The following is a 144,179-nucleotide window of genomic DNA, read 5'->3' on the forward strand; positions in this document are numbered from 1 at the left end:
ACCCTCCTGGTTGAGAAGAGGGCTCAAGTGAGGAATCAGCCTGGACTCACATGCAAGCACAAGAGGGCTAGGTGTGACTCACCCCTGAATGCCTTAAAGCAGGAGTGTCAAACTCAAGGTCTGGGAGCCAGGGAAGGAAGAACACAAAAGAATGAAGAGGGAGGGAAAAAGAAGAAAAGGAAGGAAGGAAGGAAGGAAGGAAGGAAGGAAGGAAGGAAGGAAGGAAGGAAGGAAGGAAGGAGATTATAATGAGAATGAGGGAGGGTTTCAAGGAAGTCCTGCATTAGCACTTGACCACCACAGGTGCCCCAAACATGAGTTCCATCCCATGCTCTTCCTCCGACCCTCCGAGTTCAAACATAACTCTGATGTGGCCATCAATGAAATTGAGTTTCATACCCCTGTCTTAGACCTTATGCGGTTGCTCCCAGATGAGAGCTACCATTCTGGAGAGTTTCCTGTGTAATAGGCAGAGAACAATAAAGTAGCTAGTTTGAACTCTACCTATGTGGGGCTGATTGTTTGTGCCTGACATTAATTTCCCTAGATTCAACTTCTTTTCATCCCAAGGAATGAAGACACTGACTGGGATGGCTACAGATCCCCAGGCATGAGTGGCAGAGAGCCAAATGTGGATGCTGTAGTATGGCATCAAAAGAGGATAGAGATGAACTTGTTCAAATTGGTCTCAATTGTGGTAGTAAATCAATAACTATTTGTACACATAGTAAACCAAAATATAATCTACCAAAACATGAAACTACAATAAAAGTGAAAAAGCATACTTCAATACTTTCAAAGTTACAAGATGTCACCTAATTGGTTTAATTGATCTTGGCTATTCCTGAAAAAAGCTAAGTAAAATTGCACCTCATTAATGCAAATCACTGCTATAAACTATTGTTCCAGGGAAGCTTTGATGAAACTGATCCTTTTTTCATCAGGAATGGAGCTAATCTTGAGAGAATCTACTTTTTATAGCTATAATAAGCAACTATCTGGTTTTTTTCAGGGTTGGTGTTCCAGTTTCTCATAAATGTTATATTCTACAAACTATATTTCTATATTTTAGCAATAAAAATATCTCAAAGCAACATGAAATTTCTTGGTGAGAGTTATTTTGTTTCCCTTAGGCAGAACAGTAGGTTTGAGCTTTTTTTCTTTGCTAAATCAGTGCTTTATCATCAAAGTCTCAAGAGTGAAACCATAGAAAGGGGAAATACTGGTTACCCATACATAATTAAGAAATAAGAAAAAAATTGACTGAAAATTATTAGCCTATTACTAGTAATTGTGAAGTTAAAATTTATTAGAGGTTTTAGAAATGTAAAGGCATGAATGAAAGCACATATATGTGTCCAGGATAATGTTGTAGGATCCAATTTCAGTCCATCACAGGAACCAGAAATTTAGTCTTCCAAACTTTTGGACATTGCTGGGGCCCATCTTCAGAGAATTTCTCTCTGTGTGTGTGACTGGACTGTTATGTGCATAGTATTTATGTAGATAGTACTTATGAATAACAATTCTGTGAATAATATTTAGGACAACAATGGTCACACAATTGAATGCTTATCTTCACCAACTTAAACAAAATAATTGTATAAATGAAAAGGAATGGAGGAAAAGGAGAGGAACAGATGCTGCCCTACAAGATTTTATGGACTCTCCAAGATATACAAAATAGACACACACACCCTCCGGACATATTGTAGATATGCCTATCTACAACCTAGTTGTAACAACTCTTAAGCTTCCTGACTCCATCCTCGAACACCATGATCATATCATCTATATAATTTTTGACACAACTACAAAGCTTATATATGGCCCCTGATGAGATCATGGTCTCCTTTCTTGTAGTGTTCTCTTTATATCCAACATTGCCCACTTAGGATATGAAGTAATAAATAGAAAACTAGAAGACTACAACACAGCAGTGGTGGGATTCAGCCAGTTTGCACCAGTTCAGTCGAACGGTAGTTAACTTTCTGTGCAGTTCAACAAACTGGCTGAATCACCATGCCCAGCTTTGCCTCATGGCTTGTACTTCCCCTCCCAGCCATTCCTTGCCTCACTTGGCCTCTTCTGAGGCCACTTTAGCATCTTGTTGCTCCTCTAACTGCCCCCCTAGCCTCTCCACGCAAGTGACATCTGTGTAGGCCAAAACATGGCAGCTCTAATGTGCTCGAAGGATGGGCTGGGGCTACATGCCTGATACATCACTAGGAGTCCCGGAGCATCAGCGGGCAGCGAATGAGGCTGGGCTTCTCAGTAGACGAGGGCTTTGCAGAAGACCAATCTAGCGCCTGGGGCCGGCTCTGCCCTAAGGAGGCACCTGTGAAGAGGGACTCAGACTCAATCCCCATGTGGCATCATATTCATGAGCTGCTGGTGGTGCTGCATGACTACCTGGATAACCTCTTTGTGGGTGACAGCCTGCAGGTGGGTGCAACAGTAGGGTGAGGGTGGAAGATCTTGCTCCCTCCACAGGTTCAACCCACAGCCCTTCCTCCTCCCTCCCTTCTGCAGGTGTCCCAAATTCAGAACCCATTCCTGAACCCAAATGAGGCTGCCTTTCTTGCCCATGTCTGCCACTTGGGCACGGTCTATGTCCACCTGCATGATTTCATTTGCCAAACACACCAGCCACTTCTGCCACTGCCCACCACCTCATTGCAGGTGCGCCCTTCCCAGCCTGTGTAGTGGACTGTGGCACTGTGTGAGTCCATAGACGCAGAGCGAGAAAGAGAAAGAGAGAGGGGAGGGATGAATGGGTGACTGGACATGCATCTGACAGTTGGCTTCCAGTGCCAGAGAGGGCAGGGAAGAGAAGTGGTCGAGCTGCCACTGCCTTTCATGGAGTGAGATGGAGCTTCTCTTGCCCTCACTTCTATTCCCCCTCACCAGGTATGGCATGGCTTCCAGCTCCTCTTTTTCTATGCGATTTTGGGCTGCAGATGGGAAGTGGTGGGGAGGGGGAAGAAAGCTGTTCCCAACTTTTGGGCCACTTGGCTTCTTCCCAGAAGCTCTTTTCTGCATCTCGGCATCAGCTGTCAAAGATGAGGGTTTTGTAGGCAGAACACCTTACCCCACCTACCACTGCCCAGATGCCCTTGCTTCCCCCAAGCATTTCTTTGTTTACCTGATTTCCAGCTGCATCACATTTCTTGCTATTATGTGCAGGCCAACAAAAGTTTTGGGACTAAAAACAAAAGTTCAACCAATCAATTCTAACTTCTCACAAAAAAAAAATCTCATGAAATTGGAATAGATTGATTGAACTCTTTTTAGTGCTTGGGGGAAATTAGGGCATCTGAGCGGAGGGAGTGGGGCAAACTCTGTGGTTCGGTGCTGCAATGGAGAAACAGGCAATGAAACAGCCAACATGAGAGAAGGAGGATGCCTCTTTCCCTCTTTCTCTGCTCTTCCTCCTCCTATCATGCTGGCATTCTTTTGCTCATATCTCCATTTCAGCATAGTGCCCAATATCCACTTTGATAGGGGGAAGGGGGGATAATAATTAGCCTGACCAAACTAAACCCGCAGTCTTCCCTAAATTGGGCCCAGCTTCAATTTAATCCCTAGCCCCTCTGACTTTTACTGATTGACCAACATCTCCAGCACACAGCTCCATGGGAAGGTGGGGGGATCCCTCCCTCCACTACTCCAATTCTTCACCTTCCTGTACAAGCCCTCAGGAGCATCAACTCCTTGCTCTAGAATCAGAATCCAGTGGATCTATGGATCTACTTCAGACTATTAAAGGGCTAGCCCAATAGAGAAACAAAGATCATTAATTTCCAAATCACAGTTCAGATTGATCTCATAGCTGCTTCCAGAATTATCCAAAGCTTTATTCTTATTGTCCTGGTAGATAAACATGATGAAAAAGTTGTTATAATTCCATAATTTCTGAAGTTCTTAATCATCTATTTAAAAACAATTCTGATTTCTTTTGACGAACTGAGTCATATCAATCTAGTCTGAGGAGTTCTTAAATGTCTGGCTGATAAATGTTGGAAGTTAATGTTCACACATGTGAAAATTGCTGACATTGAGAAACTTTGTGCTGAAATAGAGAACTGTGCCTTTGGCTTGTCTCATTTACAGCATGTGCTGACCAAGAACTTTTATTCTTTCTTTTTTCTTTATCTCCAAAGTTAAAATCCAAATTGGGGAGGAGGGGAGAAAAAGGAAGTAAAAGATATCAAATAACAATTAGAAATGTCTACAAAAATAACAAATGACATATATATATATACCATTAACATTAACATTAAATATAAATTATCACTCTGGTTGAATGGTGAAAAATACATCTAAAATATCTGGCATGTTATCCCTCCTCACATATTAGGTCTGCAACTAATTAGAAACTTACCCATCTATATGTTATAAAAAATGTCACCGATTTGGAAATCCATTTATTTATCAGTTCATCAAACCACCATCTGTTTACTATCTATATTAAAATAACAATCAGATAATCCCAAGCATAAAACTAATCTTCAAATCCCTCTATTAACATTAGTTATTATATTTAATGCACAGAAAGTCCATAAACTGTTTCCAATCTAATCTAATTTATTGTCTCTAATCGATGCAGTTGATTTCTTTATCTCTACCAGTTCAGTCATTTCAGTATTAAAATTCATTCTTCAGCATCTCCTTTTCTTTCCCATACTTAGCATCAACATCCTTGCAGCAATCATCATGTAAAGAAATAATGTCCCAAACTGTTTTCCTATCAATTTGTTCATTTGTTCTATTTGTATTCGACTCTAAATATTTTTTGCATTATCATTATCATATTTACCCAATATGATTTTACCCAATATGATTTTTAAACCCAATATTATATTTATTCAATAAACAATGAATGGAAACTAATCAAGAATAGGGGCAACCTGGAATTAAGGAGAAATTTCCTAACAGTGAGAATAATTAATCAGTGGAATGTCTTGCCTTCAGAGGTTGTGGGTGTTTCATCACTAGATTTTTCAGAAGAGACTGGACAACCACTAGTCTGAAATAGTATAGGACAGTGTTGGTGAACAATTTTGACACCAAGTGCCAAAACCAAAACATACACTCCAGTGTTGGGTTCTGATCCTGTTCCAACCTGAATGGTTGGAACGGGCCTGGTGGCATTCACATGGATGCACGGAGTGCACACATGCATCTTAGCCAGTGATGTGCGGTGAGGTTTATGGCTGGTGAGGCACTGACACAGTGGTGGGTTTCAATTTTTTCAGCTCCCAGAATTCCACAGTCAGGCATGCTCAGTTCCTATTTAAAGCGACAGCATTTGTTTTTCTCCTTTGCAAAAAAGTTTCCTTCATTCTTTTTCTTCTCCCTCCCACTCCTTCCTCCTTCTCTCCCTCTCCCCCCTCTCTCAAACAGACACACACACACACACACACACACACACACACACACACAAGTTGGATTGGACTATCTCTCCTACCCCCTTCCCTCTGTCACTCACTCTCTCCCAAACAAACCCAAAGACAGAAGTTGGATTGGATATATTTTCCAATGGCTTGAAAGGAGCTCCACTGCCATACCCCCCCCCCCCAATTCCCCTCAACCATTGCAAATGCAGCCTGCTGTCTGGGTGGGAAATGCCTGAAATGCAATAAAGCTCACCCACCCACTCAACTCCTGCTTGCAAGCTGGGGTGAGAGAAGAGGCAGAGAAGCCGGAGGGGAGCCAATCCGAGCCTTTGATTGCAGGCGGAGCCACGTTGCCTTTTCAAACTTGTAATCAGTGAAGCTGGGCTTATATAGCTTTATCCAGCTCTCTCTCTCTCTCTCTCTCTCTCTCTCTCTGTGTGTGTGTGTGTGTGTGTGTGTTTGAAAAGGCAACATGGCTCTGCCTTCAATCAAACTACCCTTGGGGAGGGATCTACACTTGAGGATGAAGTTTGAATTCCTCCCCCTTCCTCTGACCAACACGTACCCTTTCCAGCTGTTTCAGAGAGGATTTCAACTCTGCTCTTACCTGTCATCATGAAAAGAAAAAAAAAATGTAAAAGGAAAAAGGCAAGAGCTGAGGTCAGGCTGAACTAGTTGCTGCCAGAGTCATTGTGGATGACTCTGCTTAACTGTTTAAAAAAGCCTCTAAAAAAGCACCCTCTACAGGAGGAGGCAGGAGAATGACATGCCGCACCTACGTCAGGAATTTTTCAGCTGTTAACCCTTGCTTAACTCTGCTCGAGTGATCATAAAACGCCTAAAGTCAGACACGTCGTTCTCCTGCCTCCTCCTGTAGAGGGCACTTTTTAGAGGCTTTTTTAAACAGTTAAGCAGAGTCATCCATGATGACTCTGGCAGCAACTATTTCAGTCTGACCTCAGTTCTTGCCTTTTTCCTTTTACATTTTTTTCTTTTCATGATGACAGTGGTGAGGCTATTCCTCCCCTGTCTCCCCTGACAGCACGTCCCTGGTCTTAGCACTCCGCAAGCCTCCGTGATGCTCCAGCTGCTCAGTGGAGTGTCTTTCAGGTGCTGTACGCTCCATGTGGATGCCATGCGCCATGCGGGTGCATGGAAGCACACAAGACTTAAAAGACCAGTAAGGAGCTTGGGTGGGAGGATGGGCCCTCCCGAGCACTGTACCAGAACGGTATCCGGTGCTCCAGGCTGGCTCTGGTATGTCTGTACCGGGGCATACCGCCTGCAACCCACCATTGGTACACAAGCCGGAAGCCATAAGAACAGCTGGCCACTGTGCATGCACTCATGAAGACCAGCTGGCTGGTGCACACAGGTGCACTGGGTAGCTGCTTTTCCAGTGTTCAGCACTCCTGTGCATTTGAAGACCAGCTGGCTAGTGCGCATTCGTGTGTCAGAAATCAGAAGACCAGCTGGCAACAGCGCAAGTGCCCAGAGAAAAGTTCTCTTTTTTATTATTTTAGGCCCCTCTTCTTCAAATATTAATAAATCACAATATGTGATTCAGGTTCAAGCCGGATCCCTTTTAATCATAGTGGTACTTTATCAGCTACTTTCCTAGCTGCCTAATAATATTATTCTTGAAACTAGGGATTAACTTTTATTTTACTTTATTATCAATAGGCATACTACCCAAATCTCAAATCAGAACCTTCAAGATGTAATAACCTTAATGTTACTATTACATTTGATGGGTGGCAATGACTGAGAAAAGGCAGGGCTCGGCTAACAAGGCTTTATTAAACAGCTAACGCAACAGCAACTCCAGAACCTAAGATAAAGAACAGTTCCCGCTTGACAGCAATTTATATGCAGGCAGACCCGCGGTTAGCCCATCAGAGAACGGTGATTAGGTTAGCCCATCAGAGAACACTCTGGCACACACGGACATCCCAACCAATGGTGAGCCTTGGAGATGAAGCCATGTCTCCAAGTCTAGGACATAACACTCCTCTCCACCAGTCAGGTATATGCATAATCCTGCATATATGCAGGCCGCCTGTGCATGTGGTCCGATCTTCTTGACTCGGCTGGAACTGACGCTGTAGAAGGAACAGGAGAAGGCTTCTCCAGGGGAACTGCATGTGACTGTACTAACTCTCCACCCGGCGACTCCGGATGCGACTCTGATGGCTCAGGTGAGTCTGGTGCCAGAATACCAGACTGCCAGGATGGGCAATGCTGCGTTTCAACAGAGGTGTCCAAAGTAACTGGGGGATCTATAAGATCAACTGGGAAGAGATCAGCTGATGTCTGTATCAAGACCATTCGTGGTCACAGCTGATCAATGTGGCAGCACCAAATGCGCCCATCACCTAGGCCAACCCTGTAAGAGCAGGGACTGGTTAATTGCAGAATGTGTCCCGGTAACCACCTCTGCTCAGCTCCATAGTTCTGTGCAAAAACCAGATCCCCCATTTCAAAACCCCTGGTGGGGTCATCGTTGTCAATAGGTTTGTCATTGCAGTAGCTGGGGTGAAGTTGATCAAGGTTAGTCCAGAGGCGGCGGCCCATTAACAGCTCTGCAGGGCTGCAGTTAGTTAGGAGAGATGGGACTTTGTGCTGTACTAACAGGTATCTGCCAATCCTCTAGCCTAGCTAGGGACTTCTTAACAGATCGCACCATCCACTCTGCCATGCCATTGCTGGAGGGATGGTAAGGGGCCACTAGAACGTGGTGGATGCTGTGACCCACTAGGAACATCTGGAAAGATGCAGAGGTCAAGTGGGTGCCATTATCTGATATCAGTACACCCAGGCACCCATGAGCCGCGAACATCTTCACAACACCCTAATCAGTTTAGTTTGTAGTTTTGTAGTTTGTAGTTTTATTAGAATTTGTAGGCCGCCCTTTTCCCTGAGGGGACTCAGGGCGGCTCACATAAAACTAGGAAAGGGGGGGATACAGACAACAAAATAGAGACATATACTAAAAATAGTAGGCAACATCCATACAACATTCGGGAGGGGCAACTATCCTTATCCCCAGGCCTGACGGGCGAGCCAGTTCTTCAGGGCTGTGCGGAAGGCTTGGACGGTGGAGAGGGTACGAATCTCCACAGGGAGCTCGTTCCAAAGGGCCGGGGCTACTGCTGAGAAGGCCCTCCTCCTTGTGGTTGCCAGCCGACACTGGCTGGCCGATGGGATACGGAGGAGGCCTAATCTATGTGATCTTATTGGTCGCAGGGATGTAATTGGCAGAAGGCGGTCTCTCAAGTATCCAGATCCACTGCCATGTAGGGCTTTATGGGTGATTAATAGCACCTTGAAGCGCATCCGGAGATCGACAGGTAGCCAGCGCAACTCGCGGAGGATAGGTGTTATGCGGGTGAATCGAGGTACACCCGCAATCACTCGCGCGGCTGCGTTCTGCACTAGCTGAAGTCGCCGGATGCTCTTCAAGGGCAGCCCCATGTAGAGCACATTGCAGTATTCCAGCCTGGAGATCACTAGGGCCCGAGTGACTGTTGTGAGCGCCTCCCGATTCAGGTAGGGTCGCAACTGGCGCACCAGGCGAACCTGGGCGAATGCCCCCCTGGTCACAGCCGTTAGGTGGTGGTCAAATGACAGCTGCGGATCCAGGAGGACTCCCAAGTTGCGAACCCTCTCTGAGGGGTATACAATTTGACCCCCCAGCCTGAGTGATGGTATACTAGTCAGATCTTTGGGAGGAAAACACAACAGCCACTCGGTCTTTTCTGGGTTGAGCACAAGCTTGTTAGCCCTCATCCAGCCCATAACGGCCTCAAGACCCCGGCTCATCACATCTACCGCTTCATTGAGTTGGCACGGGGCGGACAGATACAATTGAGTATCGTCCGCATATTGATGGTATCTAATCCCGTGCCTGCGGATGATCTCTCCCAGCGGTTTCATGTAGATGTTGAATAGTAGGGGGGATAAGACCGAACCCTGAGGCACCCCATAATTTAGGGGCCTAGGGGACGATCTCTGCCCCCCCACTAACACCGACTGCGACCTGTCCGAGAGGTAGGAGGAGAACCACCGTAGCACGGTGCCTCCCACTCCCACCTCCCGCAGTCGTCGCAGAAGGATACCATGGTCGACGGTATCGAAAGCCGCTGAGAGGTCAAGGAGGACCAGGATGGAGGAATGTCCTTCATCTCTGGCTCTCCAGAGATCATCCAACAATGCGACCAAAGCGGTTTCTGTGCTGTAGCCGGGTCTGAAGCCTGACTGGAAGGGGTCTAGGTAGTCTGCTTCCTCCAAGGACCGTTGGAGCTGGAAGGCCACCACCTTCTCAACAACCTTCCCCAGGAAGGGAAGGTTGGAGACATGGCGATAACTATTAAGGACAGCTGGATCCAAAGATGGTTTCTTTAGGAGGGGTCTCACCACCGCCGCTTTCAGTGCGGCCTCGTGTCACCTCACTGCAGTTCGTAACTAGCCATGAGGGACACGGATCCAGAACACAGGTGGAGGCACTTACAGCTCTCATGGCCTTGTCCACATCCCCGGGGGTAACATCCTGAAACTCAACCCAGAGTTGTTCTACTTGATCCCCCTGTGTCTCGGCTGGAGCTGCGGGGATGGAGTCCAAGTCCGACCGAAACTGAGCAATTTTGTCCGCGAGGAATTGGGCATACTCTTCAGCTCTGCCCTGCAAGGGTTCCCCCGTCTCCCTTTTGTTCAATAGGGAGCGGGTTATCCTAAACAGGGCGGCTGGACGGGACTCAGCGGATGCAACCAGGGTGGCTATATGTGATCTTTTTGCTGCCCTAAGTGCCCTGGTGTATTCCCTGGTGCAGGTGGTTACCATTGCTCGGCTCGATTCGGACTTATCGGACCTCCAACGGTGCTCTAGGCATCTCCTCCGGCGCTTCATCTCCCGGAGTTCCTCGGTAAACCAAGGAGGTCTCCGGGATCCGCTGCCTCGGAGGAGCCGCAGTGGCGCAATCCGGTCGAGGGCCTCCGACGCTGCCGAGTGCCACGCAGCAGCCAGAGTCTCGACCGGACTGTGGGCGAGAGTGTCAGGAATAACCCCAAGCTCTGTCTGGAACCTTAACGGCTCCATAAGGCGCCTGGGGCGGAACCACCTGGTCGGTTCCTCCTCCCTACAGTGGGGGTTTGGCCTCCGGAAGTCGAGCCTCAGTAGGCAGTGGTCTGACCACGACAGGGGTATGATGTCACTCCCCCTCAGACCAAGATCACAAATCCACTGCTCCGAGAGAAATACAAGGTCAAGCATGTGTCCTGCTGAATGGGTTGGGCCTCAAATTACTTGGGTCAAGCCCATGGCTGTCATGGAAGCCATGAACTCCTGCGCCCCATCAGAGCTTTCACCGAGCAACGGCAAATTAAAGTCCCCCAGGACCATCAACCTAGGGAACTCAATTGCCAGCTCGGCTACCGACTCGAGGAGCGAGGGGAGGGCTGCTGCAACGCTGTTGGGAGGCAGGTACGTTAGCAGCAGACCCACTTGACCCTTGAGGTCCAACTTTAACAGCAATGACTCACACCCGACAATCTCCGGAGCAGGGACCCTACGAGGAACTAACGACTCCCGGATAACGGCGGCCACACCCCCACCCCTTCCCTGGGCTCTTGGCTGATGTAGCACCTGAAATCCTTCTGGGCACAGCTCTACAAGGGGGACTCCTCCCTCTGGGCCCAGCCAGGTCTCAGTAATACATGCCAGGTCTGCCCTCTCGTCTAAAATTAAGTCCCGGACGAGAGGAGCTTTATGGACAACAGACCTGGCATTTAGCGACAACAGCCTGAGACCAGGGTCCTGACTACTCACGCCATCTGGTCTTGGAGTGGGACTCCTAGGGCCGGAAGGAGGGATCTCTGCAATATAGCGAACCCTCCTTCCCCGGTAATGGCCTGCCCTAAAGTCCCCGCCGTATCTGCCCCTCCCTGTTACGATCGCAATACCCCGACCCTCTCCTGTGTCTCTGGTCCCCTCAGCCACCCCCATCGCCCCCGCCATCTCCGGCAGGCCCTCCGAATCATACATACTCAAACACTCCCCCAAACAATCCCCACGTGATAGTTAAAAAACACAAAAATACAACAATAATGACAATCATTCATTCAATTACATACATACCTCTAGCATATCCCATACAAAGTAAGAAGAAAAAGAGGAAGAGAAAAGAAGGAAAAGATAGATTGCGCAGTTGATTAGAGTGCGAGTCCAGGCAGAGCCAAGTGGCTCTCAGTAATCGAGATGGTTAAAATAGTTACAATAATTAGCGTCCAGTTATGGTCCAGAGTAGGTATACAGGGGCGTAAATCGCGTCCCCCTCTTCTACAGGTCTGAATAGGTCCAAAGAGTCCGGAACAATTGAGGAAAACAGGGGGCCTTCTTCCGCAAGCGCTGTCCCAAATGGAGATCCAGGGATAATAGCAGGTGGTAATGCTGATAATGCTTAAAGCCAGATGGAACTGAGCTGGTGGGTCTAAAAGTTCAAAGTCCGCGACCAGAGGTGGCCAGGAGTTCAAGTGCCACAGTAGAGGGGCGTCAGATGGCAGGTGGAAAACGCAAGGAAAAACCTCACCATACCAAGGGAGGGCAAAGAGTAGAATGCGTCCAGAGGGCCACTTGACCAAGCAGGGGCAAAGGAAGTGAGGCTGAATAGTAAAAGGAGCCGTCCGGGGGGGCCGATGTAATCAGAGCCTCGGTAGTGATCGATGACATTAGGATGACTTCCACGCACTTTGAATATGCATCAATCACTGCCAGGAACATCTATTTAGGAACGACCCTGCAAAATTCAAATGGATCCTAGCCCAGGGAGTCTTGGGGTCCTCGCACTTCCTAGGTTTTCCCGTGGGGGGAGCTGGCCTGGACTGCTGACATTCCTGACACCTAGTCACCCACTGTGCAATATCCTGATAAAAACCAGGCCACCACACATAGCTCTGGCCCCGGGCCTTCATCCTTACTATCCCAGGATGCCCTTCATGTAGACAGTGGAGGATAAGTTCCCACAATTGAGGAGGAACGACCACTCTATGGCCCCACAGTAGGCACTCACCTTCTACTGACAGTTTAGGCTGCCTGTGTTTGAATGGCAGGAACTGCGAGAGAACTTGCATCTGCGGCCAACCCCTCCTCACCCAATCTAACACCTGAGCCAAAGTAGCATCCCTAGCCAAATGGGTAGCAAATCTGTGGCTGTTAAGGGAACCGGAAGGTCCTCAATCAGTAACACTAGGGGGTCAGGATCCGGGTGAGCATCAGACACCGGCAGAGGGAAATGGCTTACGGCATCAGCATGCCCCGCCTGCTTCCAGGGCCAATAAACAAGTTTATAATTGTATGCAGCAAGGAAGACAGCCCAACGGGACAAGCGAGGAGTTTATCACAGGAGTTTGTCTATCACCTGCCAATAACCCCAGTAAAGGCTTATGGTCTGTCACTAGCTCAAAAAAACATCCGTACAGGTAGTTGTGGAATCATTTAATTCCAGCTACCGCTGCTAACACCTCCTTATCCAATTGACTATAATTACATTCCAGAGGGGACAGGGTCCTTGAAAAGTACGCCAGGGGCCCTCAGACCCATTTGGAAGCTTGTTGCTCAGGACAGCACCCACCCCAAAAGGTAACACATCACATGTGACCTTCAGGAGAAGGTGGTCGCAATACTGAACAAGGACAGCATTGAAAGTTAATAGGTCCTTGACGGCCACAAAAGTGGCTGCTTCCTTATGACCCCACCTCCACGTATCCCTACTATTGAGAAGCAGGGATTCCGCAACAGAGGCTTTATGGGACTAAAAGACAGAGTAAAAATTGAGGAGGCCAAGGAAAGCTTGCAATTGGGCTTTATTGGTCAGTACAGGAGCCTGCTTAATGGCTGCTATTTTAGCGGTGGTCAGATGGATGCCCTTGGCATCAATCAGATACCCTAAAACTCCATTTTGGGTACCCCTATCTGACATTTTGAAGGCTTACGTTTCAATCCCACCTCCAGGAACTTTGATAAGACGGCACGCAACCGTGCCATCAGTTCCCATGCTGTTTCTGGCAGAAATAAGCACATCATCGAAGTACAGGACAACCCCCAGAATGCCTAGGAGCAGTCGCTCCATGAGCCTCTAGAAAATGCCCGGGACTACACTGACACCAAACTGGAGCCGCCGGCATCTAAAAGCTCCCCTGTGGGTGACGATGGTCTGTGCTTCCGCAGCAGCAGCATCCACAGGGAGCTGCTGATATGCCTGGGCAAGGTTCAGTTTGGCAAAAATGGAGCCCCGTCCCAATGTAGGGGTTGAATTGGAGACCCCTATTTATTGTACATTTAAAATCCCCACATAATCTAATGGAGCCATTGGATTTCAGAGGAATCACAATGGGGGGCTCACATTTGGAGTAAACTACGGGCTCTAAGATCCCTTGGGCAACCAACTTATCTAGTTCAACGTCCACTTTTGGATGCAGGGTCAGGGGGATCCTTCTGGGCTTGAGATGGATGGGAGCGATCTGAAGGTTCAAATTAAAACTAATGGGGGTTCCCTTATAATTACCTAATGACCCATTAAAAACTACAGCAAACTCCTTCATCAGGCCTTCGAACTGATCAAGGCCCACCGTTGGATGCACCCCAGTGACACTGAGGCCCAGGGCATCGAATCAGTCTAGGCCTAGTAGACTGGGAAGGTTGTCCTGGATGACGATGAGGGGAAGCCTTCCCTTAAAACCTGGAGTGACCACTTGGAACCGGTCACTGCCAACTGCTGGGATATAGTTTCCCTGATAGTCCTGCAACTTGATAAAACAAGGTGACAGGCGTTTCTTGGCTAAGGAAGGCACCAAACACTTGATAGTGGACCAGGATACAATAGACTTTGAGAAACCAGTGTCCACCTCCATACGGCAGGGCTTACCCTCGAGCTGGACGCTGAGAGAAATCTTCTTCTTCGATGTCACGTTGGCCTGGCTGGTCAGCAGAACAGCCTGCCACTGTTTGTGGAAAATTGCAAAACAGACCTTGATGTGTGATAAGACCATGGCTTTGGCTTGCAGTAATATGAGTGGTCAGCTGGTTGACCCTGAGAGGGGGAGGATTGTGCACAGCACACCTTAGCTAAATGTCCTTTCTTTCCACACTTGTGGCAAATAGCAGATTTGAAATGATACCAGGCACAGGCATGGTTCCCGCCACAACCAGCAAAATGGCTCTGAGGTAAATTTTTCCGTGATCGCGCCACACTGCCACTTCCTGTTTTGAGGCAGTCAACCTCAGCCTCATCGGTGTTAGACGAAGAATGTTCGTCTACCTCCCCATAATGAATAGGCACAGTCTTAGTAGATGATAACGCAGGGGGAGGGCGCTGTGGCTTGACCCCTCTTAATCTCGGCGCAGGACTCATTGGACATCTCAGAGGCGCGAACCTCATCCAATGCCGCTTGCAGGTTGAGCTCAGAGCGAGTGGCAATGCAGCCTCGAATCGGTCACCCCGCACATGAATTGCTGAAGTAGAGTGTCATCTAAATTAGGAAAATCACAGTGCAGTGCTGCAGCTCTGAGGGCAGCCACGTATTGATTCACTGATTCCCCCTCCTTCTGAAGACTTTGCTGAACCATATAGCGCCTAGCTATGTGAGACAGAGCTGGGCATAATGGTTCCGCAGTCTGGTCAACAGGGTCTCTCATGAAAAAAAACTGGACTGATTGTGGGGCGGCCAAAATCCTGGCTGTTCCGAACATCTCATGCCCACAAGCATTCAGGAACTGAGCCCTCTTTCCCTCACTAGGCAAATTAGCCAGGTGGTTTGCCTTGAGGAAGCATTCAAAATGGTCAATGTAAGCCTCCCAGGACTCTAACCCTGGCGCAAATGGTGAGAAGTTGCTCAAAGTGATCATTCTGAGGAAGACACGATCTGAGGAGATTGCCTCAGCGATTAGCCGGAAGCCTTGTATAAACAATGAAAGTCTGCCTTACGTGACACAGCTCTTCCTACACCTCAGAGCATTCCACCTTCATCATCAGTGTTAAATTTGATGGGTGGCAATGACTGAGGCAAGGCAGGGCTCGGCTAACAAGGCTTTATTAAACAGCTAACATAACAGCAACTCCAGAACCTAAGATAAAGAACATTCCCGCTTGACAGCAATTTATATGCAGGCAGACCCGCGGTTAGCCCATCAGAGAACGGTGACTATCCCGCTCTGGCACACACACACACATTCCGACCAATGGCGAGCCTTGGAGACGAAGCCACATCTCCAAGGCTAGGACATAACAGTTACCAAAATTATTATTTAACCATGCCAAGCAACAGGCATCATAATAAAATCTTAGGTCTGGCAAACCAAGACTGTTCTCTTTCTTTAGAATCTTGTAAGCAGAATGGGCCATCTCACTGTGGCCAACTCAGTGTGAGCCATCTCACTGCAGCCATCTTGTTATAACCAACTCTCCACAGGATGATTCATCGCTCCAATTGTCCGCATGTTATTAACACAAAACATGGAATACTTGCTTACATTCTTTAATAAGTTGTGGTCTTAATTAATTTCCATTTAAAGGACTGAGATCTGAATTTAAGGTATACCATCATTGGATTATTGTCTGAAAAAGATTTTGGAAGAATATTAGCTTTATTTGTCTTGTGAACCAAATTTTTAGCAATCCTTGTCATATTAATTCTAGAAAAGGATTTATGTCTCAGAAAAAAAGCCAATTTTTACATCAGCATACATCAATCAAATATTCAAAATATTCAAAATATTCAAAAAAGGTTTGGGGCAGTTTCCATTACTTATCTTTAATTCCTTATCAGTAGATCTTGCCAGTTGTTACTACCTATTCAATTTCCAAGTATATACTAATGCTGAAAATAAAAGGATAATAGCTTTTCAGACAAATATTTTAAAAACTTGGTTTTTTCTTGGTGTGGGATATATAAACCAACTACCGAAGATTTTATTCCTTGTAATTCAATTTACACAATTACATATCTACCTTGATCCTCTGTGAATAATAAATTTGATTGTAACTGGGAATGTATATACAAAATTACTCCATTGATCTTTTTTGTGATTGACAGAGATATATTCCAAGCTCAGAATTATATTTACTAAGTACTTTTTATCAGAACTCTTTAATATAAGTTTCTTCTAAATATGTATTATATCTTGGTTTCTAATTTTTAAAACAATGAAACAGGTTTTTTTACCTAATTAGTATAAATTAGTTTACCTAATTTATATTTCATGTTAAAATCTTAGAATCTATATGGTATGTTATGGCAAAGAAGTTATTCCAACTATGGTTCCCATCTCCACAGCCAGTCCTTGACCGCATACTTTCTGAAGAAAAAAAATCAAATGTTTGAAATAAAGTACAATCTATATTGCCTTAAGAGCAACTCATAGCATTCTGAAAGATAAATGGTTTTGTTTAGGCTCTGTCACCTTTTGGGCAATATATCCAAACTTATCCTTTCAAGTGCTTTAATCTTGAAAACACGGTTCAAGCTGAAATACTGTTGCATATAGAATAGAATTCTTTATTGGCCAAGTGTGATTAAACACACAAGGAATTTGTTTCCAATGCGTAAGCTCTCAATGTACATACAACAATAGTGATAAGCAACAAAGTTGTAGTCATAAGATAAGGAGGGAAGATGAGAATAATGATGGTAATATTGCCTTGTTAGATAGTTCAACAGTTTGATAGTTTGATATATCTTAACAATCAGGAGATATATTGTACTTCCAAAAATAAAGAGCCAGCAAGAATTGGCTTATTATGCTGATTGTAGTATAATTTTCATTAATATTTCCTTTTAAAGTCTTTTATTGATACACATATTTATTTATTGATAAAGAGGATACAGTAGCACAGTGGCTTAATAACATTGAAACTGCTAGCCAGAAATGGTTTGCACTGCAGTGGTTCAAGCCCGGCTCTGCAAGATAGGATAACCTCCTGCCACTTGCTCCCTGGCTCATTCCCACCTAGCAATTCAAAAGAATCCAATATTGCAAATAGATAAATGGGTATCACTTTGAGAACCTAGCTGCATTCATGAGAAAGTAGAAGCCAGTGCTGGACTTGGCTGGATGCGAAGCAAGACAACATGAAGTGAGGTGAGGCAAGGCAAGACCAGTGGAGGAATCCAGAGGAGCCACTAATCAGCTAGTGTAAGCTAGCTTGCCACCTGTGGTGTATTCCACGATAGGCACGCAAGTGCTGAACAGAATGAACTAGTGATTTTGACTGTCATTCTGTCTAGAATTGTAATTTTGCTGTCACTGTATCCCATAGATTAAATAAATAAATTTATCTATAAGTTACTTGGAAAAGGAACAGAATTAAATGAATGGAATTTGGAAAGCGTAAAATACCTTTATACCATGCAGGGGTAGAAAAACCAGGTTTGCTCTTCAGCATGTCACAAAGAAATATCTGAAAGTGAAAAATGAATGTACGTTTGAGTTATAGAAAGTTGGTTGTTGAATGAGGTAACAACAGTACATAATACAGGTCTGAGATAATAAAGAAAATACTTAGCAAAGAGATCATCGCTAAAAAGTAAGTCAAATAAGGATTTATAATGTCTTATTGATTACTTCATTTGTTTGTGGATAATTGTATGAGAAACATTTTATTCAGCATTTCAGGTTTATTACTTGTTAGCTATTTTGTTTTAGGTGATATGTATTTTTTATTTCATTTAGGTAATATGTGTTTTAACTCATAAAGATTGTAATATTTTAGACTTATACTTGCAATGGTAATTAATATATCATTAGAGTATATAATATATTTTGATAACAGAAATTCCCTGTTATGCTAATATTTTATTTCATCCATTTGATTTACTTATGTGTCCTGTATTTTCAGATTTAATGGTCACTGGTCACTGACTAAATAAATAGTATTTCATTTCATGTATACTGCTTTCTATTCTCAAATGGAATATTTAATATACATATACAATTTATATGTATAATGGTTAACTGTAAATTCCTGAAAAAACATATGTTAATAGGTCTTTTACACAGAAGCCGAATACTATTTATAGTCTTCCTTATTAAAATAACATGTCGTAAGATTGAAGGCAGGAGTAAAAATTTGTTCTTTGCTTATATATAAAGAAGTTCCTCAAAAGAAGCTACCCCAGTTGGTTTTTAATTTCTGGGTAGTTTTGGGGAATGTTTTATTGTTTATAATGCCTACATTATTTTTGTTTCTTAATCTTTTATTTCTCATTCAGCCAGTTTTTCAAATATCAGGTAAGTGTGTAATTACTGTACACTTAAGTAATTACTTAAGTGTAATTACTTAAATTGTTTATAAATGTATTTAAATCAATTGTGTAAATATCAATTGTTTAATTTATTTTTATTCTGTTAAAAAGTATCACAGTTTTTCAGTTATTATCTGTTATTTTCCAAACATTATATATGGATGCACTCTCTATAATTACTGATTGCTTTTAAATAATCTTTCAGAAGTTAACATCATAAAGTATTTTATATATTTTAGAAATATTTTATCTACATCTATTTTACTAAAATAAATAATATAAAGTGCTAAATTTAAATATTATCTTTCTATCTATCTATCTATCTATCTATCTATCTATCTATCTATCTATCTATCTATCTAGATAGATATAGATATAGATATAGATATAGATATAGATATAGATATAGATATAGATATAGATATAGATATAGATATAGATATAGATATAGATATAGATATAGATATAGATATAGATATAGATATAGATATAGATATAGATATAGATATAGATATAGATATAGATATAGATATACATACATACATACATGCATACATACATACATACATACATGTGCAGTGTTTATTATTACTATTATTATTTGGTTAATTTTATAGACAATGACACTTTTATGATGTACAATGAAAATCTTGATCGTTGCCTAAAACTTCAAGAATCTCGTTCCTTCACCTTCGACATCTGCAACAAGTTTAATGAATGGCAAAATTTTAAGTGGGTATCCGATCATCAGTTATTGAATATGGCAGTGAAGTTATGCCTGAGTGTACCTTCAAAATCAAACATGGTTCCAGTTACACTGTCACGGTGCAACAAAACCACTGAATTACAGAAATGGGAATGCAGAAATGACACTCTATTTGCCCTTGTAAATCAAGAACTGTTTTTAAATCCTGCTAATGGACGTGAGAATGGGGTTATACTATCCAAAAAACCCTCCACAAAAAGTGTTTGGAAGATCTATGGAACAAAGAAGAGCTTGTGTGCCCAGAAATATGAAGGTAAATATAAGAATATTAATCATTCTTGTTGAATTTGCTTAGCTGAATTCTTTTTTCTCTCTCTTTGAATTTCTTTTTCTGAATATTGGAATAAATTTGATAGCAAAGTCATATTATTACCTTTAACATAGTAGAGTTGTTGTCTTTTACGTTATCTGAGAAAAAATGGCATGTATTCTAAGATATAAATTCTGAAAATTTTTCCCTTATTGAAGTAGTCATGGTTACATGTATTGTACACAAATAATACACATTCCTCAGAACTAAATCCTGAGATATTTTTGAATAAGATTTCTACTCTCAATTCAGTACTTCTCAATCTAACATGGATATGTTTGATATTTTTATAGCTCTATTCACTATAGAAGGCAATTCCTTGGGAGCACCTTGTGTGTTTCCTTTTAAGTATATGAATAAATGGCATGCTAAATGCATAGTTGATGATGATGAACACAAACGGTTTTGGTGTGGAACAACTCCAGATGTGGACAAAGACTCTTTAACTGGATATTGCCCAATAAAAGGTAAAGTGTTATTTGGTAAAGTATTATTTTATTTATTTCATTTGTATGCCGCCCTTTCCCCCCGAAGGGGACTCAGGGCGGCTCACAGCTCAAAACCAGGGAAGGGGGGATACAAACAATTTGACAACAACACAAAACAATACATAATTTAAAAGCGCAACAATCATACCATTCGAGATAGGGGGACGGTTCTTTAGCCCCAGGCCTGTCGGAACAGCCAGGTTTTAAGGGCTTTGCGGAAGGCCTGGAGGGTGGTGAGGGTGCGAATCTCCACGGGGAGTTCGTTCCAGAGGGTCAGAGCAGCCACAGAGAAGGCTCTCCTCCGGGTAGTCGCCAGTCGACACTGGCCAGCGGATGGAATTCGGAGGAGGCCTAGTCTGTGGGATCTAATCGGTCTGGTGGAGCTAATTGGCAGCAGGCGGTCTCTCAAGTACCCAGGTCCAATACCATGAAGTAAATGAAATAAATACCATTATTTATTTCTATCATACCTTTATTATTTTTACAAACAACACAAGGTAGCTTCCTCTTTCTACTTTTTCTACAACAACAGGTTTATTGGGCTGAAAAAAGTAACTGGCCCAAAGTCACTCTGCTGGTTTTCATGGCTAAGGTGGGATTTTAACTGACAATCTCTTCTTTCTAACCTGATGTTTTAAGCACTACACCAAACTGGCTCTCATGCAAGAGTACATGCATATCTATGTTTAAAAAGAAGCCTTTTAGAATAGACTGTTTCACCCCGTGCACATAGAAAAAGCTTTTTATCTTTCCCAGGGAATCATAACTTAATGACAGCATTTCTACATCAGCATTAGTTTACAGAAGTCTCTGTCATCAGAATCACTTTGCCTTGAGTTTATTTATAAAAATGCTCCAAAATAACTTTGAATAGCAGTAAATTGAGAAACATGTGTTGAATTAATATCAACTGGAATCTTTCTAAATTAACAAAATGTATGAAATTAGTTAATCATTTTTAAATGTATTATCTTTTGTGTGTTTGGTTTTGCCCTTTTTATTTAAGAGAATCTTTCCTGAAAAAATAAACTGTCAATAGACTTATTTTCAAGGCCAAGATCCATCTAGCCTCGTTGCAGCCAGTTCCTCCAAACTTTTCTGCTCTGTGTGTGTGCCCGCGCGCGCGCACACACACACACACATACACACACACAACAATGTATAATATATACATATTACAATTAAGCAATTACTCTGCTGCATTTAATTATTCTTTTAGAATTGTGGCACGAAACTTGATCAAATCATGATTATCACTGATAATGATATGTTGACATTTCTCCTTATGCCAGTTTCTTGTTTCAATCCACTCAGAGTTTTCCAATTCCATAACAACAATTTCCAATACAGCACTACAACTATACAATCATATAACTCTATTTTTATGACATTTACAGATGAAAAAGATAACTTTTTCTGGGTCAAAAATCACTGGACAGGAGATTTCTACCAGATCAATTCCCTTTCAGCTCTAACATGGGATCAAGCAAGAAAAAGTTGTTGGCAACAAAATTCAGAATTATTAAGCATCAATGAACTATATGAACAAGCATATTTGACAGGTATCACATAACAAAACATTTCTTAAAAGGCTCCTAAAGGCATTCCTGATAATATTTTGTCAATTGTAGCAAGCAATTTTAAAAACTTCATATAAGAACTGTTATTTTTACTCCAGAGAAATTATCTTCTCAAAAATATTTGATGCTTTGAAAACAGTTTCAACAATCTTGAATAATCCACTTCCAAGGACCAAATTTTTTGACATCAACTAAATTTTGATTCCAAAGTTTAAATTTTATCTGATTGATTTGCCATTTATTTTAAATATTAATAGAAGAATGTATCTGTAGCTCAGGTCGAACTGTTGAGTTTTTGGTGCTCTTTGAGTTGTTTGCTTATAGATGTTTCATTACCTAACTAGTATGATGTTTGCTCCCTGTTTATCATAGTAACTTGCCTTACCAGTGTAGGTAGGTATGTGGTTTTCTCCTTAATAATTAGCAATAGCAATAGCAGTTAGATTTATATACCGCTTCATAGGGCTTTCAGCCCTCTCTAAGCGGTTTACAGAGTCAGCATATTGCCCCCAACAATCCGGGTCCTCATTTTACCCACCTCGGAAGGATGGAAGGCTGAGTCAATCTTGAGCCGGTGAGATTAGAACAGCTGAACTGCAGATAACAGTCAGCTGAAGTGGCTGCAGTATTGCACCCTAACCACTGTGCCACCTCGGCTCTAATTCCTGGATTAGGGTGTTGTTTTCTATTTAATTGTTTGGTGTTAATCTCTACTTATCTTGGTGTTGGTGCCTGAAGAGGATATATTCTTATTTTTGTTTTGTTTTGTTTCATTTCCTTCTTAACTTTTTAATTGAATGGTGTGTAAATGTGGTTTATCTCTATGTGTCTATTGGTAGTTAATTATCTTGAGTACCAAACTTCCAAGAGTTCCCTGGATGATACTTCTAGTTCGGATTAAAATGCACTGTATCTGTCTGTCCATTTTTTCTTCAGCCTCACAGGTACAGAATTGTTCATTATGTGAATTTTCTTTCTCAAATAGGATTAGCAAATAACTTTGATGCCAACTATTGGATAGGCTTGAATAATCCAGATTTTGACAATGGATGGCAGTGGAGTGATCACCAACCTTTAAGATATTTAAACTGGGCTTCAGGTGAGTAAATATGTACAATTATAAAGCCACTAATATTTTATAAAGAGAAGTGTAAAGATTTAAGATTATATTAATGTGTGAGATGGCTCCATTCCTCACTGATGTGCCACCTAACTCCTGTCAATTCATTACAGCTGAGGTGGAAGTTGTGCCTTATCTAGAAAAATTGTTCAGCCTCATATACAGACTTGATCTGGCTGGCCCCTTTGATCTGATCAAAAGGGTCACTGACTGAAGGTAGGCCGCCTCTACAATTCAGTTCATTGAAAGAGAATACGATTTTGGCTGACTGTCTGGAAATGCACACATTGGAGCTTTGTTGAATGAAACATACTTTCAAGCTCTACACTGCTCTAACACTTAATTGGAAAACAATTTAATTTGTTTACAGATAAAAATGTTATCCTCTTGGACATCAAATAGTGATAGGATAATTTGGTTCACTGTCTCTTACAGGTAGCCCTTCTCCAGAAACAGGAAAAAACTGTGGATTATTGCAGAGTGGTAATGGCAAATGGGCAAATAATCTGTGTGAACAGAAATGTGGATACATTTGTAAAAGAATGAACTCTTCAGTACAGGCATCTGGACCTTCTTCAGGTAGATTTAAACTAGAAATTAAGTTAATTGAATAAATATTCTTTCACTGATATAAATGGCATTCATGACCCAGATTACATTTTTGCATTCTTTTTCTAATGAGGGTTTTGGTCCCAGAGTAATCTATCTAGAGCATGGGTCCCCATTCCTTGGGCTTCAGGCCACCTCTGAGACATGGCCTATTCGAAATGGGGCCATGTAAACTGCTGACTGTAGAGTGGGGACACGTACAACTCATGAGTGAAGGGCCAGTGGGGATTATTGTGGGTGTGCACTGACCTGCCTCTCACACAAAACAAGCTTTATGCATGTGTGCTGACCTATCACTTGTATAAGGGCTTTTTTCTTATCATTGTTCTGATTATCCAAGATTCAGAGGGAATAAAAAAAAGTATTTAGCATCAGTTTTATTTCAGAAATTTTAAATATGAAATGTAGCATGCACCTTAGATGAGTTAAATCCTGATGATTTGCAGAACTAAATGCATAGGAAAGATTTTAAACTACAGATCCCCATCTTATGACAAATTACTTAACAATAATTCAAAATTAAGACTGACCCAGAAGCCAGGGTGATATAAAATATCTCTAGCCATCATAAAATATATCTCATCCCTCATCTGCATTCCTGAGTTCATATAACTACATTTCAAGGACTTGGCAACTAGCTTACTTTTAGGACCAGTTGCTATGTCCTGCAATCATAAACAATGATTTGTGCCATAATAGCAAAATCTGGCCTAACCATGGTCGTAAATCAGTGACTACCTCTACTAATTATATATACATTTCTCTACTCACTGGTGTAGTTTTAGGTTTTCTGCCAAATTTATTTTCAAAAAAGTTTATTCACTGTAAATTTCTATGATTTGAGATGAAAGTTTTGAAGGAAAGCAACAGTCTGGTTAAAAAATAGTAATGCCAATTAGCATGCACTGCAAAAATATATATATAGAGAGAGAGAGAGCATAAAAAGTATCTGCCTGATCCATGAAAAACTAACTTCAAAAATCAGATTGGATTACAATAAATCTTGATGACACTTCTAGCAAATATCCTCATGACAATGGACAAATTACTGTCATTATTAATATGAATTGTCTGATTTGCTTCTACTAAATTCTATTTATTGAATTAGTTTCATCATAATTCAAGATCAAGATATTATCTCTACCTCCACTCCCAGTTCTTGATGGTGTACATATATTGATTTTTTTTTAGATGATCTTAAACCAATTAAATGTCCAGATGGCTGGGTTGGATATGGAAAGCACTGTTACCGTCTGAATAGAGATCGCAAAACATGGAAAGATGCCTCAGACTCCTGCCAAAAGGATGGCGGACATTTACTAAGTATACATGATATTGAGGAATACAGCTTTGTTTTTTCTCAGCTTGGCTATGGTAAGTATATTTAGAAGGCTTATTTCCTGTTTCATATACATTGTGGGTACTTGGAGGTCAGAAAAAACATATTGATTCCCCCAATTGGAAACAAGGTGGCTGTCAAAGAGAAGGGTGCAGTGTGCGCCACCTAGGCTTGTCCAACAGCCAAAGAAGTGAGAAGGCCACGTGGCACGCGATCCCTTCTCTTTGACCGCTGCCTGGTTAAAAAGCCATCCCCACTTAAAAGTACCTGGCAGTGGCGTTTTTCCCTGGGGGGTTCTGTGGAACATCTCAATACCAATGCCACCACATCTGCCCTTTTCAGGCCCTCTTTGGCAGGTCCTCTTCAGAAGGACGAGGCTCCCCTGGTCCCCCTTGCGTTCCTTGTCTTTCCACTCCTGCGGATTGGCTCTGGAGTCCTCACTGGTTGTGCAGAGCTTCGTCAGCTCCCTGCCATTGGTCCTGCAATTCGGGCCAGCAGCTTTGTTCCCACTCTCTCCCCGCCCAGTTCCTCTTATTATGCACTTTCTGAAAGGTAGCTGCTAGTGGCCCAAAAGACAGCCATGGCCCCACACTATGGAAAACATAGGCACACAAATACCACACACAAATATAGCCCCAGAGACTCTGAGGGAAGCCTCTGAACAAACTCGGGTGAGTGAGAAAAAGTTCCTGCCATTATGAAGGCTCCGGGATGAGGGACAGAATCTTTGCTGTCTGCCAGAGGCAATGGGGCAGCCGGGTCCCACCCTCAGAGGGAGAAAGGGCCAGTTGGGAGAGGGGTTTTGGTCCTGTGCTCTCATCACACTTGAACTAAATGACATCTTGTCCAATCTGGCACCCTCCAAGGCATGGTCAGTCCACCGTCCCATGATACGCAGTTGGTAGAGCTGGTCACGATGCTACTTTTTCTTTCTTTTTTAATCCCAGCTTTATTCCTGAAGCTCAAGGTGGCATAAATCATCATTTTCATTTTCTTCCCAGTCCTAGACCAACAATTTAAAAATTTCTTATTGGGAAGGCACCATCTGGGTCACCTGAGGATGAGGGACCCAGAAACCCCGCTGCCTCTGGTGGACGTGGCTTTAATGTCCCAAGGTGAAGATTCCATCCCTCATCCCGGAGCCTTCGTAATGGCAGGAACTTGTTCTCACTTGCCCGGGCTTGTGCGAGAGTCTCTGGGGCTGTAATTGTGCAGGGTGCACACGTGCCTATGTTTTCCATGGTGTGGGGGCGTTGCCGTCTTTGGGCCACCAGCAGCTAGCTACCTTTCAGGAAGCACATAAAAAGAGAAACTGGGCGGGGAGCATACATCCATACATGCATACATCCATAGCAGATTAGTACATCCTGCTGCATACATCCAGATTATATCCTGAGCAACATAGCATAGTTCTATAGGCTGGAGGATTATCTACAACCTCTGGACTTCATTCATTACATTTGAGAAGAAATTAATAAAATGGATTTATCTTTTTAGAATCAACAGATAATTTGTGGATAGGCCTAAATGACCAGAAGACTTTTTCATATTTTGAGTGGAGTGATGGTACTACAGTGAGATTCATCAAATGGCAGAAAGGAGAACCCACACTTATAAGCAATGTGCAGGAAGACTGTGTCATCATGACTGGGAAGGTAACAATAAGAACCCTTAATTGTCTGGGGGATATTTTTTTCCTCTTCAGTTCTCTCCTGGATAAAATTCGTGTCTAGAAATTTATCTGATACAATATATTATTCCATAACATAATTTATTCTACAGATCAATGTTTTTAAAACTTTTTTCCTTTCCACAATCTTTTCCACATTTAAAAATTATGGAGAACTCCTAAAGAACTTTCGCTGGTATGAGTTACTGACTTTTACAATATTATAAATTACATTTCCTGCTGCTACCATGTTTCACAATTGTGGATGGGCTTTAATATTGTATTATTTTTCAGTGTGGGCTGGCAGAAAATTATGACTCTGTGAGTCTTTACGTTTTAAGAAATACTATAATATTCCCATTTTGACAGCTTTTAAAAGAAAGGTTAGAGGCTTTTTTATTTGGTTAGTGGGTTAATGTAAAGTCTGATTGTTCTACAATAATATATCTGACACTTCTATCTTAATACTTCAAATAATCATAGATGTATATATTCTGGAACTCATCTCAGCATAATTTTAAATACGTTGGTCTTGTATTGCTTTTAATTGTTTGTTAGGTTGCTGTTACTACTGAGCTAAGTTTATTAATTTGATTTGTAAGGACATCACTTAATACTTTGGAGGCATAAGGAAGATACTAATAAATCGATTAATTGTGTAAAGTAAGCAGGGTTAGTCACACTGATGAACATTGTCCTGGGGGGAAATCTTGATCCCCAAATAAAGCCTATTGTTGGCTTCCTCTATATATAATTAGAAAAGGCTCTGAGGGCTACTGAACAGAGGTGGGTTCCTACCAGTTCGGACTGGTTCAGTCGAGTAGGTAGTAACTATTGGTATTAAGGGTCGAGTAGGTAGTAACTATCAGTTATAGTGGCAGCACCATAGGCCTCACCATCTTGGTTTTTTGCTTCTGTGCATGTGCAGAAGCATTTTTTTACTTTTGTGCATGCGTGCGCGAAGCGCTTCCCAGAGCGAGCTGGCAGAAGAAACCGGAACCCACCCCTGCTACTGAACAAATATTCAAGATTTTAGACAACTGCAACTTTTAACAAACATTGTGCAGTAGTCCAGTTCGTAAAAAACCCAAAAATAATATAAATCATAACAAAAATAGGAAAAATAGGAAAGGGGAAAAAATAATGGATTCCTTTTCAGTGAGTTTTGTTCATGTTTCCATCCTCAGAATGGATACATGGCGGATTATTTCTGTGAAGAGGAATTAGGATACATCTGTAAAAAAGAACCTTCAGAATTTCTTTCTGGAACAGATGAAGTTGCTGATCCAAAGTGCCAGAAAGTAAGCCTAATATTTTGTAACTCTTGATCTTGGTCTATTCATTTTCATATGAAATTTTGGAGATATCAACCAGAAAGCTAGTATTGCCTTGAGATTAACATTCCCTGCCACTCCTAACATTGGTGTTGACTCTTAGCAACCATAGATAGATTTTCCTCTGCAAAACTATAAGAAGACCAGTTATTCATCTTTATACATTGTAGTAAAAAAGGAAAAAAAACCTACCTGAAGTAATGGCTGAGCTGAAAAAAATACAGCATCTTTTCTATTCTTGGTTCAAAAGGTAGAAAAGTGAGATTTTAACTCTGATAGTAGGTTCAAAGTGTAGAATAGTGAGATTATCATACAAAATATAAACATTAAAAAATTAAAAATTACATTTTCATCAAGATAATTTAGTTAATCCAAGAATCTTTGGATTCAGGCAGGATAAAAATGTGAAGAATAAACCAATAAATCCAGATAATATTGTTCTGTATGTGTATGTTTGCTATGTCAACAGGGCTGGAAAAGGTATGGTTTCTATTGTTACCTAATTGGAGGGACATCTGGAACATTTTCAGAAGCAAAGACATCTTGTGAATCTAAACAAGGATTTCTGATCTCTGTGGAGAATAGGTAAAATATAGTGAAAGGAACAAAATGTCTTTACAGTATCCTAAATAGGAATGATATGTTAGTAAATAGTACAGATATAATTTATAAATAAATAAACATTATTTAGTTGAGTTACGTGGTTAATTTTTCTTTTGATAAGGCTGTGTGATCAAAAACGTATGGGGACCACAGATGGGTTGCTTCCGGTTTAGCGTGGATCTGGCAAACTCTTTTGGCAGCGAACGGTTCTGTCCCCCTTCAGGACACTTCTGTGCATGCGCAGAAGCATTGAGCAAGAGCATGTGGGAGTGTGCCTGAAACGATAGTAAAAATATTGGCAACCCACTGATGGGGACCACTACTATAGTGATTCACAAGTTCAGCAACCCTAAGATATGTAGACTTCAACTCCCAGAAGAGTCCTGGCTCTCGTCTCTTCTCTTTCCTTGATCCACTAAACTGGGGAATTCTGGGAGTTGCAGTCCACAATCTTAAAACTGCCAAAGGTTGGGAGAATGTTATGATATAACTGCAACTAGCAATTAGCTGGTCAGTCTAAGTCTACAGAGCTGTCACAGGTGACTTTTCTAGTTGTAGCAAAGATTCGGCAGGCCCTACATTGGCCATACTGGGATAGTTTGCCCCAGGCACCATTTATTAAGAGAACTCAGCAAAATGGAGACCTGCCTTCTAGAGGACACTGCACTGTAATCTGTAAGAAAGATTCAGTTGCTGCCCTTAGCAATTAGTTATGGAAACATACTCTTTAGCTCTGATCAGGAGTTATAAAAGATTTTAAACCTCCAGATCTGACAGGATGATGGTGTAAATTATAATTTTATCTCACCTTTTTAAAATATACAAATGTACTGAATCCTCCTGCCTCCTATTTTCCCCACAGCAATCCTTTGAAGTGGATTGACTAGTGAAAGTATAAATTGGCTCTATGATTAATACTCTGCAGAATCTGAATCTTAAGAGCCAAGGTGGCGCAGTGGTTAAAAAAAGCAGCACTGCAGGCTACTGCTAGATCAGCAGGTCAGCGGTTCAAATCTCACCGGCTCAGGGTTGACTCAGCCTTCCATCCTTCCGAGGTGGGTAAAATGAGGACCCAGATTGTTGGGGGCAATATGCTGACTCTCTGTAAACCGCTTAGAGAGGCCTGAAAGGCCTATGAAGCGGTATATAAGTCTACTGCTATTGAAAATTGACAAATTAGAGACTATCCTGACTTGAATTATTTTTACCACAGATTTGAGCAAGCCTTCCTGACTACACAAATTGGACATCGTCCTGAAAAATATTTTTGGATTGGCCTTTCAGATGTAGTGAATCCGGGGACTTTCAACTGGACCAATGGAGATCCCATTCGGTTCACTCACTGGAATGCAAAAATGCCTGGTATGGAATCTGTCACAGCAAATACATCCTGGCCAGAAAACTTTTATCATATTTAGCTTGTCTATGCAGATGCATTAAATCTGACTCCGGTCTTCCATTCTGCCAGGCCCAAATCCTGGCTGTGTTGCCATGAGAACGGGAGATGCTGCTGGACTGTGGGATGTTGTCAATTGTGAGGAGACGGCCACGTTCCTTTGCAAACAATTGGCTGAAGGGATGACACCTCCTCCAATCCCAGAACCAACACCCCCTCCCCCATGTCCTGAAGGATGGACTGCAAGTCTAACAAGGAATGTCTGCTTCAAGGTAGGTCAGCCATTTGCTTGCTCAACCAAGTGAGGCCAGATAAGAGGCAGACAGGGGCTGGCATCAAAGTTTGCTCTCCATCCCCTTCCAGAGGGAATTTGGTGCCCTTCAGCTATGATTAATCTTCCTCTGAAAAGCCAATACAGTGATTGGAAGAACAAGAAAGACATCATAGAGAATGCTGGAAACTGATCATGTTCCAGTTTCCAGCACTCTGGAATACGACTTGTAACAAATGTAAAAAATAATTTTAAAAGTTTTTTTTCATCTTGTAAGGTCAAGGAATCAATCAGCCCACTAATGAGAGAAGATAGCAAGGAAATGATGAGTGTATGTAGAAAGCAGACTTGCTTAATTCATTCTTTGCATCGGTTTTCACACAAAAAGGGGAAAAATAGCAGAATCTATCAAAAACAGAATCTTAAACAACAGAATAGTAATACAAATTCAAATAGAGAAGAAAATTGTAAGAGAACACCTGTCCACTCTAGATGACTTCAAATCACCAATACCAGATAGATTAATCTCAGAATTCTGAAGGAGCTGGCAGATGTGATCTTGGAACCATTGAACCATATCTTTCAAAGATCCTGGAGGACTGGAAAAGAGCTGATATGGTTTCCATCTTCAAAAAAGGAAGAAGGTAGATCCAGAAAACTACAGACCAATCAGCCTGACATTAATACCTGGGAAGATCCTGGAAAAGATAATTGAGCAAAGACTCTACAAATACCTGAGAAGCAAGCAAAGTTATTACCAGAAGCCAATATGGTTTCTGTCTTGCTATCAAAAACAGATCATGCTAAACAAATCTTATTTTATTCTTTAACAAAGTAACTATATTTGTGAACCAGAGAAATGTAGTGGACATAGTATACTTGGATTTCAGTAAGACATTTGACAAAATAGATCACAACCTACTTAGTAAGGTAGAAAAATCCATCACTACCAGATGGATTCATACTGGCTGACAAACTTCATTCAATGTGTAGTTCTTAATGGAACTACACCTGCATGAAAAGAAGGAAGCAGTGGAATATCCTGGGGATTTTTCTTAGGTCCAGTACTCTTCATTGTCTTCATAAACAATTTAGATGAAGGGATAGAAGGGGAATTCATCAAATTTGCAGATGACACCAAGCTGTCAGAAATAGACAATACTCCAAAAGATAGGCTTAAGGTCCAAAAGGATCTTGACAGACTTGAACACATCTAACAAAATGAATTCAATGTAGATAAAAGTAAGATTTTACAGTTAAAAATGAAAAACCAAATATACAGGTACCTGCTCATAGAAGTAAATGTGAGAAGGATCCTAGAGTCCTAGTGGATAATTATTTAAATATGAGCAATGTGCTGCAGCAGCCTAAAACACCATGGCAATCCTAGGCTACATTAATAGAGGGTAGACGCAATATCATATAAAGTATTCAGCTTTGTAATGCCTTGGTAAAACCATACTTGCCTTTTGCATCCACTTTTGGTTGCCACAATGTAAAAAAGAGGTTGAGAGTCTGAAAAGAGAAGAGCAATAAAAATGATTAGGGGACTGGAGTTTAAAACATGAAGAATTGTTGCAGCCATTGGGTATTTCTCAGAGGTGGATTCCGGCCAGAAATTTGCTGTACTTTTGTGTACCCGTTCCATGGTGGCATGGCCATGCCCCTGTACTTGTACAGTCCCCTAGCCTGTCCCCATTTGCAAAGCGCTTCTCAAAAGAAGGAAGCGAGGATGGAGTTTCTTCACAGGACCCGAGTCAAGAGTGGCATTGAAGCCCTCTCTGAAATAGCTGGAAAAGGTACACGTGGGTTGGAAGGTGAGGAGGAATTCAAACTTCATCTTCCTGGTGCAGTGTAGGGCTTTGGGTAAAGGCTGGAGAAAAGGGCCCTGGCTCGCTCATGCTGTCTCCCTCCCTTGTGTAGTTTGATACAACCTGCAGTCAGTGAAGCTGGACGCTGGTGAGGGCTATCTTTTTGCATAGCTTTATCCGTGTGTGTGTGTGTGTGTGTGTGTGTGTGTGTGTGTGTGTGTAAACAGATGGGGGCCTGGGGAGGAAGTCATTCCCCCTCCTCCAACAACTGGATAAAGCTATGCAAAAATCCAGCCCAGCTTCACTGACCATAGGTTTAAAAAGGCAACGTGGCTCCATCTGCAATAAAAGTCCACCTACAATAAAAATAGACTGGGGAGGGAGAGCACGAGCGACCACTGAGGAGACCACAGGAGGAGGGAAGCCAGGCAAAGGGGCATGCTGTAGCACACACACTTTCCCCCAGCTCCGTTTTTTTTCAGAAGGCTCCTTTCTGCTCCCCTCTGGCTTCTCTGTCTCTCCTCTCACTCCAGTCTGCCAGCAGGAGGTGAGTGGGTGGGTTTTATTGTGTTCCAGGCATTTCCCACCCAGAAATGTATTTGAGAGAGTGAGAGAGGAAAGGGGGTAGGAGAGCTATATCCAATCCAACTTCTGTTTGTGTGCGTACCTTTGTTTGAGAGAGGGAGAGGGAGGGAGGGATGGGGGAAGGACAGGAAGGGAGAAAGAAAAAGAAAGAAGGAAACTTCTTTCGCAAAGGAGAAAAACAAATGCTGTCTTTAAATCGGAACTGAGCATGTCTGGCTGTGGAATTCTGGGAGTTAAAGTCCACAAGTCTTAATGTTTATGACTTTAAATTTAAGCTTTAAATTGAAATCTGCTGGGAACAATAAATTGCTTATATGGTTTATAGTTTTATGTTTTTGAAGTTTTGAGGTTTGTGCAATATGGGTGTTGTGTTTATAAAAGGATTTGGATGATTCCCTGCTTGTGAATGGAGTCAAACTTTCTCTAGGGTCATTATCTCATTATCTCTATCTGGTAGGAATGTGGAATGAGCCTCAGTCAGGGTTTTTTGTTAGCAGAAAGAAAGAAAAACAGCACAGCAATTTAGGGCTAGAAGGTTAGTCGGAGGTCATCTAGTCCAACCCCTTGCTGCAACAGGAAACCTTACATTGTAAGATCCCTCTAACAGAGAGGAAAATTGCCAGAAAGGAGAAGGAGTTTACTAGGGCAAGGCTGCCATGCAGAAAACGTTAGAGATAGTCCTTGCTTATGACTACAATTAAGACCAAAATTTTGGTTGCTGAGCAAGAGCGTTGTTAAATGAGCTTCACCACATTTTACCCAATCCATGACATCTCCTGGTAAATGACATCAAGTTGGCCATGCCCATCAAGTCACATGACTGCCAAGCCACTCCCACCCAGTCAGGTGATCGCCAAAGCCACTCCCATCTGGTCACATGACTGCTGAGCTACTCCCACAAAACAGGCCACATCTACAGAATAGGTTCTAAAAAATTTTTAAACCCACCACTGGTATTTCTAATCTAGTGAAAATGAGGAGTGAGGTGACATGATAGCAATATTTGAAGAGCTGACACAAAGAGTTGCCAATACTTTCCAAAGTAGCAAAAGGCAAGACAAGAAGCAATGGACGGAAACTAATCAAGGAGAGAAGCAATCTAGAAGTAAGGAAAAACTTAATTAACCAGTGGAATAGGTTGTCTTCAGAAGTTGTGGGTGCTCCACAAATAGCTACCCAATCTCTTTTAAGAAGAGATTGGGTAGCCATTTGTCCAAAATAGTATAGAATCTTCTGCTTGTGTAGGAGGTTGGATTAGAAGACTTCCAAAGTCCCTTCCAACTGTTATTCTTTTGCAGCCAGCATATCTTTAACCCTCTCTCTGAACTCTTCATTCATTTTCTTTCTGGGCCCCAAGAAATTCTGCTCTAAGCAATTCAAACAAGATGACAACTATTATCGTTGAACTAACATAAGACAGATATGGCTCTAATAGAATGGTTAGAAGTTGGCACTTTTCATGCAGTTGTCTTTGATTCATCCAAGAAGCAGTCCTGCTTCATACATTTTAAACTCTTCACAATTGCATTTGCATAGATTTGTTATAACGCAGCTTTTTTATTCCATTCTTTCATGTCTGATTCTTGAAACTGCCTGGACAATCTCTGCAGTCTTTGGGCAATTTTTTTTTTAAAATGGCTTGCCATTGCCTGCTTTCTATGGCTGAGAGGGAGTGACAGGCCCAAAGTTTCCCAGCTGGTTTTTTGCCTAAGGCAAGACCAAGACTCAATGCCTCCTTCTTTCTAACCTGATACCTTAACTTCGTGATGGTGAACCTATGGCACGCATGCCACAGGTGGCACATGAGCCATTTGTTAGGGCACCCGAGGCATTGCCCTGTCAACTCCAGCTCGCATATGCAGGCTGGCCAGACTTCAGTCTTCTTTTTCAGCTGTTTTTTGCCCTCCGGAGGCTTCCCTGAAGCTTCCAGAGGGTGAAAAACAACCCAATGCACAAACCGGAAGATTGGGAACGGATTTCTGGTTTGCCCATAGGGGTGTTTTTTTTGTCCTCTGGAGCCTTCAGGAGGCCTCCCTGAAGCCTCTGGAGTGGGAAAATCAGCCCTAGAAGCAACCCAGAAGTGACTTCCAGTTTGCCCTTGGGCTGTTTTCGCCCTCTGGAGACTTTAGGGAAGGATTAGGGTTGTGCGCATAGCATCATGGGTGTGGCACACCCGAGCACAACCTTCCTGCACTTCCCCCGCTTTTGGCACATGATGGGAAAAAGGTTAGTCATCACTGCCACAACTACTATCATGCTATCTGATTCTCTTTTAGATTAGTTTGAAAGTGACCTATAGGAATTGCCTTGAATTTTAACTGAATTGTAATAAAGGAAGGAAGAGCTTTGACATAATATGCTTAAGGAGTAGTCATAGGTAAATAGCTTAATTAGGTAGTCAGTTGGCCTGACTATCTGATCTTCAATCATATAGCTTTGTTAATCAAAAATTGATTTAGGGCAGGGTTTCCAACAGTGGTCAATACCCATCCCCAAATGATGATGGGCTATCCATGGGGTTGGTAAATGTTTGGTAGTCAAAAGGAGTTCAAGAATAAAGTTGTCATCATCACCATCATTCTCATCCTCGTCTATGGGGAAGGGAGAAATATCCTGGCCTTTTCTCAGAAAAACAAGCAGATGTTCCTATACATATAATTTACAAAGCTCTAGTTATGGCAGCAGGAAAAAAATATCCTTTAACTTCTCTCATTTTCTTTTAACATCAACGGGGTTAGAAAGATTAATTCAAATACTGGTGAAAAGTGAAAGTAGCAAATATGAAAGTTGGAGGGTTATTTGAAATGATTATTAAATAATAGCTATAAGGGGAAACAAACAACCTAGTTAATAGTAATTTGTAGTAAGATATATTTATACCCATTTAGGCTTATATAAAGAAGAAAGCTGAAAGAAAATCTTGGTATGAGGCATATGACTTTTGTAAATCAATTGGAGGAGACCTGGGTTATTTTAATAGTAAGACAGAGGAACGCTTATTAAACCAATTGTGAGTATAATAAACTGCTTATTTCTTAGATTTCAAAGCAGAAACACTCCTGGCAAAGGGTTTATTGGAGGACTGAATTCATTATCACAGAATATATAACTAGTGTAAATTTCAAAAACCTACATCTATTCATTTGAAAGTATTCTGCATGTAGTTAAGTTTTCTTTCAGAGATTTCTGCTTAGAATCGTAGATCCAATACTTCATTTTACGTCAATAACCCATTGGATAAGACATCACCATTTATATATTTAAAAAGTCCTCCAGTGCTTACAATAGTAATACTCATGAATGATCATAAATGTAGATTCAGTCATAATCATTATCATCATTGTCATCATCATCTCAATAAGGTAACTAGGCTTGTACATGACTACTTAAATAAATTCCATTGTAGTCATCAGAACCTATTCCCACTTGAGTAGTTTTCATATTGCAGTCATAGTGGCATATGCCATATTTAAGAGTATATTTCTGGGGATTATTGATTTGTGAATATGCTTATGTTCTGTATATGAAAAAGAAAACAAAAAAAGAAAATTGCAGCATTGTATTTAAACAAGACACATGCATGAAATGTATTTAACGTATTTGCTAATTATTACATTTTAGATCAGAACCAGAAGGCTGGAATGATTTAAGCGCAAATTTAAACGGTGCAAATTTAACTTGGATTGATGGAACTTTGGTAAGTAAATGATCAACATGCATGCCTTATAACACAATATTAAGTAAAATTGCTGGTATTTTTAATACTTAATGACATTATCAATATTTTTGTAGTGAAGTTTCATAGATATATAATAATATTTAACTGTTAAACTAAGTTAAACCAACTATTTAAAATCTTAATATAATATGATGTTGATATTTGATTTGATTCAGTTTATTTTGACAATTTCTATGGATTTACTTCAGACTGCTATTGAAAAAAAATGATTTCATTGTTCTTATAAAAGCCAACAAGTTACATGAAATCTTTCATTTCACATCCTACTAATTTTTCCTTTATCTATTTTTACTGAAAGAATGTCCAGCTAGAAAAGTTGAGTTGTTCTTTTCCTAAGTAATTACTAGTGTTTAGAAGCTTAACCTAGGGCTAGAACTTTGAATCCAATGTGACATGTATTTTTATGGTCATAAAGCTGCAATTAGGGGATGATAAGGTGGAATATCTATAATGCAATTTATGTGTTATGTTTGTGAATACCACTGTTACTGCTATTGGTCCCATTGGAGCTATTTGATACTGATGATGGTATTGCCAGATGAAGAAGATGGTTTTTCATAATATCTGAAGAGCAACAAAATCAGAGGGCATCATGGTTGACCAAGTATTATCATGATCAGAGTGGGTTTCAATTTTTTTTACTATCGGTTCTGTGGGCATGGCTTGTTTGGTGGGCATAGCTTGTTGGTCATGTGATGGTAGATGTGGCTGGTTACGTGACTGGGTGAGCATGGCTGAATGGTCAAGTGGCTGATTGGTCATGTGTGGGTGGGTGTAGCTGGTTAGTCATGTGACTGGGTGCGCATGGCCAACTTGACATCACTTATGTCAAGGGGTTCCTTGCCTGGCCTCTCCTTGCTTCAAAAAGGCCTCAATGAGATATAATTTCTCTGTCTATTTATTTACTACTTCTGAACATCCAAAATATACTATTTAATCCTATATATATATGCCGTATGTGTACATACATATTACATAGTATAGAATGTGTATAGGCACAAAAAGATAAATTATCTAGTATATATACTTTATGTGTATGTACACGCAGACACACACACACACACACACACACACACATCTCTTCTAAAATTATACACATTCAACCAAACTGCATTTGGAAAAACACACCCAGAGTCCACTTTCTCCCACACATTTAACTATAACTTCGGTGTATTAGAACATTAAACATGCCTTCGGATGTTTTTCCCTGGCCTGCACATGACTGTTAGAGTCAGGACATGTCATGAGTTGAATAAAATGTGGTGAAACTCATTTAACAATGCTGTTGCTTAGCAACCAAAATGTTGAGCTCAATTATGGTCATAAGTCAATCACTGTCTCTGCCTTCCTCTGCTTGGCAGCCTTCTCCTAGTAAACTCCTCCTCCTTTCTGGCAATTTTCCTCTCTGTTAGAGGCATCAAAATAATCCAGACAATATAAGGTTTCCTACTGGAGCAGGGGGCTGGACTAGATAGCCTCCAAAGTCCCTTCTAACCTAAGGTGACCAGATTTTCAGATTGGTAAAGAGGGACACCTTTGACTGGGGGGGGGGGGGCTTGATTAAAAATTTTATACGGAGCAACAAAAATTTTCATACAACGCAAAAATAGTATTTTAATATTTTTTTTATTTCAACATAACTACAATTTACAAATATAAATTGTAACTATTGGCAAACATCAAAATTTTGATCACGTGACCATGAGAATGCTGCAATGGTTGCTAAGTGTGAAAATGGTCACTAAGTGTGAAAAATTGTCATTAGTCACTTTTTTCAATGCCATTGTAACTTTGATCACTAATCCCATTATACCACCTTTCTTGCCACAGTTCTTAAGTGAATAACTGCAGTTGATAAGTTAGTAACATAAGTGAATCTGGTTTCCCCATTTGACTTTGTCAAAAGGTCACTAAAAGCAATTACATGACCCCAGGACCCTGAAACCATCATAAATACGAATCTGTTGCCAAACATCAAAATTTTGATCGCGTGACCATGAGGATGCTGCAACAGTCGCTAAGTGTGAAAATGGTTGCTAAGTGTGAAAAATGGTCATCAGTCACTTTTTTCAATGCCATTGTAACTTTGGTCACTAAACAGCCATGTTCCTGACTTAACAACCACCATGATTCACTTAATGTGGCCATAAAAGGTCGCAAAATGAGGCAAAAATCATTTAACAAACGTCTCCCTTAGCAACAGAAATTGGGGGATCAATCCTGGTCATAAGTCGAGGATTACCGGTAGCCAATTGCAAAAGGCAACTTTACTTGGAACAGGTGAGATTGTGCCTGGATCCCTTTCATGCCAACATCCCATCCTGTCCATGGAGAGAACTCCACAGGCCCCCAATCCCTTCTCAACCTCCAGCTGACTCTGGCATCCGCCATAACCACACATGCCCCTCAAAGGCAAAACTCAGGAGGCTGAATTCTACAAGGGGAGGAGTAAAGGGGGGATTTGAGGGGCAGCCCAAAGCACCATCTGTCTAAATTTGCATCAGGCAGGCAGTAACATTTTCATAGACCATGATCAGAGGAGCAGCTGATCCTATGGAGAGACTCCTCCTGCATTCAGTCCCAGGCCTACAAGTGGAAGTACCCCTTCCTTCCTTCCTCCTTTCACCTTCCTTCCTTCCTTCCCTCCCTCCCTCTTTCTTCCTTCTAGCCTTCCTTCCTTTCCATTCTTTCTCCTTCCTTCCTTCCTCTTGCCTATCTACCTTCTATCTTTCTGCTCTTTAGTTCTCTCTTCCTCCTTCCTTCCTCTTTCCATCCTTTCACCAAAAATCAGGATGTTTTATTAGCATCAGCATCATTCTGCTGAAAATGCCAGATTCTGTGGTACTTCTGGATGAGATTTACAAAATTACAGATACATGAGGAACCATTATATAATTTCACTTGGCAAAACTCTGATTAAAATAATAGCAACAAAATGTAAGGTTTTTTAATTTTAAAACTCTAGCAAAACATAGATTTATTTCCAGTTTAGTTAATTAATGTCATTATAAAAAGGAATGCAATTGATTAAATAAAAATGACTTTTTCTTTTATTAAGAATACTTATTCTACATTAAACTAGAAAATATTTCATAGGCCCCTCAACAAGTTTGTTACAAGTTTTTAGGAATGCATGCATTCTTGAAACTGATACCATGTAATGTTAAAAAGCAGATGGCTAACTAAGTACACTAAAAACCATGTTTCATTATTTGCTACTTGAGGCCAATAGCAATGATGAAGAAATTTCTGTCATCCTCAGTGACAATATTTTTAGGGCCAAGAAATAAAACTCTGTATATTGGATCTGTTGAATGGAGAAAGGCCTGTCCCCCCCCCAAATGAGACACCTTCCACGATAATAGGAGAGGAGAGCCTGGAGACAGCAATCACAAGGCAGATAGCAGCTAAGAGAACAGGTGCGGGGGTTGGGAGAAGGCATGGGACAGGCTCCCAGCAGCGGCTGCTTGGATTTGCCATTTGAGAGAGAGAGGGGGAGGGAGGGAGGGGGAGAACGCGAGTGTGTGTATCCCTCCTTCCTTCAGCCCAACACTCTCGCTGGCATTCTGGCCAGATGAGAGTGATTGCAGAGGGTCTAGGGCAGTGAGTCATTCAATGGGAAACTTGCATCTTGGAAGGAATGACCTGGCTTGGCTCCCGCTTTCAACAATCGAACGGAGAAGCGAAAAGGCAGGAGAGATGAAGCGGGAGCCAAGCCGGGTCATTGCTTCCAAGAGGCAAGTTTCCCATTGAATGACTCGCTGCCCTAGACCCTCTGTAGTCCCTCTCCCAAGGCGAGTCAGCTGCAGTGCAGCGGGCGGCGATCCCACCACCATCCGCTCGCGGCTGTTCCCACCCGGATGCCCAAAGCCTCTCAACCTGCCCCAGGCGAGTCAGCTGCAGTGCAGCGGGCGGCGATCTCACCACCATCCGCTCCCGGCTCGTCTTCCCGCCCGGACAGCCAAAGCCTCCCAGCCCGCCCGGGGCGAGTCAGCTGCAGTGCAGCGGGCGGCGATCCCACCACCATCCGCTCGCGGCTGTTCCCACCCGGATGCCCAAAGCCTCTCAGCCTGCCCCGGGCAAGTCAGCTGTAGTGCAGCGGACGGCGATCCCACCACCATCTGCCCGCTCACTCGTTACGCTACCCCGCCCGTCACTTACTCTGGGTGAGTTCGGAGAAGCGGCGGCCCCTGGAGTCAGGAGAGCCAGGACAGGCTGGGAAGCGGACGGAGCCGGAAGGGATCCCGCAGAGGAGTCTCCGGCCGCTGCGCTCGCCTCGTCCACTGACCCCTGAAGTTCGTGAGGGATGCTTTGGCGGAGAGGCACCACTTCCAGACCCCACCGAGGGCCACACACACAGGTGGCTCTTTTCGGAGAGGCGGAGGCTTTCCTATGGCTTGTTTGGAAGTGGGGCTGGAAAGGCGAGCTCGCTCCCCCGCCTATCCACCCCTCACTCGCTACGCTACCCCGCCCATGTGAGCGGCAGCAGAGTGATCAAAGAAGGCGCCAAAATTAAAAAGCAGGATCTTTTGGGAACGGCCCAGGACACAGGAAAAATTATGACAAACATGCCTGTCCCGCCAAATGCAGGACATCTGGTCACCCTATTCTAATCCTGCTAGTCTATGATTCTGTAAGGATCTTCTGCTGGGGCAGGGGTTTGGATTAGATGACCTCCAAGATCCCTTCCAGCCCAGAAACAGCTGTGCTATTTCAAAGCATCTTCTGAACCCACCTCTAATGCCAGGGTTTGTGGTCCTTCCTTCCTCTACTTTTTCTCTCTCTCTCCCTTCCTTCCTATCTCCCTTCATGCATCTATCTATCCATCCATCCATGCAACTATGTGTCATTCACTTTCCCCTCCCACTTTCTCCTTCCTTCCTTCCTTCCTTCCTTCCTTCCTTCCTTCCTTCCTTCCATATTCCATACAGCTCTGAACCCTTAAGGCAAACCAAATACAAGTGGTCCCCACTTAATAGCTGATTGCTTAGTAAGTGTTCTAATTTACGACTAACCTTTCCTGAGCTACTTTTCCTGTTTTGGAGTTCTGACAGCCATGCACACACACGCACGCACACACACACACACACACACACAAACACACACACACACACATTTATGACCAGTTACAACATCCTACAAAGTCATATGACTGATTTTTTCTATATTTTTTGCCAGTTTCAAACACTTTCTTCTGATTTCTGGTTAAAAATGCCCCTTTGGGAAAATGGACTTGTTTAGCAATCATGGTGTTCACTTAATGACCACAAGGTTCACTTAATGACCACAAGGTTCACTTAAACAGGTCTCTTTCCTGAAGTGCAATGGAGGGGAAACAAAAGCACCAAACAGTGCACATCCCCCCAGAGTAGCTGCTGCTCGGTTTGCCCTGAGAGATCGCCTTTTTTTCTACCCTCACCTCATTTTTTTAAACTTTAGGGGCAGCGTATACAGGCAAAGTCCAAGAGGTACACATTTTTACCCCCTGTTGCATATCTTGGCACCCCGAAATGTTCCTCTCTGCCCCCTTTTCCAGCCAAAACACATGCCGGCAGTCTAAAACCTTGGGGCTCCTGAAGTGGCGTCGGCGGGTCTCCCTGATGATAGGCAGTCAGTTGCAGCACTGCCTCCTCCAGCCCAGGGACAGTCTCCTCCAGCTGAGCGCCCTTGCAAATGGGCTGCTCCAGGAGCCCCGAGGCCTCACAACTGACCATCTCCTATATTCTGGGTGCAACCTCTTTCAGCCGAGCACCATACGCAGATGGGCTGCTCTCTGAGCTCCAAGACCTCCAGTTGCGCCCAGGCTGGAGGAGGCAGTCAGTTGCGAGCCCTTGGAGCTCCCAAAGTTGCCCATGTGTGGAGGGCGTTCGGCTGGAGGAGTCTGCGCCCGGGCTGGAAAAGACGGTGCCACAACTGACTGACCGTCACCAGGGAGACACGCTGGTGCTGCCAGATGTTTCCCGGCCCAGGTGAGTCATGCTTGGGCGGGTGGGGGCATTGTGAGGCTTTGGACCAGGAGTGAGTGAGCATGGCCACCTCACTGAGAGAAGTGCTTGCCTCTGTTGGGTCCATTGCCTCCAAAGAGGTCCTGGGCTGGGGATTCTGGGTGGGACTGCCTGAAAGGCTGTTTCCTTCCTCCCCTCTGATCAGCCTCCTGCATCTGTCTCATGGCATGCAAGTGGGCCCATCTGGTTTGCTTCTCAGCCCCCACAGACCCCCTAGGTAAGCAGGTGACCACCGGGAGTGTGGAAGCACTGAGCGGGGGCAGAAAGCTGCTGCCATCTTCGCACATGCAAGTCCAAGGCATGCACATGCGCAAAGATGGCAGTGATGACAGTTCTTTATTCTTGCCGGCCGACTGGAGATGAAAAGTGCTTTATTCATTCATGCTGGTAATCTGGAGGGCAGGGGGAACTGGCCACTGCCTCCTAGCTTAGGAGCCAGCTGGGGGCGAGCCAGGAAGGGGCAATGGCAATGGTGGAGTCTGGTACTCAGGGAGGACAAGGTTAGCAGGCTCCCAGCCATGCCCTGTGTTGCCTCTGCTGGCTCAGGGGAGTGGATTCAACTGCATGCCAGATGAGCTGAGGCTGCAGAGAGCCTACCCTGCATGTTGCAGAGGGGGGGCAGCCTTTGCCTGCCATTTACGGGTGCCCAGCTTAGTGGGCTGCCCCCATGCCTATCGTGGCTATGGGAGACACTGGCCAGCACAGAGGCACAAGTAAAGGCTGTCTCCCCCCCCCCTCTGCAACATGCGGGAGCTTTTCACACTTCCTTGGCTCATCTGGGCTGCAGCTGATCCAGCTGCACTGAGCTGGCAGATGGAAGTATAGTAGCTTGCTGGGCTGCAACAGCAACGGCTTCAGGAGATGCTGGCCAGTGGGAGGGGGGGCTAGGCTAGCATGAATGCTGCTTGTCTGTGTGTATGAAGTAGGAGGCAGTTGTGTGATTGCACATGACAAAGGTGAGGCAGGGCAAGTATCTGAGTATACCGGTTCAGGGGCATGGCCAGCCAGCCAACATTATCGGTTCAATGACCCACACCCAATTACCACTACTGGTTCTCCCCAACTGATCTGAACCAGGAGCAATCCACCTGATGTCTGAGATCTTGGAGAATAGGCTGAATACCTCCAAAGCAATTGTTGAGTAAAAGAGATATAGAGAGACCAAGAAGATAAATGGAAACTTATCATTATGGTGGTGACCCAGAAAGAGGACCAATGCAAGGAAGTTGGATCCACTTTGAGAAGGAAGGAGTGAACTGCACAAACATCATTTCTAAGTACTGGATTACACTTATCTTGTTGCTTTCCCCTGCTAACAGAAAAACCTGTATCAGTATGCAAGTTAAAAGACAAGTGACAGGGAGGTAAAGAGGATTCAGTGAAGGAGTGTGTGAAGGATGCATTCTTGGGTGATGACAGATGCCACATGCCTTGAGGAAGTGTGTTCTATTCTTTCAGAAGTATAGCTTGATCCAAAAATATTACAAAATTATTAATGTATCTGCAACATTTCTGGCTACAGTATAAAGTGTTCTGGAATAAATAAATTACATGGAACTATTTTAATATAGCTTTAGGTCTATGAGTGGAAATGAGATACATTAGTCATATTTAGAGTTGATTTTTGGTAAGACCATTATGGGGAGTTGCAATCCTGTTGATTTCTAAGCGGCTTTTAATAACCATCAACCATTGCATCTTTCTGGATCATATCCAAAGACTGAGAATAAGGAACACTCTATTGCCATCCAGGAGGATGTATTGGAATTAGGATTCTTGTAGGGTCTGATATTCTTCTCACTTTTATTTAGCATCTAGCTGAAACTGGTTGAGAATGTAACCTAATGGCAAAGAGTTAAGTATCACCAGTGAGAGATACACAACTTTACATCTCAGCCACTGAAAGGTTATTGATTTGAGCTTCCACTCCTTCAATTTCAATACTCAAAACCACATTGGCAGAACTTTGCTAACAGCCCATCAAACATGCAGACACAAATTGTTAAAAGGTCATTATGATACACTTGGTTTTTCCTACATGTTAAAACTGATGGCTTTTAGAAAGTAGATTTGTAAATCCATTTTATTTTTTATTATAGGTATACACATATGTACCATTTCATTGGATTTCAGAAAATGAATATGATGAAAGATGCAAAATAATATGGGGAGAAACTGGATCCTGGTCACCGTTTCCATGTCATGGGTTATTGAATTGGATTTGTCAAATTACAAGAGGTAGTATTCTTTGCATTCTCAAGTAATTTATTAGTATATTTCTCAACTGTAAAACTTCTTTAAGACTCTCAAATTCCTCACCCAAAATAAAGACACACCATCATATGAACTGTAAAACTTCATATGAAGTTCTCTTTTTACAATACAATACAATACAATACAATACAATACAATACAATACAATACAATACAATACAATACAATACAATACAATACAATACAATACAATACAATACAATACAATACAATAGCAGAGTTGGATGGGGCCTTGGAGGTCTTCTAGTCCAACCCCCTGCCTAGGCAGGAAACCGTTTCAGAAAAATGGCTATCCAACATCTTCTTAAAGACTTCCAGTGTTCTTTTGGGGGAGGAATCTGAGAGTTGAAAATACAATTCCCTTTTAAGTCTACAGATTTTAAATTTCTATTTACTGTATGACTAATTAAATAACATGGTACAATTTCAAATATAAATATCTGCATAAATTTACACCAAAGAAGACATTATTGATGCCAACAGGTTTTTTTTTTCCATAATGATAATCACAACCATCTTCTAAATAATTCATGAAACTTGTATGCTGCCTTGGGGCTCACAACAATCAAACAGAGATTTGAATAAAAGAGTAAGGATAAAATATGGCAAGGACAATGGAATGAGGATTTTTTTTTGCCAAAGACTGAATAAAGAGCCAGGTCTTCATGGATCTCTTAAGCAATAAGTGGTGGCCATTTGCAGGTTAGAGGAACCGGGATCCAGTTTTCTTTGGTTTTATTTACTTATAAATATAGAAATACATTAAACCAATACAACAGTTCAGTTTTTGAAAATTGCCTTTTGCAACATGAAGAATTCTGATAAGGTTAGGCTTGGATTCCTTATAATTAAAATATTTAATTTTGCACTGCAGGTACACCCTTGAATCCAGAAACAAGCGACAACTTCGGTATGTTGAACAATTTAATGTCAAAAATATTGTATGCAATAGTTTGATTTGAATCAGACTGCTTTGAGCTAAATTTGGCTGTGTGACATAAAGGAGCATTCCTAAAATGTGATGTGTAATGGTTGAGTTTGTAAGCAAACCAATTTCTCAAAGCACTGAAGAAAGCCAGACATTGACTCTGCATAGTGTAAAACTACAGACATTGTGATTTTTCTTAAGTGAAAGGAAGTCACATAAGGTGTCATAGTTCTCATCACAGACATTAATTAAGTAGAGGCTTCCCAAGCATAGGTAGAAATATAACCAAAGAGGAGTTACTAAAATTTAGGGTACTTTTCATATCCATAAGAAATCATTGGACATGTTTAAAAAACATCCCCAAATATGCAAAGCTTTGATGAAGTGGTTGTATTTGATAGTGATTTAATTGAATCTAGCAAATTAAGCAGTTGCCTAAGGCAACAACCCATTTCTCTCTCCAGCTAGTTCTGAAAGCAAATTAAAATGGCCTCCTTCTTGCTTCGCTTTACACTGCTTTGTCCTATGTCTCATCCCAGCATATCTAATACCCAGAAGATATTTTTGGATATTCCGTAATATTTGCGTAAAAGCCTCTTCCAGTTATTGGAAGCACACAGTTGAAGTCAGTTTGCCAGCTATAATGTGGATGTGTCTTTTGGATGTGCTTATTCATATTCAGAAGATCTTGGAAGGAAGAGCTTTGCTCCAAAGGACAGCACGTAATTTTCAAGTAGCTCTGTTTGCTTTGTATTCTTGTGGCATGCATGCAAAGGGATTCTAGACATATAAATCGTTTCTTCTATGTCTTCTTTTGCAGAAAATTCTTTTACAAGAATTGAAGATGGCTGGATTGAATATGGAAACAATGAATATTATTTCAGTAATACAACAATGCCTGCAGAAAAAGCCAGGAAGTTCTGCAAACAACATGGTGGCGATCTTACCATCATTGAGAGTAAAGAAGAAAAAATATTTTTGTGGAAATATGTAAGAAATATAGGCAATAATTATCCATGCAAAGTAACAAGTATATATAAAGTATATATGTGGGTACAGGGATGGGATTGAAAATTTTTAGCAAACTGGTTTGCTGCCTGGTTGATGTGTGGGCGAGACCATGGAGGCGTGGCCTACTTGGCCTCCTGCACCACAGAGGGTGTGTGTGTTTTTGCCCACCTCAGGCTCTGGAGGCTTTCCTGGAGCCTCCAGGACAGCGAAAACCGCCTCCCCGGCCTCCAAAGGCCCTCTGGAGGCAAGAAATGGGCCCATTTCCAGACTTCCAGTAGGCCTAATTTTTGCCCACGCCGGAACTTTAAAAATATATTTCTCACTTAGCTTTTGTTAGTCACTACTAACATCGTCAGAGTGTAAAAGTAATTAAAGAGATAACTGCCTTATACAATGTTAATCGATTTAAATATTTTTAAGAGTTCCGGAGATCATAATGGCTGTTCCTTTTATAACTAACTACACCTGGAACATTTTTAGGACAATTCACAATGTGTGCGTGTACGTGTGTGTAATCCATGAGTGTGTGTGCATATCTCTTTCTCTCATAAATTAAGAACCAAAAGTTTTTAAAAAATTCTTTTCTATGTTTTGTGTTGCATTATTGTATATCTACTATACAACATGCTGACCATTAAATTAATATTACTGGAAATTTAGTATGGCCAACTTAATTGGAAACCAATTATTTAAAGACACAATAAATTAATGTTTTTTTCTCACATGAATTTTTAAAGAACACCATATTGTTAAAAAGTAGAGCATATTTCAAAGTTATGTCATTGTTTTTGTGTTTGTTGTTTCTATTCAACATGATTTCCAAATAATATTTTAATTATACATTATGTGTGATAAAAAACAAACATACTAGGAAAGAGTCTATCCTTTATTGGATTATTGGTTGTGAGTTTTTATAGAATAACTGAATCAGATTATTGGTACACTATCTCATTACTTTAGATTAAAGCTGTACATAACTATTTTTATTCCCAATTCTTTCTTTTACATTTTAGGCTGTCACCTATGGAATTCATTCTAATTCCTATATTGGTTTAATTTTGAGTTTTGACAAAAAATTCGGGTAGGTGAATGCATTAAACTAATTGACAAATTCTGCACCATGTAATGGAATTCTCTTTTTAAATTATTTTTGATGATAAATTGGAATAAATATAAATAAGACAGCCAATTTTGCTGGAAAAAAGATTTTGGCAGGTTTTTGTTTAACAAGATTTACTGAAATGGAAAACAACTCTATTTTTAATGCTTTCACTTTGGAACCAATTTACTTCTCAGTTTCTTAAGATACACACTTCTTCAGTTTTTACTAGTAGCCACCCAGCAAAGAAGCGGTTCATCAAGGAATGTGCAGGTAGGCAGGCTGTGAATCTCTCCCAAGATACCATTAGAGATTTTATAATAAAAAAATCCAAGCACTCTGTATAAAATGGGTGTTGTCATGTGGCATTTCAACCTTTCATGTGGCATTTCAAATGGTAGCATAAACTATGCAGAAAAAAACACTTTTCTTTAAATTGTAATTATTTGCATCTAAACTAATCATAGTGAATTCCCAATCTTTCCCAATCTCCCTGCATTCATACACTTGCTCTCCATGCCTCTGTGATGCAGACATGAAGCTATGCATGCATACATACATGTTGTGCTCTCTTTTCCTGGCCTTTCTATGCTTGTGCATGCATCCCAGCCCACTTTCCCTAGACTCCCTGAGTTCATGCCAGCCAACCAGCCCAACTCAAGTGCTCCACCAGCCCAACTCAAGCATGTCCTCCAAGGGCCTCCCCAACTCCCCTGCTGTATTCTCATGCTCCTAACTTGTGACTGCCTGTTTTCTGCTTAATAACTCATCTATTTTAGGATTATGATCACAACTGGGACCACCTGGATTGCCATTGCTAAGCAATTAAATCACAGGATGTTACACTTTACAGCTGCATTGCTTAGTGACAGCAATGACCATTCCAATTGCCTCATAACTCAACTATCTGTAATTTCTCAATAGTTGTAAGTGTGCTATACCATTTTGCTTTGCTTGGCTTTTATTTTTTGTTCTTTTATTTTGTTTTACGTTGTTTGTATAGCCCATTTAATGGAGTTATAATGTCTTTAAAGAATAAAGAGATTGAATAATGGAAGATTGCAAAACATTTCAAATTCAAAGTGTCCTAGCCTTGGAACAGCCTTTCTTGAGCTTCCAGCAGTTGTTTTGAGCTCAGCATCATAGATGACTGTCTAACATTTTTTCTTCAGCTGGATGGATGGAACTTCAGTGACATATGAAGCCTGGTCCCCCGGTGAACCCAACTTTGACAATGAAGATGAACACTGTGTAATTATGCATTATAAAACAGGCAAGTAAAATAAACTTTAGGTTTTCAGAAGTTATCTGTATGTTCATGTTCAGGATAAGGCAAATTAAACAGCATTGTTTAATTTGGGCTAATTGGCACACATTATTATAGATTCCATCATTATACATTATTTTGTTACTCTAATTAACTTGTTTTACATTATGATGTAAATATTTACATTGGCTTAAAGTGTTACAACATATCATTTTCTAAGCAAGCATATAAGCATATTATTTTCAAATCAAGGATTTAAGGTTTCATCCATACATTACAAAGCTTAATTACTGCAATTACTGGAATTATTTAATTGAGCGAGGTGGCGCAGTGGGTAGAGTGCAGTACTGCAGGCCACTTCAGCTGACTGCTATCTGCAGTTCAGCGGTTCAAATCTCACCGGCTCAGGGTTGACTTAGCCTTCCATCCTTCCGAGGTGGGTAAAATGAGGACCCAGACTGTTGGGGCGATATGCTGACTCTGTAAACCGCTTAGAGAGGGCTGAAAGCCCTATGAAGCGGTATATAAGTCTAACTGCTATTGCTATTGCTATTGCATCATATATTCACAGAAAATAGCAATTTGCAATACTCATAAACCCACAATAGTCTTGCCAATGGTGAAGTTATTCCAAAATAACTACATAGATAGTCACCTATCTCTTCTTTGGGACCATGTTTTGGAATTATTGACATTCAGGCTACAAAAATACAGCAGTCCTCACTAACCTCTCACAATTGGGATGAGCAGTTCCATTGCTAAGTGACACAGTCATAAAATGAAAGACATATGACTGTGCCTACTTGCCATGGCAATTTCATCTGTGTTCACCTGCAGTCATTAAACACAATATCATGTGACCATAACTTGCAGCTATCTGTCGCCTTTCCCGTTAAGTTTGTTTGTTGAATATTGGCTTTGAAGGTCATAAATGACAATCATTTATGTCATAAATGACAATCATGGGACACTGCAATAGTCTTAAAGATGAGCCAACTGCCCTGTCCCTGAATCACAGTCATGTGACTGTAGAGATGTGGCAATGTCTGCAACTTTGAAGTTTAGGCCTAACTCTTCTTTTTCAGTGCCATTATAATTTTTGATGGTTACTGAATGAGTGGTCAGTAAGTGAGGACTACTTTTACACTTTCACAAATACTGTAGGATTTCAGTAGTACTATTGCACTTTGTATTATTCTCGTCCTCATTATTTCGGTTGCAACACATATATGATCCGTTGCTATTTATTCTAAGAATAAATTCATTTTGGCAATATAACCTCTTTCACCAGGTTTATGGCACGATATAAATTGTGGTCATGAGAAAAGCTTCATCTGCGAGAGACACAATAACTCTATCCGGACAACTGCAGCACCCACATTACCCTCAACACCAAAAGGGTGCAGTGAAGGCTGGCTTTGGTTTAATGAAAAGGTAATTGATATAGCAATTGGGAAAAAATATTGAGGTAGCATCACTGTTCAGACATCCTGTGACAATCTCCATGCTAATACATAGTGATTGCCATAGGTAGCCAGTGGTCTTTTTAGACCTCTCAATGAACACAGGTAATTCAGCAAGAGATTCTTCATGTCCTTCATTACATCTATTGTGTTAGGTACACTATTTGAACAGAGTAACTGTGCCACAAAATAGAAATACCTGCAACAATGAAACAATGAAAAATATAAATGCTGCCAATACTAAAAGAGCCATGTTTTTTAGAAATAGATTTGGCATTTTAGATAAATGCCAGTTTTGTTCTGCTCCCATAAAATCTAAATATAATTTAAAGTATATTTTCACATTCTATTTCTCTATAATTTTTGTTAACATTTCTTGCTTGTAGTTTTCAACTTAAAATCATAACTAAGCCCAAAATTATTGTCATAAGTCATGCCAGTCATTAAGTGGGTCAGTATGTGACCAACCTGATTTTATAACTTTTTTGCAGCAGTCATTAAGCAAATGTGGCAGTAGTAAAGCAAATGCAGCAGTTATTAAGTAAAATCCATGATTGTTAAGTGAACTCATTTTCTACAATGAGCATTATTTTGCCAATAACTAGAAGCAAACATCCGTTTCCAGCAAAAAACAAACAAACAAACCACAAATCCTGATCATGTATCCATGAAATGTTGCAAACAGTGGTGACGCTCAAATTTTTTCCTTACCTGTTCGGTGGCTGCAGCTTGGTGGGAGGGTCCTGTGACTGAATGAGCTTGGCCAACTTGACATTACTCACGTCCAAGCCCACTTAGTCATATGACTCTCCTACCAAGCCACGCCCACAAAACTCAATAGGGAAAAAAATGAATTTCTACCTATCTATTTTCTGCCTGAGCCTGGCCTAATCTGTCAAAGGCCTCCCACTCTCCCTTTGCCAGTACTGTTTCCCTTCCTTCAGAGGCCTGGACCTATCCCTACTTCCTCCCCCATGACCACCTATTTCATTGGGTTTACCTTCCTCCCACAACTGGCTGCCAGGGAAGACAAGCTAGAGCTGAGCCGTCGCTGCTAGGCTCTCCACCAGCGTGCATCTAGTCCCCCTTTCCACAAGATTCCTGCAGTTGACTTTTTTTTGGTGCAGATGAATGCTTCTTGCACCAAAAAAGAGATGGTTGCTGCAGGCTTCTTGCAGCAATTTTTTTCCCAACCTCCATCTGCTATGCTTCTTGAGTTCTTGAGTGCACCAGTTTCAGCCCTGTTATATGCCGCAGATGCGGACCTCATTCCCTGCATGTGCAGAGTGGGCGGATCTTGTGATCCGCTACTGGATCACAAGAACCGGATAGAACCGGCTGAATACCACCACTGATTTTTATTCTTTTAGTGCTTTCAAATATTTGGCTTCAAAGAAGAGGAGATGAAAAACTGGACCGATGCACGTGATCACTGCAAAAACCTAGGAGGAAACCTAGCTTCTATACCAAACAAAGCTGTTCAAGGTACAATCACTTCTCTAAATCATATTGACTATCAACATTTCTTTTAAAATCCAGGAATATTTTCTTAAGTAACTTTTATAGAAATTATTATGATCAATCTTAACCCTCACCACTCACCCTAACCCTAAGCGTCAGTTTATATAAGTTTTGCCACTTGAAAGGACCTGAAAGAGATGTAAATGTTGCCACAATTCTTAGGATATGCTCCTTCTCTATGGCCCCATGCACATTTTTAGCCCATTCCTAACTCAAAGGTTGCCGTGCTGATAATATAAGGGCAATAAGAACCGAAAGTAATTTTACAATAATATAAAAACTGTGATTTGACAATATTATATGAGTTAAGCATTAGTTACAGCAATTACAAGTGTGTAGCTGGATTATTTTCAAAGCAGAATTTAGTAAAATGTTTATTTTTACAAGCAGCACATATCTTATGTTTTACTCATTATATTTAAAGGTTATATTGACTAAGAACCTTCACCACCCCTATAGTTATCTAAAAGGTATAAACAGAAACTTATATAGAAGTGGTGGATTGGTAATCAATTTACTACTGGTTTGCTGGTATGCGCACTTGTGCAGAAGCATACGGGCGGGCAGGCAGAGCCTCCCGCTACCACCACTACCAGTTTGATTGAATCAGGCTGAACTGGCAGCAACTCACCTCTGATATGAGTTATATGATGAGGTGAGCTCATTCATTTGGTTCAGGCTTCAGTATCATAATAGCCACTTTTATATTTCAATCTTTCGCTAGATGGGCAAAGTGACTGATGTACTGACCAATGTTCAAGGCTGTTTGAGCCTGGCTGGAGAATAGCAGACTTCAGGTCAATCCTGACATGATTAAGTAATTACGACTGTTTAGCTATTTGGCCCTGGTTGGTCAAGGACATTTTTAAATGGGGTTACACTTCCTCATTCAGTTTGACATCTGGCCAGGGGACCTTTGCACAGGTTCATCTTTGTCACGGACATTTTAATCATTGGTGTTGCATGAGATTATACTTTCTCATTCAAACTGGTATAGAATTTGAGGGGTGTAGAATCCACCTAGATTCATAGCCCTTGCTTGAAAAGCAGGTTGACCCTGTGGCAGAGGTGGTATTCAACAGGTTCTGATGAATTCTGAAGAACCGGTTGTGGAAATTTTGAGTAATTCAGAGAACCGGTAAATACCACCCAGGGGTGAGTTGCTCCCGGTTCGGACTGGTACACCAGAAGGGGTTCGTCAAATTTACCATACCTTTTAGACCCGTTCGTCTAGTGGGACAGTACCGGAACACTCCCTCCTGTCTGCCCCCCCCTCGCTCACTTGCCCCGCCCATCTGCTCCATGCTTTCCCCACCTGCCACTCACTGGCTCACCAATCACTCCACCTCTGAGAGGCAGGGGTGGCTTTTTCAAAAACGTGCGAGAAAGCCTCCCCCCATTGCCCGAATGTGTGAACTGTGAAGGAAGGAGGCTGCAGGCTCATTTGCTTCAGTTACACAATCTCCTTTTGTTCTCCATCTGCCTCATCCACTCGTTCGGGCAGCAGATAATGAAAGAAAGTTGCGTAGCTTGGGGCAAATGAGCCTGCAGCCTCCTTCATTCACACGTTCGGGCAGTGGAGGGGGTTTTTCTAGCACACCTTCTTTCTTTCTCCGAAGGCGTGCAAGGAAGCCCCCCCCCATTGCCTAAATGTGTGAACTGTGAAGAAAGGAGGCTGCAGGCTCATTTGCCTCGGCTACACAATCTCCTTTCATTCTCCGTCTCCTCATTCACTGGTTTGGGCAGCAGAGAATGAAAGGAGGTCACGTAGCCGGGGCAAATGAGCCTGCAGCTTCCTTCGTTCCTTCCTTCCCTCAGCATCTACCAAAGCGCTGCTGCCACCTCCCCTCTGCGTTAACGGCCTCCGGACTGAGTGGTAGCAAGTGATGGCGGCATGGGGAAGCTGGTGGAGGTGGCTACTGTTCTTGCCTAGTTGTGGGTCGCGCTGCTCGGCAGGCAGTGCCCCGACTCCCCCGCCACCACTGCCGCCGCTGTGCCATCTCAGCAGCAGCACCTCTCGCTCGCAGAATGTGGAGCCACAAACTCCCCCCTTTTCCACTCACCTCCTTGGGTGGGACCAGGGCGCGTGCAGGGTGAGTGGAGTTCGCGACCAACTTTAAAGTGAATGGGGCTGTTTGTGACTAAATGAGACAGAGAACATAGAGGGATGCAAGGGAACATGGAGATAATCTAGTCCACACACCTTTCCAAGGCAGGAGTCCTTCCTTCTCTTTGAGAGCTGTCAGTGGCAAACATAAGGGAAATGGTGTGTGTGTGTGTGTGTGTCTGTGTCTGTGTCTGTGTGTGTGTATGAGAGAGAGAGAGAAAGAAAGAGAAAGAAAGACAGTTGGAGAGAGTGAGATAAGAAGGAAGGAAGGAAGGAAGGAAGGAAGGAAGGAAGGAAGGAAGGAAGGAAGGAAGGAAGAAAAAGAAAGAAAATAAGTGGGGGAGAGTGACACAAGAAGGAAAGAAGGAAGGAAGGAAGGAAGGAAGGAAGGAAGGAAGGGAAGGAAGGGAAGGAAGGAAGGAAAGAAAATAAGTGGAGGAGAGAGACACAAGAAGGAAGGGAGGGAGGGAGGGAGGGAGGGAGGAAGGAAGGAAGGAAGGAAGGAAGGAAGGAAGGAAGGAAGGAAGGAAGGAAGGAAGGAAGGAAGGAAACTTATGATCACAATTGAGCCCAAAATTTTGGTTGCTAAATAAGAGCGTTGTTAAGTGAGTTTCACCACATTTTCCAACTTGGCCACGCCCACCAGGTCACATGCCCACCAAGCCACTCCTACCCAGTCACATAACCACCAAGCCACTTCCACAAAACAGGCCACATCTGCAGAATAGGTTCTAAAAAAAATTAGAACCACTGCCCCGCCCCCATCTATTCTCTGTCTCCTCAGTCCCAGCTGATCAGGAGGAAATGGCGATTTTGCTATAACCTTTCCCTGGAGTAGGGAGGGAATGGAGATTGTACAGTATCTTTCCCCTGCCATGCCCACCAAGCCATACCATGGCTACCAAGCCACGCCTACTGAACCGGTATCTACAATTTGGATAACTCAATTCTTGGCAGCAGTTTAAAGCAAAAGATAAAATTTTATCCTTGCATTTTTCCTGACATACTTCCAAATTGTGCCTAGAAGGTTTTTAGGTTAGGAACATAGAAATGAACATAAGCATTGTATATCAGGAGAGTTTGATCTGGTACAAACTTTTAAAGTTTTTAAAATCTGATATATCATATTTTTGGCATATAAGATGCACCTTTTTCCCCCAAAAAGAGGCTGAAAATCTGGGTGCATCTTATACACTGAATTCAGCATTTTTTGCCTCCCGAAGAGCCACCCCCTTCACCAAAATGGCCATGCATACCCTTATGGAGGCTTTCAGAGAGCTCCTGAGGGCTGGGGAGGGCAGAATTGAGCAAAAATATGGCTCATTTTTTGCCCCCACAGCCCCCAGCAGCACTCTGCAAGCTTCCATAAGGCTGCGCATGCAATTTTTTTGACAAAAAATGGGCCCGTTTTTGCAAAATTTGCCAATTTCTGCTCGCTTTTGGCCTCTCACCCACCAGGAGCACTCTGCAAGCCCCTCCAAGGCTATTCATGCCTTTTTTTAAAAAAATGGGCGCATTTTCATGAAAAACGGGTCATTTTGGGGAGATTTGCAGAGTGCAAAATCTTTTTTTTTCACTTTTGGAAAGCTCTTTAACTGATTGATGAGAATTACATTGATCAAGTGCTGTGCCAGCAGAAACAAAGTCTTAGTTCTCCAGATAGTCAGTTATTTTCTTCTCTAGCACATGGATAAATACACCTGGAAACATCTACCTACCTACCTATTCTCTATCTATCTATCTATCTATCTATCTATCTATCTATCTATCTATCTCTATCTATCTATCTATCTATCTATCTCTATCTCTATCTCTATCTCTATCTCTATCTCTATCTCTATCTCTATCTCTATCTCTATCTCTATCTCTATCTCTATCTCTATCTCTATCTCTATCTCTATCTCTATCTCTATCTCTATCTCTCCCTCTAGCTACGTCCACACTATCCTAGCCCCACCCACCGCTCACTGATTGGCTATCTCACCAATCTCCCCGCCCACATCTAAGAACCCTATCTAAACCCACTTACCTTTTTTCCTGTTTGGCTTTCTATTGCTGCCTGCTGACTTCGAGGAGATAAGTTAGCTGCAACTAAGCATGGGGGGGGGGCTGCTGCAGCCCTGCACTATAAGCAAGTCCGGTGACCTTTTGCAGCCTTGCAAGGATCCCGGGGTTGCTTATAGCACAGGACCGCATGGCTGCCAGAAAGCGCGGGGGTGTGGATGGCGATGGGGGTTTATGTGACATGGCATCTTTGACAAGTTCGGGGACCTCACAAGGCCTTTGCAAGGTCCCTGGACTTGCCTAAAATGCCTAGCCACCAGAAAGCATGGGGGCAAGGTTGGGGGCGGCGGCAGGAGCTTACACGGTGCGGCTGGTGTCTTGACAAGTTCAGACACCTTGCAAGGCCTCGGCCTTTTTTGCATTGGGGCGTGCAGCAAGAGAGAGAGAGTAAAGACTTTTTCCGATTGTTGGTGGTGGAGGTGTGGGCCTGTGCTCACTAAAGCAAGTCGGGGAAGTCCTTTGCACCAGCCAGAAAAGGTCTTCACTCTCCCCTTCTTGCAGCACGCCCTGATGCGAAAAATGGTGAGATCAGCGTACTTGGGGCTGCTGCTGCAATGTTCAGGGAGGCTAAACCAAGCCACGTGCCTCTCCCAGCTGCTTTCATGGCTTCCCAGAGTGCCAAGAACCTTTGTACTCTTCTCCATGCTCTCCTCAGTTCCTCGTGACGGCAATAGACATCCAGAAGTGGCGGGGGCTGGAAGCCCAAGGCCCCATTAGCTCCAAAAGTCAATTCTGGACATCTATTGCAGTCGTGAGGAGCCGAGGAGAGCGCGGATAAGAGGCAAAGGTTAGGGTTACTGGGCAACGTGTGGGGGGCGGAGGCTGGAGGAGTTCCGCTCTGAAAGGAGGGAGAGGAAAAAGTTGGGATTCTCCCTTTTGCAGCCTTAAAATGGCAGAGAGAAGCCAAACTCCACTGCCCCTATTCACATAGGATCTGCAGCTCCCTTTATGCCCCTCCCGACCCCCTCCCTCCCAGGGGTCGAAGCGCCTGAAAGGAACAGGCAGGCTGACACAGCTCCACTGAGAAGACATTTCTGAGAAGAGAAACTTCTCTGGTCTGGCTGCACCTGAGCTGGTGGAGCACCTCCAACCGCCGGCCCATCGCCAGGCAGACAGACAGTGCAGATGAGTTGCATGGTTGCTCCAATTGCACAGGCACTCCACCAGCTTGGGTGCAGCCAGACCCAAGAAGTTTTTCTTCTCAGAAATGTCTTCTCAGTAAAGTTGTGGCAGCCTGCCTGTCCCTTTCAGGTGCTTTGACCCCTAAGAGGGAGGGGGCCAGGGGGAGCATAAAGAGAGCCGCAGCTCCTCTGTAAATGGAGGGAGAGGAAAAAAGTTGGGATTCTCCCTGCTGCAGCCTTTAAATGGCAGAGAGAAGCTGAACACTCCCCTCCCTTCACAGAGGAGTTGCTTCTCCCTTTATGTGGATGTGTGATATTTTGCAAGGACTGGGAAATCTTTCATGCAGTCTCTGAACAAGAAAAATATATTTGCATGTTAATGGGGGAAACAGGTGGGCTAATTATAATGTTAAACTATTTTTGGCTTACTATACAGATAATTTAGTGCAAAGCTGTACACAACAGTATTAGACTTCTGTGGTTTTATCTTCCTTGGTTGGTTTTGGGGAGAGCTATGGAAAGCTAAAACAAATGCTGTGTAACAAGCATGAGACATTCCTTTTGATTCATTAGAGAATTAAAACCAAACCTTATTTCAAAGGAGAGAAGTTTCATATCATGCAACTTTCATCAAAACTGTTTCACATACCCTTAAATCATGGGGGTTGGGGGAGACAATAGTGAACATCTAGGAAATAGAGTAGTAGTGGCAAATATCTTAGAATAATACTTTGATACAACTATTATAAATTGTTCAGCAATAATTTAACTAAAAGAATTTTGCATACTATAAATAAATTGTTACTTCTTAGCAGGAAGTCCAATATTTTTTTCTTTGGATTTTCACCTTTGGCTGAGTTTTTCAGTACTCCAACATACTATTCTTTTTTATTGGGGGATATATTTATGAATTTATTTTTTTAAGCAACAGGCCAGAACCTGTTCATATTAATAAGTAGAAAATCTGTTGGACATCAAACTTATTTTAAAAGTATCATTATGTAGAACTCTTTTTAGTAGTCTGGATTATGAAAGAATTGCAGGAAAATATTAGATAAGACAGAAATAAGCTAAAATAGGGGTGGTGGTGGTGAATCAATTTCTTGGCCATGTTTTGTTACAAACTACTCTAACTGCTGCCTCTTTTTTTAGCAATAATGATTACATTGAATATGATATTAATATATAAATCATGTGATATGGTTCCAGGATCCGAGCTAGTCTATATTTGAATGGCCTGAAGGTGTGTTAACATTCAAGGAAGGTAAAGCTGCAATCTAGGAAAGACCGTTCTTGGCCCTCTAAGTACTTGGAAAATAGCAATAGCAATAGCAATAGCAGTAGACTTATATACCGCTTCATAGGCCTTTCAGGCCTCTCTAAGCGGTTTACAGAGAGTCAGCATATTGCCCCCAACAATCTGGGTCCTCATTTTACCCACCTCGGAAGGATGGAAGGCTGAGTCAACCCTGAGCCGGTGAGATTTGAACCGCTGACCTGCTGATCTAGCAGTAGCCTGCAGTGCTGCATTTAACCACTGCGCCACCTTGGCTCTTAATAAACCACCTGTGAACCATATGTAAAACCACCCTGATTACCATATAGAATAAAGTATGAAATAGGCTTGTATAAATCATTTGGTGGGATTTCAAAGCATTGGAAAGTTGTGGGAGTACTTTGGAACATCTGCTTCATTGACCAGATCTGGAGGAGTGCTCAGAGCTCTGTAAAAACTTGCCTAGCTTTAGTACAAATGCTAGGACTGCAAGGTACTTTGGATTCTGTTCCAAACAAAGTATTGCAGAGAATACAAGACTGTAATATAGTACCCAACCGACAACTCTTTAAAGTAGATATTTCATGAATCCAGGAAAAAGTTGCGGCTGTTTTAAAAATGTAGATGCTGTGGGCTTTACATTCCTATATATTCAAAAATGGTACAAAGCCCTAACAAACATTATTATTTAATGACTTTAAGTTGTTGCCACTACTTTGAAGTTGGGAAGTGTCAGAGTTTCTTTTGGCAACCCAAAACTGTTAAAGCGAGGAGGCTGACCATTCAGCAGGCATGTTTATAATCATTTTCCATTTCCTGTCTAAGAGGAACCACTTTACGTGTTGGGTGTCTTCATTAATATAATCTGCCCCTTTCTCCTTCTGATGCTGTTTTGTAGGAGAGGGGAGAAAGATGGGTTCTCCTTTGGTGTGGAAGAGCCCTTCCAAAAGCCCTGCCACTGTGTCTGACATAGAGGTGTCCCGCATCCCGCCTCTATGGCAGACATAGCGCCAGAGCTTTGGCGGGGCTTTTGGAAAGCCTTAGTGCTGTGTCCGCCATAGAGGCAGGATGCGGGATGCTTCTATGTTGGACACAGCACCGGGACTTTGGCGGGGCGCTCCGAAAGCCACACCAAATCCCCGGCGCTGTGTCCGCCATAGAGGCATCCCACATCCTGCCTCTATGTTGGACACAGTGCCAGGGCTTTCTGGCTTTCAGGACGCCTCTATGTCAGACACAGCGCCAGGGCTTTGGTGGGGCTTTCGGAAAGCTCTGCCAAAGCCCCACCACTGTGTCCACCATAGATGTGGGATGCCTCTATGTCAGACACAGTGGCGGGTGTCTGAAAACCCGGCGCTGTGTCTGCCATAGATGCGGGATGCCTCTATGTCAGACACAGTGGCGGGGCTTTCGGAATGCCCCGGTGCTGTGTCCAACATAGGGCGGCTTTTGCCCGCTTGCCTCACCAGCCATAAACCTCACCGTACATCACTGACTGCTACCCTCCCTCTCTCCCTACCTACCTACTGTATTTCTTTATCTCTATCTCTATTTTTTTCCTCTCTCTATCCCTTTATCTACCTACCTACTTAACTGCTCTCTCTCTCCCCTACCTACCTACTGTATTTCTCTCTCTTTCTCTCCCTCTCTATCCCTCTATCTACTTACCTATTTTTTTTAAAAAATTGGCTCTTCAAAACCTTGGTGCGTCTTATACTCCATTGCGTCTTATACTCTGAAAAATATGGTAATCAAAGTAAACTTAAAAAGTTTAACTAATTTTGTTGTATTTATTTATTATGACAATAAAGGCTATATTAAAAAGGATGGAACAAAATATAATAAATAACAGGTCTGCCAAATACTTTATTGTAAAATATATCTGCATTTCCCTCCAGCTTTTCTCACAGTAAATTTAAAAAGTGCTGCAGGTGATACTTGGATTGGATTCATTGACAAGAGTTCACATTTCCTCTGGACTGATGGGAGTGGAATCTATTTTACAAACTGGGCTAAAGGGTCACCCCGTTTAACCAATGTAAGTTCAAATTGTTGGGATTTTTTTCCTGTTCTATGTATCCACAAATCTCCTTGATGTTGAATTCCTGCAATGATACAGGAGAGAGGGAGGGAGGGAGGGAGGGAGGGAGAGAGAGAGAGAGAAATAGAGAGAGAGAAATAGAGATTAGATAGAGATGGATAGATAGATAGATAGATAGATAGATAGATAGATAGATAGATAGGTAGGTAGGTAGGTAGGTAGGTAGGTAGGTAGGTAGGTAGGTAGGTAGGTAGGTATGTATAGGTATAGGTATAGGTATAGGTATAGGTATAGGTATAGGTATAGGTATAGGTATAGGTATAGGTATAGGTATAGGTATAGGTATAGGTATAGGTATAGGTATAGGTATAGGTATAGGTATAGGTATAGGTATAGGTATAGGTATAGGTATAGGTATAGATCAGTGTTTCCCAAAGTGTGGTACGCGTACCCCCAGGGGTACGGGAAGAGTTTGGTGGGGGTACACGTTGCACTGGAGTTTGGTGGGGATCACGTGGGAATATCACAATAGGAGAAGATATCTTTAATGTTATGAATACATTTATGCAAGAGAACAAAATTGATTGGAATAGATGTGTTGGAATAAGCACAGATGGAGCAAAAAGTATGGTCGGAATTAATAAAGGAGTCGTTGCAAAAATTCAAAATGTTGCTCCAAATGTCATATCCACACATTGTTGCATACACAGAGAGGCTTTGGCAACACGTAAGATGCCCGCTGATCTATAGAAAGTTCTGGATGAAAGCATGAAAATCATTAACTACATTTTTTTATGTAGTTATGAGGGGTACTCAGCGTTTTTTATGAGGGATACTCAGCGTTACGAAAATTATAGAAGGGGTACACATATGTCAAAAGTTTGGGAAACACTGGTATAGATATAGATATAGATAGAAAAGACTCCCTTTTTGTGTGATGACTGGCCATATATATTTAATAAATGAATAAACCAAGTCTAGAGCAAGAATTATGATTGTGAAGAGCTTATAAAAAACCCTTATTAGGGCAAAAAGTAATTTGAAACATTTGAGCTCAGAGTATGATCTAAACATCAAAACGCACTAACTAACTAAACTGGGTGGTTGAAGTGCAAAGTTGCTCTCAAAAGCCTCTAGGACAGTTTTTCTTTCTATTTTTTTCTCATATTGCCAATGGTATAAGAGTTTCACTGGAAGAATATTGTATGTAGTTTCAAAGTTAACTCCCTCCGGCCCAACTATCCTGCATCTGTGTACACTAAGCTTCTGTTTGCGCAAGTTTTTAGTTTGTCTTAGGCAAAGGAGGCAGAATGTGTAGCTTAGGAGCATCCCATCTGAAATCTTCTATAGGATTTTCAAAGGCAACAGGCATACCTTAAAATGTAAAGTAAGAAGTTCTTGAGACCAATCCTTTAGGGTGTATAACTCAGATCTTTTCTGTCTTTTAAATAAGAAAAGTCTGCTGTGCTTTCTCCTCATCAATAGAGGGTGATATAATGCCAAAAGGAATTCAATCTTACTCCTGTCTCTCTACTTATGAATGAAAAAATATGCCATTGGATATTATGTTTTGGAGAATTTTACTATTGCCAACACTCCTTTAAAGAAAAAAAATATCTAGTAAAATGAAATTTAAAAATAAAAAAATCTATAGAATTAAAAAATATAAATATATAAAATTAAAATAAGTATGGAGAAAAAGGACCCTGCCAGGTTTAGAATGCCTGATACATGGTTTAGTGGTTTATTCGAATTGTATGCCCCCCTATTCCCAAAGGGACTCAATACATAAAGCTAGTTACATCCTTCAAATTCACAGAAGTGATTTGATTCTCATGGCTGCTTAGCTTTGATGTATGCAATGAGCCGTGCACAGTATCCCAAAGGGCAAAGCTTTGGTGACACAAGCAAAGAACTAATTTCCCATCTTAGGCCCTAGAAGGTCCAGTGTGGCATCTTTGAAGGCTTCTCCAGTTTGTCTCCATGATTGTGTATGTGTACGTATCACTTTTGATGGGTTTGCCAAAGAAGCATGCTATAGTGGCTCTGTACATGTACACTGGGACTTTTGGGAAGAGATGGGTATCTAAAGGGTTCCTTTACATAAAATGGCATGTTCTGCACAATCCGTTATTTTCATGAAGTACCCCGACTATAAAGATTCATTAAAGACAGCTGTTAGAAACTTCCTTTTCCCCCTTCCAGTTCTATACCATAGGCAGTGGCAGCATCTTCCTTTAATGATGGAGGCTTAAATGCTTCTATTGAATATGCTTTAGGATTCTTCTATGCTAAATGCTATAGGACATTATGACAAATGACAGATACTCTGACGGGGATCATCTTATATAGTTACCAAGAACAAAAAAAGCACACACATTTATTTTCTCTTTTGAGATTGTAAAGGAGGGGTTTCAGAAAGATTGTTCCAATCATGATACCAGTGACTGCATTTGGCTTTCTTGCTATGCATAAATATTGTAGGGTCGTTGCGTTTTTATGCTGAGAAAGCCTGAAAGGTTTGCAGGACATTGGAGAGTTGGATCCTGTTCTTCTAAGCGGAGCTACATCTGCCAAAAAAACACTGGTAAGTTTATAGAAGTCTTGGAAAATAATTCAGTTTCAGAAATTTGTAGGATCCAGATGTGGTGTCTGGTTGGATGTGGCTTCCTATTGGTTGATTGGTATGTTGATGCCAGCTGTTGACTATGGTTTCCTTGTGCTGCCACATGCTTGGCTCCAATGGACCTAATAAGGTGGTGGTAAATCAGCATTCCTGTCGACTGACAAGGGACCCATTTCCCAGCTTCAATCATTTCCCTGACTATCTTTTTATCTGCTTGGCCAACAATCTTAGTAGCTGAAAAATTAAATGTCCTTGTCCAGGGATGAGGCTACCATGAGTTCAGATCTCCTCATCTGACCTCTTGCTTGTGTTCTTGCAATTAGCTTCCTCTTCATCTGTCCTACATAGTCACAGGGGTAAGCCATGCATGGAATCCAGTAGATTACATTAGAAGTGTCTCCCATCTATTTGGAAAGCATGGTTTCTCTTTGTATCAGGGCAGTGTGTGATGCCCATTCTAAATCTTGTAAACTACAGTTCTACATCTTCCAAATATTTTTGATGCATGGAAGGATGCCCATGTGCAGTAGTTGGTCTTATACCTTCTTTCTTCATTTCTCTTTCTTGCATATTATGCAGGCGTCTTGTAAAAAATATCTGTCAATATTGTTCTCGCTGAAATTAAATTAAACATTTAATTTAGATTATCTTCTACAGATTAATATCAGAATTCAAAAAAAGCAATTAGTGTAAAATTAGTGTAAAAGAAGAGTAATATGATGCATCTTGAAAAAGACAGAGAAGTTAAACATACTATATATGTTTGTAGTTATAACTTCTGTTCTAATTATTGGAAGCCATTTGTTTATATATTTTCTTTCTTTTCTTCCTATTTTTACTCAACTATTTTTCATTTCTTGAACTTTTTATTTTTCCCTAATTACTTTCCTTTTATTTTTTTCTCTCCCTTATTTTATATTACGTTGTACTAGTTTTTAGCTTTTTAAAAAGCTTTAATACAAATTATATACATAAAAAGAAAAAGCTGGGGGGATGGGACACAAACATGTTTGAGCCAAGTAAGATGGCAATATGTCAGATATGCTAACCAAGAAAATACATTGTAAAAAAATGTATAGAAATTGTAAACTTAAATCACAGAATCATCAACTTCAGGAAGTATTTAAATGTAGTGAACTAATAAACATAATTGTGATACCAAATACCCGAAGCCCAATGTAGAGGCTTTTAGTAGCATTGAATCAGTTATTTGGCCAAATGGCCTAAACTATTTCCAAAAAAGCACTCTCCTTCTCTTGTACTAGAGATTTAATGAAACAAGAAGTCAATAAAATTGTTTTTAAAACTAATATTTAGACTGAAAGTTATAGCCTGAATAATTAAGTTTATATCTGTACTGGTGTTCAGAGGATATCTTTAGTTCATGAATTCACATATTTGAACTAATTAAACATATATGTTTAATGTTATGCCTCAAGAAGTTCTCCTTAAAGCAACTCACTCTATTTATTTAATGTGCTTTTGATTTTTTAGTATTAAATGTTCCCATAGTATGGAACTGAGAGAATATTTTAAGAAAAGATAGAAATTAAATATTAAGGGTTTTCAAAATTAAAAAAAAAAAGCAGAACTGTGTGAGATCCTGATTTTCTTTTTAAAAAAATAGGTCCTGAACCTTACTCTGAACCAACAGTTCCAGCATCTCACTATATCAGTTATGGAAATAGCAGCTATTCTATGGTTAGTACCAAGATGACCTGGGAAGAAGCAAGAAAGAAATGTGAATCTGAAAATGCAAAACTTGCCACCATTGTAGACCCCTATGCAGAATCATTCATATGGCTGCAAGCGCTCAAACATAAGGAGCCTGTATGGATTGGACTAAGCAGCAAAGAGGTAAGAACAGAATCTATACATTCACAGTGAAGCCCTATATTTAAAATTGTATACTTGGAAAAATTGTCACATAGATAAGGAACTCAAGAAAAGGAGTTTGTGAGACTAGAAGGTGTTGCGGATGCAGGTGATCCCTGTTTAGCAACTATATTTGGGATTGGTGACTTAAACAAAAACATCACTAAGTGAAACTGCAACTTTATTATGATCTTAAGGTTGTAAATGCAAAGATTAGTCATAAAGATACTCCTTTATCACTGTTGTAAGTGCCAAGATCACTAAATTAGGCACCTGACTTGACATATATGTGGCCATTTCCTAAATGGACCTTGAAGACTAAATGCTTTGATAGAATTGATTTATTTCTGTAATTGGTTTACATTGTTTCCATTTTAAGCAGTTCTGGGTGGTCCTCTCCTATTCACTACAACTAAGACTAACAGCTGTTGCTAAATGATGTTGTCACACCATGTTTCACTAAATGCGTGCTTTGCTCAGCAATGTAAATTCCTGTCCCACTTAGAGTTGTTAAGTGAGGACTGGCTATAGTGAAATTAAACCAATAATACTTCACATTGCACTTCTTGTAATTATTCCCTTATGCATTTTGGTTTCAGAGTGATGCTAGGTACAAGTGGATTAGTAACTGGAGGCTAGCATACACTAACTGGGCTGCCGAAGAACCATTGCATAAGGTAGCCTGTGTCTACCTAGACACTGAGGGTTATTGGAAAACAGGAAATTGCAGTGAAAAATATTTGTCTGTTTGCGAGAGATATTATGGTAAGAAAAATATATAGACATAAATAATATGTCTATTTTAATAGAGTTTATGTATTGCACTAATTTTCAGTTAGTACCTAATTACTACAAAGTGGCTCATATCAACAAAAAGATAATATAAATTTTCAAAAACAGGTGGTTATTAAAGTTTCAAACAGAAAATGACACATTTATTTTATATCTTGTTCTGTTTTTCACTATACTGCTTATTATTACTACTATTATTAATCATTTTATTAGTAACACATTGTTAAAACATATGCATTTTATTTAATAAAGAAAACATGTTTGTTTCGTAACAGGTGTAGTGCCAACTGAGATTCCACAGTTGCCAGGAAAATGCCAAACCTCCAAAAACAGCCGTATATCTTGGATACCTTTTAGAGGTCATTGCTATAAAGTTTATGTTTTAAAGAGATCTTGGCCAGCAGCAGTTCTGATGTGTACTCAGATAGGTTAGTACCATTTTGAGCTACATAATAATAACCATAATATTCCATTCTTAGGGAAATTGCTAGTGTGTACATTATGGTTTGCCAATTGCACAGTGACAGATAGGACAGCACTCCAGAGGGCTAACAACATTGCCCAGAGGATCGTTGGTTGCCCTCTCCCCTCTTTGGAAGAGCTTTATAGCTCCCTCTGCCTTGCGAAAGTTCAAAACATTCTTAAAGATCCATCTCATCCTGGGCACCCATTTTTTGAAGTATTATACTCTGGCAGACAGGACAGGATAATAAAAACAAGGACAACAGGCTCAAAAGCAGTTTCTATCCCAGAGCAGTAACTATATTGAATTCTACGGTATAGTGTAATATTAATGCAATATCAGGGGTTTTCAATTCAATTGTATAGAAAGCAAAGAATGTGTGTTTGTCCTTTATTTTTATAGTTATAATGTACGCTGAAGATGGCATTTAATTTTGTTGTATGAGGTGCAATGACAATAAACTAAACTAAACTAAATTTACAATTATTTTGAATACAGAAATCTGTGTCAAATCCAGCAAGCAACCCCAGGTTTTATCATATTTTATTCTATCCTACAAAGCTCTTGAAAGAAGAGAGTGAGAATATAGGAAGATGTCATTTGGAATGAGTATAATATAAAGTGACATAAATATTTTTCTACTTTTCACATCCACTGAAAATAATTACTAAAAGGAATGCTTCAACTGAACAAAAACTTCTGATAGGATGAAAGCAGAAACTTTCAGTGAATTTCATGATACAAGGCTAGAATGCTAGTTATTATAAAGATAAGATTCAGAGAAGCATTTATCATTAGATCCCTGATCACTTGAAGCCACCTAGCAGATGTAGTCACTTGAGACTTAGTATGATTGTTTAAGGGTCTTCAATATGTTTGGACATACCTAGAAGAAATGTGCACATGACAGCTCAGAAAGCAATGTTGCAAACACTTTATCTTACTAGCTGCCATGTTACCTTCTGGGCATATTCACATATACTCAGCTGAGCTCAAGAAGACCTTGATGAAAGATTAAAATTAATCTTAAAAGTTAACATTAACATTGATGAACAGGGAAATAGCTATGTCTAATCTAAAAAAGAAAAAGATTAGGGGTAACGTGATAGCTCCCTGCGAGTACTTAAGGAGCACTCACAGAGATGAGGGATTGACTTATTCTCCAAAGCATCTAAGAGTAGGATACAAAGCAATGGGTGGAAGCTCATTAAAGATATAGCCTACCTAGATCTAAGGAGAAATTTCCTCACAGTGAGAACAATTAATCAATGGAACCATTTGTCTATCCAAATTTTGGGTGCTCCTTTACTGAAGGGTTTCAAGGAAAGTTTAGACATTCATTTTTCCAGGATGAAATAAGAACTCCTGCCTTGGGAAGGTGATTGGACTGGAAGACCTCTAAAGTCCCTTCCATCCCTATGATTTTATGGTGCATTTGTGCTGATCCTTTGGGCAAATGCTGTTCAGCTTCAGGGAGCGAATCAAGAGAGATATTTTGATAAAAATACAGAATGTGCCTGAGTAGCAATAGTAGCAATAGCAATAGCAGTTAGACTTATATACCGCTTCATAGGGCTTTCAGCCCTCTCTAAGCGGTTTACAGACTCAGCATATTGCCCCCAACAACAATCCGGGTCCTCATTTTACCCACCTCGGAAGGATGGAAGGCTGAGTCAACCCTGAGCCGGTGAGATTTGAACCGCTGAACTGCAGAACTGCAGTCAGCTGAAGTAGCCTGCAGTGCTGCATTTAACCACTGCGCCACCTCGGCTCTCTATATGTCATTTATGAGTACTTGTCATTTATTATTTGCCATCATTTTATTCTGTTTCTATAGCTAATGACATACAAACTCATCAAATTACATCATAATTCTATGTAATAATGAATTCATTATAATATATTTTCTTTTATAGAAGAAAATCATATATATGATATTGGAAAGCAATAATTGTAATTTTTGGAAGCTTTTTTAAAAAGCATCTTAAAAATAGAGAATATTTTGAAATATCAGCTTCTTTGGAAGACTTGCTAGTTTTCCTGATTATTTTTTTTTAATATTTTGGTGGGGCTTTTCAAATACTGTGGAGAATTTAGAACAAAATAAATTTGTCTTTCCAATAAAGGAGAATAATTGTAACTCAGGGTTGAAATGAGGGCCCCTTGTTCTTTCTCAGCTTGATTGCTTTCTTGCACATGTTTTGTTACCCAAATCAGATAACATCATCAATGCTGCATTGATGATGTTACCAACTTTGAGTAATGAACATATGCAAGAAAACAACCAAGCTCAGAGAGTACCAGGGTCTCTTGGTTCCATTGCATTGTGCAGAATACTTTTCTTGCAGAATGTTTGCTTAAATTACCAGGTTTTACTTTTTGTATCATTATACCCAAAGAATAAACTGCCATGGCTTTCATCATAAACATATTAAACAATACAGAACTAATTGGTTTTAGAAATAAGACTATTTGCTTCTTTAAGATATTCAAAACTAAAATTATTGCTTGTGCTGGACAATAAATTATTGATCATGGTTTGTGGATTGGCCCTATTTTGGTGGCATGGGAATAGAACCTGTTAATGAGCTTTTTTATTTATCTTATGTTTCATAGGTGGTGCCTTGACTTCAGTTGAAGATTCAGATGAATTACAATTTTTACAGGAACAAATGGGAAAACTTGAATATACAGATTTTTGGATAGGCTTGTTCAAAAATATGGATGGTAATTATATAATTAATATTTATCTATATAGATAGTAATAATAAAAATAGTAGTAATACTCCCCCATTGAAACATTATCTTGACATGGTTATAGGGCTTGTGAGCTCTGGGGAAGATTAGAGGTATGCCAGATGTTCAATCATAACACACAGATCTCATCAGAGATGCTGGACAAAGAGTGTATCTCCCAAAAACAAAATGGGAAATGTGATTTGTAGAAACTCATACCAGATCAGTCATTATCCTGTACAAAAAAGAGTATGAACGACATCTTAATGTTGAGAAATCAATGAAAGAAATACCATCAAGGCAATTAACACCTGGGCAATTCTAGTCATTAGATACTGTATACAGCTGTAATAGTGAACTGAACTCAATCTGAACTGGAAGTCATGAATAGGAAGACCATTAAAAGGACAGTGAATCTTGCCCTTCATTCATATAACAATGTGGACAGACTTTATTTATTAAAGAAAATAGGTGGGCATTAAATGTTTCAAGTATTCCAGACAACTGAAGAAGAAAAAAGGGCATTGGAAGAATATCTAAAGTGAGGAAGACTGAAGTCAATATACCACAAAGGCTTAACTGGAAAGACCCAAATAGCATACAAGAAAAACAAAGTGAAGAACATTAAAGAGACATGAAAAGGCAAAGTATTGCAGGTCCAGTATATAAAAAATAGCAGACAAAGTAGATAATAACAAGACTGGCAATGATTGAGTATAGGAAAGTTGAAGAAAGATATTGAGGGCCAATTCTGGCTGCACAAGACCAAGCCTTAAGGACACGTGCATACAAAGCCAGAATTGAGAAGACAGCAACAGAGAGAAAATGCTGCCTCTGCAAAGAAGCTAAAAAAGCAATGGACCATCTAATTAACTGTTACAAGAAGATCAAACAGACTGATTATACAAACAATGGCATGACAAAGGAGCAACAATGCTGCATTGGAAGATCTGCAAGAAATACCATTTTCAAGCAATTGTTGGTGGGACTACAAATAGATAAAGTAATGAAGAAGTTGAAGTGCTCTAAGACACTTTTGAATGTTCTTAGAATGTAAGAAAACAAGCACTTGACACACAAAAGCTGTCTTAACAATTATTAATTTAAAAAGATTTTTAAAAAGCTTCAATAGTGGACGTGGCGGTAACTGGAGACAGCAAAAGAAAGAAGAAGAAAAAGAACTGGAGAAAATCACAAAATACAAAAGTCTGCAAATAGAACTAGAACAACTCTATCAAATGGTGGTTGTCAGCATTTTTGTGTGTTTTGGGATCATGGTTTATTCCGGTTTCCCTTTGAGGTTATCTATGTTGTGCTACAATTTGTTCAATCTGAGGTAAGCAACCATGGTCGTTAGACGTATCATTTTTCAGCCATTTATTTGAGCTATTTCCATCCAATTGTGCAGTTCATTGGAGATTTGTATTTGAGTAAAAAGGGTGTTGGTACTTACCTGTTACGCCTCTTCTAATAGGGTGGAGACTGCACCCATCCATGAGTTGACATTATCCGCCTTTGGATTGGACTGATTAAATATAGTTAAAGTGTACCCCCTGTTGCTAGCCTTACCCAGCTTTTCAGCAAAGAAGAACTTAGACAGACTCAATGTGTCATCAAACATTAACTTTAGTAAACAATAACTCATCAGCAATTAAGTCTTAGCAAACCACAACACGACAATGAAGAACTTGAACCATAATCCTCCTTGAGGTACATAAACCCTTGATACCAAGGGTATTTCAGAACAGTTCGTAATGCAGATCAATTGTATAGTAGGGAGGGGATGGATGCTATCTCCACTCTATTAGAAGAGGCGTATCAGTTAAGTATCAACACCGTTTCTCAATAGTGGTGGAGATAGCTTCCATGCCTGGGACATACCCAAGCCTATTATCCCTACAGGAGAGATCCAGACTGATCTGAAACAGGTGTTGCCAAGTGAAATGCTTGTAAGACCCTGTGGCCAAATGCCGCCTCTGCAGATGCAAATATATCTAATTTATAGTTGGTAATGAACGGGGATGGTGAAACCCAGGTGGCCGACCTGCAGATCTCATTTAGAGAGGCTTGTGTTGCCCAGGCTGCCATAGTAGCTGCACTTCTCATAGAGTGTGCAGTTATGTCTCTAAGCACCAGCCCATGTTGTAAATTGTATGCTATACAGATGTACAGACATGAAGCCACCTGTCAATGGTTGAGGCAGATACCTTCCGTCCTAGTGTGATTGGCTGGAATAATACAAAAAAAAATTCTGACCTCCTAAAATCGGAAGTGCGACTGATGTAGACCTTAAGGGCCCGTCACACATCCAGCTTGTACCACCTTCTCTCCAAGGGATACCTAGGGGAGGGACAGAAGTTGGGTAAAATGACTTCCTGGGCCCGGTGAAACCAGGAGGAAACCTTGGGTATAAATGAAGGGTCTAACCTTAGGACCACTCTGTCGGTATGGAAGGTACAAAGATCCTCCCTCACTGACAAAGCCTGCAGTTCCAAGATCCTCCTGGTGGAAGTAATAGCCACCAGGAAGGCAACTTTCCAGGTAAGGAATTGCAGTTCAACAGAGCATAGAGGTTCAACACCCACCCCCGGTTAGAGCTGATAAAACCTTTGAGTGGGTTAGCGGTGAACCACTGGTGGTCTCAAGTTGACCACACTCTTTAAGAACCTCCTCACAGTTGGGTGAGGGGACAAAGATTGCTCCCGCCTCCATGTCAGAATAGTGGCCAGAGCTGCTACCAGCCTTCTCGGTGTATTAGGTAATAGACCTTTCTCCAGACCATCTTGGAGAAATTCCAATACCTGGAGTACAGAAGTAGTGGAAAGACAAATAGTCTTGGCCTCGCACCATTTACAGAAATTACGCCATGTAGCATCATATATGTGGACCATGGAGGGCCTCCTGGATGCCTGAATTGTGCCAATGACCCTGGAGGAAAAATTGTCCTCCCTCAGAGAGTCGTGCTCAAGCACCAGGTAGTCAACTGGAGCCACTAAGGGATGCTCCAGTGATCCCTGGCTGAGGGCACCCTTGGCCTGAGAGATCCACCGACAAGGTCTGTAGGTCAGAGAATTATGGCCATCATGGCCAATGAGGGGCCACCAGAATCACCTCTGCCCTTTCAGTGATCACCTTGCACAACACATGAGGAACGAGACCTTTTCAGGCACTGCCTCTTCGTCTTCAGAGAACTCTGCATCCTTGAGCTCTCCCTCCTCTGACACTGGGGACTGGCTGTGCTGAGAATGAGATGGTGATATCTCCCCCTGCGTAGAAGACCTGGGAACTGCAGTAGGAGGGACCACAGGTGGGGCCACAGGAACCACTGGTGGAACTGCTCCTGCCCCTTGGTGCAGCCCAGCTGCTATGCCCTGGCTAATGAGCCAATGTAATAATGTCTTGAATATTGGGCAAGGCTAGAGTGTTCATTGGAAAGCCTAGTGAAGGCCCACAGCTGTAGAAGTGAAGGTGGCCCCAGCAGGCCTATTACTCCCAGACCCTATATGCTGCTCTGCTAATATATTGCTTTGGAGATCAGAGCCTGATTCCCAAAGGCCTTTGTGTTGATAGGAAATAATGGACTAAAGGGCCCTGCCCCAGCCCAGTAGGGGATAGCTGGAAAGATCTATTGCTGATGTAAGATGCTTGATCCCCTTTAGATGATGATGAGTGGGACCTGTGAGATGCAGTGGGAGCTTGCTTATTGGATGACTTGTCTTGCCCCTTCTCTGCCTTGGAGGCTGACTTTGAGGCTTTTTTAGATTTGGACTCCGCAGCCAATTTTTCTGCCTTTTTTCACCCCCTGGAATCAATCCCACCCATGGAGGTGGAGGCTTCCACTGTTATAATGCCAGGGTGCATTACTCCTTCAGGGGGTAGATAGGGCCTTATTAGCCACCACAGCAGCCAGCTCAGCCATCTTGTGATCGCTAGACTAACAAAATGGTGTCTTGCGCCCTTTTAGCTTGTTGGCATTCTTTCATCTCTCAATACCATTCTCACACCATCTGCTGCAGAGATATTGACATTGATTTTTTCTTTTTTGATCATCCTTATTGACTTTTTGATCTTTTACATTTTTTTTTCTGTTTTGATTATTCTTTTTAACCTTTGGATCATTCTTTTTGACCCCTTGATTATTTACATTTTTTTTTCTTTTTCTTTTCCCACTTGTAGCTGAAGCACCTCTCCTTTTCTTTTTGGAGGGGGGGTTCTTTATATATATATACATACATACATACATACATACATACATACATACATACATACATACATACATATATATATATATATATATATATATATATATATATATATATATCTTCTTTTGTATTCTCACTGTATTTCTTTTCTGAAGAAATTGGGACATCAACAGATGATCCAATTTAAAGTTTGAACAAAATAGTTGGAAAAGTTCCTTTTTTCCTTTCCTTTTTTCTCCCTTCTTTCTTTTCTTTTCTCTCTCTCCCCTTTTCCTCATCTCTCCCTCCTCTCCCCTGTGTACTCTACGTACTTCATCCATTGTACTTATAACCTTCCACCCTCTAATACTAATTGGCTATGAGTAGAAAAGCAGTTGCTTTTGGCTCTACATCAACCTCCGCCTCCTCACCTGCAGGAGGCCAGAGGACAACACAGACAATGTCCCAGCATGAAAAAGAGAAGGAAGCAAATTTTGAAACACTTATGCACATGATGCAGAAAATGCAAGCAGGAATTGACAGTAAAGATAGCAAGTTAGACATCCTTGTAAAAAAAATGGAGGTAATGGAACAACAAAATCAAAGCATAGTGCAAAAAGTTGATAAAATGGAAGGGAAAGTTGAAAGCATGCACAACTGGATGCTGAAATACGAAGACAGAATTCAAAAAATTGAAAATAAAATCCAAGAAGGAGAGAAGAAAACCGAGAAGCTAGAGACCAGACTAAGTGATGTAGAAAGAGAGAGCAGTGGAATATTAAGATGGGAGATGGATAGATCTGAATTTTTCTTAAGATTTCAAAACATAGAAGAAGAAAAAGGAGAGGACTTAGTTCAGATAATTTCAAATATTTTGATAGATGATCTGGAGATGTCCCAGGACAAAATAATAGAAAATATAGATGAGAGTTTTAGAGTATACACAAGATATGCAATGAGAAATGCTCTCCCTAGGGAAGTGCATGTAAGATTTACTCAGAAAACAATTAAATCACAAATCTTACAGAAATTGAGAGATAGAAAATTAGAATATAAAGGTAAGGAGATTGTAGTTCTCAAACAAATTCCGAGAGAGATGAGAGAGAGGAGAAGAGAATATCAATTTCTGACTAAAGTATTGATAAAAAAGGTGTTAATTACAGATGGCTCATACCGGAAGGTTTACTATGTACATGGCAAGGACAAAGACACAGGATAGATACAATTGAGAAGGCAGAAGCTTTCTACGAAGAATACTTAGAGAAATGGCTGAGAAAGCTGGGAAAGACGACTCAGCGGTACAAATACTGGAACCACCTGCAACCGGGACCGAAAAAATAGAAGGAGCAGTAGGTGGAAGTGAGAAAGAAGGGGCGACAGGGAATGGAAGCCGTAAAGAAAAACGAGAACCCAGATCTACTAGAACGATAAATCCTGTATATAAAGTATAAACATGGAAGAAAGAAAAATGATTACAATTAACATTAATGGACTTAATTTGGTAATTAAAAGAAAGAAAATATTTTATAAACTAGAGAAATTACAATTTGACATAATCTGCCTGCAAGAAGTATATATCCAAAAGAAATATGAACATTTATTAACTCAACCAAAGCTTGGGAAAATGTTTTCATCATTGGCGAACTGCAAGAAAAGAGGAGTGGTCTTTTATATTAAAGGCAACATCCCAGCAAAAGTAGTCTATGCAGACGAACAGGGAAGAATTTTGATGGTGGAAATTATGGATACCAAAAAGACACTCCTAATTGGAATCTACGCCCCCAATGAAAAACAAGATGAATTTTACAAAAAACTACACAAAAAAGTTTTGGAACTAGACTATGCTGATATTTGTATGATGGGAGACTTTAATGGCATTGTGAATAAATATATGGACTATAAAACACATAAAACAAAAAAATTAAATAGGAAGCCTCTGCCAAAATCTTTTTTTAGGATGACAGATGAAGTAAATCTAAAAGATATATGGAGAGAAAGAAATGCTAAAAAAGAACAATACACTTTCTACTCAAACAGACATTCTTCATTCTCTAGAATAGATATGATATGGGTCTCAGCGGAGTTGAGCTCTAACATAAAAGAAATTGAGATTGGAGCAAGTACCTGGGCGGACCATAATCCAATTTTAATTAAATGGAAAGGCCAAAGGGCAAGACCTAGATGGACACTAAATAACACTATATTGAAAGAAAAAGAGTTTGTACAAAAAATGGAAAAAGAGCTAGTCCTTTTCCTTAAAGAAAATAGGAAAGAAGATACGTCATTGCAGAATCTCTGGGATACAATGAAGGCTGTTATCAGAGGTTTGACAATAGACTACACAAGGAAGAGAAACTTAAAGAAAAGACAAATGCATTTTTTAGAGTAAAAAGAAATATAAAGAAAAAGCAAAGAAAGGAATTTGGTACTTTCTGCCACTCTAGCCTGTCACAAATTTTTGAAGAATATATCTATTTTTATTTTAAATCTTAAGCAGATGTTCTTTTATGGTTTTCAAAAAAGAAGGGTTCTAATCTTTTTCTTTCCTTTTCCAATTCTTGCCAAAATATTTTCCACATGCAGCATCAGTACACTATTTGTGACCTTGTGTCTTTATCAGGTTTAAAAACAAGTTCCAAACCCTTCTGTTGCAAAGTCCGTGTAGTCAAATAGGAGTGAACAAAGGATACATTGTTACAACAGCAAAAGAAAAAAAACTTCAGACTTAGGCTTCCAAGTGGCAGATTCAACTATTTTAAAAAACTTTTTCCTTAAGTATCTTTAATATGATATTATAACAAGTAGAAGGAGAAGTTTATTAAAGTAAAAAAAAAGTTTTAATTTAAGCCACTAAAGTTAAAGTAGTAAAAAAAAAATAGAGGAAAAAAGATCAGTCCCTTCACCTCAAGCGGAGAAACAGGAAATGTTGCAATCACTTCAATCCACAAAACATTGTTACAGGCAAGAGCAAAAAACTTTTTAAGGCAGTCCAATAGGGATTAAATACACCATTTTGTTCTTACTTAAGGGACTAATTTAGCTTAAGAAAAAAGTTTCTTAGGGCAATCTTCTAAAAGAAAAGAAAAAAAACCTCACCAGATGGAACACTTTCACTTCTCTTTCTGGAGCCATCTCCAACTATGTCAGCCTGGGGGTTGCCTGTTTGCCGCCGGTTGGAAGTGCTTCCCTTGGGTCGATCAGGGATTTTGTGATGTCCCTGCGACCAGCAAGGTGTTGTCTTCCCAGTTACCATCTCTTCAGGATGGTTCAGGTCCTACTGGACTGTCCAGGGGCAAAAGTGTCATCAGTAGATTCAAACTGTCGAGTCCACATGATGTAACGTTGCAACGTTGGCTCCTCCTCCTTTCACGTCTTGCATCCTTTCTAATGCCCACTGTCACTTTGTGCCTTGTGGGATTCTTCTCCCTTATGGCCAGTGTAGCTGTCAAACTTTTGTGCAGAGCCCAGGGCTGTCTCTCAAGTGCCGCTGTTAAAGCGCTCACACCAATCATAATAATCCCGATCATAGTGCTTCGCAAAACTCTCTACAAGCGCTGCTGATGAAGCCCAACCATGAGAGATCAAAGGGCTGGAGCTAGAAGTGGCGCAGCTGTGTTTTAAATTGCACACTTTTCAAGTGGCAAAACAAAGACCCAGCTGCCCAGCTAATTTCTCTTCCTTGAATCCCCCGGGAGCTAGCGGTGAGAGCTGAGCTTGAAAGAAAGTGCAGCAGCACGCGAGTCTCAGCCGTGGGGCCCTCAGCAAGCTGTCAAAGTCCCAACTTCATGGGGCAGCCACTGCAATCGCAGAATCAAGAATCAATCACAAAATCAATCACAGATCATTGAAACAATCTTGTTAGCTGGATAGAGGTGGGAACCTGTGCCAATGTAATGACACAGACAAAGAGCGCTCCACTCTCTCCATCTTGTCACCTGAGCAATCAGAGTTTCCTCAGGGCGAGCAATGGGCACAAGGCCTTTCCACTCTAGTCTGGCTGATAGTTCCAACAATGTCAGGCTTACTTCCTCAATTCAGGCAAGATATAGAAACAAACCAATGTAAATAATTATTCTACCTACACTATTATTAATAATCTTATCAAGGAGCTAATGATGACATGACCATCCTCGAAGTGGACTGAGTCAAAAAGCTGGGTAAGGGTAGAAACAGGGAGGGTGTCTTAACTATATTTAATCAGACTCAGTCCAATCCGAAGGCATACAATGTCAACCCATGCATGGATGCTATCTCCAACTCAGGGGTGGGTTTCAACTGGTACAGACTAGTAGGGCTGTACCGGATGGTGAAATTTAGCATGCCTTCCCATACCTGTTGGTCAGGAGGCCCTGTACCAGAATGCTACCTCCCCTCCTTTGCTCTTTCACTTACCCTGCCCAACCTCACCATGCTGCCGAAAAGTTCTTCTTCAGAAGAAGAACCAGAAGAACAAAGAACTGGTGAGTGGCTAGGGTGGGGTGGGGAGGAGTTGGGGAAGAGAGAAGAGGCAGAGGGGCTTCTAGAAGTGTGTGTGTGTGTCTGTCTGTCTGTCTGTCTGTCTGTTTGTCTCTCTCTGTGTGTGCACAGGCTGTGGGTTTTAAAAAACGTCAGAGTGAATCCAGAAAGAGGGAAGAGGCAGAAGGGCTGGAAGATACTGTAGGAACACATGCTTCCAGCCTCTCTTTAAAACTCACAGCTTGTGCACACACACACACTTCCAGACCCCCTGCCTCTTACCTCTTCCTGGATTCACTGACGTTTTTAAGATTCACAGCCTGTCTCACACACACACACTTCCAGCCCCTCATATATGCAGAGGCTGTGAGTTTTAAAAATGTCAGAGTGAATCCAGGAAGAGGGAAGAGGCAGAGGGGCTGGAAGTGTGCATGTAAGGTGGTTAGTAATGTTGAAGACCAGCAAGGACAGCCATATTTCCTCTGTAAGCAGCTGTGTTGTTGTTTTGTGTACTTATTTTATTCTTATTTAAGTAGTAAGTGCACAAAATAGCAAATTTTCTTTTTTTATATCTCTTTTTGTGGGTCATTGTTTGGGGCAAAGAATTCAGTGACATCGACTTGGCCACTCCCACCCAGAAACACGACTGCCAACCTACTCCCACCCAGTCACATGGCCACCAAGCCACTCCCACAAAACAGGTCACAACTACAGAATAAGTTCTAAAAAATTTTGAAACCACCACTGCTCCACCTCTATTGAGAATAAAGTATAATATGTAGTGGTGACTATGGTGCCAAAGGGATTCATGCAGAAGGAATAGTTGTTGCTTGATGGAGTTTTGTCTTTCTATTTGCAAAGATCTCCTATGTGTGCCAGGGGTGGGTTCCTACTGGTGTTGGTACTGGTTCGCTTTTCGTGGGCTTCACTGCCGTTTCTATGACCCAGGCCAAATTATCACTACCGGTTCATTGAACCGGTGTGAACTGGTAGAAACCCAGCTCTGATATGTACTTTATAAAACATTTAATTCCCATAGAGGTTCTGATAGAAGTCAGTATCTATAGAAGTTTGAACTGGAGAGTCCAAGGTGCTCTCTGAACTTAGTTCTTTCCTTGTAGATGGTTCATCACCCAACTAGATAAAATCATCAATGTGAGTGTTAATGTCTTTCCATAGCATGTACCTTTTCATCACAGTGCAGTTATTTCCCTTTTTAATCATTATGCTATTTTTTATTAGGAGAATGGTTATGGCAAGATAACAATGAAGTTGCTTTTGTCAACTGGAATGAATCAGAATTAAAATTTCTACAGTCTGATAGTGAAGAGGACAAAGCAGATCTTAACAAGTGCATTTACATGAATAGTGATTCTGGGAAATGGTTCGTCGGGCACTGCCATTATTATGAAATGAGATCATTTATTTGTAAAAGAAACAAAAGTAAGTGTCATTATCATTATCACAATATTAGACTGAAAATGAGATTTGTGCAGTGAATAGACATTAAATTATATGGCTTCCTATAATATTCTAATCCCTCTGTTTTCTTCCTAGGTAGGTGTTCCTTAGAATTATTCTTACCATTTTACTATCTGCTCAATTTTAAATATATCCAAAATATTCAAAGTTTTTCTGTGTTTATAATTCCTTGATGGACAGGTTTTTCTATCTCTATATTTTAAAAGACCTCATCCTGATCTATTTATACTGTCTTTTGTTGTTGTTATCATTGCCCTTTGTCTTTTTAGACAACTAATTTGTATTCTGTAAGTACATCATCCTTCTTTTTCTCTCTTCCCTTCCCCTTCCTTTTCTTCTGTCAAACTATCTGAATTGTCATTTTTATCCTAGGTTTATTTCTTTTTCAAATAATGTGTTATGTGAAATATAATAAAAGTAAAAATAGAATCAATGACAAAATATATTGATTTTTGCTTCCAGTTATTGAATGACAAATTTTAATATACATAATTAAGTATATTATCTATATCAGGGCTATCAAATTCCCGGCATGCGGGCAAATGCATCACATGCTGACCATGCCCAGTTTAGCAAAGGAGGGGGGGAGCTCTGATAATCACATGTTGCCACTACGATGACATGAGTTTGACATCCCTGATCTATATAATGTACTTGATGGTGTGGTAGAATGTACTACTGCAGGCTAATTCTGCTGCCTGCTGCTGGCAGTTCGAGTCTAAGCAGCTCAAGGTTTACTCAGTCTTCCAACATTCTGAAGTCAGTAAATGAGGAACCAGATTGTTAGGGGCAATATGCTTACTCTGTAAACAACTTAGACAAGGCTGTAAAGCACTCTGAAGTATATAAATCTAAATGCTATTGCTGTTAATATATTCTTAGCAGTATAGTTTTAATAAACAAAGATTCATTTCCATCAGTTGTTGTTCCCTAAGTATTAAATCAACTGTTTTACAGCATTAGTAATCTATTACTCACTAAACTGAATAAAAACAGTGTCAACAACCAATGTTTGTTTCATAACATTTAAGGCAAATGACTAATGTAGGAGCATTTGGATTGCTTTGTAAATGTTATTCTGAAATTTTGTATTTCTAGTTGCCTATTCTGTCTATAGACTCAAATATTACTATTACTTTTTGTGCCTTAATTCATTCCTGATAGATACTTTAAACACGGTTTAGAATATTTCATATAATGAATATCCCATGAATTCAGATTCCTATCAAACAATATAAACTTTTAATGAAACTCAGATATAAGTGAAAGAAATTTTAAGATGTTGTCTTAAAGTATATAGCTGTCTCTTTTGAATTCATAAAATTTGCTAACATTCAGTATGAAAATCTGCTGTGATTCAGGGAATTCATTTTTCAAAATTGTCTTGTATATCCTTCTTTGTTGTTAAATTAAGGGTGTGCAGTAAGACATTTGTTTGTTTGTTTGTTTGTTTGTTTGTTTATTGAATTTGTATTGCTGCATATTCGCCTATGGCAACTCAAGGCAGCTTACAGAATATAGGGCCACATTTAAAACAATAAAAACTAATAAAGAGAATCAAATAAATTAATATAGTACAGTATAACAAAATCACGCCCCATCTCCCCTGCCCTGTCCTGGTGACAGCTGATCACATGAGCCATTTAATGAGATCCATCATGCTCTGGGTTCCCCAGGCCTGCTGGCAGAAGCAGGTATTCAGCACCTTCCAGAAGAGTATTAGAGTGGGGACTATTCTAATCTCTGGGGGAATGATGTTTCAGAGAGAGGGAGCCACCATGGAGAAGGCCCTTCTTCTGGATTCCACCAGGTATATATCTCTCTCAGGAATGGGACCCACAACATTCTCTGCCTCCTCGCTCTGATTGGTCAGGTAGATGTGACCAGCAAGAGACGATCCCTCAGATAACCTGATTTCAAACCATGAAGGACTTTAAAGGTGACAGCCAGCACCTTGAAGTGCACCCAGAAGCAAATCGGCAACCATTGCAGCTCCCGTAGGAGAGATTATATGTGTGCATACCGGGGTCTGCACAAAATCATGTGGGCTGCTACCTTTTGCACCAACTGGAGCTTCTGGATGCTCTTCAAGGACAGCCCCATGTAGAGCGTGTTGCAATAGTCAAGACGGGAAGTGACTAGGGTATGAGTGACTGAGTAGGGACTGTTGGTCCATGAAGGGGCATAACTAGTGCACAACCCACAGTTGCACAAAGCCATTCCTGGCCATGACTGCCACCTGCTCTTTGAGCAGGAATCGTGAGTCCAGGAAAAACCCCGAATCTGTTTGGGGTAGTGCCACCCTATCCAAGACCAAATGTGGAAATACTCCTGAGCCAATGAACCCCAAACCCAGAGCCACTCCAACTTGCAAGGCTTTAGTTTCAACCCATTGCTCCCCATCCAGCCTCCAACAGCCTCCAGGCACTGTGAAGGGAGGAGCATCACTTAATTCACCACGGGCCGAGACATACAGCTGAGTATTATCAGCATATTGGTGATATCTCAGTTCATGGTGAAAGATGATCTCACCCAGCAGCTTCATATAAATGTTGAACAAGAGTGGAGAATACCGAGCCCTACAGAATCCCGTAAAGCAGTGGGTGAGGGCTGGATCTCTCCCCTCCTATCAACACTGACTGAGAGCAGTTGCAGAGAAAGGAATGAACCAGGATAGCACAAGGCCTCCCATTCCTATCCCCTGACGCTGCCCCAGGAGAAAACCATGGTCGATGGTATAGAAAGCATATACATTATGCTTTTATTTTATTTTATACTGAACCCAAATTTAATTATTTTCTAGTTATTGAAGAATCAACTCTAAAGTCTACAGCAATATCAGGTAAGAAAGTAATTTAAAAAAAAGGTAAGAAGAATGTTATTTTTAAAATTTAGTAATTTTTTCATAGCTGTGAACTAAAAATTCTACTATATAGGTCAAATTTGTTTTTGTAGATTAAAAGATTTAGATGACAAAATATATTCAATGTTGTTATGAAAACTTATTTTATCTCCAGTCAATTGTTATAATTGTCATGTTTTACATAATATTTCCTATATTAATAGAGTGGAAGCTATGCAGATCATTGAGATGGCAACCTATTGCATTTTTTTGCTTCAAACCTTGAAATTTTGGTGGCTGTTGCCAAATATCACAGCTGTGAATGAATAAACCATCTGTCATGGTCCCAAGTAATGGCCCCAATCAATTCAGGACTCTGAGGCTGTAGCTTTTCTCAAAGATCCATTTTATTGGATCCATTATATCAGCACGTTCAAATGTGAATTCAACTCTGAATAATTCCCACACTTTGGCATAATTAAAGAATAGATACTACCCTTGTGTCACAGGTCACATTAACTAACCAAACAGGTGATGAACTTCTCAGCACTCCCTTTTGTCATTGCTAGGGGACATTCATCTGGCCTTGGTTTTCACGAGCCTTATCACTGTTACGTCTGGAACTTTGGAGGAAAACATTCTACATGCCATAAGTCATGGCATGGCAATTAAGAAACAAATTAGAGGAGAAATATGGCTTCAGCTAGAGTCATTTCGAGAGTTGACACCATTATATTTTTAAGGATATATCATGAAATTACCTTACTTTTTTTATATTTGGTAAAAAATAAAATAAATGACAGTCCTTTAACATGTGTTATTGCAGCATAGACATTAAAGAGAGACACAGAGAGAAAAAAGATGTTTTTTTAAAGCCAGCTGGAGATATTATAAAAATCTCATTAAATCTCTAAGAAGTTTTATTCCCCACAGTGTCAAAGCCCAGAATTGTATTCCTAACTTCTCCTGCCATCCATGATCATTTGGATGATCTTATATTTATGAAACTAAGTCTTGAAAGTCCACCTTCTTCAGTTATTATGATGGAATAATAATTATTATTTTCAGTTAATTATGATTATTTTCAGTTCCCAAAGAAATAATTAGCAAGAAGTGATAGCCATAGCAATGTGTAATTGTTTTTACTATGGAATAATGCACATATCTAACACTGAGCTTTACATCAAAAGACTGTCAATTCAGTCCTTATCTTCAACAGTCAACATATATCAATTTCCTTTGGGATCTGTAATAGACAGGAAAAGTATTAAATTTACTTCCTTTTACTGAGTTACAGTTCACAGATTATTGGGCTGATAGATGTCTTGTTGGCTCTGTCTTTATTAGGCTATTTCTAGCTAGAATGCAATCTCTTTTGGCTTCTTTGTCATTTTAAAAAAATCTTAAATCAGAGATTTATCATTAGTTGCGAAGTCATGTCGCGATCTCATGAACTCCAGGCCTTCCTGTCCTCTTCCATTCCCCATAGTCCATTTAAGCTCACACTTTATCATAGTTTTATCATAATATATTCAGTGTTTTTTTCTTCTCTTTGGTATTTTAGGGCAGAAAGGAGTGGCACCTCTACCAACACATGGCACAACTATGATGATAGTTATCCCAATTATCTTCATAGTCATAGGTGCAGGAATCGCGGCCTATATTTTCTATAGAAGAAGAAACAGAGCACAACAAGTCTCTGCTGGATTTGACCATTCTTTGTATAGTGACAATGTGGTTACTCTTCATAAGGATTCACAACCTCTTGTAGACAACGAAGAATTAAATTAACATGGCACAGTTGTGATGAAAGTTATCCCAGTTATCTTCATATGCATCGGTACGATACAGAATTTTCATTCTATATTTTCTACAAAAAAGAAATAGACCACATGTCTCTGCTGGATTTGACAATTATTTGTAAAGTGACAACATTATTATTCTTCATAATGATTCATAATCTCTTATACAGAACAAATAATTAAATTAACAAATACTGCTGACAGTATCCCATTGGATACTATACATTCAAAATTAAATGTATTGGATTACACTGTTTATAATTTTTTACAGTGCGGTATTTGAAAAAGTTTAGATCCTATCACAACAGGCATAGGCCAGACCAGGGGTGGGTTCCTGCCAATTCTAACCTCTTCTATAGAAGAGGTTCCACAATCTACTGTGCCTTTTAGAACCGGTTCCAGCTCCCTTTCCCCACCTGTTCACACCACGCTTGCCCTGCCCACTGCTCACTGATTGGCTGGCTCACCAATTGCCCCGCCTGCCTCTAAGAGTCCTAGCTAAACCTTAAAGTCTTAAAGCTGTCAAGTTTGAACATCCCTGGGTTTTTTTTTTCTAAAGGGTTAGGGGTGCAAGGGTCTTGTAACTTGACAGCTTTAAGATTTGCACACTTCAATGCCTGAGTTCCTGAGCCAACATGACTGGAGGAGGAATTCGGGGAGTTGACGTCCACAAGTCTTAAAACTGTCAAGTTTGAACACCCCTGAAGTTTTTTTTTCTAAAGTCTTAGGGGTGCAAGAATCTTGTAACTTGACAGCTTTAAGACTTGCATGTTTCAAATCCCAGAGTTTCTGAGCCAATATTTCATTGCTAAACAAGAGTGTTATTTAGTGAATTTCACCACATTTTATAAGTTGACCATGCCCACCCAGTCATATGACTGCCAAGCCACTCCCACCCAGTCACATGGCTGCCAAGCCACTCCCACAAAGCCGGCCATACCTACAGAAGAGGTTCTAAAAAATTTTGAAACCCACTACTGGGTCAGACCCATATTATGAAACGTTAGAATTCAGTAGATAGTTTAAATTTAAGCTTACCTTTTGTCATTTTTTAAAAAAGAGAAACAGAAGTTTTTCTTTTATACATTTATTTTATTGCCCTTGTGCCACAGCTGGTCTTTTGACTGTCTTGTCTGTGTCGTGCTTGGTCAATTTGAAGTTAGAATATAAAACATAAATAAAAGTGGGGGGAGAAGCCAAGTTCACTCCTTTAGTGGACTGGTGGGAGCATTTTTGTGCATGCACCAGAAGAGGCTAAAGGGAAGTGAGGTGAGGCAAAGCTCCATGCTCCCTCATCTCCCAACACTTGGATGCCAGTGGAAGAATTAAGTTCAGCCTATTGGCTCAGCACTCCACAACAGTCCTAGTTTCTGATGTGCTCCCTTGGAAAATTAATTGTCCTTCTGTGGCATATACAGTATACAAACGTGTTTCTTTATTAAATATATTTTACTACAGTGAATTGCAAATGGTTCATTCAACTGGATATGATTCCTTTAGTTGCCCCTATCAAACCAATTTTCACAGCCAGCAGTCTTCCCATTTATCTTCTTGCTGGCCATCTGCGTTCCTTTCATACACTGCTCAGGTGTATGTAACAGCCTTTTCTAGAGACTATTCAAGAGAAGCAGCTCCTCCTTTTTGGTCCTGGACCCTGAATATCCACTCCTGTATACACACCAAATCTCAAACAATTCAGAGTAACATTCCTTCCTTGATGTTATCTTTTGGACAAAGCATATGCCAGGGAATTCATGATCACTCTGTTCATGCTTGCAGCCTCTTTCATAAAGCTAAAATGGAAGGGAGTAGCTGTTACCAATGTTTAAAGAGAAGAAGAATGACTTTAGTTATCAAAAAGGATTCTATCTGCTAAGGGAACTGAATCTGCCCATTTATACATTCAATTGTACATCTAGATACAGAGAAACAGGTCAAAAAGTAAATTCCAGGGTACTCTCTACTCCTTGATAATTTATCTGTAGATATTGAACAATAAAATACAGTGCATGAAGAATATCCAGGAAATTGGGCACATTAATACACTGCTGATAAGAAATGCAATGGTACAATTGCAGAGAAACTTGGAGAACAAATGTGTAAATTGTTATAAATGTCTTCTTTTGATACACAGCTCTCTTTTCTGTATAAATAAACAAATCATTTTAGTTTTTCTTGTTTTACAATTTTCAGTTCATTCAATCCTATTTTCAGTATGCACAAAATTTCTATACGTTTTCAGATTGTTGTGGAAGACATACTCTGGTCTTGGAACTAGTACTTTCTTAGACTTAGCCCAACTCACCTCACAGCAGTGGTGGGATATGACCGGTACGCCCTGGTACAGGTGCCCCTGTTCCAGTATGGTGCTCCGGAAGGCCCACCCACCCACCCTCCTTACCTGTATTTGAGCAGATCGAGGCTTATGCACATGCGCACGGAGCATACGGTGCCTGCTCGATGTTCCACCAAGCAGCTGGAGTGTTGCAGAGCCATCGCAGAGCGTCATGGGTAGTAAATACACATGCGCATGCTGCTCTCACGCATGTGGTAGATGCCCGGCCCTATTGCACCATACCGGTTGCAACGGGATCCAGAACCCACCTTTACCTCATAGGGTTGCTGTTGTTGTGTGGGGAAAATAGGAGGAAAGTGTGTTGGATAGGTTTATTGCCTTGGGTTATTTTTAAAAATAATAAAGGCAAAATATAAAAAAAATTAACAAATAAATTAAGTAAATAACGGCAGGCATGCATCGTTTTCCAATGATGCAAGATAACTTCTGTTTGAAGTTAGAGGACATTCTGCTGATAGTCAACATCTGAGCCTTTCTTTATGAGTGGTTTTCTCAGGACCTATCTCTTCTTGGGGTAATATAAAGAGTTTCCAATAGAAACACGATGATGCCCTTGCTCTTGTTGCATTTCTCTTATCTTTTGGATGCAGAAGAAAAGTACTCAAGGCAGCATAAATCATGATGGGGCCAGGACAAGGCCATTGCCATTGGGGAGAGGGAGACTAGTGACAAAAAGGGATTGCAAGGTCATTCAACGGATGTTGTAAATGATATATTTATGCAAATGTCACCACTTTGTTAGTCCAACAATTTAAAAAAAACTGTTTCTGGACCAATTCCATTTCCATTCCTCCTCTGTCTCCACATGTTATTGTCTGGAACAAACAGATTTATTCACTATCATTTCTTTTTAACCAGCGGGCACTCAAAACTAAGACTTGAATGGACATATGAGTTCTTCATGATCATCTGTGCAAAGGCATGATTTAAATATATTGGGTAAACCATCATTATTTGCCTGGCACAAACTCTTGAGACTTAAGCAACAGTTTACAGCCTGCAATAGTACAGTTATCACAATATATTAAATAGAATGAAACACATTCCGATTTGAGGAAATGACAAAACTAGCCATTATAAAGTTTTGTGACTTAAAATAAGGGATGCACTATCTGACTGCGGCATTGTCGCCACACTGGTGGGCTGCTCATGTGTCCTTGCCTAATCAAAAGGAAAACACCAGACGAAATTCCTTGGGATGAGCAAAAGCTTCGAATGATCATCGAAGGGCTCTTTTATTAGAAAAAGTTAGTTACAGCGTCATCAAAAAGGAGCGTATCAAAAGGCATATATAATCACACATGGCACAAGTAAACTAATGAAAAGTTCTACAAATAAACCAATAGAAAATCACATCATGGCAAAGGGTGGGCAAAGGGGGAACAGAAGATTACAAGCTGCATGGCATTGGGAGGGGGAGAGAGGGAATAGAAAGTTATCACAGCATAGGGGGGAGAAAGGGCATGTGTGGGAGTAGCTGGCTCACATAGTTCTTGTTACATGAGGCTGCATAGTGAGTTATGACCGTTAGGCCAGAAAGATGTTTCTGATGCAATGTTTTTGCATCCCTGTGTATGTGTGTTTCAGACAGCAGAAGCTGCCCTGCACACAAACACCCGGAATGAATTCCAACATCTGACTAAACCAAATAAATGCTGAATGGTGATGTTTTATTATGAAAATATTTAGATTACCTGTTAGCCTGACACAATAATCTGCATTTATTTTCAATCTACTGTATTTGTTGATGTATGTTAAAGATACAAATCAGAGATTAAAATGAGTTGAAAGAGTATCAACAATGTCTGACAAGATCAGAGGCTCTTCTTTCATCTTTCTTTCATTCCACAACAAATGACCTTGTGACTGACAACTGGTTTGTAATTTATTGAAACCATAAATAGAGTTCCAGAAAAATAAAGCTATAAATGGTGGAAGCTGCACAAATCACTTATTTGAATAGCCAAAGGTTAGTTTAGTTTAATATGATAGAGTAACCCTTGCATTTGAATGTATAATATGATCTCCATTCGGAAAAACTAGGGGCTAAAAAGCTACCAGTTCTATTTACTGAAGTTTGGTCAGTCCACCTTTCCATCATAACCAAAAACATAGACATTTGAAAACATCCAATAGGTTTAGGTTTAGGTTTTATTCAACTTGTATGCCGCCCTATTCCCGAGGGACTCAGGGCGGCTAACAAAACCAAGTGAGGGGCGGGGGACAATACAAAAGGGAAGGCAACAGAAACAGACAACAATACAAAACAATTTAAAAGGTCTCAACAAGCACATCGATTCGAGTAGGGGATGGAACTCAACAGCCTCAGGCTTGCTGGAACAGCCAGGTCTTAACGGCTTTACGGAAAGCCTGAAGGGTGGTGAGGGTCCGAATCTCCATGGGGAGATTGTTCCAGAGGGCTGGAGCAGCCACAGAGAAGGCCCTCCTCCGGGTGGTTGACAGCCGGCATTGGCCGGCAGATGGAATTCGGAGGAGGCCTAATCTGTGGGATCTAATGGGTCTTTGGGAGGTAATCGACAGGAGGCGGTCTCTCAAGTACCCAGGTCCAATACCATGTAGGGCTTTATAAGTGACGACTAGCACCTTGAAGCGTATCCAGAGACCAATAGGCAACCAGTGCAGCTCACAGAGGATAGGTGTAACGTGGGTGTACCGAGGTGCACCCACAATCGCTCGCGCAGCTGCATTCTGGACCAGCTGAAGTCTCCGAACACTCTTCAAGGGCTGTCCCATGTGGAGCGCATTGCAGTAGTCCAGTCTTGAGATCACAAGGGCGTGAGTGACTGTTGTGAGAGCCTCCCGGTTCAGGTAGGGACGCAATTGGTGCACCAATAGGAACTCTGAAAGTCACTGCATTGTTCACTAATAACAAATATTCACAATATTGCATTGCGTATAAGTAGTCCTTGAGGTACGACTAAAATTGAGCCAAAATTTCTGTAGCTAAGCAAGAAAGTGAATTTTGTCTCACTTTATGACCTTCTTGTCAGAATTGTTAAGTGAGCCACTGCAGGTGTTAAGTTAGTAGCACGGTTGTTAAGTGATTCTGGCTTCCCCATTGATTTTGCTTGGCAGAAGGCATAATATGCCATTAAACCTTTACTCAGTAAAGAAAACAGCGCTCATTGGGAAATGATTAAGATATGGGGAAATAAGTTGAGTTTACATTACTTACTGAAAATTTAGAGCATTTGGTTTAATCAATTAAAAAGTAAAAAAAATCAGGATTGTTCTTTTTTTTGGTACTTGAGAGACATTAAAACAAACCCACACAAGCAATAAGGCACCTGTATTTATTGTCAATCAGTAGGAAATAATCAATATTTCCTTCAGGGCATGGTAATGAGACACACAATTAATAGATGGGAATAAATAAGGGGCGGAAAGAAGCTAAGGAGATATCTGTAAAGTATGGTACAAAAAAAAATAAAGATGATGGCTGTGGCAATGCAATTAAAGCTCCATATGGTTTTTTATCTGCATTGCACATAAAATTAGGCATAGCTTTAACTGGACCATTATACTGTCTCTGTGATTGTTTAGTATATTAAATGCATGGCAAGATTCCCCAATCAAAAGATCCTCTGAAAGGAGGCAAATACTCTAAATTTAAAAGGGACACATATACCCCCACCCCAAAAAAATCTATACAAAAAGGTAGAAGTGTGGTAGAAAAAAATCAGGAATGCATGTTGCTTATCAGGTTGACAAATCCCATTTGAATATTATGCCTTTTCATTCTTAGTTAGGGAGGAAAGATATAGGGAGGAAAGCATGGACAAGGAAAATGGAAAACCTGCATTACATTTTTACAGGATGGTCTGGATTGAAAAATATTGACCAATTCAGTCCTGTTATGCTCTGCACAGACTTCTTTGAATGCTTTAAAAACTGAGGGGTTTTTTTTGGCATTGTGGGAATGAACTCAAACCTCCCCTGCCATTCAATCTTTCCCTGTTCTTCAATCTCAACCTCATAACGATTTTCTAGGCAAAATCTGACAAATTATGCTTTTAAAAAAAGTAACAAGGTAGTAAACTTGACCAAGAGGCTAAATTGGGCAAAATGGGCAGCCCATTTGGGTAAATATTCCTTTCAGGTGCCAGAGATTTCACCCATTAAATAAACAAAAGATACTTTCCTCCATGATACTTCTATGTATAATATTAATTGAACAGGAAATAAGTGGGAAACAATAGCTCAGTAGTTGACAGTGTTCCCTTTTGGAGAATTGCTCGATGACATCTTCTAAGCATTCCTAAAGGGTGCACCTTCAGAGAACAAAGGCAAGATTTTCCTATATAAGTGGCTTCTGGGGAAAGATGGTCCATCTTTCAGGATGGTCACTTTGGATTACCCACCTGATATCCTGCCTGTATTCTGCTATCAGAAATAAACTTCATTTCTTCTTCAAGCAACTGCCTATGATCTCCATTCTTGTCCTGACTTGGAATGAACTGCATTTCCTTTTAATAGCATCATTGGAGTTGGCAAATTTTTCAACCTATACTTGACCATCATTTTCTTTTCTCCAATAAATAAGATCCTGTTTCAAGGAATAAAATGCAATACAATAGCAGAGTTGGAAGGGACCTTGGAGGTCTTCTAGTCCAACCCCCTGCCTAAGCAAGAAACCCTATACTGTACCAGACAAATAAATCCAGAGAATGCACCCCCATGGATCTAATTATGAAAGATGTGCACACACCACTGATAACATAGTGGGAAATTTGAAGAGGGCAGTTTCTCTTTTGTTCATCATAATTGCTATGCTTAGTAAGAAAGCTCAGAACTCATATTCTAAGTACAACAAAATGAGTTGTCCTCTGGTTTCTCAGTGGCACTGGCAAAGTAATCATGGGTCTATCAAAAAGCTGCATGTTATGGAGGGATATCATTAAAAAATAATATACAGCGCTGCTAATAAATAAAGCAAAACTCTTTTGCTAAGTTGATGGCACATAGGAAATGCTTTTTATTCTCAGCCAAGAGAAGAGTTTCAGAAACAAATAATAAAATAAGAAATATCCAATAGAGAAATTCAGACTTATTCATGGCTGCATGTTCTTTTTAACCAACAGAATTGTGAGGCTGCAAAAAAAAAGAAAAAAAAAAAGCCTTGTGCTAAACTCATGAATCATCTTTGTTTATTTGATACATGTATACTTATCAACATTTCATTTTCAAAACTGTAACAATGTTTTTGTTTTTTATTGGTTAGATCCAGTGGTGGGTTTCCAAATTTTTTACTACAGATTCGCTCGCGCACTCCCGCACAACACTTCTACGCATGCGCAGAAGCATCCGGGTGGGTGGGCAGAGTCTCCTGCCGCCGTTACTACTGGTTCGTCCGATCCGGGCTGAACCGGGAGAAACCCACCTGTGGTTAGTTCATATTCCAATAATTAAATAGTTCTTATTTTCTATGCCTTGGCATTCCAGTCTTTAATGACCAAAGATTTGATACCAAAGTTCGAGGCAAACCCAACCAACAAGATCTGATTCCTAAACTGAAAAATGGTTCTCAATGCAGATAATAATTAGGCATAGAGAATAAAACTACCAGTTTGATCCATTCATTGTCTAGGCCTATACAGTTGTCCAGCTGAAGATGTATCAAAAATACTTTGTGGGACGTTACCATATCATCTGTTTTGGAAGCACAAAACTGATTCCAGGATTCACAGGAGTGTTACAATTGGGACTCCCAAAGGGGATGTGTGTGCGCTGTTTGTTGTTTAAGCCTGAAGAAGGCTTTAAGACATCTTTGAATGTGTTAGAGACAAAGGAAGAAATATAAAGTTGGTTTGTGTGACCAATTTTTTTTAAATCTATAAAGCTCTAGCAATCCTTTACAGAATTTATGCCGACATCAGGAAATATTGATGATTTACAGAGATGCATAGAGATTAGGAATAGGTTGTGGGAAGAAGAGTTATTTGTAAACTTATACAGGGCTGAAGCGTTACTAACTTTGTTTATACTTATTGTCATGAAAATATAAAGTCATTTCTTTAAATATTGTTCTTTTCCATTATCTTACTTTTTTCCTTTTCTTTCTTGGCACTTTTTACTCTTTCTATTTCTCTCTCTCTGGTTTTAGTTTGCATTTGCTTTTACTACTGTAATCAAAATTGTCAACAAAACTATTTTAGAAAGGAAAATAAAAAACTCTAAAAGTCACAGTGGCAAAGAATATTTGTTGTTGAGAACTGAGAGACATGTAAGTTTAATAAATTATTATTATTAATGTACAAATATACTTTATTAGCATGCTGTAATGTACAAAAGCACAAGCAAACCTTCAGAGTCTCTCAAAACATCTTCAAACTGAATGTTGAACATAGCAACAGCAAAAAAAAAAAAAAAGGATCATGGAGGTAGTCATGGACTGCAAATTCCCAAAGCTGTTACTTCAAGTTTGCTAAAAGTAGATGTACAATATATATTTAGTTGTAGAATGTATTGACTGCTTCGATCCATAGTGACTCTAAGCAACATATCAGTCTTAAACAACAAATGACTTCATTTAAAAAAAACAACATTCAATAATCCTTCTGATTAAAATAGCCACATAATTTCCAAAGTCCTTTTGAAAACCACAAACTTTCATCAGTCTTTAGAAGGCCAAGAGAATGGGAGATAGCCTTGTTGAAAGGTAGCCTGCATCAAAGGAGGGGAGTCCACACACAGGACACTTGCCATTGGCCTCCTTGAATTAAACCTTGGAAAACAATGGATTTGTAGCAGATGCTCCTTGATCATTGGACTGGACATATAATGTTCCTGCAAAAATCTCTTGTCAACCCAGACAAGACCGAATGGCTGTTGTGTTTCCCTCCCAATAATTTGGCCAGTGTTCCATCGCTCCCGCTGTGCGGTCAAATTCTACACCCCTCAGATAGAGTTCGCAACTTGGGAGTCCTCCTGGACCCACAGCTGACTTTTGACCACCATCTGTCGGCTGTGACCAGGGGGGCATTTGCCCAGGTTCGCCTGGTACGCCAGTTGCGACCCTACCTGAACCGGGAGGCTCTCACAACAGTCACTCGAGCCCTTGTGATCTCCAGGCTGGAATACTGCAATGTGCTCTACATGGGGCTGCCCTTGAAGAGCATCCGGCGACTTCAGCTAGTCCAGAATGCGGCCGCGCGAGTGATAGTGGGTGCACCATGGTACGCCCACATAACACCTATCCTCCGCGAGCTGCGCTGGCTACCTGTTGATCTCCGGGTGTGCTTCAAGGTGCTACTTACCACCCATAAAGCCCTTCATGGTAGTGGATCTGAGTACTTGAGAGACCGCCTTCTGCCGATTACCTCCCTTCGTCCCATCAGATCGCACAGAGTGGGCCTCCTCCGAGTTCCATCCGCCAGTCAGTGCCGACTGGCGACTACGCGGAGGAGAGCCTTCTCAGTAGCAGCTCCGACCCTTTGGAACGATCTCCCCGTAGAGATTCGCACCCTCACCACAGTCCAGAGCTTCCGCACAGCCCTTAAGATCTGGCTATCCCGTCAGGCCTGGGGATAAGATCTTCATACACCCCACCCGAATGTTGAATGAATGTTGTGTTTTATTGCTATTATTATTTGTACTCACATATTATTTTACGTTCTGTCTTGCACCCCCTTCCCATGAGTTGTAAGCCGCCCTGAGTCCCCTCAGGGAAAAGGGCAGCCTATAAGTGACAATAAAATACTAAATACTAAATACTCTTTGAAAAGCACTTTGATAGCTTCAACACTACATTTCGTGTTGCATCAAGGACTCCTGGGACATTCAGTTCTCCAAAACTAAGATGTCAATTTGTTGACAAGAAAAACTGGAGAAATAATAACTCCTCACTATCTCAGCAAAATGGAAATTCATTATAAACATTGTCTTAGTAGAAACCAAACTGTTATTTTCCAATTAAAGAATATATTCTTTCCTTGCAAATTTTCCCTTAGCACAAAGGTGTCAAACTGGCAGTCTGTGGGTCGGATGCGTCATGCACAGGGCACACCCACCCCAGTTCCACAAAGGGAAAAATGTCGTGAAACATCACATGACATCAATGTGATACCGCAAATTTGACACTAGCACTATCTGAATCAAATATGTAAAGCAAGAGAGAAAATGTTGATCTTTCAGTTACATACCCCTTTATTCTGCAGATTAAATTGGAAAGGTAAAATTTCTCCCCTGAGGGTGGGAGGGGGCAGAAAATTGTCATGCAAAAACTGCACAACTGGACAGAAAAGTAATGGTTCTCAATTACTTTCTCAGCTCTTTGACTTAAGCTATTTTGCTATGTCTTTATCTTAGGAATGAAATAAACTAGGAGATGTTTGAATACCAAAGACACTTAAAATAGTTAGTAATACTTATTTTATTATGTGAATTCTGAAACCTGCCAAGAAGAACTTGTACAGATATCTGTCCACCTCCATTGTTAGGTTTAGTTAAGTGCAGTTCTTTCCATAGCAACCAGAAACTTTCAAGGCAGAAATAAACTAATCCTCTCTGGCTTGCTGAGCACCATCAAGGAATTTTAAAAACATTGGCTTTCCTGGCAGCTAAATGCTTTGTGGTATTCAAAAGGCCATAGAGTCATATACCGATCCTCCTTTTTTATTTTGACTAAAACTAAGAATTCAGAATTGGGGAGAAGGTCTATTGTTTTAGTGTTAATCTCTTTGTTTTGTTAAAGCTTGTACAAAAATCCCTAAATGTAACCATGTCATGTGTTTTGCAATATGAATACAACTTCAACAACAGAGTGGTCAATGTCTGGAATGCATTACCTGATTCTGTTGTTACATCCTTAACTTTAACTTTAAACTGTCTACTGTTGACCTCACCCCATGCCAAAGAGGTCAGCAGTGGCATGCATAAGTTCACCAACATGTCTAATGTCCTTATCCTACTATCCCCATTTATTTGTACCCATTTCCTGTGTTCTTATTCATGTTTAGTCTTATTCCTGTTACCTTGTACATGAGTGACAAAACAAATAAAGAAATAAATATAAACAGAGAGTTGATTTTCTATACTCCTATTTGGCAACCACTACTAGCTGGTTCTACTACTTTAGTCTTGTAGCATAGGTTTATTATGAAATAAAATCTACAGTTTGTTATAATATGCTATTGTGCAAATTGCATATGGACAGCACAGAGTTATATGCCTTATGTCAGGGATTTCAATTAAACCTTAGGAATAAATTATTTATTGGAAATTTCAAAACTCTTGGGCCCTTAAGTTGAAATCAAAGCCTGACCTATATATCTTTAGATATATGACTAACGGAGGATCAGACTCATAGATATGACCCAAGAGTGTATACAAACATGGCCCATTGTCATGCTTGTATACACAGTCTTACAACCAGAAAAGTGGCTAGAGATGGAAAAGGACATAACGGAGGAGAATGCTGGAAATGCAGTAGATCCAATGATGAGGAGTGGGAGGTGCTACCAGTGGGCAATCATCAATCCTGATTGGTCCATAGACTGAGAGAAATTGTTGCAGCCATGCCACTACTCTTTCTGCCCAGTTCCTCTCAGTCTATGGTCCAAATAGGCTGGTAGTTCCTTAGCTGTTGCTAGTTAGAGATTTTTGTACTAAATTATCTGTTCATTTTGGCTAATTCGACCTTCCTCCAAATTTACTTCACATTGACTTTGAGTGTTGCTGTCAGCGAAGGGGGCGTTGGTCTTCGTCGCCTTCTCACGTGGGCCGCCGGATCATGATCGGCCTGATCTAGAGGGCCTATAGTTGAGGACTCCACTATAGAGGCTGAGGTGAGTGGTGAGTGATTTGTTAAAGTTTTCTGGCTCACGCTGCTGTGGCCCCGGGGTGCGGGAAAAGCGGGAAAAGCCGTGGTTTGTTTAAAAAGTAATTCCCCAGACAGCTCTCTCCTTCCCTTGCAGTGAGCCAGCAGTCACCACCGAGGTGCCTTTTCAGGATTTTTTTTTTCATTTTTTTCATTTTATTAAGATTTATAGGCCGCCCTTTTCCCTGAGGGGACTCAGGGCGGCTTACAATCACAGGGAAGGGGGTGCAATATCAAAAGACAAACAAAATGTGAACAAAAGAAAAATAATAAAACACAACTTTCATTCAACAGTCAACACTCGGGCGGGTAAATTGGGAACCTATCCCCAGGCCTGATGGGAGAGCCAGGTCTTGAGGGCTGCGCGAAAGGTCTGGATGGTGGTGAGGGTACGGATCTCAACAGGGAGATCGTTCCACAGGGTCGGAGCTGCAACAGAAAAGGCTCTCCTCCGTGTAGTCGCCAGTCGACATTGACTGGCGGATGGGATTCGGAGGAGGCCCAGTCTGTGCGATCTAATCGGTCGGAGGGAGGTAATCAGCAGAAGGCGGTCTCTCAAGTACCCAGATCCACTACCATGGAGTGCTTTAAAGGTGGTCATCAGTACCCTGAAGCGCACCCGGTGACTGACAGGTAGCTAGTGCAGCTCGCGGAGGATGGGTGTAACGTGGGCGAACCGCGGTGCGCCCACTATCACTCGCGCGGCTGCATTCTGGACTAACTGCAGTCGCCGGATGCACTTCAAGGGCAACCCCATGTAGAGCCCATTGCAGTATTCCAGAGTCAACTCCCACTCCAGAGTCTCAGAAGGACCCAACTAAGACTATGTTTGTCAAAAAACCATTAGATAAGGAAGAAGTCCCAGTGCCTCCTCTTTTCCTAGAAGTAGTTACGAGTCAGTAGTCGCAACCAGGCACCTTCCCAAATCCTGGAGTGAACGACAGGAAATTGTATAATATGGATCAATCCTTCTCTCAGGCACTCCAGGTACCTATAGTTGACACTCTGGTAATGGCCTTGTCATCTCAGTTGCGGTGGCAGGAGACATGGCAGACAAGCTGAAGCCTGAGGATAAGAAAGCTGAACTTATCCTTAGGAAGGGTTTTCAGGCTTCGGCTTGGGCCATAAAGATGGCTGCTGCTGCATCCTTCTTTAACAGAACAACTTTGTTGTGGCTGCAGCAGCTGCAGGAGGTTACCCCTCCAGAGGACGCTCGCACAATGAAAGATCATTGCGGCAACCCAATATTCGGTGGATGCCACACTTGATTCCGTTAAATTTGCCTCTCGAGCTTTGTCTGTCTCTGTAGCTTCAAGACATCTCCTGTGGTTAAAGAACTGGCAGGTAGATAATAAATCGAAATTTCACCTTACTTCCACACCATACACTCGTGGGAATCTATTTGGAGAGGCCTTGGAACCAATCTTGGTTGAAAACAAAGAAAAGAAAAAACTCCTCCCATTAATGACCAAGTGTCAGGAGAACCACCCTGCACCTTATCGCAAGGGATCTTTCTTCTGTCCCTCTGAATCTGGATTCCAACAGAACAGGTACTATGGCTTCAGGGGGAACAGGTTCCAGTCCAGGAACTACTTCCAGGACAGGAATAGATGCCAGGGGCAGTCGAAATGGACCTTTCAAGGGGGAAGCGGTGGTCCATTCTGCAAAGGGAAATGAGTCAAATCCCACACTTCCCATTGGTGGCTGCCTGTATCATTTTGTGTCACAATGGGAATGCATAATGACAGACGCTTGGGTCCTTGCCACTGTACAACAGGGTCTCAGACTGGAATTTCTCTGTTCCTCTCCCAACTTCTTCAGATCTCCTGGAGCCCGGTAAAATGGGATATGGTGCGGCTCACAATTCAACACTTATTGGAAATTCAGGCAATAAAGCCAGTTCCCTTGGAGGAGAAGGGATTGGGGTTTTATTCCAACTTTTCTATAGTCCCGAAGAATTTGGGTGGGGGTGGGGGGGTGGAGAGCGATCCTAGATCTGAAAATCAAATTTACTGCATACTGTCGATTTAAAATGGCATCCTTGAGCTCCATCTTGCAAGGAGTTAGACAGAGTGATTTCATGACCTCTATAGACCTGACCAAAGCGTATCTTCATATTCCAATATTGCCTTCTCATCGCAGATACCTTAGGTTCTCTAAAGAGGGAGTTCTTTATCAATATAGGGCATTGCCATTTGGATTGGCCTCAGCCCCGAGAACATTCACCAAGGTCATGGCGGTGGTGGCAGCCTACCTTAGGTCTATCCTCATACGATTACAACTTTACCTGGATGATGGCTAAGTATAGGCTCACTTCTATGAGCAGTCGAACAGGCAAAGTGGAACGCATTTCAGAGCTTTGTGGACAGAGGCACACAGTCTAATCTCATGGGTGGAGACACATGTGGTTTCGATCACAGCAGACCACATTTCTGGGATTGCCAACCACCAGGCAGACTGGCTCAGTCGAGCCACAGTATACCATGGGAAGTGGCAGTTGCACCTGGATCTTTTTCTATGGGTCTGTTGCAGGTTCAGGACTCCAGTGATTAATCTTTTTGCGACCCCAAAGAATGTTCAGTTACCGAGATTTGTGACCAGATATTGGATTCGAAGGGCAAAGGACCCGGACGCAGATGCCATTGGCCGGTGGGCTTTCTATATGCCTTTCCCCCTCCTCCTCCCAGGGAGGAGATTTGCTTGTGCCAGGTGGTGTTAATTCATTCAGAGCCTCAATGGCTAAAACTAACTGCCTGGCACTTGAAAGGGACATTTTGAGTAGGGTCCAGGTGTCTAATAGGGTTATTTCCACCTTGGAAGCATCCAGGCAACTGTCCAACACTACATGGTTGGCGTTTCTGAGGTGGTGCAACGTGGCATCCATTGTGGCAGAAGAGGCTTTTGTGCCTCAGGTATTAGATTTTTTGCAAGATGGGTTAGACAGGGGCCTAGTATTCAACACCTTGCGTTGCCAGATGGCAACACTCTCTATTATTCTACCAGGTGAAGGTCAGGTCCCCTTATCTCACCTTCCCTTAATTAGTAGGTTTTTAAAGGGGGCAGCTAATCTTGCCCCTCCAATTATACATAGATTTCCTACATGGGACTTGCCTTTGATTCTGCAGGCATTGATAGAGTTTCCCTTTGAGCTGATTCGCATGGTATCCCTTCAGTTTTTTACTATGAAAGTGACATTTTTAATTGCTATTACGTCGGCTAGACGTATTTCAGAACTAGGGGCTATATCTTCTCGGAACAATTTATGTATTTTCCACCAGGATAGGGTAGCATTACGATTAGACCCAGCTTTTCTTCCTAAAATTGATACCCGTTTTCATAGGGCACATGAAATAGTGTTGCCCAGCTCTGTCTCACTCTAGAGAGCATTTGTGGCATAGACTAGATGTCCACAGGGCATTGAGAATTTATATCAAGCAGATGGTCTCCTTTCAGAAGTTGGAAGCTCTCTTGGTGTCATTCCAACCATCTACACAGGGAGCAAGAGTGACATCAAACATTATAGGCAGGTGGCTGAAGAAAGCTATTTCCTTGGCCTATGAAGCCAAAGGATATTACTGCGCATTCTACTCGCCGTGCGACCACCACGATGGCATGAGCGACTAGAGTGCCATTCGAAGATATCTGTAGGCAGCGTCTTGGGAGTCCCCTACTTCATTTATTCGACACTACAGATTGGACGCTTATGCATCAGCTGAAGCATCCTTTGGACATAGAGTGTTGCAGCAGGTAGTGGCTCCATCGGGAGTATCAGATTCATAATAGTTCTCCCTCCCTATGGACGTAAGCTTGGGTACGTCCCACTGGTAGCACCTCCTGTTCCTCATCATTGGAAACGATTGTTGGTACTTACCTGAACATTGATTCTAACGATGAGAGCGGGAGGTGCTACCTTCTCGCCCTATTTAGTGTAGCAGACAGGGGGGAGGAGCTGTTTCCCTTGTTGTGAGTTTTGGTTTCGCAGATTTATTTCCTACGACCTCGAGGAACTGGGCAGAAGGAGTAGAGGCATGGCTGCAACAATTTCTCAGATTATGGGCCAATCAGGATTGACGATAGCCCACTGGCACCTCCTGCTCAGCATTAGAATCGACATTCAGGTAAGTACCAACGATCATTCTGCATTGCCAACTCCTATTCACACAGATGTGTATAGTAGTGTATGTGCACACACACTTACATACTATTTAAGTTATGCTTCTTTGTAGTGCACACACACTTACATACTATTTAAGTTATGCTTCTTTGTAGTGTATTTAATTTTTTCTTATTTTAGTGTGTCGATTAAAATATATAATATTAAATATGGAGGAGATTTAAAAGGACATCTTATTGAAGTGTTCCAGAAAATTTCCCTCAGTTTTTTGTATTTTATCACTCAATCAACAGACTTCCATCAACAAGAGACAAGGAATTATATATTTTTCTGGTTATTAAACTATGTGCTTTTATTATGACTGGTTCAGTCCTCACAACCCTTCCTTTGGGCACTTCATTTGCACTTCCATATTAGTCAGTAGGCAAGATGATTTGTCAGTTCATTCAATATTGTGGAAAGATGTTTCTCAGGGTTTCTGGGGCTGAAGATATTTGACGTCTAGAAGCACTCAGGTAAAACATACAAAGATTAAGAATTAAATGTAGATTCTTATAAAGATTAGTCCAGTATTCGCATACCATACTTTTTATATTTTTCAACAAAGACAGATCATGCAGATGTGAAAAACAGAACAACATAAAACAAAACTGAGTAACAGTTATGCTGTTGCTGTTACCAGAAGTCTTTTATTTTTTTGCCTTAAATACATTTTTAAGGAAATGGTCAAGATACAATTCAAGAGACAAGTTCCTCAAAAGGTCCGTCCAAGTTTCAGTGTTGCTTTCATTTGGCTTTTACTACACATGCAATCTGGGAATATTCCTTCAAACCCAATTTGCGAAAGCTGCAATATGACACTATGTTAATTGTAACAGCCCTTCTTTACATTCACACTGAATTGCATAAGGCTTCTCTTTATCTTTTCAGTTTCCTTATTGTACAGGAAGACTATTATAGCAATAGCACGTAGACTTATATACAGCTTCACAGTGATTTACCGCCCCCTCTAAGCGATTTACAGAGTCAGCATATTGCCCTCAACAACCTGGGTCCTCCTTTTACCCACCTGAGAAAGATGGAAGGTTGAGTCAACCTTATGACTGTTTAATCCCATTTCCTTTCCTTTTCAAAGTGTTCTGGTGAAGGAAGTAGCCTAGTGGAATGATGAAAATTCTGATGCTGATGAAAACATGTTGCAATAGCTAACTGTTGTCCTTCTTACCTGAAGATTGCAAGAAGTTTATCTGATACAGCAATTTATCCTCTCTAGGGTTCAATAGTACAAATGATTTCCATGTAACAGGTACATTTTCAAGTCCAACTCAAAAGTTACTTTTACCTTGAATTTAAAATAATTAAAATTCCAGGAAATTTGTCATGAAATCTGGTAAAGCAATTCCTCTTTATAGTGCAAATTGATTCCTCTTAAGAAGTAGATAATTGATAGATATAGCCTGAAAATTAAGACAGAGCAAATTAAGACAGAGCCGAAGAAAAAAATGAAATAAAAAGAAGAAAGTAGAAGAAATAAATAGATGAAATAAAAAAAAATACCTTGTACATATAACTCCAAACTACTGGGAAGTTGTAATTGAGCTATACAAACCAGATTAAAACATTTTGCAAGTTATCAAAAATATGGAATACTATTTCTAAGAAAGTCTGCCACGTGGGAAATTTGAATTAAATTCATTTTTTTAAAAAAATGGGATCTATCACACATATATAATTGATCTTATTGTGAATATCCATGTCTGTTCTGTCTGCCTGATTTATAGTTATTAGCTTGTTTGGGCAGCATATTTTGGATCAGCAATGGCAATGTCTTAATATTTTCACAAATTATTATACCATATTAATAATAATCCTCACTATGTCATTTGTTTTGTTTATAAATAGGAAGTAAGCAGAAAGAGTACTTGAAATTGCATTTAAATTACATTTGCTCCATACAGTATAAACTTCTCTTACATCTTATCAAACAAACCATTCCAACTATATTTGGAGAATGGTCTAACATAGATGATATTTAGAGCCACACATGATAGATATGATTTAAAGTAACCAGTTACAGCCATATATATATAAGGATAAGGAGTCGAGCTCTGTAGCTCAATGGTTAACACATCTGCCTAAGAGGCAATAGAGCACAGGTTCGATTCCCAGCAAGGGTATGGCTAGCTGATGAGAGCTAAATAGCTTGAAATAGATCTATACTAGTCTCCCTTTATTTATTTATCAGCACAAATATAACATATATATACACATACATATACACATACATATACACACACACACACATACACACACACACATATGTGTGTGTGTGTGTGTGTGTGTTGATAAATAAATAGAGACTAGTATAGATCTATTTCAAGCTATTTAGCTCTCATCAGCTAGCCATACCCTTACTGGGATTTGAACCTGTGCTATATTACATCTTAGGCAAACGTCTTAGCCATTAAGCCACAGGTCTCCTCCTTATCAGCTGAAGCCAGGGAGGAAGGTATATATTAGTGTCACAACCCCTGGTATACCCCAATTATGGGAGGAAGCTAACTGCTTCCATTATCTGTCAATCGGCTCATCACAAGAGTCCATCACGACAGAAACCCAATATTTTTACTGTTGCCTTTTGTTATGTTTTGCTGATAAATAAATAAAGGGAGACTAGTATAGATCTATTTCAAGCTATTTTGCTCTCATCATCTAGCCATACCCTTACCGGGATTTGAACCTGGGCTATATTACATACTAGGCAAACATCTTAGCCATTAGGCCACAGGCTCTTATCAGTTATCAGCGAAGCCAGGGTGAAAGATATCTATTAGATTTTTACAACCCCCGGTATGCCCAAATTATGGGAGGAAGCTAACTGCTTCCATCATCTGTCAATCGGCTCGTCACAAGAGTCCATCACGACAGAAACCCAATATTTTTACTGTTGCCTTTGTTATATTTGTGTTTTTTTATTTGTGCTGATAAATAAATAAAGGGAGACTAGTATAGATCTATTTCAGGCTATTTAGCTCTCATCAGCTAGTCATACCCTTACTGGGATTTGAACCTGGGCTATATTACATACTAGGCAAACATCTTAGCCATTAGGCCACAGGCTCTTATCTGTTATCAGCGAAGCCAGGGTGAAAGGTATCTGATGAGAACTAAATAGCTTGAAATAGATCTATACTAGATCTAGGGCATTTAATGATATAGAAACATTGATCTAAAGTCTATGATTTGAGTCATCTGATGTTGGAATATCTTAGTTTACATGTTGTTGGTTTGGTCATCTCTCAGAGGGAAAACAAAATTGGATGACAAATTTTACTTTATTTATTTGTTAAACTTTTCAAGGCCATTCTGATGAATCATGAAACAGATGGGATGTAGGTGGCTTAAATTATCAGGGATAATCTAGCTTTATTTCAGAGATTCAAACAGAGAAAGAGGGAGGGGGCAGCAGTGATTTTTTTTTAACTGAATACTGTATCCCTGTTATATTTCCCTTGAAATCTTAAGGAATTAGATTACCAATTCACAAGCTGATTTTATGTAACTATAGCTACTCTTTACCACATATCTCTAAAAGTATAAGTGAGAAAAGCAAAAATATTTATTTATTTAATCATCACAGTTATATATCTGCCATCTTACAAGAGGCAACTCTGGGCAATATAAAATAAAAACAACCATACAAAAAATATTAACACTTGTAATACAAACATTTGTATTGGTACTGTATTTTTTAGACAGTACTCCTCCCCCCTCAGACAGTACTCCCCCCTCAAAAAAAGTGGGTGGAGGAAGAAGGCGGGGCTTAGCAGTGAGAAGATGGAGTTTCAGGCTACTCCTGAAATTCCTCTATACCGAAGGATTTTTGGACGGGTTCTTTGAACTCTAGCTGTCCCGGAGATGACAGTGAAGGTGAGGAGAGATCCAGGACCTCAGAGACACCCGCAAGTCTCGGGGGGGGGGTATTAACTCCTCGTGCCAATTCCTTTCTGGATTAGCTGCGTGCTAACTGAAACTGCAGGTTGCCCCTAAGAATGGTAGAAGTGATGTCATCTGGTAAGCTGATTTTATTGTCCAAGAGAGACGGTCCGCATTAGAAGCTTAAGCTAACTGAAACCAAAGAATAGGAAAATTTAGCGGCGAATTGGTTTTTTTTAATGGATTTATGGCTGGTGGCTACTTTACTTCTTAAATGCTTCAAGAAACTCCTCGACATCCTCCCCCCTCTGACTCTCCTTAAGTGGATCATAAAATTTATTTTCTACTAATTAGCCCGTCACGATTTGACATTTTTATTACTTTATTACTTGGCTCTGTTTACGATCAGATAAGATTGCACAGCCTGCAAGAGACTAAAAAAAGTGCTTCGAAGTCTGTGGGGAAAAAAAGAGCTTGCAATTTTTAACTGCAACACATCATGGCGTCTCAAAATACCTCTAAGATTTCATTTCAGATTCTTTTTTCCGCATGTAGAGAGCTTTTTGACTCTTATCAGAAGCTGGAAAGAAAACTGGATCATCTGATTTTAAAATATGAAGTAAAAACTGAGATTGTTGAATGTTTAAATGTTCCTGAAATACAAATGGAAAATGTGAGAAATGGTGTCTGGTCTATCTCAGAGGAAGAAAGGAGGGGGGGAGCTATAAAGAAGACTCATTTAAAGAGACAGAGTGCAGGAGGAATGGAAAATCCACCCTTGAGAATTAAAGTTAATTTGAAAAATTTTACAAGCCCAGGACAACATTATTATTTCATCATTGACATTCAGAGTCCAAAGGTGCGAAGGTATCTTTGTCTGGATTTGCTTATGAAAACATTTGGTAAATTTATCCAACGCGTGGCAATTGGTTTGAGAAGATCTTGCTATTGGAGAGACACTGGCTGACAGATGGAAGAATGTAATTTAAAATTAGCTAAATCTGATTACCTTAATGTGTAATAGATATAGCTGAATAATGACTGATATGGATAGTAATATATATACTTTGGAACTGGCTGATAGACTGAAGAATACAATTGAAAACTAGCTAAACTTAATTGCTCTTCTTTGTAACAGATATAGTTGAATAATAACTGATATTGATAGTAATGTATATAATGGGGAGTTGATATGATAATCAACAATTGGATATGAGAAAACATTTTTAGATTATACATTTTTAGAGTAATAACTATAATAATTATCACTATTAAAAAAACTAAATAAAATACATACAATCAAATGTTAATCAATACTGGGAAAATGTTAAGATATATGATATAATTAAATATTATGGATGCTCAGCTAAAATAGGACATGAGGATTTGATGATAAGAGAGGATTTTACAAATAAGTAAATGAATTGTCAGCATGTGTGATGGATTAATTCTTTGGCATAGCTAAGGATGAAGGATGTTTAAATAACCATAGGTAATTAAAACTGGAGGTATAATGATGTTGATATGGTAAATATTCGAGTTAAGATATTTGAATTAATATGAGTTAATGAAAGAGAAGCACCAAAGCATGTTGTAACCAGTTGATATACTTTTTTTTTTATAATAGACACCTGTGTTTTGTTTTGTTTTCCTGCCTTGTCTCTTGTCGTTTTTGTCTTTTTTTGTATTATCTTTATTTTTTATTTTTTATTTTTATTTGCCCCCCTTTTTTTTTCTTTTCCCACCGGTGTGGGCAGGTATTGTTCAAGATTATTACTTTTATTAATATTTCTAAATAATAATTACAGTTAAATGAAAATGGATATATAATAATGCTTGGAGTTATGTTGGTTGACTGTGGAGGAGATGTACCAAAACTTATCTGTAATTGATTGACACATTTTCTACAGATGTAAAGAAAGATGCTGTACCTGTTTTAAATTTAAATTAAAAAACATTTATTAAAAAAAAAGTGGGTGGAAATGTTGGTGCATCTTCAAGTATACTTTTTTATTTTCCATTTTCATAACATACAATCACATGTATACTATTACATAGCCAGTATAGTAATTACATCAGTTCCTCTTGTCATCAACACCCAGAAAGATAAAAACCCATTGTTAGCTCTTCTGCTCTCCATACACCTCTTTCTTCTACCTCTCTCCTACCTACTTTCTTCCCTCCATCATCCTTTCCTACTCTACTTCCCCTTCCTTTCTCCTTCTCCTCTCTCTACATTCCACTCCTCCTTATCCTCCTCATCTTCCCCCCTTACCCTCTCTCCCACCCTTCTCTTCCCATCTTTCTTCTCTCTTCTGTTTCCCACTCTTCCTCTCATTGGTGTATTTCCGCTACTGAGCAAACTCCAATCTATGTTGATGGTATTTATGCTTCCATATCAGTATAAAGAAAAAATAATATGTGCAATCATATTACATTAAAATCTAACAACCCTCGTCAAGCCTCCCTCCCTCCCATCCCCCCACCCCCACCCCAGCCTTCCTTCCCCTGACTTCCCAGAACCCATACACGGTATAAATCTTTAACAAAAACAATCTAAAATATATTTTTAAAAAAATAGAAAATTGATAACATCTTTACATTGAACTTAGCTCCTCCTTGCTAAGCTAGCTTTAAACAATTTATATCATTCCTGATCTTAATCATAAGCTATCTGGAATTTCTTAGCCCTATATTTATTTCGTATATAATCAACCCATTTTTTCCAGTCTCGTTTACATCTCTCGTTTGAGTGGTGCTTAAGATATGCAGATATTTTAGCCATCTTGGCTAAATTTGTGACTTTCAATGACCATTCTTGAATTGTAGGCAAGTCTTCCTTCTTTCAATATTGCGCCACCAACAATCTAGCCAAAATCAAATTAATCTCTACAGCTGTACAATCTGTAATTATACCTAACAAAAATAACTGAGGAATAAACTTTATCCTTTTTTTAAGAACATTTTGCATAATCCTAATTTCATCTTCCAGTTCTGTTCATTTTTCCCCTTGTTTACGTCTATGTAATCTATTTAGATTTATCAAAGCTCCTCTCATATACACTTTACTTGCATCCCATACAATTTCCATAGATGTACCCTTATTCATATTTAAAAAAATATTCTGCTAACAATTTTTTACATTCATTAGTATATTTCTCGTATCTAAATAAGTTTTCATTCAATCTCCAAGACCTTCTTGCTTGCGTCCCTCCTCCCAACTCCATCCAAACTGGATTATGATTTGATAAAACTCTGGCACATTTCTTGTCTTCTTCACCCTAGAAAACAAATCATTGGTAATTAGTTGATTGTTGTTTTTTCAATTGTTTTTTTTTTTTAATGTATATTTTATTATGTTTTCATTCTATACAATCACATATTCACTGTGCTTGATCAGGGCATATAACATTGAATAATAAACACGGCCCTCATTTATATAGAAAATGCCCTCTACAATACAAACCCAGTATACCACCTTGGCCTGCCATACACCCTCTTTCAACCCCCTCCAACTTTCATTCTTCCTTCTCACACACCCCTCTACGCCTACTTCCCCTCCCCTTCTTTCTAACCCTATCACTCCCTCTCCATTCCCTCCCTCCCTTCTCCTCCTCCTCTCTCTCACCCTCTCCACCCTCCTTCCTCTTTCACTCGACTCTTTCCTTCGGTATCTATTACCTTCCAGTATATTCGGTTTGTACTATTTTCGCACTAACATTGAAAAGCCACAGTATACAAATACAATCATGGAATTTAACACATATTGTATTTCCCCCCTCCCCCCTCCCCCTAAATCCCCACCTCCCTTCCCTCCCCCCGACTTCCCAAAGACCATACGTGGTATAATTTTTGAACAATCACAGTCTAAAATATCTCTACATTGAACTCAGCTTCTTACTGTTACCCAAATTTTAAACAATTTAAGTTATTACCGATACTAAGCATAAGCTATCTGGAGTTTTTTAGTCCCATATTTACTTTTTATGTAATCAATCCACTTTTTCCAGTCTCTTTTGTATCTCTCGTTTGAATGTTCTTTGAGATATGCTGAGATTTTGGCCATTTCGGCTAAGTTCATAACTTTCAAAGTCCATTCTTGAATTGTGGGTAAATCTTTCTTCTTCCAATACTGCGCCACCAAGAGTCTTGCTGCCGTTATTAAATACAGGATCAAATTAGTCTCTGCTACTGTAAAATCAATGCATATACCCAGTAAAAACAGCTGGGGGGTAAATTTTATCCTTCTTTTAAAGATGTTTTGCAGGATCCACCATATTTTTATCCAAAATGCCTTAACATTACGACATGTCCACCATATATGAAAATATGTAGCATCACAAGAACCACATCTCCAACATTTAGGTTGAACATTTGGATACATAGAGGCAAGCTTTTTAGGATCTAGGTGCCATCTATAAAACATCTTATAAAAATTTTCTCTCAAGTTTTGTGCTTGTGTAAATTTCACATTCCTTACCCAGATTCTTTCCCATGTTTCAAGCATTATTGGTTCCTCGACATTCTGAGCCCATTTTATCATACAATCCTTAATCAGTTCCGTTTCAGAATCCATCTGTACTAATACATTATATATCCTCTTTATATGCATTGAGCTTTGATCTTTTATTTGTTTAAACAAATTATCCTCAACTTTTACAAAGCCAGTTTTTTGATCTGTTTTCCACCTAGCTTGTAGTTGACCATACTGAAACCACGTTTGAACTACCTTCTCTTCTTTAAGTACCTCTAAAGATTTTAGTTCCATCACCCCTCTTTCTGAGATAAGAAGTTGTCTATAGGTGGTTCTATCGTGTTTTTGTTCTACATTCATATTTTCAATTGCATGTCTAGGAATTGCCCACATGGGCACTTTATCATTTAGTTTATGTTGATATTTTTTCCAAACCCGCAATAAAGCATTTCTTAAGATGTGATTTTTAAATTTCTTATCCATTTTTTTGTTAAATAACAGGTAAGCATGCCAACCATATAACAAATCATATCCCTCGATATTCAAAATTCTGTCATTAGTTAGATGAATCCAATCACTAATTGCAGATAATGCTACTGCGTCATAGTATAATTTTAAGTTAGGTAATTTCAATCCTCCTCTTTCACGTGCATCTTGCATTATTTTCATCTTTACCCTCGGCTTCTTTCCTGCCCACACAAATTTGTTGATACCCTTCTGCCATTCTAAAAGATTCGCATCTCTTTTAAGTATTGGTAACATTTGAAAAAGAAATAAAAATTTTGGTAAAATGTTCATTTTTACTGCCGCTATTCTACCCAGCAAGGACAAATGCAGTTTTTCCCACCTTTTCAACTCCAACTGTGTACTATGCCAAAGTGATTCATAATTATACTTGTATAATTTCCCATTTGAGATTGAGATATTAACTCCAAGATATTTAACTTTTTTAACTACCTCACATCTTAGCGTCGCCCCCAGTTCTTCCTTCTGTTTGATAGTCATATTTATAGCTATTATTTTGGTTTTTCCTAGATTTATTTTAAATCCCGAGACTTGACCATATTGATTGATCGTATTCAATAATACCCTACTAGATTCCTGCGGTTGTTCCAATATTATAACCAGATCATCCGCAAATGCACGAATTTTATATTCTTGCTGTCTAATTTTGATCCCTTTTAGACCGCCCAGGCCCCGTATCTTATTCAACAGTATTTCCAAAGTTATAATAAACAATAATGGGGACAGAGGACAGCCCTGTCTTGTACCTTTTTCAATTTGAAAGGAGTCTGTCAGACTTCCATTGACAATGATCTGGGCTGTTTGCTGCTGATATATTGCACCAATTGACCGTAAAAAGCCATCTCCTATCTGCATTTTTTGCAATGTCTTCAGCAGGAATTGCCAATTAACTCGATCAAAGGCTTTCTCCACATCCAAAAATATGAATGCGGCCGGGATTTGATTGTTCTTTCCCAGGTATTCTAAAGCGTTGATAATTAATCTAACGTTATCCTTCATCTGTCTGCCCTGTATAAAACCAGTTTGATCGGTATGTATCAGTTGCTGAGTTACCCCCATTAGCCTATTTGCTAATATTTTAGTAAAAATTTTATAATCTACATTAAGTAATGAAATAGGTCTGTAATTTTTTGGTTGGGTGAGGTCTTGATCTTCTTTGGGTATCAACGATATGAACGCAGTCTTCCACGAGGGAGGCACTTTCCCTCCCGATTGAATTTTATTGAATAGTTCTCTGAGGGGTTCTACCATTTCTAACTGTAGATATTTATAATAAACAGCTGTTAAACCATCTGTGCCTGGTGCTTTCCCTAACTTTAATTGTTTAATTGCCTGCAAAATTTCCCCAGAGGTTATAGGTTGGTTCAGCTTATGCCTATGTTCTTCTCTGAGTAGGGGGATTTTCTCTTTATCTAGGTATTTGTCTATATCTCCGTCCTTAATTTTATCCCCTTTATACAACTCTGTAAAAAATTCCCGAAATACCTTTTGAATCTCTTCCTGTTGAAACACTTCCTTCCCTCTGTGACACAATTTGGTTACATTTCGAGCTTTCCTTTTTTTTCTAATCTGATAAGCCAACCACCTACCGGGTTTATTTGCATTGCAGAAAATATTATGTTTAGCATATAATAAACTAGTAGCTACCTGGTCAGAGATCAGCATATCAAACTGAGATTTTAATATAGCAATTGTTTCCCTAATCTTTGTATCTCCTGGATTCAATGTTAATTCTGACTCTTTCCCTTTAATTTCCTCTTCCAATTCTTTTTGTTTTTGCCCTTGTTTGTATCTATGTATTTTATTTATATTCATTAATACTCCTCTCATATACGCTTTGCTTGCATCCCATACATATTCCAAAGATGTACCCTTGTTCATATTGAAGACAAAATATTCCGATAGCAATTTTTTACAATCATTAACATACTTTTCATATCTAAATAAGTTTTCATTCAACCTCCAGGACCTTCTTGCCTGGGCTACCCTTCCCAATTCCATCCAGACTGGATTATGGTCTGAAAGAACTCTCGCCATAATCTTTGTCTTCTTCACCCTACAAAGTAAATCATTTGTAATTAGTATAAAATCAATCCTTGAAAGAGATTGATGTCTATTGGAAAAAAAGGTAAAGTCATATTCTTCTGCGTGCCTCTCGCGCCAAGCGTCTCGCAATTCAAAGTCGTCCAGCATGTCAAAAAAGGGTTTGGGTAACTTAGCTCGAAATTTGGTGTTCGGGCGAGCTGTCTTCTTATCTGTTTTGGTGTCGATCACGCCATTCCAGTCACCCATTAATATACAAGACTCAAAATCCCACTGTACTAATTTAGCATGGAGATTTCTATAAAATCCATCTTGTTGTTGATTAGGAGCATAAATTCCCAGAAGTAACGTCTTTTTCCCTTCTAAGATTAAATCTAATGCAATATATCTTCCAAAGGGATCTGCTTCAATTAGCTCAGCTTTAATTGTTGATCCATTCATCTGGTAATCACACGGTTTTGTCTTTGTTCCTTAGCTCCTTGTACTTCTGAGAGAGAAAGATGATCCATCCTTGTTGATAATTGTGTAGTTTGCTGTCTATCTCGTCCTTCTTGTTCTCTTTCTCTAGGTCCAGGTGGGGCGGGATGTCCGGCCTTCAGGATATTATGGTAAAAATCTCGAGCTTCCCATACTGATTTAAGACGATATCTTTGCCCCTCAAAAAAGAGTGCTAGTCCAACTGGTGCATCCCATCTGAACTGTAGCTGACGATTTTTAAGCTCTTCGACTAAGAAGGCATAGTCTTTTTTGGATCTTAGCATTTCAGAACAGTCACTTCCTGACCCCCAATTTGCAGCTTGGTTTTATAGGACTCTTGCAATATCATATTCCTCATGTCTCTTGTAGTAAAATAAATCACAATGTCCCGTGGAAGCTGCTTCTGCCTCGCCAGCCAGGAGTTAGCATGATAAACCTTATCAATTTGCCAATCAAAATTTCCCCCTGGCCTTCCCATCAGACTATCGAAGGCTTCTGAAAAAATCTGTTTCAAATTCTCCTGATTGTTTTCACGCAAACCTCTTATTCTTAATGCAAGTTCCATTTGTCTATACTGTAACATAATAATTTCTTTCTCAGTATTTCCGACTTTTTGATGCACCACGTCCATTTTCGATACCAAATTAGTATTGGCATCATTAAGATCTTCTAATCTGTCTTCAATTTCCGAGACATATTCTGTTAACAAATTAACAACCCCCAACATATCATCCCTGATCTTCTGAACCCGGGTCTCAAGTTTATCAGACAGTTCTTTATGCGCAATGGATATCTCCTCCTTAAATTTTGTTTCCATCGTAACTACATGATTTTTAAATGCTTCAGCCAATTCCTTCTGAAAAATTTCTTTAGTTAATAGCTTCCCTGTGGGAGGAGGAAGTAATGACAGTAGTTTTGTGCCAGGGACAGGCGAACTTTTTGAAGCTGGGGGGGGGAACCTTTTGAATAGGGTTTTACTTAGAGGCCATTCCAAGTTTTGATCTTCTTCAATCAATTAATAAGTCTGTGCTGGTCGATTGTGCAGCTGTTACTGTTTAATTTAGTATTGAATTAAACTCGAACAGTATTACAAAGCTGCTCAGCGCCATTTTGAGTGTCTCTTTAGCAAGTAAGATATCAGAAGGAATTCTTGTAAAAAAATGAAGCTAAGGATTAATACAAACAATTAAAAGTTCACATGTACAGGGTCCGCTCGTCTTGGATTCAGTAAATCAAATTTTGTTCTGAGGATTTGAGGTTTGCTTTGTGCTGCTAATCACAGCAGGAATTCCTGGCGCGGAGACAATTCTGCTGTCGGCTGGCCTTCCCCCCCTCCCAGAGACAATCTGCGAGAGTTAGTTGGCACGTTGCCCAGCACAATTAGCTCACCTTATCTCCTTGGCCCGAAGAAAAGATAAACAAGCTGTCAGATGGCTGATGTATTGCTCATCCGACAGATAAACGCGACCAGGATTCTGGAGCTGTAATGACCAGCTCCCACCAGCAAGCCCCCTCAAATCGGAAGCCCAATGTTGGTGCATCTTATAGACCAAATACAGTCCCGTTTTTGGCCTCCCAATGCCCCCTGCATGCCCTTTTTGCCAAAACCTGGCTTGTTTTTGGTGAAAATGAGACACATGAAGAGTTTAGGAGTCTTTCAGACTGCTCCTGGGAACTGGGAAGGGGAAAAAACAGGACACATAGGGGCTTCAGGATGCCAAAATTGGCCCATTTTTTGCAAAAACAGGTCAATTATTTGCAAAATCAGGATGCCCAGAGGGTTTGGGTGGCCTGCAGAGTGTTCCTGGCAGCCAGGGAGGGCAAAAATGGGATGGGGGGCTTTGAGAGGCCAAAAACAGGCCCATATTTTGCAAAAACAGGACATGCAGAGGATTTGGGTGGCTTGCAGAGTACTCCTGGGGGCTAGGGAGGGCAAAAACCAGATGCACGGAGGCAACAACTTTTTTTTTCTTATTTTCCTCTCTGAAATCTAGCTGTGTCTTATACTCCAGTGCATCTTATAGTCCTAAAAATATGGTATATGCCATCCTAGAAAGGCCTCATTTCCTGATCCACCAGATGTAACTTCTTGGCAGATAGGACCCACACAGGGGTGGGTTCCTGCCATTCTAACCTCTTCTATAGAAGAAGTTCCACAAATCTACAGTGCTGTTTAGAACTGGTTCCAGCTCCCTTCCTCCGCCCATCCGCATATCATCAAGATGAAGAGTGAAAGGAGGAATTTTGGGAGTTGAAGTCCACAAGTCTTAAAGCTGTCAAGTTTGAACACCCCTGGGTTTTTTTTTTTTTGTAAAGGATTAGGGGTGCAAGGGTCTTGTAACTTGACGGCTTTAAGACTTGCATGCTTCAAATGCCAGAGTTTCTGAGCCAACATTTTGGTTGCTAAGCACCAAGCCCCTCCCAGTCAGTCACATGGCTGGCAAGCCACTCCCACCAAGTCACATTGCCAGCAAGCCACTCCCACAAAGCAGACCACACCTATAGAAGAGGTTCTAAAAAAATTGAAACCCACCACTGGACCCACAGCATATCTTTCTATTGGATCTGATGGGACAGGCAAACATAATTGGGAAGAGGTGATCCCTCAAAGACATGCTATGAAGGGCTTTAAAAACCAGAATCTTGAATTGAACCTGGAAGCAAAACTTGTGACCAATATATCTTCAATAGCAGTATCTAATGTGTGTCACTTTAGAGACACACATTACTTCCCTTATTGCATTTTGTAACCCCTGGTTTCTGAATACTTTTCAAATGCAATCCCTTATATAGCACAAAAATATGGAATCTTTATTTTCATAAGATTACCAAATTATAGAAATTGAAAGGCTGTTGAAGGCCTTCTAGGTTTATTCCTGCCTAAAGCAAGAATCTTCAGTCCATTCCAGACAAATTCTGTCCAGACTTTGAAAACCTCTAGAGATATACCAAAGGTGCCTTTTTCGAGGCAACTGGGTTGTCTTGTTTTTCTTTGATGACATTTTGCTTCTTATCCAAGAAGCTTCTTCAACTCTGACTGGATGGTGGGGAATGGAAGGATTTATACTCTTTGCAGACAGCTGGTCATTTGCATTCTTTTAGTGAGTTGTTAAGGCCACCTGGAGGTTTATATGTGTTGTCAAGGTCCACCTGAGTGATACAGATAGGTGTGGAGCCTTCTTGGAACTGTTGTAGACTGGAGAGAAACATCTTCAAAGGAAAGCAAGAAAGTCCATTGCCTATTGGGAAAAAAACCCATCTTTGGGATACCATGACTTGGATGACTGAAAATCTCCATAGACACTTTAGAGATGAAGCATTCATCCAGGAGATAGGCTCTTCCACTATGTAAGAGCTCTGAATCAGGAAATTCTGCTTGATTTTGAGTTTGGATTTGTCTCTGAAGCTTTCAACTTTTGGTTCCAATTCTTCCATAGAATGCAGTGGAGAATAAATTTTAAATAAATTTAAATACCAGAAGACTGCTATCACATCTCTCTAGAATTTCTCTTTTTTGGACTAAATGTGGCATTTTTAAAAACCATTATTGAGTTCCAAAAATGGTGTACTAGTGGTGGGACCATTTTTTTTCTATTGACAAACAGCTGATTTTGTTGACAAATCTGGTTCTTTATCAATATACTCTGTTGATTTGAATGGGAGGGTCAAGATGATCCCCACGCCTTGGAAGAGTAATCTAGATGGTCATAATTTTTGGTAAGAACAGTTGAAAAATTGGATCTCCATTTCCTCCTGTCCATGTTTCCTTGTTTTTTAGGGGCATTTGTAAGAATTCATATTTTGAATTATTATTTTACTTAGGTTTTTAAGTGTGAGTCATCCAATTCAATGATGACTTATCTTATACCGAGTTGTTGCATTATAAATTTGAATTTTTTACCTCTTTTTACTTATTTATCTTGGAGTTATGAAACACTTTCACTTTTTACTACCGTATATACTCAATTATAAGCCGAGTTTTTCAGCCCACTTTTTGGGCTGAAAAAAGCCGCCTCGGCTTATACTCGAGTCAGTGAAAAATTTGCCCGAAATGGAGGAGAAAAAGGGGCGGGGCCATGCCGCTGGGTGACGCTCGTGAATGGCCCGGCGCCCCTGTGAGTTTCCCCTCCCTCTGTGTCAGTTTGCCATGCAGCGCGCACCGCACCATCCCCCCTCCTCACGTTCTAATGTAATGCAGGGCTGTCTTACGATTCCCCTTCCTCCACCTCCTGCCGCTCTGCAACAATGTCCCACCTCCTCCTTGTTATGGCAAGCAGCCACATAGCGATGTCCCACCTCCTCTGGTACAGAGATCCAATGATAGGAATCACTGTGCTGTGTGTCATAGGAGGCGGGACATCAGCATCATGAGGTGAGTGAAGTATTTCATTGAATATACCGGTATTGTGTGATAATAATTTGTTATCCAGAGCAAATTTTTACAATGGCTTTGAAAAACATTATTGGTATCTATTTTTATTTTTGAAATTTACCGGTAGCTGCTGCATTTCCCACCCTAGGCTTATACTCGAGTCAATAACTTTTCCAGTTTTTTGTGGTAAAATTAGGTGCCTCGGCTTATATTCGGGTCGGCCTATACTCGAGTATAACATACACAATGCTAATTGGTCAGAGTTTTTTGCCGTTTTAGAATCAGTCTTTAAAACCACAGAAATTCTTCCCCTGTAGATCCAAGCAAACAAACCCAGGGAACCATACCAGAGACCAAAAGAACCCAGAATCTGAACTCATTCACTTTAAGAGATTGATGTGGACACACATCTTATACACAATATGCCTGATGGGTCAGTGCAAAACAATAAAATATAAAAACCAACAAAACAATAGTAACTACAAACTGTACACCATATGGTACCTGCGAAAACATTTCCCACCCTCTACCACCACACCTTCTGGACTGTAGTCTCAACCTACCCCATGTATTGGGGAAAGAACCAGCTGTTTGTGGTCTCCTTACCACCCAGTAAGGGAATGGAGATAGGTTGCTGGATCTCATAATCCTCTTTCACAGGGCAGGGCAGCTATGGGAAAGATGCGCTAACTAAGTTTCACTGGGTGACAACAACTAAGCGAGGGGGCCAAGAGGGACCCACCCTATCTGACATGGTCGGATGGGCATGTACCCTCAGAGAGAGGCACGTATCCTGGATCTCTGTATCTGTGGCTTGAAAAGTGATGCCCAGGACTTTGTATTGTGCCTAAGAAAAAACCAGAAAGTTTCCACAACATGACTAGCTGTACAGCCCGTTGCATGACTCCAACTGTGAAAGGAGCAATTTGTGACAGACTGTGAGCATTCCTCTCAGTCCAAGAATGGCTGCAGGAGATAGCTCGTGCAAAGGCAGTTACCAGCCACTCCTGGAACAATAGTTGGAGTCCAGAGAAAACCCAAACTGCCTAGCGGCTGTCTATTGAGGAGTGCGTACCCCACTGAGAGCCAGGGTTGAGGTGGGTGGACCCGTTCCTCCCTATGGTGAAATTCAAAGCCTCCAAGCACTGGGCAAGCATATGAATAGCATGGTCTGAGTGTCCAGAGTTTGTTGCTGCTCCTTTTTAATCCCAACAGTAGATGAAACCATTAGGTGAGATCATTTGGCAGGAGTGGGTGTAGTACAGTTTGATTGTAAATTTACTTTGTTATTGAAAGAAAATACATTTCATATGATAAATCAGATGTGTTTATGTGTCTGTCTGTGTGTGTGTTTTTCGCCAAATATCACGCAACGGCCCAGGGGCCGAAAAAATGGTTCCTTGAGTATCCAAACACAATGAACACACCAGTTAATGAGGAGATTTCAGGCTTTATTAAGTACCTGCAGAAGGCAAATTAAATAGAAGAACCAATCAAGTCTTAGAAGATGTTTCCCTCTTCATTCAAGAAGCTTCTTCAGCTCTAATTGGGTGGTGGGAAGGAGAGGATTGATATTCCTTGCAGACAGCTGGTCATTTGCATTCTTTTATAGAGTTGTTGAGACCACTTGGATGTTTGCCTGATCCTCAGGATCACCTGAGTAGTGCAAACGGCTGGGCAGCGTTTTGGGAACTGCTGAAAGGATTCCCGTAGTCTGCAATTTTTCTGGAAATCCATTCATGCTGCCACAATTTCAGGTCCAATGATCTCCGTCCAGCTGCTGGGAACCCCATAAGTTGCTCCCCTGTAGTAATGATGATACTCAAAGGCCCTGAGTGTATAGTCCAGACTGTGGATGAGACCATGGAAGACTGTCTGACGGACATGGAAGTCTCGAGAGGTTTCCTGATAATGCATCTCTTCCCTTCCCCATAAGATGAATTGTTATGCTGGCAATGCTGCAGTCAAGGGACTCTCCTGATTTTGGTTGATTCCTTTTCACTTCCAAAGCTTGTTTCTCTGTGCTCTACCATTGTCTATCCATTCTTGGCATTTTGGCATAAATTGTGCTTGTTCTTTGGCCTTTATTTCCTTTCCTTCCTCCATATCAATCTCTCCTTATTTCCTTTTCCTTTTTCTCTCCTCTCTCTTTCTTTTATCCTCCCACCCAACTTAAGGCAACATCTAGATAATCACAACTGTTGATGACAAAGGTTCGTTAATTATGAAGCTCATGTGGTAATACCATAGTCCATTAAGAAAACGGTATGTCACTCAGGCCACCAATGGGCCCACAATGGGCCAAAAAAGCCCATTAAGTTCTTAAAAACCAAAACAATAAATACTTGCTGAGAGGTTTCCAGTTTGTTCATTTTGTCAACTTGATCCCAGATCTCATGCTATTGCTTCTAATATTGTACGATTTCTTCAAGGCATTTTCTCACCAAGATGAAATGGATGGGGAGTTTCAGGCCCTCCCCCAAGGAAGTCATTTAAGGCTTTCCCAAGCTACTCATTCACCTTTTGCTTGGATTCTTCAGGGCATTTTCTCTGGATTCCTAGAGCAATTCTTCCACAATTGTTTTTGGCTTCTTCTGGGGATTCTTGACTGAGTTTTTGCAGAGATGATTGTAACTATACTTGCATATCTATTTTGGATGCAGTAGAACCAGGCTGTCTGGAACTTGCTAAAGATGTTTGAAGCCATCCATCCATCCTTCAGTTTCTTTCCGAGCAAGAAAGTTCTACCCAAATCACTCTCTCCTTCATCTTCCCCATTCTTGTTTTTGATTCCTTAGATTATTTGAGATCCTGGATGCCCTTAATAGATGCTTCCAGCCATTCCTGAGGACCTAGATGGGATGCTTCACGGTCCTTCCTCGTTGAAGTTGTTTACAGATATTTCAAGCCATTTTTGGCATCTTGTTTGTATGTTTCGGGACCTTTTCCAAGTTTTTCAAGGATTCCTGAAGCCATTTTTCAAGAAGTGGTATAGGTTCTTCAGAAAATGCAGAGCTTTCTAAGGATCCTTGAAGCCATCGTAATATATTTTCCACGGTTCCTTCAGAACATTGCTTCGTGATGTTCTCTATTGATTTTTCAAACCATCTCTTCCTTAGGCTTTCTCAAGACTCTGACTGGATTTTGCCACCAAAAAACATGTAGATAAAAAAGGGGAAACAAAAAGCAGCCTTCCAAAAGTTGTTTTCCTTTCACTTTCTTTCTCTTCTTATCACTCTTGACTTTTCTTTTCTTTTTTTCATATCAATTCTTTTTTTTTTCAAGGTTCTTTCCAACCATATAATAATATAGTATCTTCTTTGGCCAGTAGATGGTGTCTCAACTGTAATTTTTGGTGCCAAGATGAGGGAGAGCTCTAACAGCTGGTTATCAATGTTCAACAAAAAGGAAAAAAAATTCTTTTTACAATTTCTTCCAACAATAAACAATATTGCAGGCAAATCAAAGTCACTTTTAAAAGCAACAAAATTCCAGTTCAGTCTTTTTATATTGTAAAACTTCATATTCTTCCTTTAAAATGTGATTTCTCTTTTGGGTCTATAATTTTTCTCCGTGTATTAACTTGCCACTTTCTGCACTTTGGAGACTTTTAAAACTTCTTTTTTTAAGGTGGATCTCTAATAAAGAAGTTGAAAATCATCTCACCCAGTTCCAATCCTCTTTTCACACACCACTTCAGCTCGGTTGCTCCAGCTTGATTCCAGTCATAATGGCTGTCTCTCTTCTCCACTGGTCGGGAGGGCTCCTGGGACCAAGCAGGAGAGCTGTCTATCTCCCAAAATCAAGTAATCCCTCGCTTCTTCGCCACCTCTCCAGGGTGACCCTAAGGACCTCCTATCAGAGTAGAATCAGCCGGGATATGTGGAACACCCAAATGGAAGTCCACAATAATAAAAATTGTTGATGACAAGGGTTCATTGGATATGAAGCTTACATTGGAATACCGTAGTCCATTAGTAAAACAGTATGTCACTCACTCCAAAATGGCCCAAGAAGTTCTGGAAAACCAAAAGAATAAATACTTGCTGATACATTTCCAGTTTGTTCATTTAGTCATCTTGATCGCAGTAACACTAGTAGCAGAAATGAGAGACAAGTATATACCAAGATGGAATGGATGGGGAGTTTCAGGCCCTCCCTCATGGAAGTCATTTAAGGCTATCTCAAGCTAATCATTCACCTATTGCTTGGATTCTTCAGGACATTTTCTCTGGATTCCTAGAGCAATTCCTCCAGATTGTTTTTAGCTTCTTCTGGGGATTCTTGATTGAGTTTTTGCAGAGATGTTTGTAGCTATGCTTGCATATCTGTTTTGGATGTAGTAGAAACCAGGCTGTCTGGAACTTGCTAAAGATGTTTGAAGCCATCCATCCATCCTTCAGTTTCTTTCCGAGCAAGGAAGTTCTACCCAAATCACTCTCTCCTTCGTCTTTCCCCTGCTTGTTTTTGATTTCTTAGATTATTTGAGATCCTGGATGCCCTTAATAGATGCTTCAAGCCATTCTGGAGGACCACATGGGATGCTTCACGGTCCTTCCTCTTTGAAGTTGTTTACAGATACTTCAAGCTATTTTTGGCATCTTGTTTGTATGTTGCAGGACCTTTTCCAAGTTTTTCAGGGATTGCTGAAGCCATTTTTCAAGAAGTGGTAAAGGTTCTTTAGAAAATGCAAAGCTTTGTAAGGATCCTTGAAGCCATTGAAACATATTTTCCACGGTTCCTTCAGAACATTGCTTCTTGAGGTTCTCTATTGATTTTTCAAACCTTCTCATCTGGACTTCTGTAGATCCCGAATGCTTTTAATAGAGGCTTCAAGGCATTCTTGAGTATCTAGGAGTGGCGGTTTAGGTCCTTCTTCCTCAAGATTCTTTATAGCTATTTCAAGCCATTTGTTGGCATCTTGTTTATATACTTCAAGACCTTCCTCTTCCAGGTTTTTCAAGCATTGTGGAAGACATTTTTTAGGAACTGGTCTAGGTACTCTAGAAAGAGATAGGCTTTCTAAGGATCCTCGAAGTCATTTTAACAAATTCTTCAGATCCTTCAGGACATTACTTCTTCAGGTTTTCTATTGATTCTTCAAGCCATCCCTTTTTTTCTGGCTTCCACGACACTCTGACTTGGAACTTTTGTAGGATATCTCCTTGTCCGTTTAGGGGGTTTTCTCCTATCCGTGGGGGGATTTGCCTTATCACCCCAGCATCTACAGAGTATCCCCTTTAATCTGTTGACCCCTTCAGGATCAACAGTGCTCAAAAAAGAGCCCAAACAAAGGAGTTAGAGTTAGAAGTTAGGAGAGCTTCCTTCCCTCCACTCTAAGCATGGTGACGTCACCACAGGAAGTCCTCTTCTTCAGGTTTTCTATTGATTCAGCAAGTCATCCCTTTTTTTCCGGCTTCCACGAGACTCTGACTTGAACTTTTGTAGATGTTGAATGCCTATAATAGATGCTTTTAGCCATCCCTCCACATCTAACTCACACGTTTCTGGCCCTTTTTCCTGGAGATGATTCATTGATGCTTCTAGCCAATCCTTCACATCCTCCCTGGCTGCTTTAGCACATTCCTCCGGGAGGTTAGTGGCAGATGCTTTAAGCCATTCTGGCAGGGTGTGTTTTGACCGTTCAGAGGAATCCTCTTTCAGGAGTTTGAGAGATTTCTGCAGCCACCTCAGAATATTTGACCGGGGTTCCTTAGATTTTTTTAATTTTGTCTACCGAAGCTTTAAGCCATTTGGGGTTCAATTGATATTCCGCCATCTGAGGCTTCATTTTCTCTTGAGCTTCTGTCTTGCCTTCCATCTGGTCTCTGTCTGTCAATAAGGTGCAGCGGCCTATCCTCAGTAGTTCCTTTCTGGAAAAAAATCAGAATGTTAGCTGTGAATCTGGGTCAACAACAAAGTATTCTTAGTTAAAATAACAGGAACTGCTTTGATGTCAGGAAACTCTCATTCTGAAAGTAAATAAATATTGTTGGGCACCGGGGGATGGAGATTGAAAAGTCTCTTCTATAGGTATCTTCCCATTCCATGAGACTAACTCCTAGATTTGTATATGTAAAAGAATAAGAGACATAGTTTGTTAATTTCTTTCTAAAGTAAGGAGAATGTCAGGTTTTTCCAAGCTTTCTAAGATAAGGAGACCCTAATATGAAATTCTGGAAGAAGTATTTTGTGGTGGCTATCTAAAAATTTCTCACCTGCACAGTATTTCTTCGTACGCTCTGAAGATCTCCTCTTTCTCATCGGTAAGTTCAATATTTTTGAACGTCAGAATCTCTGTTTTGTTTCGGAGCTCTTCACTTTCTACGGTCAGTTTTGACATCACTGCTATCTTTCTGTAAATTATGAGGACCAGATAGATATTAGCCCTCTTAATTTGTTACTTGAATTACTAATTATTATGGCATTCCATTATAACTATTGCTCTTCTCTTACTCAGTTATACATACATACATACATACATACATGCATGCATGCATGCATGCATGCATGCATGAATGGAATATTTCTTTTATCCAGTATATCTGGCCTAAGGGATCTAATAAATAAATCTGAATTTGAAAGAAAAAGTCAAATCGCTATCTAAATATTTCTTACCTATAAAGTTCTTCCTTGAGATCATTATTCTCATGTAGGAGCTCTGCTTTCTCCACAACTTCTTTCTGAGCCTTGCAGCGGAGTCTCTTGTTCTCTTGCCTCAGTTTCTCCAATTGCCCAAATTCCTCTGAACTAATTTTTCTGTAAAATATCAAGAGCAAAGTGTAATTAGCTCCCTTAGGTTTTTTTTATTTGAATTATAAAACTTGTTTAAAATTAAAACTAATTGAAATAGCTGAGAAAGGAAGAGAAAGTCAGGATGGCTATCTAAATTTTTTAACCTGCTCATTTCTTCTTTATACTCTTTATACTCTTCGCAGAGCTCCTCTTTTTCTTTGGCCAGTTGGTCGTTTTCCTTTATAAGCTCCTGAATTTGGACTTTGAGCTCCTCTTTTTCTGCCAGAAGTTTTGAGATTTCCATTGTCTTTCTGCAAATTATGAAGACCAGAGAGAAATTAGGCCCTTGTACTTGAATTATAAACCTTTTGATACAATTACAACACATTCCACCCTTTTTTCCCAAGCTTTACTAGAATATAATTTTCCATCACTTGTTTCATAAAATGGCCAGTCTCATTGCCAATGGACAAATGATGAATGTTGTGTTGAAAGTGTGATCTGAATAGGGTTATAAAAAGATGTGATGAACTATGCAAAGACTTACATATAACTCTGGTCCCTTGTTCTCTTCAGATCTCCTTCCAGCTTTTCTGTTTTTGTCTGAACAATCTAGAGAAGCCAAAATACACCACAAGTCAGGAATATATTTCCATATCAGCCCACTCACTACCCCCTACCCTCACCCCATCACCCCCACTGGGCTTCTTCACCTCTTCTTATGATATAAATTGTCTCTCGGTACTGGACTCTCAACAGATTTCTCACATGCTAGGCTGCTTACCCGATGGGAACGCATCTTTAAACTGATGTTCTGGTCCATGTGCTTTTCTGGACTCCGGGAAACCTGGCAGTTTGAAAAACAAAATGAATTTTAAACGCTTGCTTGATAATTTCCTTCATTTCATGGTCATGAGAAGAATTACATGATTTTGTTTTCCATAAATTCTCTCATGTCAGTGTAAAGAAGATATTCGTTGAAACATCCTCTTTAGGAAAAAAAAGTCTGGGGTGTAGACAAGCATATTTGTGCATATTAAAATCATGCATGTCAAGATGAGCACAAATGTGCAACTCCCAATTTATTGCTGTAGATGTTCAATACAGGCAATAAAGGTTATTCACACCGGGATAGAAAAAGAAAGATTTAGTGTTAGTTCATTTCTTTAGGAAACGCAAAACACGGTGGTTCAAACAAAATCTGAATCATCTACATTTTATTTCACTGCCATTGGTGTTGTATGTGGCCAAAGAAACTAGCTAATGTGGCAAAGAAGGAGCCAACCAAGAATGAGCATGAACTCTGACAATTGCCATTCTTAAATAGAAGTTTCAAATAAACTAGTTTGTATTGAATAGATGTGTGTGTGTATGGATTTCATAACGGGGAGGGGCAGATACGGCGGGGACTTCAGGGCGGGCCATTACCGGGGAAGGAGGGTTCGCTATATTACAGAGATCCCTCCTTCCGGCCCTGGGAGTCCCACTCCAAGACCAGATGGCGTAAGTAGTCAGGACCCTGGTCTCAGGCTGTTGTCGCTAAATGCCAGGTCTGTTGTCCATAAAGCTCCTCTCGTCCGGGACTTAATTTTAGACGAGAGGGCAGACCTGGCATGTATTACTGAGACCTGGCTGGGCCCAGAGGGAGGAGTCCCCCTTGTAGAGCTGTGCCCAGAAGGATTTCAGGTGCTGCATCAGCCGAGAGCCCAGGGAAGGGGTGGGGGTGTGGCCGCCGTTATCCGGGAGTCGTTAGTTCCTCGTAGGGTCCCTGCCCCGGAGATTGTCGGGTGTGAGTCTTTGCTGTTAAAGTTGGACCTCAAGGGTCAAGTGGGTTTGCTGCTAACGTACCTGCCTCCCAACAGCGTTGCAGCAGCCCTCCCCTCGCTCCTCGAGTCGGTAGCCGAGCTGGCAGTTGAGTTCCCTAGGTTGATGGTCCTGGGGGACTTTAATTTGCCATCGCTCGGTGAAAACTCTGATGGGGCGCAGGAGTTCATGGCCTCCATGACAGCCATGGGCTTGACCCAAGTAATTCGAGGCTCAACCCACTCAGCGGGACACATGCTTGACCTTGTATTTCTCTCGGAGCAGTGGATTTATGACCTTGGTCTGAGGGGGAGCGACATCATACCCCTGTCGTGGTCAGACCACTGCCTACTGAGGCTCGACTTCCGGAGGCCAAACCCCCACTGTAGGGAGGAGGAACCGACCAGGTGGTTCCGCCCCAGGCGTCTTATGGAACCATCAAGGTTCCAGACAGAGCTTGGGGTTATTCCTGACACTTTCGCCCACAGTCCGGTGGAGACTCTGGCTGCTGCGTGGCACTCGGCAGCGTCAGAGGCCCTCGACCGGATTGCGCCACTGCGGCTCCTCCGTGGCGGCGGATCCCGGAGACCACCTTGGTTCACCGAGGAGCTCCGGGAGATGAAGCGCCGGAGGAGATGCCTAGAGCACCGTTGGAGGTCCGATAAGTCCGAATCGAACCGAGCAATGGTAACCACCTGCACCAGGGAATATACTAGGGCACTTAGGACAGCTAAGAGATCACATATAGCCACCCTGGTTGCATCCGCTGAGTCCCGTCCAGCCGCCCTGTTCAGGATAACCCGCTCCCTATTGAATAAAAGGGAGACGGGGGAACCCCTGCAGGGCAGAGCTGAAGAATATGCCCAATTCTTAGCGGATAAAATTGCTCGGTTTCGGTCGGACTTGGACTCCACACCTGCAGTTCCAGCCGAGGCACAGGGGGACCAAGTAGAACAGCTCTGGGTTGAGTTTCAGGACGTTACCCCCGGGGATGTGGACAAGGCCATGAGAGCTGTAAGTTCCTCCACCTGTGTTCTGGATCCGTGTCCCTCATGGCTGGTTGCTAACTGCAGTGAGGTGACACGAGGCTGGATCCAGGCGGTTATTCTGCACTGAAAGCGGCGGTGGTGAGACCCCTCCTGAAGAAACCATCTTTGGATCCAGCTGTTCTTAACAGCTATCGCCCGGTCTCCAACCTCCCCTTTCTGGGGAAGGTTGTTGAGAAGGTGGTGGCCTTCCAGCTCCAACGGTCCTTGGAGGAAGCAAACTATCTAGACCCCTTCCAGTCAGGCTTCAGACCCGGTTACAGCACAGAAACCGCTTTGGTCGCATTGATGGATGATCTCTGGAGGGCCAGAGATGAAGGACACTCCTCCATCCTGGTTCTCCTTGACCTCTCAGCGGCTTTCGATACCATCGACCATGGTATCCTTCTGCGACGACTGCGGGAGGTGGGAGTGGGAGGCACCGTGTTACGGTGGTTCTCCTCCTACCTCTCGGACAGGTCGCAGTCGGTGTTAGTGGGAGGGCAGAGATCGTCCCCAAGGCCCCTAAATTATGGGGTGCCGCAGGGTTCGGTCTTATCCCCCCTACTATTTAACATCTACATGAAACCGCTGGGAGAGATCATCCGCAGGCACGGGATTAGATACCATCAATATGCGGACGATACTCAATTGTATCTGTCCGCCCCGTGCCAAATCAATGAAGCGGTTGACGTGATGGGCCGGGGTCTTGAGGCCGTCATGGACTGGATGAGGATTAACAAGCTTGTGCTCAACCCAGAAAAGACCGAGTGGCTGTTGTGTTTTCCTCCCAAAGATTTGGCCAATATTCCAACACTCAGGCTGGGGGGTCAAATTTTACACCCCTCAGAGAGGGTCCGCAACTTGGGAGTCCTCCTGGATCCACAGCTGTCATTCGACCACCATTTAACGGCTGTGACCAGGGGGGCATTCGCCCAGGTACGCCTGGTGCGCCAGTTGCGACCCTACCTGAATCGGGAGGCCCTCACAACAGTCACTCGGGCCCTTGTGACCTCTAGGCTGGAATACTGCAATGTGCTCTACATGGGGCTGCCCTTGAGGAGCATCCGGCGACTTCAGTTAGTGCAGAACGCAGCCGCGCGAGTGATTGCGGGTGCACCCCGATTCACTCGCATAACACCTATCCTCCGCGAGCTGCGCTGGCTACCTGTCGATCTCCGGATGCGCTTCAAGGTGCTATTAATCACCCATAAAGCCCTACATGGCAGTGGATCTGGATACTTGAGAGACTGCCTTCTGCCGATTACCTCCCTACGACCTATAAGATCTCATAGACTAGGCCTCCTCCGTATCCCATCGGCCAGCCAATGTCGGCTGGCAACTACAAGGAGGAGGGCCTTCTCAGCAGTAGCCCCGACCCTTTGGAACGAGCTCCCCGTGGAGATTCGTACCCTCTCCACCGTCCAAGCCTTCCGCATAGCCTTGAAGAACTGGCTCGCCCGTCAGGCCTGGGGATAAGGATCGCTACCCCGCCCGAATGATGTATGCATGTTGTTTACTATTTTATTATATGTTGTTGTCTCAATGTTGTATTCCCCCCTCCCTGGTTTTCTGTGAGCCGCCCTGAGTCCCCTCAGGGAAAAGGGCGGCCTACAAATGCAAATAAAACCTCTATTAAAAAAAAACAAAAACCTCTATATAGTAGAAATATAAAGCGAACATATATACTCTATAAAATATGCTGCACATGCATTATTCACAATTACCAATTGTGAAGAAATCATTTGTTTTTATTTTTCTCAAAAATATATTCTAAGGTGAGCTATAAATATACATTATATACCTCAGCACGTCTCCGTTCTTCAGTGGTAGATGATAGAAGAGGAAATCTCGATCGTTCCTCCTGCAATGACCAAAGACCCAAAGTTTTTAATGATTCTCAGGGAATGGCTGGATGAGTCCCTGCAGTTTTCTTAGCAAGGTTTTTCAGAAGTGATTCGGTGTTGCTTTCTTCCTAGGGCTAAGAGAAGCTGACTGGCTCGGGGTGACCCACTTGGCTTTGCTTCTAAAGTGGGGCAAGAAATGTTGGTCTCTGAGTTTGCAGGTTGATGCCTTAACCGTGGCGTAACAGAAACCACATTTAATATTCTTTCTGTCTGTCTCTAACTACCTAATCTGCCTGTCTGTCTTTCTTAAATTTTTATACATTCCATCCAGTGGTGGGATTCAAACAATTGAACAACCGGTTCTCTGTCCTAATGACCAGCTGGGTAGGCAGGGCTTGGTGGTCATGTGTCTAGGTGGGCGTGGTCAACTCAATGTCACTCATGTCGCTGGGGGCTTCGCCTTAGCTGTTAAAATGTAATAAGGGTTAACCGGAGAGGCAGTTTCTGTAAGCAGGGCAGTAAAGATTAGGCTAGAAACAACACCAGAATGTTTCCTTCCTGCCTTCCTTACAGGATTAGCCCTGTAAAGTGGAAAAAACCAAAATAAGATTTCTTCCAACAACCAGTTCTCCGAACTGCTTAGAAAGTTAACAACCGGTTCTCCCGAATAGGTGCGGACAGGCTGAATCCCACTACTGATTCCATCACATGTTTATTGTGACAGCCTATGAACAAATATTTTCTCTTACCTCTTTTTGGAGACACTTCATGTTTTCTCTTAATTTTCTCAACAGATCTTTTTGCATCGTAAAATCAGTGATGGAAACTAGAAGATAAAGAAATAGGTGACAAGGCTGAATAGCTTTGACATTTTTATTTCAAAAATTGGAATGTAAACTTGAGAGACAATGTATAGAATAGGACATGATTGGTTAATTACATTTGCCCTCAAATTCCTCTACTCTGATCCTTTAGGACAAGCGTTGCCCTTCCCCGGGGCTCGGTGGTCATGTGACTCTTTGGGTGTGGCCAACTCAATATCACTCAGGTCGATGGGCGCTTCACCTTAGCTGTTACAATGTAATTAGGGTTAACCAGGGAGGCAGTTTCTGTAAGGAGGGCAATAAAGATTAGGCTAGAAACAGCACCAGAATGTTTCCTTCCTGTCCTCCTTACAGGATTAGCCCTGTAAAGTAGAAAAAAACAAAAGGAGATTTCTTCCTACAACTGGTTCTCCGAACTGCTCATAAAGTTAACAATCAGTTCTCCCTGGTAGGTGTGAACTGGCTGAATCCCACCACTGGGATGCAGCCATGGATCTGTGAACTATCTCAAATGATCTATATAACTGGCTGTCAATATTCCCCATGAAGAGCCTTTCAATTCAAAGAACGTTTTTCTCTTTCATGCCACAACAGACACAAACAATTCAAAACAATTTCTAGAGGTACATGTTTTGATTTAGTGTGTGGGAAAAGTTCTCACTTTGTTCCCAAATGCCAATCTGCAAAGGTATCCCAACAAGTTACTTCCTCACAGTACCTTTTTTGTGAGGTCGCATGACATCACAATTGCATCAACAAAATTTGCAATAGTGATGAGAGCTTCATATGCAAAACAAGCTCAACTATTGAGGTTTGCAGCTTTTTTCTTCAAAGTTTGATCAGAACGGAGATTGACAAATAGCAGAAGTCTTCTTGATACTCTATATTGATTCTATGATTTATCTGCCTTTAAAATGGAGATTGGCAACAGGATTTTACAGACATCCATCAAGGTCTGCCCCCCCCATTTCACTAAATACTGAAAGCAAACATGTGATCAAGGCTTGGTGCAAGGTGGGCAATGGCATCTCAGCTCTAGAAGTGTGACCTGTGACCCACTGGACCATAATTCCAGAAGTGTGTCCTTACAAGGATCCGCTGGTCATCCACACGTTAGAACTTCAGCTCCTCAGCACTTCAGCACCTCCGCACCTCAGCTCCTCAGCACTTCCGTACCTCAGAACCTCAGCACTTCAGCACTTCCACACTTCAGAACGTCAGCACCTCAGAAGTCAGCACTTCAGCACTTCAGATCTGTAGCACTTCAGCACCTCAGCACTTCAGAACCTCCGCACCTCAGCTCCTCAGCACTTCAGTGCCTGAGCACTTCAGCACCTCAGCACCTCAGCACCTCAGCACCTCAGCACCTCAGCACTTCAGCACTTCAGCACCTCAGAACCTCCGCACTTCAGCACCTTAACTCCTCAACACCTCCGCACTTCAGCACTTCAGCACCTCCGCACTTCAGCTCCTCAGCACTTCAGCACCTCAGCACTTCAGTACCTCCGCACCTCAGTTCCTCAGCACTTCAGTGCCTGAGCACTTCAGCACCTCAGCACCTCAGAACTTCAGCACTTCCGCACTTCCGCACTTCCGCACTTCAGCACTTCAGCACCTCAGAACCTCCGCACTTCAGAACCTCCGCACTTCAGCACCTTAACTCCTCAACACCTCCACACTTCAGCACCTCCGCACTTCAGCACTTCCACACTTCAGCTCCTCAGCACTTCAGCACCTCAGCACTTCAGTACCTCCGCACCTCAGCTCCTCAGCACTTCAGTGCCTGAGCACTTCAGCACCTCAGAACCTCCGCACTTCAGAACCTCTGCACTTCAGCACCTTAGCTTCTCAACACTTCCGCAATTCAGCACCTCAGCTCCTCTGCTACTCAGCACCTCAACTCCTCAATGCCTCAGCACAAGGATTGGGATCCTGGATATATATATGTGTAGCAGTCAAAGTCATCACAATCAGTGTTTCATGACACAGCCTTAATATGTTATCTAGCTATGGATAGGTGCTAGGGGTGAGCCTTATATGGCTCACAAGAAGTGGGTACCTTTGAATATGAAGGTGGACAAAGGGTGCCCTCATGCCACCAAAATATCATTGTTCTAATACCAAAGGCAAATGGCAAACCTTTACTCTAAAATCCCCATGGTTCCTCATATATGTGGTGGTCTCATCTGCTTTTTTTGCATTTTTATAAACTTGAAACAGCAGAAACAAGAAAAAAATCCTACATGAAGGTTTTCCTGGGAAAATTGTATCCACTGTGGTATCCCCTTTAGCTGAAGAATTCAATTTAATTCAATATTTTATCATCCCAGTTGTTGAAAAAAAATGAAAGAACATCACCAACTTGCCACATAGGAAACACTGTAGAAAATACATTTTCCCCCATGTTTAAATTTGCAAGAATGAGATCTAATGGAAGAGAATCTTTGTAGCTCAGGGTTGAAATGTAGAGTCGTGGTGCTTGGTTTATTGCTTGCAGACATTTCATTACCCAACATTATCATCACAGGTACATGCAGTCAGGGGAGGCATGGCCTCACCAGCATCATGAGGAAAAGAAAAGAATAATTAAAAGAAAAAAGGCTGAGGTAGTTGCTGCCAGAGTCACAGTGGATGACTCTGCTTAGTGCTTAACTGCAGTGGGAGGCGAGAGAACTACGGGCCTCCTTTACTCTAGCTTTATGATCACTTGAGAAGAGTTAAGCAAGGGTTAAAAGATTAAAAATTTCTTATGCAAAGGAGGCACGTGTTCTCTCGCCTCCTGTAGAGGGCATTTTTAGAGGCTTTTTTTATGAGAGCAGGCAAAAGCAGAGTTGAAATCCTCTCTGAAACAGCTGGAAAAGGTTCGTGTGTGGGGAGGGGGAGGAATTCAAAAAGTTTGATTGCATACAAAACCATATTACCTTTTGAAACGCACACACACACACACACACACACACACACACACAGCTGGATAAAAGTATATAAGCCCATCTTCACTGATTACAAGTTTGAAAAGGCAACGTGATTCACCTGCAATCAAAGGCTCCAATTGGAAGGCAGCAGGGGAATGGGGGGGCGGGGTATGGCAGAGGAGCTGCTTTCAAGCCTTTGGAAAATATATCCAATCTAACTTCTGTGTTTGTGTTTGTTTGAGAGTGAGTGAGTGAGAGAGTTCTCTGTGTGCGTGTGTCTGTTTGAGAGAGGGGGGAGGGAGGGAGAGAGGGAGGAAGGAGGGGGAGGGAGAAGAAAAAGAATGGGAAAACTTATTTTGCAATGGGGAAAAATGCTGTCGCTTTACATCGGAACTGAGCATGCCTGGCTGTGGAATTCTGGGAGTTGAAGTCAACAAGTCTAAAACAATTGCTGCCCCACCAGCCATAAAGCTCACTGCACGTCACTGAATATAAATAACAGCAGCTAAATCAGACTTGTAATTGGAAGACTTGGAAGAGAAGGAGCTTTGTTTTGCAGGCTTGTTGGAAAAACCTGAAAAGGGCTTGAATTTAAAGGGCTTAGATAGTAGAATGGATTTGTGGTGAATTTGATGTTCTTAAAAAAAACCTGATGGAAATTGTGGAATAGACTTACTATATTCAACTAGAACCCAACTGTCAAGAGATGCTGTGTTTCAATTTGTAGGAAGACTTTTTTTTAACAAAAAAAGGCTGTGGAGATATTTAAACAGCGATCTATGACTGGGCTTTTAAATGGAATTCTATGTAAAGATACCAGTTACAATTCTATGGAAAAGTTTTATTATTAAGAATCCGTCAAGGATATTTGATCCTGGATGGCTCAGAAACAATGACTGCAATGGGCTAAGTTAGATTAGAATCTACTCTTACTTTCTGAAAGTTAAATACAGCAATAGATTGTTAACAGAGTACTTTGAAGTTTAGCTTTGCTGTTGGGGTTTTTCTTACTGTCGATTCAAGGTAGGTCAAATTGGTTAGGTAAACAGAGTTGTAGTTTATAAACCATGGGCATTTTGTATATATTGGTCTTGTTTTGTTTTGTTCTTGGATTATTATTTTTAGAGCTTGTGGTTTAACTTTGGAAATAAAATAAAATTTACATTAAAAAAAGAACTGGCTATAACATATCCTAACTAGCAATCAGTTGCCATTTGATTTATTTTATTGGAATTAAAACAGTTTGAATGCCATCATAATTTGATAGCATTTGAAAATTCAGATATTTGAAAACTTCTAGAAATCAGCAATAGACAAACTTATGTATGCACATGTTTTCTTCTTATTTATATTCACAAAATTGCAACCTATGAAAGTAGCTAGGGCTAAAAAATGGTGAGTATGTCAAGGACACCAATTGGCTTTCATGATATGACCATAAATTGAATCCCAATAAGACAATTTAAATTACTTGCTTGGCCTTTTTTTCTTCCATTTAATAGTGTTCAATTTTGAAGACTAGATAAGTCCATGCAGTTTGAAGGAAACTTGGATTCTAATTGACTGACCATGTGAAATGTACTATATAAAGCATCAGACTGAAAATTAATTTGGTCAATTGATTTATCTGTAAGATTGTGAAATGAAAAAGGTTAAATGGCTTTTTTGGGGGATGTAGGCTTGATAAATATAGAAAAGACGTGGTAAAAACTTTTCTCTTTTTTGATAAACATTGTTCCTGTCTTTTAATTGGCTCATTAATTATATACATACTCCTTTGAGGTCTTTGCCAAAGATGAGATATTTTATGACATAGCTACATTCTTATATTCTGCTTTCACACATATCAAGAAAAGTATTGTTTTTCATTAGAAACAGATGGTCCTGCTTTTTGCTACTGTTAACTAAATTAGAATATAAAATTTAATTTTCTCAGATGAAATGTGATTCAAGTAGGCCACTGACAAATTTATAATATAATTATTTTAATTTCTTATTTTAAATAATAAATTTGCAAAATATTGTCAGGTATTTGACAAAGTAATAGTGTTAATAAAAACTATGATAATTTTCTTCTTGCAAAGAAAAAGCCAACACAATTTTAAAGAAAAATACATATTATTAGCTGTTCTGAAACACTACCTATAAATCACTTTCATTAAATCATATTTGCAAACAGTTTATACATTACCCCGTCACCAGTCATAAATGGCCATTTCTGTCTGTTCACTAACCATATGGAAGTAGATGGGCTGTTGTAGAATGAAGACCTCAAATAGAAAGTGGCTTGAATCATCATTTTTGAAAGATACAAAAAAAGGGAGGAGGAGGAAGAACAGGAACAGAAAAAGAAGGAACAGGAGGAGAAGGAGGAACAGGAGGAGGAGGAGCTTAGCAATGGGATAGTTACCAAATATGAAAGAGGAGCCGATCAATTAATCCAAAATGTGCTGAAATCTGGAGAGATGTCTATGATGTTTCAAAAGTGGTTATGAGATTTGTGGGTTATCTAGGTTATCACATGAGGCTACTTGTGATAAAAAGGCAAGAATAGACATTGTCCTTGAAGAATTGTGCCATGTCCTCATTCATTGCTACTGCTTAATTAATTCTCTTTTCTTCATTCATAGTTACAGTTACAGGTTACTTCTGCTGATTGTTGCCTGCCTGAAATTTGGCAGTTGAAATCTCACCAGGCTTAAGGTTTACTCAGCCTTCCATCTTTGCAAGGTTAGGGGGTTGTTGGGGACAATATTCTGAGTCTGTAAACCTTTTAGAGGATGGCTAGAAAGCACTGTGAAACATTATATAAGTGCTATTGCTATACCACAGATAAAATTAGGGTTGATCCAAAGGTAAATTGCTCAATTCTTGCTCTCTCATCTTACATATTCCATATAATGTCCTTTCCATTATGTTATAGCATAATTTATCATAATGGGAATGAAGTATAATAAATTTCAAAGTTAAATAAACTTTTTTCTTTGATGCAGCTGCTTTTCTTCACTTTTCAGATAATTGAAGCTTTTTCTGAACATGACCTGAACATGACATATTGTATAACCTTATTGTTAATATTCAGAAAGCTAGTTGAAGCCAGACTTTTCAGCTGGATATTTAGGCATTCCGGAGTTGTTGCAGAATATATTTGGTAACTATGTGGGAAATTGTTGTTATTGTTACTGTTATGATTTGTGCATAGTCAGCCAGATATAATCTTCAACGTATGATCACAATTGAGCCCAATTTTCTATTTTTTTTGTGACACAATTGTTGAATGAGTTTTACCCCATTTTATGTTTTATATTTTATATTTTACTGTGACTTTCTTGCCCTAGTTGCAAAGTGAATTATTGCAGTAGTTAAGTTAGCAACATGGTTGTTAAGTGAATCTGGCTTCCCCATTGACTTTGTTTATCAAAAGATGATCACATGATCTCAGAACTCTACAAGAGTTATAACTTCAATCATCTGACAATGGGAATGCTGCAATGGTTGTAAGTGTGGAAAACTGTTATGTCACTTTTCTGAGTACCACTGTTACTTCGAAAGGTCACTAAATGAACTGCTATAAGTTGAAGATTACCCGTATTTATACTGGATTTGGCTTTTTTATCCACCTATCAAGTCTTTCCCAAGGATCTGGGATAAACAGATGTTTTTGCTTGATGGTGTTCAAAGAACAGTCACAGTATGTAACCATTCCAAGTAAATCTGCTCTTTGCAATTGACGGATGGTAATTTTGTCAATGCTGAAGTGCTTGAAGGTTATCCAGTTTTGGTATTGCACCTAAGATGCTTATTATGTTTAGCACTATCCTTCTTCCTTCTTCCTCTGCTGATTGGAAGTCCGGTTCTTCCACTATACAGTCTCCTCTTAGGGCACCATTCTTTTTCCTCTACCTGTCCTAAACAAAAGCCCTATCAATTGTGGAGCCAACCGGCAACAGGGAGCCGCAGCAGAGGGATGAAAGAGCCACATGCTGCTCAAGAGACATGGGTTACACTAGCCAAACCTTTCAGTCTTTTTATCATCAGTTGTTAGGTATGGACTTATATATGTTGTAGCTGCTTGTTTGTTTGAATTCTAAAGTCCCAGAACACTTTATTTTCTTCGTTTTCTATAGTTTTATCTATTTCATGGTCTCACCAGATCTTGCTGGCAAATTGTATTTCTTATAGATATTCCAATATAGCTCCATTGTCGTGCTCTTGTTTGTAATCAGTGGAGGTTTTTTTTGCAACAGCTAACAAAGTGGTCACTGATTCTTCAGCTTCTTTGCAGAAAAAGGTGTACTTGCAATATTTTCATTAATGATGAGAATTGTCATTATTTTTCTAGTTTTCTTATTTAGAGCTTTTAGTTCTGCTTAAATCCATTTCACTATTCCAGCTGTATATCTAATGACTGAGTTTGCCTAGATGTTAAGTATTTCCTCATTGAGTTTTAACATATTCTTCACTCCCTCGATCTATTAACTTATAACTTTCTTGACTTTGGCATGTTGAAGGTTGCCCAGGTATGTGTAATTATTATTGTTGTTAGTTGCAAAGTCATGTCCAACCCATTGTGACCTCATGGACAACATTCCTCCAGGCTTTCCTGTCCTCTACCATCCTCTGGAGTCCATTTAAGCTCACGCCTAATGCTTCGGTGACTCCATCCAGCCACCTCATTCTCTATCGTCCCTTCCTTCTTTTTCCCTCCATCTTTCCCAGCATTAGGCTCTTCTACAGTGAGTCCTTCCTTCTCATTAGGTGGCCAAAGTATTTGAGTTTCATCTTCAGGATTTGGCTTTCTAAAGAGTAGCCAGGGTTGATCTCCATCCAAATTCTTGAAGTTATTTCCATAGAGAATCTTGTTTCCTTAATTTTTTGCTTCCCTCCCCCCTTTGATGGTAAAAATTGCACATTTGTCCAGTTGAAAATGCTTACAGTATCCATTGTATTGCAATATCTTGGCTGTACAAATGGATGGAGAACAGTGATTCTATTTCAAATTGTGTTTTTCTATACAGTTTCAAATCATCCATCTAAAGGAGATATTTGATAGCTGTAGCCTGATTTGTTCGTAATTATTGACAGATGAATCAGTGCAATAATAAACAGTAAGACTGAAGGCGAGTGTCCATAGAAGATTCCTTTCTTGACATTAATCTCTCCCAGTCTATCACTATTGATCAGCAACTATGTCTTTCATTGAGCTTTGAACAGTTTTTGATGTTTCTATGGACTACTATTATTTCTAGGCACTTGATTATCCAATCCTATGGCAGGGAATCAAATGCCTTCTTGTAATCAGTTAAAACTGCAATCATGTTGGTCTTACTTCTCTTGCAGTTTTCCAAAACCAAAAATCATACAATCCATCTTCACAAAGTGCTGACCAATTTTTGATCTTCCTTGTTCTTTTCTCTACCAGTTTTGCTGTTATTACAAGTTCTTTCATTTCATTTTTTTCTTCTTATCTATCTCTTTTATCCAAGTTGCATTCTTTGGGTTGTTCCATAACTGTGTCCAGAATTGCAGTTTTTCCCCCCCTTTGTCAGGTGTTGATTGATTCACTGCAATCTCTCCATTGTTGGTTTGGTAGAAATATTTCTGATCAACTGAAATTGTATCTGGTGACCTCAGAGGCAATCATTGATCTCATTGGCAATCATGCAGCACAGAAAGAGTTAAATAAATCTTTCTGTGAAAAGAGGATAAAACATAACTGCCATCCAAAATACCTCAGAATAATCCTTGACTAATTCCTTACATTTGGAAAACACATTGATTGATTGATTAATTGATTGATTGATTGATTTGGCTTATATGCCGAATAAATTGAAGTAATTGGACAAGAATTGAAAACCAGGAACAACTTGATTTAGGAAAATCATGGAAACAGCCTGGAAGCACTGGCAAAAACATTGCATATGGTGGCACAATCATTAGTAAACACTGTTGTCAAATACTGCCCATCTGTCTGGGAAAGAAGTTGTCACACCAACAAGATTGATGTTCACCTTAATGATATTTCTCATAAGAATTTTGGCTAATAAAAATGTAAAGAGAAAAGGGAAATGAAGAAAACTGAAATTTATCATGACAATTAAACCAGTTGAACAACCTTTGAAGAAGCAATAGTTTTGTAACCAAAAAGAAAATAGTATTAGTTCTGGTCACAAAAAATATCTGGGCATAATGGTTCTTTAAAGTTTTGCTTATCTTTATTAGCTGAAGGAAGTAGAATCACTTCAGACTAAAATTTGGATTTAAAGATGCTCTTCTACTATTGTAACTGAAAGTCATCTCCATTCTTGTAAGATCTGTTTCTGACTTAGTAAAAGACAAATCGGGAAAAGTGCATACATAAAAGCTCATCATAAGGTGCATCCATCAAAGCCCTCTTAATTTTTATGCTTTCTTCCTTAGTCTTTATACTTTTATTTCAAATCTCACCGGCTCAGGGTTGACTCAGCCTTCCATCCTTCCGAGGTGGGTAAAATGAGGACCCAGATTGTTGGGGGCAATATGCTGACTCTCTGTAAACCGCTTAGAGAGGCCTGAAAGGCCTATGAAGCGGTATATAAGTCTACTGCTATTGCTATTGCTATTGCTATATAAAACAAATCCTAATACTTTTAAAACTGGCACTTTGAGATATGTTCCGCCACTAAGTACATAATACTGTATACACAAATACAATTCCTTCTTCCATTCATGAGTCTTTGGATGTATAATCAGAAGATAGTTACCTAGCAACTAGCATTCAGGATTTAAATGGAAAATCTACCTCTATATTCTGTTGATGTATACTTTCAAATCCAGAATACCCTGGCCACAAGTAAATACAAGAGCTGATCCACAGATCATACTTAACATTTATGAACTCATATCAGAAATTTTAGTGTCACAATTCCCTTAAGTGTTTTTTAAATTATACTCTTCATTGGTAATTAGACTACCAGAATATGGTCATATTAAACTATTTATTGCAATATCCTTGTTCAATAATTCTATTAAGTAAGAAAGGGAAAATAGTCCAGGACAGAAAGAAATATGATTATCTATTGTATTTAGTGGACTTTTAATGATAAATGGGATATGATTTTATTATCAATATTCAGAAAGATGATGATATACCTTTTAAATGTTTTACAATCTATGATTGCGCAGAGATTCATACATAGTGATATCCTATATTTTTTGTTTTTGAAGTTGGAATTGGAGTTCAGTGGGGTTATTTTTGATAAGTGCAATATATTTAGTTGCCTTTAATACAACACATCTTTTCCTATCTTTTTGGGTTAATGGATATATTTGAAACTTTGGGAACATATTATGGACATAATTACAACAATGGTTGCCACGATGATCCCGGCCAGTTACAAAATACTAATTCATTTCCTCCAGGATGCTCAGTATCACCTTAGTTCATTTTGGCTTTTTTTATACACATTAAGGGCGCACTTTCAAAGAAACATTGCACTGGAGATATCTATCATTCTGTTTTTCTAACTATTGCCTCTGGAATGCAAATAGTGCTTGAGGCTGGTATTTGGCCTTGCAGTATGTCAATTTTCTAATTATATACTAAAAGATCTTTTAAAAACTAAAGTCAATGGGCAGGGTAACAGATTTGTCCTAAGAGAGTGTTACTGAACACAATGACATCTACAGGTTTCATATTAAAACAGAATCTGCCAAAAAGGAAGAGAGAATTTACTAATAACAAAGAAAGAATCATTTTTGTACAATTTGGATTAGAATAAAACTCAGTTTATTTTTAATCAGGAGATTGCTGCTAAGCTGTAGCAACATAGACTATCACATGGCATAGTATTGATAGCTATAAAAGTACATCTGTAAAAACAGTGTCTTTTGGATAGCATCATTTCTCTGATGATTCCAAGTCTCTAGACTGCATTAACACTTAGGCAGTGATTGCAACCTGCATTAGAAGTTTAGGAAAACAATTTGCTTTCTGTGATTTTTTTTCATCTTTTACTACACTGCCAATGATGGATTTTTTTAAATGGAAGTTAGGATTTGAGGCTGGACATTTTTACTATTGTATCTGGCTTTTATTAATATTTAAACATGTAAACATCTGGTTTCTGAAGCCACTTTAAGGCAACCTATAAAATTGTATCTCATATAAATGGAGTAGGTAATATGTAGCTTATAATTAAAAATAAAAGCAAACCTTTTTTTGTGCAAAGAACAGAGATAAGATAATCTGACATAGAACCAAAATGAAGAGGAAAAATACAGCATTGTTTAGATAGAAAAAATAAAGTATAATACTGGGAAGAAATTCTGGAACAAATTTATTGCTATACACGTACCAAATTGAACTTTTCAGTCTTTCCATCCTTCTTCATAGTGGCTATTAGATATTATGTGGATGTTTATGACCTTAAATAAGACATCTTGTCACATTTAGATAAACAACTCATGTCACGGTTAACATCATGAAGCTATGGAAGTCAGACCAATAATTATCCAATAGAAACTATGAACTTGTGGCAGGTAGAATGTTACAATTATCTGGCTGTTGCTTTTTATCTAAAATCATTTTTTAAATACTTGTGTGAATATGTGGAATTTACTGCTTATGTGGAATTTCTTAGCTGGGTTGTTTGTTTGTAGATATTTCATTACCCAACTATGTAACACTAGGTAACAACATCACCACTCACATATTCCATCATGTCTACATTTTCCTACGCAATAGATAACTACTGGCAGCAAACAGTAGGGAAGGCTCTACTGCCACATTTTGTAGTGATAGGAATGTGGTATCTGAACTTGTGGGGATAAAAGTGGCTGCATAGTAAGGGCCGGTTAGTGATTACGTTCCCTGGCTTGTGCAATCTGTATATATCAAGCTAGGAGATAGGAAGAATTATATAATACATGTGAGTGCAGCCCTCCAGGTATTCCTGGATCCCAGACCTTGCAAAAATCTTAGAAACTAAACTTATTTCTGGAAATCTTAGAAACTAAACTTCAGGACTTGTTTCCTTCCCATTTTAAAACCATCCTATGTTCAGATGAATGCCTGAATATGCTTTTTTGCTAAATGTAGTAACTGGTGTGTTTCCCCTTATAACTTTCACATTTAGCATTCTATAATAACAAAAGAAAAAATTTGGTTGCTATCTTGTGGAATCTATTAGTTACTAAAGCTGAATAAAATGCATGGGTGTTCTGCTACATAACATGTAGAATGCCTGGGATCCAACATTAAACCCATTAAATGCACATTCATTTTACAAGTCCTTCTTTTGCACTTTCCTGTCTTAATGCTACAGTTAATCCTCAACCATTCTGAAAAAAGTAATTTATGTCCACTTTTCACACTTTTAACAATTGGAATATCCACATGGTCACATGATCAAAATTTGGATGCTTGGCAACTGCCATTTTTTTTAATGACAGTTGCACTGCCCTGGGGATAAGCAGTACCATTGGTACCCTTCCCAGTCAGCTTGCGACCAGCAAAGTCAACGACGGAGTCAGATTCACTTAATAACTTCAGTGATTGTTCTAACTACAATGAAAGGAAAGATTGGGAAAACTAACTTAACTATCTTGCTTAGCAATAGAAATTTTGGGTTCAGCTATGATCATAAATCAAGGACTACTTGTACTTTATAAAGCAGAACAATATCAGCAATAATTATAGAAATAATATTTGACAAAAGGAACATTTGCTTACTTTATTTATTTATTTATTTATTTATTATTTATTTATTTATTTATTTATTTATTTATTTATTAGTTTTGTATGCCACCCACTCTCGGAAGACTCAGGGCAGCTTACAATAAAAAGGGAGGGGGGATATAAAAATAAAACAACAGTTTAAAATTGCAACAACATTCACAACCTAGAATGGGGCTGGACAATTCAACAGCCCCAGGCCTGCCGGAACAGCCAGGTCTTCGTCACTTTACGGAAGGCCGGAAGGGTAGTAAGGGTCCGGATCTCAGCGGGGAGATCGTTCCAGAGGGCCGGAGCAGCTACAGAGAAGGGCCTCCCCCGGGGGCTTGCCAGCCGACATTGACCAGCCGATGGAATCCGGATGAGGCCTAATCTGTGCGATCTAATCGGTCTGTGGGAGGTAATTGGCAGGAGGCAGTCTCTCAGGTAGCCAGGTCCGATGCCATGTAGGGCTTTAAAAGTAACGACTAGCACTTTGAAGCGTGTTCGGAGACCAATGGGAAGCCAGTGCAACTCACGGAGGATAGGTGTAATGTGGGTGTACCTAGGTGCACCCACAATCACTCACGCGGCTGCATTCTGGACTAACTGAAGTCTTCGAACACTCTTCAAGGGCAGCCCCATGTAGAGCGCATTACAGTAATCCAGTCCTGAGGTGACGAGGGCGTGAGTGACTATCCGAAGGGCCTCCCGGTCCAGATAGAGTCGCAATTGGTGCACCAGGTGAACCTGGGCAAAGGCCCCCCCACTTGTCACAGCCGATAGTGATGTTCTAAAGTCAGCTGTGGATCCAGGAGGACTCCCAAATTGTGAACCCTCTCTGAGGGGCGTATAATTTCACCCCCCCAGGCTGAGAGTTGGAATAGCTGGACCATCTTTGGGAGGGAGATTCAATAGCCACTCAGTCTTGTTGGGATTGAGTGCAAGCTTGCTTGTTCCCATCCAGACCCTGACAGCCTCCAGGCACTGGCACATCACTTCTACCGCTTCACTGAGTTGGCACAGGGCGGACAGATACAATTGTGTATCATCCGCATATTGGTCGTATTTAATCCCGTGCCGGCATATGATCTCACCCAGCGGCTTCATGTAGATGTTAAATAGGAGGGGGGACAGGACCGAACCCTGTGACACCTCATAATTGAGGGGCCTAGGGGTAGACCTCTGCCCTCTGACCAACACCGACTGCGACCTGTCTGAGAGATAGGAGGAGAACCACCGAAGAATGGTGCCTCCTACTCCCACCTCCCGCAACCGTCGCAGAAGGATACCATGGTCGATGGTATCAAAGGCTGCTGAGAGGTCAAGGAGCACTAGGATAGAGGAGTGACCCCTATCCCTGGATCACCAGAGATCATTGATCAGCGCGACCAAAGCGGTTTCCATGCTGTAACCAGGCCTGAAACTGGACTGAAAGGAATCCAGATAATCGGTTTCATCCAAGGACTGCTGAAGTTGAAAGGCCACCACTTTCTCAACAACCTTCCCTACAAAGGGGAGGTTGGAGACTGGACGATAGTTGCTCAAAATGGCTGGATCCAGAGAAGGTTTCTTCAGGAGGGGTCTCACCACCGCATCCTTTAGGAGGAGCGTGAAGGATCCCTGCCGGAGAGAGGTGTTAACTATCGTCTGGATCCAGCCATGTGTCACCCCCCTGCTGGTCGAGACCAGCCAGGAGGGGCATGGGTCCAGTATACAGGTGGAGGCACTCACCGCTCCCATGGCCTTGTCCACTTCCTCAGGAGCGACAAGTTGAAACTCGCTGCATAAAATCCGCTTATAAACTAGTAGTGTGAAACTATAATCATACTTTATTATCTAATGAATATTTTATATATCTCTTTCCTCCTTTCCCCCAGGAGTTCTGTGGTGCTGTTAAGTACAGGGCTTTCTTCAAAGACTGCTATTTTAATGAACTTCATAAGTGCTCTGATAGTTTGCTTAAGTCTGTGCATAGATCTTTCAATATTGGCAGATAATTCCTCTCAAATATTTACTGTCACATGTTTTTCTATTTATCATTAGTGGAAATGATAATTGTCTTGTTTCATGCCCTTAATATTTTAGAGGCCTTTGTCATGATTATACTACAGCAGATTAAATTAACAAGTTGCAATTTATCTACTAAATGATAAAACTAGTAGACATTAAAATAAAATATGGTCTTTTCCCCCTTTCTATATTTCTCCAATTTCCTACCCTGTTTTCTCCAAAATAAGACCTTCCCAGATTATAAGACCAATTGGGCTTTTGAGCACATGCACTAAAATAAGCCCCTCTTAAAATAGCCCTCCCCGAAAATATTGCAACACAGAAGCAGCCATAAGATGACCATGCTCGCCGCCTCCTGCACCTCAAACATAATCCCTCTCCAGAAATAAGTGCTTATTTTGGGGGTCAAAAGACCCTGTCTTATTTTCAGGGAAACATGGTATCTATTTTGTATCCAATTCAATAATATATTAAGAAAAGTTCATTAGAATTATCAGTGTTGCATGACATTCTATACTCAAGTAATTTCATAATTAATATGTAACACAGGCAATGATGAGTATAAGATGAGCTTCCAGTCTATAAACCTAGCCTTTAGTATAGCCATTAATCTGGTATCATCCAGAGACATTGATCTAGAATCAAAATGTTTGGGAATGATACTATTTTAAAGTTAAAAAAGGAGTAAACCACTTTTTAAAAAAATAATACCCTCCATATTTTGTCCTCAGTACTCTTCGTCTGGACTAACTACTTTAGGGCTTTCTTTCCCCAAAATGGTTAGCTACAAAAATTTTGTACCCTGCTTCAAGCAAGCTATACAAGTTAATTATGGCCTGTAGAAAAAGTTGCAAACAATAGCGAAGAATATAAGAATAGTACCCACTTTTGTATAAATATTAATAAGCATTTTATTTGTTTTAATAATTTCAGTTTCAAGTGAATTTGTTTTAGCCTAAAATGAGCAATACACTGCCATATAGTTACTACTACTTTTAGATTTTCTAAGCAATTTTTTCTTATTTCGGAGACATTGGTATTCTTGTATAGGCTTCCCGGATGTTATATGGGAGCCGAGGTGGCACAGTGGTTTATTGTGCAGCACTGAAGATTACTTCAGCTGTATGCTAGCTGCAGTTCGGCAGTTCAAATCTCACCAGTTCAACATTAACTCAGCCTTCCATCCTTCCAAGGTGGGTAAAATGAGGGCAATATACTGACTCTGTAAACCACTTAGAGAAAACTGTAAAAGGCATATAATCTCTTTTTCCCAGAGATTAAGTCTAGTGCTATTGCTATATCCAGTTTTGGCTGGCACATATGAGATTTCTAGTCTAGCATATCTAGAAGATCAAAGAAGGCTGGTATATAATAGACTTTAATCCTGAAATAAAGGCTTTGGGAGTTATTAAGAGAACTAATTATATACTGTTGTTATTCACCCATAA

The 144,179-nt window shown here is 40.7% G+C and overlaps 1 protein-coding gene across 1 annotated transcript; it reads left to right on the forward strand.

The window, feature by feature from the left end:
* Positions 1–19,326: 19,326 nt before the first annotated feature.
* On the forward strand, positions 19,327–83,994 carry LOC106546315 (macrophage mannose receptor 1). Its single transcript, XM_087714361.1, has 29 exons — positions 19,327–19,711; positions 20,062–20,235; positions 21,654–21,818; positions 22,822–22,935; positions 23,392–23,535; positions 24,757–24,939; positions 26,402–26,559; positions 27,761–27,874; positions 28,377–28,492; positions 29,724–29,872; positions 29,979–30,178; positions 35,462–35,583; positions 36,195–36,270; positions 44,417–44,555; positions 45,466–45,501; positions 46,340–46,509; positions 47,544–47,611; positions 48,802–48,902; positions 50,188–50,330; positions 51,730–51,844; positions 60,347–60,486; positions 62,974–63,076; positions 64,743–64,972; positions 65,590–65,755; positions 66,058–66,210; positions 68,862–68,972; positions 78,860–79,060; positions 81,903–81,941; positions 83,506–83,994. Exons 1-29 carry the CDS (start codon positions 19,327–19,329, stop codon positions 83,730–83,732), a joined length of 4,242 nt encoding a protein of 1,413 aa, XP_087570487.1. The 3' UTR covers positions 83,733–83,994.
* The last annotated feature ends 60,185 nt before the right edge of the window (positions 83,995–144,179 follow it).

The sequence above is a fragment of the Thamnophis sirtalis genome, unplaced genomic scaffold (genome assembly GCF_051295495.1).
Source record: "Thamnophis sirtalis isolate CommonGarterSnake01/CBP01778 unplaced genomic scaffold, rThaSir2_p1.2 scaffold_4, whole genome shotgun sequence".
NCBI lineage: Eukaryota > Metazoa > Chordata > Lepidosauria > Squamata > Natricidae > Thamnophis > Thamnophis sirtalis.

Excerpts from the sequence above, each read along its gene's own strand:
- LOC106546315 (XM_087714361.1), top strand. The coding sequence starts at position 19,327 with ATGTACAATGAAAATCTTGATCGTTGCCTAAAACTTCAAGAATCTCGT. Across the intron at positions 46,510-47,543 it reads AAATATTTTTGTGGAAATAT|GCTGTCACCTATGGAATTCA; the intron begins GTAAGAAATATA and ends TTTACATTTTAG. Across the intron at positions 60,487-62,973 it reads GGTCACCCCGTTTAACCAAT|GGTCGTTGCGTTTTTATGCT; the intron begins GTAAGTTCAAAT and ends TAAATATTGTAG.